The sequence below is a fragment of the Chenopodium album genome, chromosome 13, assembly GCF_948465745.1.
Source record: "Chenopodium album chromosome 13, dcCheAlbu1.1, whole genome shotgun sequence".
Classification (NCBI taxonomy): Eukaryota; Viridiplantae; Streptophyta; class Magnoliopsida; order Caryophyllales; family Amaranthaceae; genus Chenopodium; species Chenopodium album.
In genome coordinates, this window is record NC_137846.1 from 55,393,305 (window position 1) to 55,536,873 (window position 143,569).

At 34.6% G+C, this 143,569-nt stretch overlaps 10 protein-coding genes, 1 long non-coding RNA gene and 1 pseudogene across 22 annotated transcripts; 7 read left to right on the forward strand and 5 right to left on the reverse strand.

Annotated features, from left to right (window-relative positions):
* Positions 1 to 16,374: 16,374 nt before the first annotated feature.
* LOC145575042 (uncharacterized) lies at positions 16,375 to 19,483 on the reverse strand. Its single transcript, XR_014098248.1, has 2 exons — positions 19,054 to 19,483; positions 16,375 to 16,822 (listed from the first exon to the last, which is right to left on the reverse strand). It is a non-coding gene; the product is annotated as an uncharacterized LOC145575042 (long non-coding RNA).
* Positions 19,484 to 22,111: 2,628 nt separating this feature from the next.
* LOC145577012 (putative galactinol--sucrose galactosyltransferase 1) lies at positions 22,112 to 26,470 on the forward strand. The gene is made up of 13 exons (XM_081634712.1): positions 22,112 to 22,740; positions 22,843 to 23,078; positions 23,177 to 23,267; positions 23,418 to 23,466; positions 23,594 to 23,685; positions 23,791 to 23,898; positions 24,030 to 24,155; positions 24,257 to 24,679; positions 24,772 to 24,913; positions 25,008 to 25,075; positions 25,181 to 25,315; positions 25,428 to 25,645; positions 25,754 to 26,470. The coding sequence occupies exons 1-13, from the start codon at positions 22,541 to 22,543 to the stop codon at positions 26,128 to 26,130; spliced, it is 2,265 nt and encodes a 754-aa protein (XP_081490838.1). The 5' UTR covers positions 22,112 to 22,540; the 3' UTR covers positions 26,131 to 26,470.
* Positions 26,471 to 28,779: 2,309 nt separating this feature from the next.
* LOC145575043 (putative amino acid permease 7) lies at positions 28,780 to 34,981 on the forward strand (annotated as a pseudogene). The gene is made up of 7 exons (XR_014098249.1): positions 28,780 to 28,942; positions 29,036 to 29,279; positions 33,105 to 33,188; positions 33,497 to 33,710; positions 33,815 to 33,956; positions 34,047 to 34,274; positions 34,394 to 34,981. The product of XR_014098249.1 is annotated as a putative amino acid permease 7 (transcript).
* A 543-nt stretch (positions 34,982 to 35,524) lies between these two features.
* Positions 35,525 to 38,009, forward strand: LOC145577014 (putative amino acid permease 7). Of its 2 annotated transcripts, XR_014098591.1 has the most exons (7): positions 35,525 to 35,736; positions 35,832 to 36,162; positions 36,249 to 36,463; positions 36,571 to 36,704; positions 36,826 to 37,047; positions 37,130 to 37,608; positions 37,708 to 38,009. XR_014098591.1 is itself a non-coding variant. In XM_081634713.1 (6 exons), the coding sequence occupies exons 1-6, from the start codon at positions 35,655 to 35,657 to the stop codon at positions 37,529 to 37,531; spliced, it is 1,386 nt and encodes a 461-aa protein (XP_081490839.1). In that variant the 5' UTR covers positions 35,525 to 35,654; the 3' UTR covers positions 37,532 to 38,009. The 2 variants fall into 2 exon arrangements, 1 of the variants encoding a protein (XP_081490839.1); XM_081634713.1 differs by having other exon boundaries at positions 37,130 to 38,009.
* Positions 38,010 to 38,951: 942 nt separating this feature from the next.
* Positions 38,952 to 40,309, forward strand: LOC145575045 (transcription factor MYB80-like). Its single transcript, XM_081632970.1, has 3 exons — positions 38,952 to 39,138; positions 39,282 to 39,411; positions 39,492 to 40,309. Exons 1-3 carry the CDS (start codon positions 39,006 to 39,008, stop codon positions 40,177 to 40,179), a joined length of 951 nt encoding a protein of 316 aa, XP_081489096.1. The 5' UTR covers positions 38,952 to 39,005; the 3' UTR covers positions 40,180 to 40,309.
* On the reverse strand, positions 40,254 to 65,338 carry LOC145575044 (proteasome activator subunit 4-like). The gene is made up of 35 exons (XM_081632969.1): positions 64,803 to 65,338; positions 64,621 to 64,723; positions 64,422 to 64,534; positions 64,231 to 64,353; positions 63,999 to 64,100; positions 63,731 to 63,896; positions 61,953 to 62,069; positions 61,779 to 61,846; positions 61,588 to 61,689; positions 61,286 to 61,502; positions 60,945 to 61,178; positions 60,713 to 60,840; positions 60,319 to 60,436; positions 60,013 to 60,228; positions 59,773 to 59,928; positions 59,576 to 59,652; positions 59,257 to 59,462; positions 58,706 to 58,919; positions 58,272 to 58,351; positions 57,128 to 57,245; positions 56,863 to 57,033; positions 55,880 to 56,048; positions 55,690 to 55,733; positions 55,544 to 55,586; positions 55,301 to 55,446; positions 54,917 to 55,011; positions 48,160 to 49,049; positions 46,828 to 47,106; positions 46,536 to 46,631; positions 45,862 to 46,040; positions 45,696 to 45,777; positions 44,261 to 44,385; positions 43,610 to 43,699; positions 40,557 to 40,710; positions 40,254 to 40,412 (listed from the first exon to the last, which is right to left on the reverse strand). Exons 1-35 carry the CDS (start codon positions 64,961 to 64,963, stop codon positions 40,371 to 40,373), a joined length of 5,424 nt encoding a protein of 1,807 aa, XP_081489095.1. The 5' UTR covers positions 64,964 to 65,338; the 3' UTR covers positions 40,254 to 40,370.
* A 3,066-nt stretch (positions 65,339 to 68,404) lies between these two features.
* On the forward strand, positions 68,405 to 76,533 carry LOC145575047 (KH domain-containing protein At5g56140-like). 4 transcript variants are annotated; one of them, XM_081632973.1, is made up of 8 exons: positions 68,418 to 68,538; positions 68,637 to 68,760; positions 69,100 to 69,185; positions 71,416 to 71,561; positions 72,194 to 72,325; positions 72,432 to 72,551; positions 75,627 to 75,770; positions 75,879 to 76,533. In XM_081632973.1, the coding sequence occupies exons 2-8, from the start codon at positions 68,651 to 68,653 to the stop codon at positions 76,026 to 76,028; spliced, it is 888 nt and encodes a 295-aa protein (XP_081489099.1). In that variant the 5' UTR covers positions 68,418 to 68,538; positions 68,637 to 68,650; the 3' UTR covers positions 76,029 to 76,533. The 4 variants fall into 4 exon arrangements, with proteins under 4 accessions (XP_081489100.1, XP_081489102.1, XP_081489101.1 ...); XM_081632974.1 differs by having other exon boundaries at positions 68,405 to 68,760; positions 72,435 to 72,551; XM_081632976.1 differs by having other exon boundaries at positions 68,409 to 68,760; positions 72,206 to 72,325; positions 72,435 to 72,551.
* A 380-nt stretch (positions 76,534 to 76,913) lies between these two features.
* LOC145575049 (putative calcium-binding protein CML21) lies at positions 76,914 to 79,040 on the reverse strand. Of its 2 annotated transcripts, XM_081632979.1 has the most exons (5): positions 78,838 to 79,040; positions 78,553 to 78,760; positions 78,193 to 78,395; positions 77,899 to 78,073; positions 76,914 to 77,285 (listed from the first exon to the last, which is right to left on the reverse strand). In XM_081632979.1, the coding sequence occupies exons 2-5, from the start codon at positions 78,752 to 78,754 to the stop codon at positions 77,158 to 77,160; spliced, it is 708 nt and encodes a 235-aa protein (XP_081489105.1). In that variant the 5' UTR covers positions 78,755 to 78,760; positions 78,838 to 79,040; the 3' UTR covers positions 76,914 to 77,157. The 2 variants fall into 2 exon arrangements, with proteins under 2 accessions (XP_081489105.1, XP_081489103.1); XM_081632977.1 differs by lacking the exon at positions 78,838 to 79,040 and having other exon boundaries at positions 78,553 to 78,831.
* A 427-nt stretch (positions 79,041 to 79,467) lies between these two features.
* LOC145575046 (phosphatidylinositol/phosphatidylcholine transfer protein SFH13-like) lies at positions 79,468 to 85,439 on the forward strand. Of its 2 annotated transcripts, XM_081632972.1 has the most exons (15): positions 79,468 to 79,914; positions 80,107 to 80,149; positions 80,243 to 80,571; positions 80,687 to 80,953; positions 81,096 to 81,173; positions 81,256 to 81,360; positions 81,661 to 81,710; positions 81,824 to 81,923; positions 82,027 to 82,122; positions 82,229 to 82,342; positions 82,701 to 82,848; positions 83,033 to 83,418; positions 83,558 to 83,632; positions 84,954 to 84,980; positions 85,102 to 85,439. In XM_081632972.1, the coding sequence occupies exons 2-14, from the start codon at positions 80,143 to 80,145 to the stop codon at positions 84,972 to 84,974; spliced, it is 1,776 nt and encodes a 591-aa protein (XP_081489098.1). In that variant the 5' UTR covers positions 79,468 to 79,914; positions 80,107 to 80,142; the 3' UTR covers positions 84,975 to 84,980; positions 85,102 to 85,439. The 2 variants fall into 2 exon arrangements, with proteins under 2 accessions (XP_081489098.1, XP_081489097.1); XM_081632971.1 differs by lacking the exon at positions 85,102 to 85,439 and having other exon boundaries at positions 79,471 to 79,914; positions 84,954 to 85,089.
* Positions 85,440 to 94,857: 9,418 nt separating this feature from the next.
* On the forward strand, positions 94,858 to 95,748 carry LOC145575051 (GPI-anchored protein LLG1-like). The gene is made up of 3 exons (XM_081632983.1): positions 94,858 to 94,992; positions 95,073 to 95,138; positions 95,223 to 95,748. Exons 1-3 carry the CDS (start codon positions 94,905 to 94,907, stop codon positions 95,591 to 95,593), a joined length of 525 nt encoding a protein of 174 aa, XP_081489109.1. The 5' UTR covers positions 94,858 to 94,904; the 3' UTR covers positions 95,594 to 95,748.
* A 25-nt stretch (positions 95,749 to 95,773) lies between these two features.
* On the reverse strand, positions 95,774 to 102,943 carry LOC145575050 (actin-related protein 8-like). Of its 4 annotated transcripts, XM_081632982.1 has the most exons (11): positions 102,342 to 102,942; positions 102,199 to 102,269; positions 102,065 to 102,132; positions 101,841 to 101,902; positions 101,444 to 101,541; positions 100,731 to 100,812; positions 98,687 to 98,829; positions 97,888 to 98,036; positions 96,511 to 96,644; positions 96,297 to 96,415; positions 95,774 to 96,099 (listed from the first exon to the last, which is right to left on the reverse strand). In XM_081632982.1, exons 1-11 carry the CDS (start codon positions 102,718 to 102,720, stop codon positions 96,019 to 96,021), a joined length of 1,386 nt encoding a protein of 461 aa, XP_081489108.1. In that variant the 5' UTR covers positions 102,721 to 102,942; the 3' UTR covers positions 95,774 to 96,018. The 4 variants fall into 4 exon arrangements, 3 of the variants coding, with proteins under 3 accessions (XP_081489108.1, XP_081489107.1, XP_081489106.1); XM_081632981.1 differs by having other exon boundaries at positions 95,774 to 96,124; positions 102,065 to 102,269; positions 102,342 to 102,943; XM_081632980.1 differs by having other exon boundaries at positions 102,065 to 102,269.
* Positions 102,944 to 110,925: 7,982 nt separating this feature from the next.
* Positions 110,926 to 133,874, reverse strand: LOC145577015 (putative WD repeat-containing protein C2A9.03). Of its 2 annotated transcripts, none has more exons than XM_081634714.1 (10): positions 133,747 to 133,874; positions 133,040 to 133,197; positions 132,781 to 132,948; positions 132,590 to 132,676; positions 127,900 to 128,034; positions 127,578 to 127,688; positions 127,212 to 127,303; positions 126,996 to 127,101; positions 111,505 to 111,591; positions 110,926 to 111,414 (listed from the first exon to the last, which is right to left on the reverse strand). In XM_081634714.1, the coding sequence occupies exons 2-10, from the start codon at positions 133,178 to 133,180 to the stop codon at positions 111,001 to 111,003; spliced, it is 1,341 nt and encodes a 446-aa protein (XP_081490840.1). In that variant the 5' UTR covers positions 133,181 to 133,197; positions 133,747 to 133,874; the 3' UTR covers positions 110,926 to 111,000. The 2 variants fall into 2 exon arrangements, with proteins under 2 accessions (XP_081490840.1, XP_081490841.1); XM_081634715.1 differs by having other exon boundaries at positions 133,040 to 133,192; positions 133,747 to 133,851.
* Positions 133,875 to 143,569: the final 9,695 nt, after the last annotated feature.

Sequence of the window (143,569 nt, forward strand, 5' to 3'; positions counted from 1 at the left end):
TAATATCACTTCCATCATCAGATTTATATGACATTATTGTCAAGTCACATCACTTCAATATACTTTTATGACATCATAATATGCTTTTATGACATCATTATATTCATAAGACATCATTATTATTGTCAAGTAATATCACTTCAATATACTTTTGTGACATCATTATATTCCAAAATTTAAAAATAGAAAACATAACTCATTCTTGGTACTTTAAATACATCTTTACAGGTTTGTTATGGTTTCAAACCACCGTATATGACCCCGGAATTCACCCAACGTATTTAGTTCAGTTTTTTAAAAACGTAAAAAAATGAACCGAAATCGTGTATTATAGCTTTTAATTTTGGACAATTTTTCACCTTTTTAGACCAGGAAACAAAAATTGCTGAGATGCTTCCCGTGGATCTTAATATACCCCAGAAGTCCATTTGGGTGGGTAAAACCATCCAATATACCTTCACATTCAATTTACCCGTTTACAACTTGCACCGATTTTATAAACTCGATGTTATCACGGAAATTTATGTCAACATATAATGATCATATATGGTTCCAAACAACATTATATAACCCTGGGATGTATCCCCTTGATATCTCGAGACTTTTCGACAACAGGCCTCGAAACCTTCGAATTTGGCCAAAAAGCGTGTATTATAGCTTTCAATTTTGCTAATTTTTTACTTTTTTTGACCCGAAAACAAAAATTGTCGAGAAGCTACCAATAGAACCTAATACCCTCCGGAGTTTAATTGGATGGGTGGAACCATCCAATTTGCCTTTAAGCATCCAATTTACCATTTTCCGTAAACGCCTCTTGTATTGGTTATAGGCTTCCACGGGGCCTTTATGTAGTCGACTTATGGTCGTATATGTAACACCCCCGATTTACTATTAATAATAAACAATAAATAAAAGAAAAATAGACAACCTTTGAATAAAATTGCGGAAGCATACACCTAAATCGGAGGTATCACCGCCACACTTAACAACTTGTAAAGTGTTAAGGCTTACAAAATCCCAATAATTACAACCCAATAATCTAAGTGAGCTATTTATACAACTCTATAAATTAAACTGGTTATAACAAATTAATCGAAACACTTGAGCTCCTTTAGCTACGATCATCTCTTGATCAACCTGTTACAATCTTAACTGCTCACCATTAAGGACAAATTCCAAAATAGATCGTCGCAGGGCCACCATAAGAAAAAGATATGGCCGCAAACACAAGTAGCACAACAAAACAATACACACACGTCAGCAAAAAGCTGAGTAATCACCACACATCAGAATACAAAGAATAATATAATAATTAACATTACTAGATCAATTAAACAATTTAGTTCGAAACTACATTACACATTGTACTCTGAAAAAAAATAACCTTTATCAACTCAACCTCGAATAATAATACAATCCTTCACTCAATTAACTCATAACCAATAAGTGTGCCACGCTCTTTGTTCTATACCTAGTCTTGGACATGGGTAATTCGAATAAATAAACCAACAAGTATAAAAACTTGAATACTCTCAATAACTAGAAAATACCTTGAATTAGACCACATACGGGCCAATTCCCACTGTAGGGGACCATAGAAAAATAAATAATAAAGATTGTACCTCATTCTTAATCATGATCATTATCTCATTACCAACATGCCAAGAACCAAGGTATATAACGCTGAGCCTCAAACCAAGAATAAAGTAATAATCTCAACCTTTTTAATCTCATACATCGATCAAATAATTATTCACAAACTAATACATAGTATCTCAATAATGGCACGAGTTCCCAAATTACATGATAATTCGATTCATAATATCTCAACTCTTAAAAAAAACACTAATAACCCAAATATAATCAAATCTCTACCCAAAAATAATAATCTGCATTAACAACCCAAAAACCTCAATAAAACAATACTCTCTATAGCAACAACATTAAAACCCTAGAAATACTCAATCAATGCGACAATTAAATCATATAATACCACACACTAATCATATACATATAAATCATGATCATAAATAATTCACAAATTATAAAATTTTACACATAACAATTCGGAGTACATTTAATACTAACAATTTATAATCAAACAAATCAAAAAAAAATAATTAAGGTCGTGTGATTACCATTCTAGAATTGACACCCAAATATTATAACTATACGCAAAACCAGAGCAACACCATCTCCGATCCACTCAAAACAAGAGAAACCATAATGGGTTTGTAAAGTAATGATAATATATATAAGTATGAGATTGATCATCAAAGAATTACATTGGAAAATTGGGTTTGGTGATGATGCGATGGTGTATCAGTGATGAGAAATTGATATTGGCTAAAAAACAAGATCTTCTTTGCTTGCTAGGAATAAAGGATGGAAATCATGGCTATTATACATAAAAACGAATAATAATTAAGCTAGGTTAACAAGTATTTATAGTTTTGTAAACAAAAGTTCTATTAGATATAAAATAAGGTTTCAAACTTTCCAAAAGTAAACTATGTATATAAGGAAGTTACTTAACAATTAAAATAACTCAATTTATCAATAAAATATTATACGTATAATGTCATAAAATATTCGAGTATTATAGTATATGGGTCCAAACAATATCGTATGACCTAGGGATGCATCCGTAAAATTCCGTGAATTTCTTACTACGGGTCCCGACACCTACTAAATTGCTCCGATTTCGTGTATTATAACCTTCAAATTTGGCTTCCGTACATCATTTTTTCACCTGGTAAGATTATGCATCCAAGTACTTCCATGGGTTCCCAATGGGCCTGGGAGTCATGGATAATGCCCAGAACCATCTCATTCATCCTTAATCACCATGTATTAAGGCAACAACGACATACCCTCACACGTCAAAACTAATTGTTTATATGCCTTGTCCTTTGGTGCACAAGTCCTGTGCACATGCCACAAGGCCCCTTGCACCATCCCACACCCCAACACTTTGGTTTTGTGACTTGTTTCAATCCACTACTTAGCATTTTTTAGCATATAAGAAGCAACGCTAACCTCATTTTCCAATATTATGGCTATGTGACAACAATATTTTCCTTATATGAGATTATTATACACTTATGACATCGCTATTATCAAGTCACATCATATTATGACATCACATCATTATAAATATAATTACATAATATGACATCATTATATTTTTATGCCATCATTTGATTCATATGACATATTTATTGTCAGGTCACATCAATTGAATATACATTTATGACATCATTACATTCATCTGACATTGTTATTGTCAAATAATATCACTTCCATCATTAGATTCATATGACATCATTATTGTCAAGTCACATCACTTCAATATACTTTTATGACATCATTATATTCATATGACATCATTATTGTCAAGTAATATCACTTCAATATACTTTTGTGACATCATTATATTCCAAAATTTCAAAATAGAAACATAACTCATACTTGGTTTATATATTTAATTGTTTCAAGGAAACGCGGAAAGTGAGTAATTAATCACTTAATTACTCTTATTTTTATTCTTGTTGCTAGTATCATGATTAAGTTTATTATGATTTGATTTGACTAAAGTTATTATTGTTAAATTGCTTCCAATATTAATGTTGATTTTTACTATATTTGTTGATCACTATATTGCATGTTTTAAGGGTATATGTAATCGAAAATCACGCCTAATAAGATAATTTGGACGACCGGTTTAGGTTCCTTTTTAATCTTGTTGTTAATTCAAGTGATCACAATATTTTAGAATTATATGTTGCATTAATATTCAACCAATTTAGCATAATAAAAGTTTGGAGCAAATTGGATGTATTGTTTGTATGCCCTTGAGATCGTAGGAAATACTTTTCACAATAAGAATCGAATAGAGGCCAGCAATACGGGCGAATGTGACTCCATGACTCACTTCGTACCATCATCCCCGATCCTCCTTTCGTGATTCCGAACCATATGGAGATAGTAATCTCATGGATTATGAATGGGGTGTAACCTTCACGGGTAAAACGTTGTTGCCTTTCGTTGTCCCTTTATCGTGGTTGCCTTCTATGATCCGTGAACGATTTACAAGTTCCTTAAAAACTTGTTGGCGGCCCCCTACTTTCCTTGTCCCTAATCATATAATGTTAATTCCCACTTCCTATGAGTGCCAAGCATATTCACAACATGCTTAGATAGGCGCACTTTAAACAACGCCTACACAACGCTAACCTCGTTTTCCAATATTATGGCTATATGACAACAACATTTTCCTTATATGAGATTATTATACTCTTATTACATCACCAGTGTCAAGTCACATCATATTATGAAATCACATCATTATAAATATAATTATATAATATGACATCATTATACTTTTATGCCATCATTAGATTCATATGACATATTTATTGTCAGGTCACATCAATTGAATATACATTTATGACATCATTACATTCATCTGACATTGTTATTGTCAAATAATATCACTTCCATCATTAGATTCATATGACATCATTATTGTCAAGTCACATCACTTCAATATACTTTTATGACATCATTATATTCATATGACATCATTATTGTCAAGTAATATCACTTCAATATACTTTTGTGACATCATTATATTCCAAAATTTCAAAATAGAAACATAACTCATACTTGGTACTTTAAATACATCTTTATTGGTGTGTTATGGTTTCAAACCACCTAATATGACTCCGGGAGTCACCCTTATATTCAGTTCAGTTTTTGAAAAATGTCAAAAAATGACCCGAAATCGTGTATAGCCTTTAATTTTGGACAATTTTTCACTTTTTTAGAACCGGAAACAAAAATTGCCGAGATGCTTCCCGTGGACCCTAATACACCCCGGGAGTCTATTTGGGTGGGTAAAACCATCCAATATATATTCAAACTGTCAATTTACCCGTTACAACCTGCACCGATCTCATCAACTCGATGTTACCACGGACATTTATGGCAACATATAATGATCATATATGGTTCCAAACGACATTATATGAGCCTGAGATTTATCACCTGGTATCTCGAGACTTTTCGACAACGGATCCCAAAACCTCCGAAATTGGCCAAAAAACGTGTATTATAGCCTTCAATTTTGCCAATTTTTTACTTTTTTTGACCCAAAAACAAAAATTACCGAGAAGCTACCTATAGACCCTAATATCCTCCGGGAGTCCAATTTGGTAGGTGGAACCATCCAATTTGCCTTTAAGCATCCAATTTACCAATTTCCGTACACGCCCCTTTTATTGGTTATAGGCTTCCACAGGGCCTTTATGTAGCCGACTTATGGTCGTATATGGGTCCAAACCACATCAAATGATCTCGGGATGCATCCCGTAAAATTCTGTGAATTTCCGACAACGGTTCCCGATACCTACTAAATTGCTTCGATTTTGAGTATTATAGCCTTCAAATCTGGCTTCTGTACATCATTTTTTCACCCGGCAAGATTATGCATCCAAGTACTTCCATGGGTTCCCAAAGGGCCTTGGGAGTCATGGCTAATGCCCAGAACCATCTCATTCATCCTTAATCACCATGTCTTAAGGCAGCGACGACATACCATCAAACGACACAACTATTTGTTTGTATGTCTTGTGCACATTTCACACGGCCCCTTGCACCATCCAACACCCCAACACTTTAGTCTTGTGACTTGTCTCAATCCACAACTTAGAATTTTTTAGCATATAAGAAGCAACGCTAATCTCTTTTTCCAATATTATGGCTATATGACACCAATATTTTCCTTATATGAGATTTTTTTACTCTTATGACATCACTGCTTTCAAGTCCCATCATATTATGACATCACATCATTATAAATGTAATAGCATAATATGACATCATTATACTTTTATGTCATCATTAGATTCATATGACATCATTATTGTCAAGTCACATCACTTCAATATACATTTATGACATCATTACATTCAGATGACATCATTATTGTCAAATAATATCACTTCCATCATTAGATTCATATGATATCATTATTGTCAAATCATATCACTTCAATATACTTTTATGACATAATTATATTCATATGACATCATTATTGTCAAGTAATATCACTTCAATATACTTTTGTGACATCATTATATTCCAAAATTTCAAAATGGACACATAACTCATTCTTGGTACTTGTAGGGAATATTATTTCAAGCATCCCACACTTGAGCCATACTGTGATCTTACACTTAAGCATGGTGGCGTACAAAGGGAAGGAAGATAGAGCAAAAGAGTCGCCAATAAGTTTTAGGAACTTGTAAACCGTTCACAGTGTGAAGGTTACACCCCTTCACGATCTTAGAGATCGCTAACTCCATACTGGTCCTGAACCATGACTGGATATTCGGGGATGAAGGTATGAATCCAACCTAAAAGAGATTGAACCCGCCCTAAAATAGGCCTCTACTGTGTTCTTCTCGTATTCATGTGCGATTTCCAATTAACATACAATCAATATATTAATCCTAAACTTGTTTAATCTATGTTGGGTGATTATTAATGCACAAATAAATCTATTATTGGCGATCACTTGAATTAAAATCATACTAGTGATATGCCGTCGTCGAGCCTACCAAAAATAAAAACCTAACTTGATCTCTCTAATGGGTAGAAAGGGCAAGTAAGGGTCGATCCCACAAGGACTAAGGGGAGCATTAACAAATATCGATTTGTGATAAGCTAAGTCAAGTCTTTTCGGGTTTTGAGTTATAAAGAAAAACTACAAACAATAATAAAAGGATCTTGGGAAGGTATCCACCAATTAATTTAAGTCATTCACAAACTACAATTTAACATACAAAACATAGCAATTTGGGGATAAATTAAGGGAACTCATATAAGGCACCCAACTACTCTCTCAAGCTAGAGGGATTACTTGAGTCATGAATACAACATACTCTCGTGGTTACAAAGCATAAAACAAGTGTTAAAGCATAATTACGATTACATAAACATTCCCTTGACTGAAAATTCCTATTCTCATGGCATTTCAAGTCAATTAAGCATAAGGGAGCTAACTTGCTAACTCAAGTTCATCTCTCGATCCTTCGTTGAGAAAGCTTAGATAAATAGTTCTAGCAATGGTCACTTACAAGAACTAACAATATAACCACTTAAGATCAACTAATTAACATCCCACATTAGCTAAATCAACACATGCAAACAAGTATTTGTGAATTCATCAATGGTTTCAACCATCCCAAGTAAAAGAACTACTCACAAAACATAATAAATTGCAAAACTAAAGGAATAATTAACAACTAAGAACATGAAATCAAACACTAATTTAACATAAACAAGTAATAAAACTAGAAAAGATACAAAAATAAGCAATTAAAGCAATAAAATGTAACACCCCTGATTTACTAATTAATAATAATAAAAAAATTAGAGGAAGAATAAACAACTTTTAAATAAATTTGCGAAAGCATACACCTAAATCGGAGGTATCACCGCCACACTCGACATCCTATCAAGTGTTAAGGCTTATAAAATCCCAACAATACAACCCAATAAATCTAAGTGAGCTATTTATACAACTTTACAAACTCGTTATAATAGACTAATCGAAACACTTGAGCTCCTTTAGCTACGATCACTTGATTAACCTGCTTAGAAAATCTTGACTGCTCACCATTAAAGACAAATTCCAAAATATATCGTCGCAGGGCCACCATAAAAAAAGACATGGCCGCAAACACAAATAGCATAACAAAATAACACACACGTCAGCAAAAAGTCGAGTAATCACAACTTACCAAAATACAAAAGAGTAATAGAAGAATTAATAAAATTAGCTCACTCAAACAATGTAGACCAAAACTACATTACACACTGTACTCTAAAAATAAAATAACTTTTGTCAACCCAACCTCGAATAATAATGCAATCTTTCACTCAATTAACTCATAACCAATAAGTGTGTCATGCTCTTTGTTCTATACCTAGCCTTGGACATGAGTAATTCGAATAAATAAACAAACAAGTATAAAAACTTGAATACTCTTAATAACCAGAAAAATACCTTGAACCAGACCACATACAGGCCAAATCCCACTGTAGGGGACCATAGAAAAATATAAATAAAGATTGTACCTCATTCTTAACATATGATCATTATCTCATTACCAACATGCCAAGGACTAAGGTCTATAACGCCGAGCCTCAAACCAATAACAAAATAATAATTCTCAACCTTTTGATCTCATACATCGATCAAATAATCATTCACATGATAATAAATAATATCTCAATATTGGCACAGGTTCCCAATTCATATATGACGACATATTCAGTTTATAAATATCTCAACTCTTATAGGGCAAGTACTAGTACCCAAAATTAATTAAATCTCAACCCAAAAATAATACTCTGCATTAATAACTCTAAACCTCAAAACAACACTTCCTAGAACAACAACATTATAACCCTAGCATAATAACACAATCAATCTTATAAAACACTAGTAACAATGCAATTGAATTTGATCAAATCATATAATTATATACATGAATCATACATATCAATAGCAAATCAGACAATAATTATATAAAACAATTGAGATAGTTTGATTACATATAGTAAATAATACAATCAAATTAATCAAACATCATCAAAGAAGTCTGTGTGATTACCTACCGACTAGTTACAATCGAACCACAACATTCAAGACAAAGTATATGCAGTGTCGTTGCAATTTGCGGGCTTTGATTTTACAAATCCAATGGAGTTTGGAGAATGAATATTGAATGGAAATTGGAGAATAATAATGAAAGAAAAACTTTAATGAAAAATCAAGTTTGGGGTTGGATCATGGAATTCACGCACAAAAGGATTTCGCCAAACTTTTTTTATTATTTTCTTTAATAAAATATCTTTTGAAGGTTAATAATATTTATAGGGTTTAAAATACTTTATGTATGCTTAAAATTGTAGAGTCTTATCTAAAAAAATAGGGTTTTTAAAACTTTATGAACTCTAAGTAAAAAATACGAGATTAGAAAAATTATATAATAAATAAAAATAAACTATATTTTTATAAAATATATTATATAAATTCATAAAATATTCGGGTATTACATAAAATAAGTGAGAGAGAAAGAAATTCTCATTGATATTGCAAGAAATAATCAAATCTTCAAGTCTCCTTCCTTCAATTCTTCATATTCCAAGCTTTCAACAAGTTTTTCACACTTTCTCTCTCTAAAAACCCTAACCTAAGCTAAAACTACACTAAGAAGGTCTCCCCCCACATTTTGAAGCTAAGAAGGTATTTATATTAACCCAAATAGAAAGGACGGAGAAAACGAGAAAAAAAGCCAGAAAACAGTCTTGCACGGACGTGCCAACTTTGGCACGGACGTGCAAGAGAGGTAAAAATGAGGCAGAACCTACTGCCAAGTCTGCAGCAGGTCTGCATGAACGTGCATATTTTGGCACGATCGTGCAGCCTTGCACGGACGTGCCATTTTGTTGCACGTCCGTGTAGAAACCCCTGCATGAACAACTTGACTTCAAGAGGTTGTAACTTCTTCGTTTCTCATCGGAAATGAACTTGTAACCACTCGTTGGAAAGCTCTTGAGACGAAATTTAATCTCCAATTTGAGTCACTTCAAAATGATGATTAGAACAAAAGTTATGGTTAGTTGAATTTGACCCTTGTGCAAATAACCCTTCAAGGCTTTCCAAAAGTTTTTTCATTTCTCTTCAAGGCACTCATCCTTCTTCCTCCATTGCTCTATTAACCAAGATTGCCCTTCTCCTTGCTTACTCATGCTTGATCACATCCATAGTGCTAAAAACAGCTACATTACGTCAAAAACACAAACAACCCGTGAAGCATGGATGATACAAAATTTGCATAAAAATAGGATAAATAATGAACTTTGATGCCGAATAATAACGAAAATAAGGTTCAAAAGTACCCTAAAATCATACCAAATAACAAGTTATCAATTAGCCTAAAATCAAATTATTAATTATCTTATTAAGCGTGATTTCAAGTACAAATTCCCTTTAAACCTGCAAGAGAGGGCGTGATCAAGAAATAACAATAATATCAAGCAATATAGAAATATTGATACAACAAATCATTATCATAATAATAATCTCGTCAAAGCATACTGTTAGCAAGATCTTAGGCATGATATTAACATGATTAATAACAAATCCTAGCATGTCACTAAACAATAAAGATTAAAGCTTTAGCCATAACATGATACTAACATGATAGAAGAAATAGGAAGCAACCTAAACATGATACTAGAAAGCAATAAATAACATCCTAACATGATACTAAGAATTAATAAAATCTAAGCATGCTTTCTAAGGAAATAGAGCAATTAAATTACTCACTTTGTTGCCTCGTACCTCTTTGTATCAACAGAATACACACGTTATGTAGGGAATATTTCAAGCATCCCACACTTGAGCCCCACTATGATCATACACTTAAGCATGGTGGCGTCCAAAGGGAAGCAAGCTAGAGCAAAAGAGTCACCAACAAGTTTTAGGAACTTGTAAACCGTTCACAGGGTGAAGGTTACACCCCTTCACAATCCATGAGATCGCTAACTCCATAGTGGTCTGGAACCATGACTGGATATTCGGGGATGAAGGTACAAATCCAACCTAAAAGAGATTGAACCTGCCCTAAAAATAGGCCTCTACTTTATTCTTCTCATATTCATGTGCGCTTTCTGACTAACATACAATCAATATATTAACCCTAAACCTGTTTAATCTATGTTGGTTGAATATTAATGCACAAACAAATCTATTATTGGCGATCACTTGAATTATAATCATATTAGCCTAAACAAGATTATTAATTATCTTATTAAGCGTGATTACAAGTACAAATTCCCTTTAAACTTGCAAGAGAGGGCGTGATCAAGCAATAACAATATATATCAAGGAACATAATAACAACAAATCATCATCATCATAATATTCAATTAAGCATAATAATATTAGCAAGATCCTAGGCATAAAACTAACAAGATTAATAACAAATCCTAGCATGTCACTAAACAATAAAGATCAAAGCTTTATCCCTATCACGACACTAACATGATATAAGAAAATAGAAAGCAACCTATGATATTAGAAACATACATGATATTAGAAATATTAGTTATTACCCTAAACATGATACTAGGAATCATAAAGACATCCTAACATGATACTAGGAATTAAAATAATATAAGCATGATTTCTATATCAAAAGAATAATTAAGCAATTAAATTACTTACTTTGATGCTTCGTATCTCTTTCTATCAAAACAATACATACGCTAGTAACTTCAAGGAAAATATTAAATCAAACAATTAAATTAAATAACTGAAATAGGGATTTGGGACCAAACCCCCTCAGAAATTATCAACCTTTCACGTCTAGGGAGAAGGCAACTTTGAACTTGGTTAGGTATGTCTAGAACTTGTGAATGTGGTATTTTTATGAAAAGGGAAGGCTTAGAAAGAGGGAGAAAGAAAAGGTGTTGCTTAAAAGAGAGAAAAGAATAGAATATTGTTTATTGTTGATGATTGTTGATTATTGTTGGTTCCTAAAAACGGGGAATAAAGACCCTATTTATAGAGAAAATAATCTGGAAACGATAGAAAAGAGTTCGAATTTGAATCGGAATAAAACAGCTCCTGTCGTGAACGACATGACCCAGCGCGAAACGACAGGGATCACGCATGGCGACAGGCTCTGTCGTCATGCGACAAGGCTATCGTTTAGGCTGGTTTAAAAGATAAAAAGCGTTTTTGTACGGAATCCTTTTCCTAATATAATTAAGCAATTAGACTCCACGTTTATCAGTTTTAAATCAGATTTATCATAATAAAACACTTATTTTATTCGAAATCAAATTCTTTATTTTCAAAGATATACTTATCAATCCTAACTCCTTTAGAATTTAAAAGAACCTTCTAGATTATTCTAGAAGATTAAAATCAATCCTAATAACTTTAGGAATAATAATTAATGGGCCCTCCACTAGATCATTGGGCCATAAAACCATTTCAAGCCCAATTTAGTATTTAGGCCATAACTTCCTCACTGTTCATCGGAATTGGGCTTATAATATATCGTTGGAAAACTCTTTGCGATCCCGATCCAACTACACTATTATCAACCCTTGTTATGGATTAAACTAAACTAGACTGGTTATTTTCATAAAATAGAGTAACTTTCAGAAAGAAGAATATTTATTAAAACAACCGCATCACTAGACTTTTCACACTTTCACTTCGTTCGATAATCAATGACGTGAAAGGTATTCATCAATGGGTTTGGTTTTTGGGGAGACACATTTGGGCGTCTACACGTTAGTAACTTCAATAAAAATATTAAGTCAGACAATTAATTTAAATAATTGAAATGGGGATTTGGGACCAAACCCTCATAAATTATCAACCTTTCACGTCGAGGGCGAAGACAAATTCGAGCTTGGCTAGGTGTCTAAGTCTCGTGATGGACGTATGATGTTTTGAAAAGGCTAGACTTAGAAATCAAAAGAGAAAGAATAAGCTTTAGCTTAGAGAGAGAAGAGAGAGATGATGATTGTTGGTGATTGTTGATGAATTGAGAACGGGGAATAACACCCCTATTTATAGATAAAAATCATCCGAAAACGATCAGAAAATAAAGATCGACTTTAAATCGTAGTAAAACAAACTACTTCCATCGTGACGCGACAAAGCTATCGCGATGCGATAACTCTATCGCGACGTGATGGACCTATCGCAGCGCGATGATTTGCTGTACGATAAAAATCCGTGCAGAGTCCTTTTTCCAATATAACTGGGTAATTAGAGTTCGTACTTATCATTAATTAAAATCAAATTAAATCCTTTAAAACACTTGTTTTATTCCAAATAAAATCCTTTATCGTTTCAAAATCAAATATAAGAATATAAATATTAATCCTAATCTTTGTAGAACTTAAAATAACTTTCTTAATTATTCTAGAAAATTAAGGTAATGTTATAAAGTATATTTATTGTGGATGGTCATTATAGCTTGTAAGTCTCTCTTTTATGACTATCTTTGTAACATCCTTTGTAACCCCCATATGTCATTAGTTCACATTGTTTAGTTCGAGGATCAAGATAGAATAATGATAATTCATTCCATTTAATTTCCTTTTCCAGCACTCTTTTTTCTCCCCCTAATGTTGGGAAAAGTGACTCATTAAAATGACAATCTGCAAAATGAGCCATAAATAAATCTCCTGTTGTAGGCTCAAGATATTTAATAATTGATGGGGATTCAAATCCAACATATATTCCCAACCTCCTTTGAGGACCCATCTTAGAGCGTTGTGGTGGAGCTATTGGAACATAAACCGTACATCCAAAAATTCTTAAATGGGAAATATTTGGTGCTTGACCATAAACCAATTGTAATGGGGAGAACTTGTGATAACTTGTTGGCCTGATGCGAATTAGTGCTGCTGCATGTAATATAGCATGTCCCCATGCAGAAATTGGGAGATTAGATTTCATAAGCAATGGTCTAGCAATTAACTGAAGATGTTTAATTAATGACTCTACAAGACTGTTTTGTGTATGAACATGTGCTACAGGATGTTCAACATTTATCCCAATGGACATGCAATAATCATATAAAACATGAGATGTAAATTCACCAGCATTATCAAGACGAATAGTCTTAATAGAAGTATCTGGAAAATGTGTCCGTAACTTAATCAATTGGGCAAGTAATCTCGCAAACGCCAGGTTACGAGTGGATAACAAGGACACATGTGACCATCTAGTCGATGCATCGATTAAAACCATAAAATATCTAAATGGTCCACATGGGGATGTATAGGCCCACAAATATCTCTTTGTATACGTTCCAAAAAGCTAATTGATTCAAAATTAATTTTAGTTGGTGACGGGTGAATTATCAACTTGCCTCACGAGCAAGCAACACATGAAAAATTATTATGAAGAATCTGATGGCTCTTCAAAGAATGTCCACATAAATTCGTAATTATTTATCGCATCATTATTGAATCGGGATGACCTAATCGGTCATGACAAACAACAAAATTATCAGTAAACTTCTTGTTTACTATAGCATAAGTTTCAATAGTATTGATTTTTGTGTAGTACAAACCAGTGGAGAATGTGGGGAGTTTCTCCAAAATATGTTTTGTGCCTTGAGTTATATTCGTGATTTGAAGGAATTCGTTATTTTCTTTATTGATTGTCTCAATATGATAACCATTGTTGCGAATATCCTTAAAACTTAATAAATTTCTTTGAGACAATGGGGAGTATAAAGCATTAATTGCTTTAATTTTAATTCCCCAAGGAAATTTTATGTTGGCTTGTAACTCTCTCTTTTATGACTATCTCAATTATGGGGATAATTAATTGTTGTTTGTCATGTGGATGGTTGTTATAGCTTGTAACTCTCTCTTTTATGACTGTCTTTGTAACATCCTTTGTAACCCCCATATGTCATTAGTTCACATTGTAACCCCTTCATGAATGGACTCTTTATTGTCCATATAGGTTACATTGTTCACATCATGTACATATATAGATAGCCTAATGAAATGAATGGATATATACAACACAATTACCATCTACATCTCTCTCTCTCTCTAATATTCCCCATTTCCCTTTATTTTATAACAGGTGAATCCTAATGACTTTAAGAATAATAATTAATGGGCCCTATCATTGGGCCGTATATAAAATCCGGTCTGGGCCCAGTTTAGTACTTTAGCCATAACTTCCTCATTATTCGTCGGAATTGGGTTTATAATACATCGTTGGAAAGGACTTTTCAACCCTATCCAACTACACAATTATTGGACCCTGATTATGGACCAAAATAAACTAGATTGGACGTTTTTCATAAATAGGATACAAAATGGATGATTTTCGAAAACAGAAAGAATTATTTTTATTAAAACATTTTAGAAAACAGAGGAATTCACAAGACCCTTCAACATTTCACCTTTCTCGATATCAATGATGTGAAAGATACTTATCACTGGGTTTGGTTTTGGGGAGACACAATTAGGTGTCTACAGAACTTTATAGACATCTTTATAGGAGTGTTATGGTTTCAAACCACCTTATATGACCTCAGGAGTCACCCCACGTATTCAATTCATTTTTTGAAAAATGTCAAAAAATGACCCAAAATCGTGTATTATAATAGCCTTCAATTTTGGACAATTTTTAACTTTTTAAGACTTGGAAACAAAAATTGCCGAGATGCTTCCCAAGGACCCTAATACACCCCGAGAGTCCATTTGGGTGGGTAAAACCATCCAATATACCTTCAAACTGTCAATTTACCTATTTACAATTTACATCGATTTCATAAACTCGATGCTACCACGGACATTTATGGCAACATATAATAATCATATATGGTTCCAAATGACGTTATATGAGCCTGGGATGTATCACCTGGTATCTCGAGACTTTTCGACACCGGGTCCCGAAACCTCCGAAATTGGCTAAAAAAACGTGTATTATAGCCTTCAATTTTGCCAATTTTTGACTCAAAAACAAAAATTGCCGAGAAGCTACCTATAGACCCTAATACCCTTCGAGAGTCCAATTGGGTGGGTGGAACCATTCAATTTGCCTTTAAGCATCCAATTTATCAGTTTCCGTACAAGCCTCTTGTATTGGCTATAGGCTTCCACGGGGCCTTTATGTAGCCGACTTATGGTCGTATATGGGTCCAAACAACATCATATGACCTCGGAATGCATCCCGTAAAATTTCGTGAATTTCTGACACCGGCTCCCGAACCTGCTAAATTGCTCCGATTTCGTGTATTATAGCCTTCAAATTTGGCTTATGTACATCATTTTTTCACCCGGCAAGATTATGCATCCAAGTACTTCCATGGGCTCCCAAAGGGCCATGGGAGTCATGGATAATGCCTAGAACCATCTCATTCCTCTTTAGGGGGTGTTTGGTATCAAATTAGTAAATGTAAGGGAATGGATACAAATTAGGAGGGGAAAGGGTAATATATAGTGTTACCCTTACTACTTGTTTGGTATTACTAAGGAAACGTAAACAATGATAACCAATCCCTTTCTTCTTGTTTGGCTTAGATAACTTGGAAACAAATACCTTTCCTTCTATTTTTTGTTATCTTGGCTAACTTTTGCTAAACATTATACAATGTAGAGCAACACTAATTACCATAATATATCATATGCTAGATATAGACAAAGTCACATAAATTGTTGATTACAAAAGCATCGAAATTCTAGTATTCTCAAAAAAAAAAAAAAAAAAAAAAAAAAAAAAAAAAAATTATAAAAAAAAGCATTCAAAAACCATTGAAACATTAACTCCAATAACAACTTAGGACAAAACTTTCTACTTCTTCTTAAGAGATCAATTGCATATTGTTTCTTCATACTAGTTGGGGCTTGATAGAAGATGCGAAGCTTATGTTCTTCCGCCATGAGAATTGTAGCAACCTCCAAACCTTCAGATGGAGAAATTCCATCTAACTTCATCACCTTATCCAAAACCTTGTTCACTTTTTCATCCATTATTTGCTCTCTTTCTTCTGCTTTAGACCATGCACTAGCCATAGTCCCAAGATTAACATTGATATTTTCAAATATCTTCCCAAAATTGTTAGATACATCATGGAGGGAGGCCACCAAATCATCATCATCATTCCTACACAATAGTGGACAACAGGGGAATAGAGGACAGATTCGGTTTTCTGCTCACCATTTGGCATCCATCAAGGTTTAAAAGCTGCATTGTGCATATGAGTACATTGTATACTGGTATATGACTAAATAACTTAGAAAAAGGAAGTAATTGATTTTACAATGAGTACATTATAATGATGGTGGTGATGATAATTCAATCAAAATGTGAAACAGCAAAACATCATAGAATGCCATAAGAAAACGTGACTCTTACTTCACATTGATCAAGATATATTTGGAATTTCTCAAATTGAGGGCATCCCTATATTTGGAATTTATGATGATGTTTAGAATCATGATCATCAATCCCTGGAGAAGGAAATTCCCGCAGAGAAAACAGAGATTGTATCTTAAGTCCTACTTTTCCAAAATCCAGCTTGTTTCAAATTTACCAATTTGAGAGCTATTGTCTCATATTATACTATCAATAGCATCATTCTGGCGTTCTGACAGCATTTTAGAAACCGCATACTCAGCCAAATTAATCAAGTAGTGTGCACCCAATAACCTCAAAATAAATAAATAAACAAAAGAAGGAAACACTAGCAAATGCTTAAAAGCCTCAAAACACAATTATTTGAAGACCACTCAAAGCAATTTGACATAGACATAGAATTAACAGGACACAAATAACATATGAAAGTAGGCTAGTTTCATTACTGAAGAATGCTGATCATATTCTTCGTACACAACACATACAGTTTGCAGCACTTCAGCACTTCTGCACTTCATGGAATAGAAATAAGTTTATTACTGTCGCTTATGTGATTTCACATTGACAATCATCTCCTTCATATATTGGTTGATATTAGACTTAGATATTCATATAAGGCAAGATCACTTGTCAATTCTTATAATAAATCATACAAGATGTTGGACAACTGCATCAGTTTAAGGATTCTTCCAATGGTCAAAGATGCACTTATATATTCCCCTTCATCACCAAACCATGTTTTTTTAATTGCCATCATCATCAAAATATATATGAATACAAAAACGAAATATGATACTCAACCAAAACACAATAACATGACTGAGTATCAGATCGAATATCTGACTTGCTGACTTGCAAAAGTACTATGTAAATAATTTTTTTATTTTTTATTAAGAAAAGCATATGAAAGTACATAACAATTATCAGCATCAAAGCATTCTACCTTGGCAGCCAAAGATATCTTATCCTTCAAAAACTCTACTTCAATGTAGCCAAATTACTAGACCTTCAATTCTGCTAGAAATTCTGATCTAAACTATCTTTTTAAAACATATAGCCATGTCATATAGCCAGCCAGATTAAAATGTTATATAACAGGATATGTTGTATATGTATGATTACAAGTACTATTGTAGTTCAGTATAACTCTAGCATAAATAAAAGTATAACAGAATAAAGCATCAGAACAGAAGCAGATACTACAGAAGCAGATACCACAGAAGCAGATAATACAGAAGCAGATACCACAAAAAAAAAAAGCAGCATGAGAACAGAACAAAAATTGCAGTTCATACCTTTACCCATCCGTCGAACACCGACTTATCTACTTGTAGAATCAAGCAACATTAACAATCTGCCTCAAAATAGTAGCAACACACAATAACATTTGAAATTCATTGTAATTATTTTATAGATACTTTTTTATTTGAAGTATTTACCATTGACTTTTGCTGAACAAAGCTCTGATTTGCAGAACAAGACATCAGTTTGTTTTACTAGTAAGCATAAAATCAAAATTTGGGGGAAAAGAAGCCAAATAATAATAGCAAAAAATCAAAATTTGCAGAACAAAAAAATCAGTAAGTATTATTTCATCAATACTGATAAAAGAAGCCAAATAATTACAGCAGATTATACCATCTAATTTAAGCATAAATCGAAATTTGGGGGAAAACACAAAATATACAACAATTACATGCAATAATAGCTATATATACCATCTAATTTAAGCATAAAATCGAAATTGATATCATGTTAGCAATAATGTCATGAAACAAAAAGCAGGTGATTCAATTGAGAAAAATAAAACTCAAATAAAACTGAAAAATTAGGACAGAAAACCCTAGAAATTAACACCATAAATCGTAAATAGCAATCAACACAAACAAAAAATATGGATAAAAAATCAAATTAAGAGCATGGATCGAAAATACCTCCTAAATAGCAATCTTTCGATATACAGTAGAAAAATCAAAGCACAATCAATCAAACAAATTTTATATAAATTCAACACAAACTCAACATCTAGGGTTCTTAATCAAAAAAGTGAGAGATCAAACCTTGAGATTGTGGATTTCTGGAAATTTGAAGTACGAAAATTTAGGGTTCTTCAGCGAAATTGTGGCTTCGATCGATCAAAGTTGAGGATTTTGTGGGGGTGATCTGTTGTATGACAGGAGAGAGAATAGATAGAGGAAAGAAAGGGGATTTGTTTCCCCAAGTTTTACAGTGGAAACAAAGTAATGGAATGGGTTAGAGGAGGGAAACGGTTTCTATTACTTAACTCTTTAACCAAACATCTTCTAACGGAAATGGTAACCCGATTCCGTTTATAGCCCTATAAAAAGCCCATACCAAACATGCTCTTAATCACCATGTCTTAAGACAACGACGGCATACCCTCAAACGACAAAACTAGTTGTTTGTATGCCTTGTCCTTGGGTGCACATGTCTTGTGCACATGCCACACGGCCCCTTGCATCATCCCATGCCCCAACACTTTGACTTTGTGACTTGTCTCAATCTACTACATAGCAATTTTTAGCATATAAGAAGCAACGCTAACCTTGTTTTCCAAAATATAGGTGTTTTTGGAAATAGGGTGGGGGGGAGGGACGAATCGAAGCGACATAGGGCTGAATCTCAGTGGATCATGGCAGCAAGACCACTTTGCCATTTAAATACCCCGTCCCGTATTGAAGTACTATTTATTACATAAATCGGTACAAAGTAGATAGATTGCTATGTAGATCAAATCTGACGTGGAGACACGACAGTTGAGTACAAAATCAGGATGCCAAATCATAATGATCATAAACACCATCTTTTTTTTTTTTTTGGGGGGGTATCATATTCATATCATAATGAATTAATGATAATCATAATTTTGTTTAAGAACCATATTCCAAATATCCACCGAACACCTGTATTGAAAAATCAAATAAATTATGTGTAAAAAAATGTTGTATGGCAGGCAACATTACTACTCTTTAGTCTTTACTCATTCCCACGGTCCCATCAAGCGATAGCTATATCATTTGGTCCGTCCAATTTCTTATGACCAATTTTTATAAACTATAAACAAGCTTTATTTTAATTAATTTTATTGAAAATTATAATACTCTCACGTCTGAGTATACAAGTAATAATTAAATAGAAATGAATCTGATTGATAGTTTTGATTCTCGAGTCCCCCGTACTATCAGATTCTTTTTTGGTCAAACTTAACGCAACTAGGACTCTAGGAGTATTTCTTAATACTCATAACCGTGAATTGTTTTAAAGATAAGTAGCTCATTCAAGAGCTAGAGGCTTATTAATAACTTAATTGTTATCTGATTTAGGCTTGTATTTTGCTTCAAGTAGACGTATATTGTACTTGAAACAAAGTGACCAAATTTTATTGACTCGATCTAGATTGAAGCAACCAAAAATGGATGTAAAAAGGAAAAATAATGTAGGTGAGAGTTGCTCTTATGAGGACTATTAATTAAGCTTTAATCAACTACCCTGGTTAAACACTAACTAATTGAATAGTTATGCAAATTAGTTTGGATGAACGCGTGGTGTTAAAAAGGGTAACAACCAAAATGAAGATGAGATGCACAAGCTAGAGTAAAGATATAGTTTAAAGTAAAAACAATGAATTGACAAATATGGTAGTAGAAGACAGTGAGAGTGTACAAATGGTTGATAAAATGATGGCAAGTAAAGATAATATGATCCCCCAAGATAATGATTTATGATTAGAAAAGACAAAACGGATTGAGAGGTAGATATTTTCTTGGTATTTAACCCATGATGTTTTCTTAAGGAAAATTTAATATTTGCTACTAGCGAAAGGACCTTGTTTCACATTTACTACAGCTTTAATTTTTTATTTTACTTTGCTACCACCTAAATCAGAGTTTGTTAAAAATCACTACCACTTAACGGAATAGTTTATTAAAAAAAATTAAAAAAAAAAAAACCAGCCACCCGAAAAAGCCTAGCCCCTCCCCGTCAGCCACCCTCCCCTTCCCCCCTGCCGGTGGCTAGTGCCCAAAGCTACGGCCGGCGCCGACGATTTGTGTCGGAATCGAACCCCTTCCTTCCCCACCCAAAACCGACAACCCTAACCCTAAACCACCAGGCCGAAACCACCTAAACGGGTTTTAGGGTTTCGCTTATGGTGGTTTAAGTGGCTAGGGAACTCCGACAACTCCTTCGCGCGGCATGGGATCGGTCAGAATGGGGCTGGGATCGGGTTTTTGAGGGGAAGGGACTGGGATAGGGTTTTCAAGGGTCGAGGCTTGGATCGGGTTTTCGAGGGGAGGGGGCTGGGATAGAGGCTGCTGGTGAAGTTCGCGACTGTCGTGGGCTGCTGGTGGAGTTCGCGGCTGCCATCCGGACTACACTTGCTACTGTTGTGTATTGTTTTGTTGATGGGAGAAAGGGAGGGGTAGGGTCGCCGGCGCCGGGAGATCGTTTGGGCGCCGCCGTTAATGGGGATATGGAGGTTGGATGGTGGCAATGAGCGGAGGGTGGTTGAAGATGGAGGGGTGGCTGGAAGGTGGTGGTGAGGTAGTTGGACGGTGGTTGGGCTCCACTAACGGAAATAGTAACGACATAAGGCAAAATGTAGTGACATCTAAAATTTTGGGATTTGAGTGGTAGTAAAATAAAATAAAAAAAATTCAACGGGTAGTAAATGTGAAGCAAGGTGCTTTTGCTGGTAGCAAATGTCAAATTTTCCTTTTCTTAATTTTATTTTCCTATTTTGGCTTCTTGCCTCTTGTTGTGGCTTAGGGCCTGTTCACAATTACTGAACTGAGCTAAACTGAACTGAACTGAACTGAAATGAATATTTTATGAGAGAGGGAAATTAGGAGCTGAACTGAATAAAACTGATTGAAATTGAACTGAACTAAACTAAACTGATTGAAGCTGAACTGAATTGAACTGAAATTAAGTAAATGTGAACAGACCCTTAATTTCTTAAATATTTTGGCTTCTTGCCTCTTATCGTGGCTTAATTTCTTAAATGTTTTGGCTTCTTGCCTCTTATTGTTGCTTAATTTCTTAAATATTTTGTTAGAATGAAAAATCAATTTTAATTAAGCTTTATTTATAGTTTTGATTCCACAATCTAGCATTTTGTTGAAAATATGATGCTCTAGCTTGCTCCACCGTTTCAAAGTCTGTTGTCTTGGATTTGTCACCCAACCTCCTTCAATACTTTCTAATGCCTTCCTTGAAAATGCCTTGTTTTTTTATTTTTATATCTTTAATTGTTGGTATTTTCTACTTTTGGCTTTTGATTTTCTCTAATAAAAAAGCTACACTAGCTATAAAAACCATTTATCCATTAGCACTTTAGCAGTTGTGTACTTTTCTTCCAAAAAAAAAAAAAGAGTTGGGATTGGAGTTGAATTCCCGCCATATTGTTTTTTATTAAAAAAAATCTGAATTGTGTATTTGTAGAATTATAATGATATATGGAATCCCTTGGCTAAAGTGAGTATAAAAAGAGAGGGAGTGGTCTCCAAAACATAATCAAGATCGAAGATGACGATTGGAGCTGGTATCAGTGTTACGGCTGATAATAAGCTGGTGGTGTTTGGGAATGAGGTGCTCTCCAATCTTCATCACAACATCTTCTTAACTCATCATCACTCTGCCGGAGATTCTTCTTCTGCCGGAGCTTTCATCGGCGTTGCTTCCAATTCTCCAGGAAGCCGTCATGTGTTCCCCGTCGGCAACCTCCTGTTTGTTTTCTCCATCTCTATTCAATTATTATTATTATTATTATTATTATTGATGAAAGTTTATTGATTTCGTAATCTAATTGGAGATTTTATTTGCCGCAGAGGGTTGCGGTTTATGTGTGTATTCAGATTCAAATTGTGGTGGATGACTCAGAGAATGGGTAATTGTGGAAGAGACATTCCTTTTGAAACTCAATTCTTGATGCTGGAAGCCAACAACAACTCTGCTCCAAATGCCGCCACAACCTACGTTGTGTTTTTGCCCATCATTGAACATAATTTTAGAGCTGTGCTCCAAGGGAGCGCCCAAGACGAGCTCCAAATATGCCTTGAAAGTGGTATATATATTTATATATATATGTCAAACTTAAATATTACTCCTTTCTTCGGTATTAAGTTTACATATCATGATCATAACTAACTGTTGGCATTCCAGGATGCCCTCAAGTTCAAAATTTTGATGGGACTCATTTGCTCTATGTGGCTGCTGGTTCTGACCCTTTTGATGTAGTCTCCAATGCCGTCAAGTAAGCTTCAAACATCCTTCTCATTAGCTTTCTACTAATAATTTAGGAAATTCTACACTTCTGGTTTGTTTTCATGTTCCTTTGGTGTTATTTTGATTGATCATGTATGTTGCTGTGATATGCTTTATGTAAATTCTCATTCGTCTGCAGGAGTGTAGAGAGGCATCTTCAGACATTCTGTCATCGCGAAAGAAAAAAGGTACTCGTAATTCACACTGCATAGTTTGTGGTTGAGGTTCTACTAAAAAACCATTACCTGATTTAAGTATAAACTTGTGTACATCTTATTGTTGTTCTAATAACTTCTTTGATGTAAAATGGTTCAGATGCCAGATATACTCAACTGGTTTGGCTGGTGTACTTGGGATGCATTTTACACCAATGTTACCTCACAAGGAGTCAAGGGAGGATTACAAAGGTATTAACTATTTTACACTCACTAGCTAAGTGCCTATGACATGATTTGCTTGACTGGAATTGTAGATCCGTGAATTGATTGTATTCCTCAATTCTTTATATTTAGTTTTGAAAAGGGTGGAGTTTCTCCAAAGTTTATTATCATTGATGATGGATGGCAATCGGTAGCCATGGATTCCGATAGTGTTCCATGTGAAGAAGATAATTGTGCCAAGTGAGTGTTCATTCCTTCTTTTATTCTTATTTCTGTACCTATTGTATTGTGTCCTTGCTTGTCAGTTGGGCACTTTGGTCTGACTGCAACTTGTTGCTTTTTAATATATATATTTTTCTTCTTCTTTGCAGTTTTGCTAATAGGCTGACTAACATAAAGGAGAATCACAAATTTCAGAAGAGTGGTAAAGAAGGATCTAGAGTGGAGGATGGCTTCCGTGACATTATAACTGAAATTAAAGAAGATCATGCGATTAAGTATGTACAATTTCTATTTCACATCCTATCTACTCTATATTTTTTTTATAAGAATCCCTTATTCAGTTCTAAAATTCATTGAGTTTGTGGCTGCTTTATAGGTATGTTTATGTGTGGCATGCAATAACAGGGTACTGGGGAGGTGTTAAATGCAATGTTGCTGATATGGAACATTACGAATCCAAGTTAGTCTACCCAAAAACTTCCCCAGGTGTTCAATCAAATGAGCATGTGGATTATCGGGATAATTCCTTGGTAACCATGATGAAAAATGGACTTGGGCTTATGAATCCTGAAAAGGTTTTCAGCTTCTATGATGAGCTTCACTCATACCTTGCCTCAGCTGGTATTGATGGGGTGAAGGTTGACGTCCAAAGTGTCCTTGAAACACTTGGTGCTGGGCATGGTGGAAGAGTCAGTCTATCTAGAAAATATCACAGGGCCTTAGAGACTTCAATTACCAAGAATTTCCCCGATAATGGAATAATATCTTGCATGAGCCACAACACTGATGGCTTATACAGGTACTCATCGTAGTCTTTACTTTCATCTTCTTCATGGTCCTTACGTCTTTCTTCTTTAGGATTCAGTTTGATTTAATTCATTGCTGTTTCAGTGCCAAGCGGGCCGCAATTATTAGAGCATCTGATGATTTCTGGCCTAGAGATCCAGCGTCACATACCATCCGCATTGCTTCAGTTGCATACAATACAGTTTTCCTAGGGGAGTTTATGCAGCCAGACTGGGATATGTTTCATGTAAGTTCATGCAGTGTGATTCTTTTTCCCCTAGTCTTTCTGTTATCCTCAATTTTTGTTGGATTGAACTTGAAATTGCAATTTTCCATGGCAGAGCTTGCACCCTATGGCTGAATACCATGGAGCAGCTCGTGCAGTCGGTGGTTGTGCAATCTATGTTAGGTATGTTATTGCATTTTGAATCAATTGAATAGCAATCACTCTTTTTTATCAGTCTAGATTTTTTCCATATGACTATATTTATAATTTCCTGGTTGATTTATCCAGTGACAAACCTGGACACCATGATTTTGATTTACTGAGAAAGCTTGTACTTCCTGACGGCTCTATATTGAGGGCCAAACTGCCTGGGAGACCCACCAGGGATAGCTTGTTCACTGATCCTACTAGAGACGGTAAAAGGTAATATTTATTTGCTGCCACCTTGAGGCAAATCCTAACATATGAAATGTACGTGATCCTGTTTTCTTCTCATTGTTCTGTTGTCTGTATTTAATGACTTTTTCCTGTGAAGTCTTTTGAAAATATGGAACATGAATGATTACACTGGGGTGATTGGGGCTTTCAACTGCCAAGGAGCTGGTTGGTGTAAGGATGGAAAGAGAAATGTAATCCATGACGAACAACCTGATGCAGTTACTGATGTCATTAGAGCTCGTGATGTAAATTATCTTAATAAGATTGTTGATGCTGGATGGAATGGAGATTGTGTTGTATATAGTCATCTTAGAGGTATGTCTTTTTATAGAAATCAGTTTCATGGTTTACCTTGAGAGTTGTACAAGTCAATTAATTGGTGAGATGGCTTATGCAATTTTACTTGAACTAATTTTATTGCAGGAGAGGTCGTATATCTTCCTGAAAATGCATCACTTCCTGTCACATTAAAGGCCAAAGAATATGAAGTTTTCACTGTGGTTCCTGCAAAGCAGTTGTCAAATGGTGTCATTTTTGCCCCAATTGGGCTGACTAAAATGTTTAACTCTGGAGGTGCAGTTAAGGCCTTACAATATGAGGCAGAAGGAAACGCTGTTATTAGCCTGAAAGCTCGTGGTTGTGGTACATTTGGGGCATATTCCTCAATCCCACCAAAAAAGCTTTGCGTAGATGATGAAGAAATAGATTTTAATTACGAGAAGGCCTCTGGGTTACTGACCTTAACATTAAGAACTCCAGAAAAGGAATTTTACCTCTGGAATATCAGAATTGAAATGTAAACAAAAAAATTTAAAAATTGTTGTACTCAGCATTACATACATGACGGGAGATCTTCATGTTGCTCCTGGGAAATCAGTTTTCCATGAAAAAAGATTGAATGACTAGATCTCAGCTAAAAATTTGTTAAGGATGCTGCTAGATTATGCAATGGACGATGAAAATCTTCAAGGACAGCATCAGATTAGATTATAATGTCAGGTCAATAAGTTGCAACATCTGCTAGTTAGGAAATTGGTATGAAGCAAACCCTATATGCTCCTAGATCAAAGGGTCAATTCAAGAAATCATTGTACATGGAATTTGCCTGAGTTATTATATGAGTAACTTGTTCTTGTTGTTCTTAATCTTTCCGATTCTGACATGTCTATCTAAACCTTGCATAGAAAAGTGTATGTTTGCATCTTAATAGCTAGAAGGATATTTTGCAGTCTGTTACCTGGAATTGAATACAAATACTAAACTAAGGGTATGTTTCCGTTAATACTTGGTATATAAGAATAAACATATTGTGTTGTTACTGTCACTCATGCATACAGGACTTAGTTAAATTGTTGTTAATGTATACTGGTGTACACAAAGTTTGAAGTTATTATTATAATAATAAACTATTGCACTCTTATATTACTCAAATAAGTTGTCAAAATAAATTTAGCCAAATTAGGAGCAACATACCGTATATGCAGAGAGGATTAAATAAAAAGCACTGGAAAGTAAAAGACAAGGGAGCATGCATAAAAGGGGTGCATTAGATGCCACGTATTCAGGGTTAAATGACACGGAGACCTGCGATATGCATGTTTGTATATACCACTTGTCAGTTGTCACTTACAAAAGGGTGCCTATTATATATTCATTATATCATAAAATAAATAAATATTCAAGGGTTGCTGCATTAGCTTTTAGCTGAAACTTACATGCATCAAGCCACCAACTCACAACACAAGCATATGCTAACTTGGTAGTATTTAGTTACCCGCGAGAGTATGTTTGTTACAACTTACAAGAAAGAAACCAAAAGTAAAATGGAAATGGCAGCAAGTGATGAACAAAGGATGATACCAATTAGTAGTTATGATGAAGACAAAGACAAGACTCCATTTGGGTGGTTAAGAAGAGTGGTTGGTGCGACGGCGGCAGCGGTGGTGGTAGGAGGTCCACTGTTGGTGGTAATGGGGATAACAATGGCAGTAACACTGAGTCTGACAGCGATTGGGTTCCCAATCATGGTTATATGTAGTCCTCTATTGATAATACCAACTTTCATTTTGGTCACTTGTATTGCAGGCTTTTCTCTTGCAGCTGTCATGGCTTTGGCTGGCATATCTACCTTAAATTGGGTGTTTCGCTCCATCCGCCATCGCCTTTACATACATGGTAACGGTGTTGGGAAAGCAGAAGATACTATGATGACAGAGGAGGACGACGAGGGCGAGTACGCGGCTGCAGCTGCAGCTGCAGAGTATCTGCAGCAAAAACAGCAGAGGAAGGACGACGAGGAGGATGAAGAGGAGGAAACAGTTGGCAGCAAGGATGGAGATAAAGATAGTGAAGAAGGTATTTTGGAGAAACCGAAAGAGGATGTCACCCCTGACGAATACGATGCAACTCCTTCTACGGCTGCTACTGATGCTGATGCTACAGAAAAGAAACAACAAGCGCACAAGGTTAAGAAGACAAAAACCCTTAAAAAGAAGTAAGGGGAATCAAGGGATAGATTATATGTCACTTACATTTTGGTAATTTTGTTAATTGGAATATCGAGTTTTTGTTTTCTTCAATTGGATTATGAGTTTTTGTTTTCTTTCTTGTCAATAGTTTATTTACTCTAATCAACAATCTTCACTTATGTTTTACTTTGAAGTTTTGATAATGCAAATAAATAACTGGTTGAATTTTTTTGATAATTTGAAAAAGTATATCAAGTAATAAGCGCCTCGTATCGTGTTTGTGTAGGACAATTCATAATGATTGTCCTAATTTTGTTTAGGTGAATGAAGTCACTAATTTTGTAGTGTATTTTGATGCTTATGTTATGCGGAAAGTCCAAAATAACAATTTATACATGTGCATTCCTATTCCAACAATTAGCAAAATGTCATTCAAATAACGAAACAAGACAATTTGTGGACTCTGTCACAGTACACTTGCTCCTTTTTGTTTAAATTTCAATCTATAACCAAGTACTTAAACAGAATAATGTAGTAAAAATATTCCCTTGTACCATGAGAAGCCAAGTATAATTATGATATTGCATGTTAGAGCATATAAACTCCGTTTGGCTTTTATTTGGTAGGTTGAGCAGCTGACAACCCATTTCAGTGAATTTTCAACACTATTCCGTATATATGCTTTAACGTTTTAAAAGAAGCTAAGAATGAACACGGTAAAAATTTGCAGTAAAAGTTGAGTAATACGTACGTAGTATATGTTGATTTGTGAGGGATGAGATAAGAGTGAGAGTAGCCCGTTGTACGCAGACAGGACCATTAATTGTTAATTGTTAATTGTTACGAGTACATGCTCAAATATGGACCTTACGTGCAGTGGGATCGGAGATTGAGACTTATCACCAACCACCCTCCCTAGTTGCAAGCCCATACTAGTTGTTATATTTGTATGATTAATAATAATGGCCTCTTAAATAACAACCCTGGCCTGCCTGTATACTGGTACGCATCTTAGTTTCATATTACTACTTCGAGTAACTACAACTTATTGATCAGATGGCAAAAAGCACTTCTCTAGAGATATCTTCCACTTCCACCTTCACTTCCTCTTTTGATTGTGATGATGATGCTCCAAAGAGAGCCGGTAATAATCTTACAATCCAATCCCACTCTTATTTCTATCTCTGCCTTCAGTAATGTCTATCTCTTAAGTCTGCAATTATCCCCAACTTAACAGGAACTCTGTGGACGAGCATTGCTCATATAATAACGGCTGTTATCGGATCTGGTGTTCTTTCCTTGGCATGGTGTACCTCCCAACTAGGATGGATTGTTGCCCCGCTTTCTTTGCTCTGCTTCGCATTCTTTACTTACGTATCTGCATCACTCCTATCTGACTGTTACAGGTCTCCCAACCCTGTAACTGGTGTCCGCAACTCATCCTACATGGATGCCGTTTCAACCATACTTGGTATCCAAATATTATACCCTACCTCATCCAAACCTTTTTTACCAAAAAAAAATAGGTGCATTGGTTGTCTTTAAGTGAATGTACAGGAAGGAAACAGCTATGTGTAATACCCGAATATTTTATGATTTTATATATAGTTTATTTTTATTTATTAAATAACTTTCCTAATCCTATAATTTTTATTTTAGAGTTTGGAAAGTTTTAAAACCCTATTTTAATTTAAATAGGACTCTTTTTATCAACAACTATAAATTATCTTAAACCCTAATAAAGTTATTGTATTTGATAAAAAAAAAAGGAAGAAAGGGATGCCGTTCACTGGTTTTATATATCACCTATTTTTTCTCAACTAGCGAATTTAGTCTTATATTTGTTTGTAAATCAACTTTGTCAGTTGAGTGCTTACCCATTTTTGATGATTTACTCTTGTTCCCTAATCGTCATACACACATTATCATTGTGAATATATGGTGATCCACTTCTTATAGTCAATATTTGGTACGGTTGTTCTAGCTATTGCGCAACTCACCAACTTGAGTTATTCAATTCGATAGGTAATCACACGATCTCAATTAATTTTGTGATTTGTTTGGTTACAAATTGTTAGTATTAATTATTGTACTTTGTATTGTTATGTTTAAATTTTATAATTTGTGAATTATATATGATCATGATTTATATGTATATGATTAGTATGTGGTATTATGTGATTTAATTGTCGAATTGATTGATTGTGTTATTTATAGGGTTTTAATGTTGTCTCTATTTGGAGTATTGTTTTATCGAGGTTTTAGGGTTGTTAATGCAGAGTATTATTTGTGGGTTGAGATTTGATTATTTTGGGTGCTAGTATTATTACCCTAAGAGTTGAGATATTTATTGATCGAATTGTTATGTTATTTGGGAATCTGTGCCATTGTTGAGATATACATTATTAGTTGTGAATGATTATTTGATCAAGTATGAGATCAAAAGGTTGAGAAATTATTATTTTGCTCTTGGTTTGAGGCTCGGCGTTATAGACCTTAGTCCTTGGCATGTTGGTAATGAGATAATGATCATGAGTTAAGAATGAGGTACAATCTTTATTTATATTTTTCTATGGTCCCCTACAGTGGGAATTGGCCCGTATGTGGTCTGGTTCAAGGTGTTTTCTAGTTATTGGGAGTATTCAAGTTTTTATACTTGTTGGTTTTATTCGAATTACCCATGTCCAAGGCTAGGTATAGAACAATGAGCATGGCACACTTATGGGTTATATGAGATGATTGAGTAAAGGTTCGAATTATTATTCGAGGTTGAGTTGATAAAGGTTATTTTTCAGAGTACAATGTGTAATGTAGTTTCGAACTACATTATTTAATTGAGCTAGTAATATAGATTATTCAATTATTCTTTGTATTCTGATATGTGGTGATTACTCAGCTTTTGCTGACGTGTGTGTTATTTTGTTGTGCTACTTGTGTTTGCGGCCATGTCTTTTTCTTATGGTGGCCCTGCGACGATCTATTTTGGAATTTGTCCTTAATGGTGAGCAGACAAGACTGTTTTAGCAGGTTGATCAAGTGATCGTAGCTAAAGGAGCTCAAGTGATCGATTAGTATGCTATAATGAGTTTATAAAGTTGTATAAATAGCTCACCTAGTTTATTGGGTTGTAATTATTGGGATTTTGTAAGCCTTAACACTTGACAAGTTGTCGAGTGTGGCGGTAATACCTCCGATTTAGGTGTATGCTTCCGCAATTTTATTTAAAGGTTGTTTATTTTTCTTTTATTTATTGTTTATTATTAGCTAGTAAATCGGGGGTGTTACAAATTGGTATCAGAGCCTAACCGCTTGTGGGATTTACGTAGGGATCTTCATATCCCAACGTGGTTTTTGTTTAGGAATGAACTTGTTAATAAAGAACTAGGATTAAAATTGACATAGGTTAAGTGTTTCTTTATGTGCTCGTGCTTGTTGTATGTGTTTCTTTTTATGTGACTAGCTTTGAGTTCGAGGGCGAACTCCTTTTTAAGGGGGATAGTATGTAATACTCCTACTATTTTATTACTCTATTTATATATTTTATACTTCCTAATTATAAGTTTCGGGACGAAACTTGTTTTAAGGAGGGTAAATTGTAATACCCGAATATTTTATGATTTTATATATAGTTTATTTTTATTTATTAAATAACTTTCCTAATCCTATAATTTTTATTTTAGAGTTTGGAAAGTTTTAAAACCCTATTTTAATTTAAATAGGACTCTTTTTATCAACAACTATAAATTATCTTAAACCCTAATAAAGTTATTGTATTTGATAAAAAAAAAAGGAAGAAAGGGATGCCGTTCACTGGTTTTATATATCACCTATTTTTTCTCAACTAGCGAATTTAGTCTTATATTTGTTTGTAAATCAACTTTGTCAGTTGAGTGCTTACCCATTTTTGATGATTTACTCTTGTTCCCTAATCGTCATACACACATTATCATTGTGAATATATGGTGATCCACTTCTTATAGTCAATATTTGGTACGGTTGTTCTAGCTATTGCGCAACTCACCAACTTGAGTTATTCAATTCGATAGGTAATCACACGATCTCAATTAATTTTGTGATTTGTTTGGTTACAAATTGTTAGTATTAATTATTGTACTTTGTATTGTTATGTTTAAATTTTATAATTTGTGAATTATATATGATCATGATTTATATGTATATGATTAGTATGTGGTATTATGTGATTTAATTGTCGAATTGATTGATTGTGTTATTTATAGGGTTTTAATGTTGTCTCTATTTGGAGTATTGTTTTATCGAGGTTTTAGGGTTGTTAATGCAGAGTATTATTTGTGGGTTGAGATTTGATTATTTTGGGTGCTAGTATTATTACCCTAAGAGTTGAGATATTTATTGATCGAATTGTTATGTTATTTGGGAATCTGTGCCATTGTTGAGATATACATTATTAGTTGTGAATGATTATTTGATCAAGTATGAGATCAAAAGGTTGAGAAATTATTATTTTGCTCTTGGTTTGAGGCTCGGCGTTATAGACCTTAGTCCTTGGCATGTTGGTAATGAGATAATGATCATGAGTTAAGAATGAGGTACAATCTTTATTTATATTTTTCTATGGTCCCCTACAGTGGGAATTGGCCCGTATGTGGTCTGGTTCAAGGTGTTTTCTAGTTATTGGGAGTATTCAAGTTTTTATACTTGTTGGTTTTATTCGAATTACCCATGTCCAAGGCTAGGTATAGAACAATGAGCATGGCACACTTATGGGTTATATGAGATGATTGAGTAAAGGTTCGAATTATTATTCGAGGTTGAGTTGATAAAGGTTATTTTTCAGAGTACAATGTGTAATGTAGTTTCGAACTACATTATTTAATTGAGCTAGTAATATAGATTATTCAATTATTCTTTGTATTCTGATATGTGGTGATTACTCAGCTTTTGCTGACGTGTGTGTTATTTTGTTGTGCTACTTGTGTTTGCGGCCATGTCTTTTTCTTATGGTGGCCCTGCGACGATCTATTTTGGAATTTGTCCTTAATGGTGAGCAGACAAGACTGTTTTAGCAGGTTGATCAAGTGATCGTAGCTAAAGGAGCTCAAGTGATCGATTAGTATGCTATAATGAGTTTATAAAGTTGTATAAATAGCTCACCTAGTTTATTGGGTTGTAATTATTGGGATTTTGTAAGCCTTAACACTTGACAAGTTGTCGAGTGTGGCGGTAATACCTCCGATTTAGGTGTATGCTTCCGCAATTTTATTTAAAGGTTGTTTATTTTTCTTTTATTTATTGTTTATTATTAGCTAGTAAATCGGGGGTGTTACACTATGGTTCTGTGGTTTTCTACAATATCTAAGCTTGTATGGTGCTGCTGTTGCGTATGTAATCACTACTTCAATCAGCATCAGGTATACAAATCAACACTCCTTACTTTCCTAATTTTAACTGAGCTAACATATAACCTTTTCATGCTTAGGGACGACCTTTTCTTTTTTACTCTTAGATCAATTTCCTTGGTCAGAAGCAAGGGGAATAGAGCTATGAATCATTGAAAAAGGATGTTTTACATTTATTAGCTTAATTTTTAGTTCATTGGTACAGAATTGTCCATATTTTTTCTTGAATCAGTCTAATTAAGCAAGCTAGTCTATCCTCTTTTTATATTATATTACACTCTTGAGTCTCTGATCCACTTGAATTAAATCCAATGATACAGAGCTATTCAAAAATCAAACTGCTACCACAAACAAGGACACCAAGCATCTTGCTCTTATGGAGATGGCATTTACATGCTGCTGTTTGGATGTGTTCAGATCATAATGTCTCAGATACCTGTTTCCACAACATGAAATGGCTTTCTATTTTGGCTGCCATCATGTCATTTTCCTACTCAACCATTGGATTGGCCCTCGGCTTTGCTACCGTGATTGGTAATCAATCCCATATTTCATTCATCTTTTATTTCTACAGTGGCTGGCTTTCCTACTCACAGACATTGCTAAATTTTTCTCATATTAATTCATGGAAAGTGCAGGAAATAGAGAAATTAAGGGAAGTATTAATGGAGTTCCAGCTAGTTCTACTCTGAAGAAATTGAGCTTATCATTTCAAGCAATTGGAGACATTGCTTTTTCAGTTTTTCCTACCCCTATGCAATCATTGTTCTAGAAATTCAGGTTGATTTGTACCTGATTAGTGACTACAAATGAAGGAATATATGTTTTTTACTAATTAATGAGATGTACTACTGTGGGTTGGGAGTGTAGGACACATTGAAGTCCCCTCCACCGGAAAATCAAACAATGAAGAAGGCCTCAATGGCAGCTGTCTTGATCACCACCTTCTTTTACCTCTCTTGTGGATGCTTTGGTTATGCAGCCTTCGGGAATGATACACCTGGGAATATTTTGACAGGGTTTGGATTCTACGAACCTTATTGGCTCATTGACTTTGCCAACGCCTGTATAGTTGTTCATCTTGTCGGAGGATATCAGGTACTTTTTATTGAAATTCTGTATATCAGCTATACATATGACATAACACTAATGTGATAGAATTATGGCAATGATCAAGAACTCTAAAGAGAGATTCAGTTGTCTGTGGTATGTTGTAGGTTTATAGTCAACCAGTATTTGCATTTGTGGAGAGAGGGCTTGCTAAAAAGTTTCCCAATAGCGGGTTTGTGAATGATTTCCATTCAGTGAAGCTGCCGCTGTTAGCCACTGATCTTCAAGTGAGCCTACTCAGACTGTGTTTCAGAACGGCTTATGTTGCATCGACAGTAGGGACAGCAATGATATTCCCGTTCTTCAACCAGGTTTTGGGGTTGCTGGGGGCCATAGGTTTTTGGCCCTTGGCCATATATTTCCCAGTAGAAATGTACATTGTCCAGAAAAAGATGAATGTTTGGACAACAAAGGGTATCTTGCTCCGAACATTTAGTGTTATTTGCTTACTGGTTAGTGTAGTTGCATTAGTTGGATCAGTGGAAGGGCTTGTGAGTGCCAAATTAGAATGAAGACAATGGTTCTATTCTCATCTATCTATCTATCTATACGTTAACCCGTTCTCCATACTTTAAACACTATTAACACAAAGAATAGATTGTTGTTCATTTGATTATTATAGGGATGTACTTGTTCATCTTTTCTTTTCCCTTATTTATCATTGTGATAACTTTGAGCGAGTATACTTCATAGACGATGTCATTAATTTAATCAGTATTTATGTATCATTAATGGTATAGATCGCAACTTGTATTAACTAAATGTCATTGATTTACATGTCTCATTTTTGTCGCGATTTGCAAAAGACAAAACGTTTACGGAGTATAAAATAAGCAGCACCAAAAAAAAAAATATGAAATACTCCGTAGTACTCTGTATAAAGACAACATAGAATATTCTTAAAGTGTGTATGGTGGAAGAAAGGTTAATAAGCAGTATTAAACGACAGACATTTGTGGTCTAATGAATGGCTGGAATCATAATGGACAAGTAATATATCCCCAAAAAAAACTGGAATACTTGACTTGCTTCTACAAGTGTCGTGAGTACTAAATAATAAGATTAAGTTATAGAATCGCTAACGTAACTCATTGAAACAAAAATAATACACGTAACTAAAATCTAATCCCTATCGTTGGAGAGGCATTTTTTGATACAAGTTTATGAGTTGTTGTGTTTCCTGCTTTCACTAGAATTCTCCGGAAAAAAAAAAAAAAAAAAAAAAAAAAAAAAAAAAACCGAGTAATACGGAGTACTATATTTTGTTTCAAATTTTCATCACTCTAAACACGAGTAATAGCAATTGATCCAAAGGCCTATTCTATAATTCATTTACATTCAATTCTATTCTCAACAAAATCTGATCGAATGGGAGAAGATGGAGATAGTAAAAACACCCCTTTATTACTCCAACCATCATCGGAAACACGACATCCCCACAAGAGGACTGGTGATTACTTCATAAATTTTTATTATCTTTGAACAATTTGCATATATATATATTTCATCAAGTGATCATTTTAAAAAAAAATAAAAAAATTGCAGGGACATTATGGTCTGCAGTAGCACACATAATAACAGGAGTGATCGGGTCAGGAGTACTATCTTTGGCATGGAGTATGAGTCAGTTGGGTTGGATAGCAGGTCCCATTGCAATGCTCGTCTTCGCTTTCATTACACTCCTTTCTGCATTTCTCCTATGTAACTGTTACAGGTCTCCTGACCCTGAACACGGCCCTGTCCGAAACCCGTCTTACCTTGAAGCTGTTTACTCTAATTTGGGAGAAACCAGGGCCTGGCTATGCGGCTTCTTTGTTCATATTAACTTATATGGGATTGGAATTGCTTATACTATCACTTCTGCTATCAGCATCAGGTACTTGTTACCATTAGCATACATACCGTATCAGCTTTTCTGTTTCTCTAGTATCATCTTACACCTGTCTTCATCTTAATTGGCAGAGCAATACAGGAATCAAACTGTTATCACAAGCATGGGCATCAGGCACCCTGCAATTTTGGGGATGCCTACTACATGTTAATCTTTGGCTTTGTACAGATTTTTATGTCCCAGATACCAAATATGCATGACATTAAATGGCTTTCATTAGTTGCTGCTATCATGTCTTTCACCTATTCCCTCATTGTACTCGGACTTGGAATCGCTCATGTTATTGGTACGTACATTATCAGACTACCACACAACTTTGTACATGCTAGTTTTCCTGAAATACTGTGAAGAATTCTTCGTACTTTAGTAATTTGGAACTGTTAATTGCTGCAGAAATTGGTGTGATTAAGGGGAGCATACAAGGAATACCCACCGCAACTGTCATGGAAAAAGTATGGCTGGTTGCACAAGGAGTAGGTGATATAGCATTTGCCTACCCATACTCCTTGATTCTTATTGAGATTCAGGTGTGTTACTTTGCCTTTTTTTTTTTTTTTTCCTGAAATCTGTCTGATATGTGAGGTATAAGAAGTATAATACAAGGCTTGAACAAAAGTTTAACTCTTTTGGATCTGATTTGAACTAAAGGATACTCTGAAGTCTCCCCCATCAGAAAATGAGACCATGAAGAAGGCTTCTACAATATCTGTTGCATTGACCACCTTCTTTTATCTTCTTTGTGGAGGATTTGGTTATGCTGCTTTCGGAGTTGATACTCCCGGGAATCTTATGACAGGATTCTATGAGCCATACTGGCTGATTGACATTGCTAATGCTTGCATTGTTCTTCACCTTGTTGGAGGATATCAGGTATATTACATTCCATGTTTTTAAATTACCTAATTAAATTTATCAGATATTGATCATACAATTGCATTATCCGCCTCTGTAGGTATTCAGCCAGCCACTCTTTGCAGCTGTTGATAGATGGTTTGCTCGGAAGTTCCCTGACAATGAATTTGTCCACCATTCACACAGATTGAAGCTTCCACTTTTGCCATCTCTAAGAGTGAACCTTTACAGGCTGTGTATTCGAACAGCTTATGTTGCATCCACTACCATCTTAGCAATAGCATTCCCTTATTTCAACCAAGTCTTGGGGATCCTTGGAGCTCTCATCTTTTGGCCTCTGTCAATATATTTCCCTGTCGAGATGTACTTGAAGCAGAGAAATATTGAAGCGTGGACAGGATGGTGGATTGCTCTAAGAACTTTCTCATATGTTTGCTTAGTGGTTACAATATTTGCTCTATCAGGATCTATTGGTGGTCTTGTAAATGCAAAATTAAGTTAAGAGTTACCTTAGTAGTGATCAGTGAAACGAAACACTAGAAGATTTGCTTTAAGATCTTATGAAGGTGATTCTTACAGGTAGTGAATTGAAGTGGTAAAATAAGCTCTATTTATTTTGGAGGAAAGAGTTTTACAGGAAATCTCATATCCAAACTTTTCTCTATTTGGATTGTACAGGATGAAAAAAAGGGAAACTCAAGCAGATATATTTACTTTCCAATTAGGGGAAACCATTTTCCTCCAAATTAGAAGGGATGCTGTCAAAAAAGATAGCAGAGGAAGACGGAGAGTAGCAGCTAGGTACATTCCTTCTGGCTCACCAACTAGACAGAGTTGTTGATATGGCGGTAGTCCAGAAGACTCCAGAGTTTTCCATACCAAACAAAGGATAATCAATTTTTAATCGCATTTTCTTTAGGAAAATAATTTTTAGGTGAAAGTGTATTCTGTCCAAACAAACGGAGGCTTATTTTTTCATCTACGGCTTTAAGTAAGAATGTAATGAGCATTTGTTATGCAAAAAGTAGAGGACTGCTATTCACTTCATACCATGAAACACTTGTACTCCTAAGCAACAAGTAATCAAGTAGTAGGGCATTCTGTTTGTAAGACAAATAAATCTCTGATAGACATTAGGTGCAGGACAATCAAGTTGACACTAAGTTAAGCTGAGCTTTGCCTAATGGAACCTAGTTATACATATACATGACGTTTTTTTATGTTCATGTTTATGGGACAGTAAGCATTTTAGAGGCAATGTGATATACGCATAAAACTCGCAGCAATATAATTGTAGCAAACAAAAAAAGTATTACTGTAATCTGAAGGAGGCAGGAAATAGGAAATAGTATTATGTAATGATTGGCAGCCCAAGATTACCCGCCAAGTATATAGGGAGAAAACTGACAAAATAACCGCGGCACGTGTGGATGAGGAAACAAGAGAAAGAGAGAAAGTATGATGGGAGATCTGAAAGCCAACTAACACACTCGTGCAAGAATGAATCCCAGAAATCCATGAAATCCCAGTATCAGAAAAATGAAGGAGAGAGAAAGAGAGAGAGAAAGAGAAAGAAACAAGGGTGTTGTGTTGTGTGATGTGTGTGTTGACCAGGTGTCTTGTGGGTGAGCTACCGGCCTCTCCTCTCACACACTCTCAATGGCGTTGAATTCTTTAATCAACTCATGCACCTTTCCTGCTCTCTTTTCTTCACCTCCTCCCTTCATTTTTCTTATTACTCTCTCTTCTCCTACACCCTATATAGTACTATTTCTTAATTTCCTTTTTCTTATTAACATTAACACTTCTTAATCTTTTCTCGCTATTATACCAATTCTTCTACTCTTTTTTCTTTTTTGGTTTCCTTAATTCTTACTACTCACTGCTATTATCACTAATTCAGCTCCCAAACTAGCTACCACACCAAGCTTCCCCTGTTTCTTCAATATAACCCACCATTATTTAACACATCAACCATGGGTAGAATTCCTTGTTGCGAGAAGGAAAACGTAAAGCGAGGCCAATGGACTCCTGAAGAAGACAACAAACTCTCTTCTTACATCGCCCAACATGGCACCCGTAATTGGCGTCTTATTCCTAAGAATGCTGGTTAGATTCTCTATCTTTCCTCTGTTTTTTTTTTTTTTTTTTTTTTTTTTTTGAATTTTTTTTTAATAAACCAAACCCTGGATAGCACTTGCAATCATTGTTACCGAGTTCTCATTAAACATTGCCAATCCATACATACATAGGTCTCCAAAGATGCGGAAAGAGTTGTAGGCTGAGATGGACAAACTACCTAAGACCTGACCTTAAGCATGGCCAGTTCTCCCAAGCAGAAGAAGAAACCATAATGAAGCTTCATGCTGTTGTGGGCAACAGGTACCAACACAAACCACATCCTAAAGGTCCTTTTTCCCACACTACTGCAATAATCTCTGATAGGAATTTTTAATTTTCAGATGGTCACTCATTGCTGCTCAACTTCCTGGTCGCACTGATAATGATGTCAAGAACCATTGGAACACCAAGCTAAAGAAGAAGTTAACAGGCATGGGAATTGATCCAGTTACGCACAAGTCTTTCTCTCACCTAATGGCTGAGATTGCAACCACGCTAGGACCCCCACAGGTTGCCAATCTAACTGAGGCAGCCCTTGGGTGTTTCAAGGATGAAATGCTCCATCTCCTCACCAAGAAGCGAATTGACTTCCAGCTGCAACCTACCAGTTCACAAGGAAATATGAATGCCACGTATGGTATGAGTACTAAGCCCGACGCCAAGGAAGATACCGTAGAGAAGATCAAACTTGGATTATCAAGGGCAATACAGCAGCCAGACATGATAATCTCAAACAAGCCTTGGGAAACAACTGTAGGAGCAACACAAACTCATGTCAATGGGGGCTGTAATGCATTTACCGCTTTTCAGTATGGTCAATCTGCTTTCATTGCTGAAGAAGATGGATCACCATGGAACCAAAGCATGTGTTCCACAGCAGGAGACCAACTAGGGCACTTGAAACTCGAAGATGAAAATGGAGAAGAGTCTGAAGGTGGAAAGGAGATTAGAAATGGATCCAGCATATTTAGTACCGACAGTATCTTGTGGGATTTACCATCCGATGACCTAATGAACCCCATGGTCTAGACTTTCCCAAATAGTAAAGGGGAAAAAAAAGAAGAGAGAGGAGAGGGGGGGGGGGGGGTATTGCATAGCCAGTCTTTTAGAAATAATGTATTTCATTAACCTTGAACCTGATACTACAAATGTAAATAAGCTACATTTATGGACGCATAAATATAATTACCCATCTATAGCCTAATCCTGTGAGTGAAAATTCAAGCAAAATACGATGATGAAGATGATGTATCAGCAAGAACCTGCAATGTGGTGAACAGTAGATGTAAGCTTGCGGTTAGGGAAAGATACAATAATATTAAACAATATCATTTTTTGAGGGTATTGAAAAATGTCTGTTGAAAGGTCTAGTCAGTAGAAATTTAATAACTACAAAACTCAGATACCTCTAGTTGTTCTTCAGTAAATTGATCTTTTTGAAAATTCCATGTGTCTGCATGAGTCCTTCGAAACTCTGCAACAGCTTTAGTAACAGTTGATCTCACAGGTGACGGTTCACCAACAAAGCGAGCCAACAAGGTAACATGCTCAGGCAACCAACTGAAACAAAAGAATAAATTTAACAACCATGGTTCGTTCAAGTCAAAAGACCACAGAAATGCAGCCAAAATCAAGCTCTTACAACTGCAACTTAAATAGAGGCAGATGCATATATTAAATCACCAGACACCGAAGTCAACCAATCCCCATATTTCAGAGTAATAGAAAAAATTGCTGAGACCTATTTTGTACTTTTGCTGACATATATCAATCAATCAATCAATCAAAGCCTTAATCCCAAAAGTGGGGTCGGCTAACATGAACCAAATTTGATTATTCCGTGTAGTCATCAACATAAATCTTTCTCCTCCATCCCTTACGATCCAAAACTTCATCCTCACGTAAATCCATGCACTTCATATCCTTCCTCACTCCTTCCAACCAAGTAATCTTTGGTCTCCCTCTTCCTCGTTTAATCCCTCCATGGTCCCACTCTTCCACTCTTCGCACCGGTGCACCCTCGGGTCTCCGTCTTACATGTCCAAACCAACGCAGACGATTTTCCCTTAATTTATCTACAATGCCCGCCACACCTACTTTTGCTGACATATAAAAGTAAAAAAAGTTTTGTAAGGGCATTTGACCCCTAATTAGTCTGCACACTCAGAATTTTACCATAATGTAGTGCGACCCAGGGACATAGGTGAGGATATATTGGAACTGCAACCTACATGGACAAAGCTTCTCTTGCAGCAACTCAATAACTCTCTCTCGGTGCTAATATAATTTTTTCTCTTCTTTGAGCATGTTTGAATCGTGTAAATGTAGTTCATATGATTAAAATACACCCAGATCTACAATTTGGCTAATAGATTACACGGCAAATTTATTTAATATACAAAAAAGGATTAAAAATCACCAAAATATACACAGTAAGACAAAAATCACCAAAATATACACAGTAAGACAAAAATTTACTAACCTAACTTTCTACGGATTAATATATTTTCTGTTTCAAATTCTTCAGACTTTTCAAACTCGGGCCGAGGCATTTACCTAACTGTATGTATAACCTTTTTTTTTTAAACTAACTGTATGTATAACTTAGATAAGCAGAATTGTTGCCTTACTGTATGTATAAATTCGATGATGTCTCAATCTACCATGCTCAACAGTGAAGTCGTAATTTCCAAACAAAATTGAATAGCTAAAATATAACTGTATCTTTCATCCCTTCCCAATTGTCTCATAATTATGGTATCAAACTAATTGCTGAAAAGGATTATATATCTACTCCCCTCCCCACCACCACCACCACCCCCCCCCCCCCCTCTCTCTCTCTATTTTTAAGTCGTTCCACTTTTATTGGGCTAGTTTGCCAACACATATCTTTTACCATTAATATCATTAGTATTTTGGAGGGATTCTTTTAGATAGTGTCAAATATTCAATTCTATTCGTGTTTCTTGAAGAGCTCTGGTTTGACTTTTGCACTATACATAAACACCAATCTGACCAACAATTATGCTTAATATATACGATCACACGTACTCATGTTGGTACTTGATAGAATCGTCTTATTGTATAGTTTATGAATAACAACATTTTACAAATAATACTTATTGATAATTTAAGATATCGTTAGTCAAATTGCATTGGCAAATGTGCCAGTCAAATTAGGACATTTAAAAAAACGGAGGGTTTATATTTGTGTGTAGTATCGTCCTCTAAGTAAACTGATCTCAAAATATATACATACAATAAATACTTCCTCCGTTTTATGTGGTTGCATCATTTGCAAAAACACAGAATCTTAGATAATTTTTGGAGATGAGAGGGATAGAGAAAAAATAAAGAAGATAACTCATGTGATATAAAAGAGATAAGAAAGAATTTATTAAATAAAAAGGAAAGTGATGCATCTAATTTGAAACTTCCTTATTTAGAAAGTGATAAATCTAAAAAGAAACAGAGGAAGTACCATATGTTGTTTCATTGATTCTACTCTAATTTTAAAATCCTTAATTCTGCATCCGATTAATCAGGTAACAGAAAATGCTAAGATACCCCCACCTTTCTTCACCCACAAACCCTAAAAAAAAAAAGATTTACTTTCAGTCAAACTAAACATCAAAGGCAACATTATTATATCTTCATGGGTTTATGAGCAGTAGGCAAATCTGAAAATGTGGTCCAGTAAAACTATGTAAGTTGAAATAGTGCCTACAGAGTAATGCACCAAAACTAGGCAAAATAGAGCAGGACTTGAAATAACATGAACCACCAAAGAAGCGAAAAAGTCAGCCATGAGATTTACTATTTGCAAACCCAAATTTTCTTAAATACAACACAGAAAAGGATGAGTTGTGTTAGGAATAGATCAATATGATCTCAACGTACTGTGTTTCTTTCTCAGTGACTAATAGATCATTTCGTTTTATTTTTCCCCGACTTATAAACAATTAAGCACCAACCGAGTTCTAAATCATCTATTAATTTGCATTATCAATGGAAAACTTTCAACTTATTCCAATCGTCGATTTGTTGTATGACCAACGAGAATGTGAGAAACCTTATTAATTATTTTTTCTTTTACTTCAATTGACTCATATAGTCATATTGTTTGCCATAAAGGTTCATTTATAGTAAGCATCGATGATAACAAGTTGGATCCTAGTATTTTCAAGATAAATTATCAAGAGAAACAAAACAAATGGAATTGGAACCCTTAATACAAATGACTTCCAACAGGAGAGAACTTAAAGAGAGAATATATCCCTTCAAAGGAATAAAGAACCGAATCAAAAGAAAATTTACAAGCAACATAAAGCACTTAAACTTCAGTACCCCTCTTTTAGACAGAAAAATGGCAACTAGACATCTCCAAAATTATGGCAGCAGATTATAAAATTTGGCAGCAAAATTTAAAATATTCTAAATTAGGAACTTCCATATTTACCTTGGCATATCATATGGAACAGACAAGACACCAGCTGCCAGCGCAAGCACAGAACCATGAACAGCAGCAACAGAATAGCCATCTCTTCGACTGTTTCATAAAGAGATAATAGGTTAAAAGTGCATTTACATAACAGATTTAACAGAAAATGCACTGACACCTGAAAGAATTGGTGCATCAGATGCACCATTAAGTATTCATAGGCAGTTCCGAAAGATTTAATCATATCAAGACTTGACCACACCGATATAAGATAGAATAGAAGAAAAACAATGACAAAATACACAAATTATGTAATCGCTAGAATTTTCTACAGTGACCAATTAGATAGGGGAAGTTTTTAAAGAGACCATCATCGGCTGCTCGTTATGAACTTCTCAACATCCAAAGAAAGAAGAAACGAATCTAGAAGACCATCTAAACAATTACACATTATGAACAATCACCAGCCGAGGTTATAAATTTATAATGAAAACAAATGATGCAAAGGATATAATTTTCATTCAATAGCTGAATCTCATCAGTTACCACAGACCACCTTAATCCTCTCAATACAATGAAAACATGCACAACCTAAGTAGAATGAGAGAAATACACAACAAAAATTCACAGAAGATAACTTTCAAATCAAAGGCTTATCAAAGATCCAACCTTTGTTTTCTCTTCTTGAGAATAAGAGTTGCCTCTGTATACGCCCTTTCGCGGAAGTCTCCCGCAAGAACTTCATTTCCACCCTTCATTAGCCCAGCCAAAACTGCCGCCGCATGCTCTCGTACCTGAAACCAATTAATTATCAGGAGAAAAATAAAACACAATATAACCATGCCTGCAAAGTGCCTTGTGTGAAAGCTGCCACACAAATTGAAAGTGAATACATCCCAAGAGTTGTACAATTCCTCATATTACACGATTCCAGATGTTGGTTATTTACTCATTTATGTTAAAACATTCCAGCTATGAACTACGTACAATAACTGGAATAAGCATGATAAAATTCTGAATAACAGAGATACAAAGAATGCGATGCAGCAGTGAACATTAGAGAGACTAAATTAGATGTAAAGCAATCAAAGAATAGAAGAGGTTATACGAGTTAACCTACTAACCCATCCTTTGCATGTTATACATGGTGGCCGTGTGAGCCACAAGCATACAAAACTTGAAGGAAAACAAGCATCAAGTACGCTGTAGATAACTTGAAAGGAAACAATTATACATAATCACTCTAACAAACTTGCAAATATTTCGGTCTTTAAGAATATGAACGAAAGAAATTCAAGTGTCCAATACTACTAAGCTTGAGGAGAACCCTTCAATAATTCTCTTAAAATGCCACAAACTTGCAACTGGTAATAATTGTTTAATTCCCCCATGTGTTTCCATGTCTATAATTCTTTTCATGATCTCATCTCTCATATTATTCCTTCAATCCTTCCACACAGTTTACTAAACACATCTTAACCAGGCACCACCAGCATAAATTGCTTCTGTTACACAGAATTTGCTAAGTTTGGAACCAAAAAAAAAGGCAATATATCATATAAAATCTCATGAAAAACTTTTGTATACACCCGGTTTACACTAATATTAGTGTACATCGAGCAGTATTAGGGTAACTTTTAGCTAATTTTAAGGTAACTTTTTGCCTTTTTTTGGGTAACTTTAAACATAATACAATTTTTATATAAATAGACAACAAGAAAGGTTTTATAAAGGTAATTAATTACATTCAATCTAGTCATTTAAAATGTGATTCTTTACTAATAAAGCGTAGATAATTTTTATTTGTATTGGGTTACTTTTATGCATATTGGGGTAACTTTTATTCATTTCAGGGATAACTTTTGATCACTTTAGGCTATCTTTATAATGGATGTACAATAATTATTGTACACCCAATTTTTTTAAAAGTTTATGAAATCTCATAATGTCAAGACAACCCCCAACACATCCCTGCTTCAGAAACATCTGTCTGCTGATTCTACTCTTGTTCTTGGTGCACAAATTGAGCATGAGCATGTTTACAATTAAAATCCACCAGGAAAAGAATATATTGTAATTTATAAGAACAAAGGAAGGAACTTGCCTCCACTTGGCTATCAATGAGTAACTTCTCAACAGTTCTCCAAATCTGTAGCTTTTCATCATGTGAAAGGACAAAACTGTGCCTGTTATGAGTAAAACGGATGAAAATTGACCATATAAATAATAATGATCAGAAAAACTCATGCATGACATTGCCTCAACATTACCTGTACATAAATGTTCGAAGATATGTCAATGTAGCAGATCTGATCCGCCAGTTAGAATCATTAGCTGACTTAAGGATAACAGCAACAGCCTTTTGGAGATGTGGTTCTCTAAATACACTCCATTTTAACAACGAGAAAGCAGCCTTCGCCAACGTTGATAAATCTTTATTTGATGTATCCTTCAAAATCCAAAAATAAACCTTTATTTGACATGCTCAAATCATCAAATTTCACAGGACTCTATAAATCAGACTTCACCTAATCTCTACTACATAGTTTGATGAGTAAAGATACAGATTAGTGACATAAAGGTTCTTCGACCCTTTCCTCTTTCCCGTAAGACAAAAAGGCAATGAGATAGCTAGTTACGATATAAGAGCTTTATTCATACATTAATACAGATGAGAGAAACATAGAAAAGATAAAAGAGGATATAGCAAGTCAGCAATCACAGAATAGATTGTGACAATTATCCTATGACTAATGCAAGACCATTTTAACCAGATTTTTGACATTTTTCATCTTTTTAAATACTAGCTATACTGCCAGCGACATTACCACTAAACTAATGAGACATTTACAGGACCAACTGGAACAGAAAAGGAAGACCATCAGCAGATAAGTCTAAACATACAGGAAGGAAAGGAAGACAAGCAAGAAATCACTTTGCACACCTGTAATGAGATTACGGGATAAAGAATGCCGACAATTGTCTCCATCAAATACAATGATCTACCTGACTTCAGCGAAGAAATAACAAAATGGAATAACTGCACATTTTGAAATCAATGGTTAGAGGAATGACCATCTTAAGTATAGAAACATCAGTCAATCATTTCATGACACAGTTGGCAAAGGCAAACCCAGCCTTTTCCAAAACAGAGGCTGTAAGGTTCAGTTTCCTCCATCCCCAACAAAGCCAAGTAATCAAAATGAGAATTACAGCAACGAAGTTCCAATCATTACCGTTTCCATCCATTTGACATCTTCATCAGAATCATTTGTGATCCCATTTTCTGGAACTACTACTTCTCTAGAATCCATATGGTCAGAATGAGTTGTTTTCTGGATTCTAATGGCCCGTTCAGTAGCCTGATCTGATAAGAGCTGATTCCAACTACCACCAAATAAATCATCTTCCATACCACTGCTTCCGCTTTGGGCAGAACCATAACTAGCAAACAATTTGTGGAGCTGAACATTTGTGCATAACACACAAAGGGTAACACCAACAGCTTCCCTCACCTGTACCATTTGAAGTTTAGTCTTTATAGTCAGAACGGACAAGAAAGAGACAAACCCTCACATGCAGTCATAGGATTCAAGCAGCCAACATGACAGCAATCAGTCAAAAGCTCCATGACATAGAGAGAATGAATTTTTTTTTTGGCATATGGTAAAACAAGAAAAAGAAAAAAATGAACATTACAACTCCTCACTTCACCACAAACATATGATGTGTCGCTAAAGCAAAAGCCTACAATGACAAAGACCAACAGATTAACTCCTGAATGGTAACAAACTTAAACATTGCTAAAGCAATCAGCCAATCACCACAATGTCAATGGTAGGAGTTGAAACTTAACACAAACAATACCCTATCACTGTCTACTGTCAGAAATACAGTTGACATTGACAAGCTTGAAAGCAGCAACAACAATCGAAAACAGAAATACACATCTCTAATAGAGGAAATGAATGTAGTGAATGAAATCTTCACACAGAAACAATGAAGCTACGTGATCTACAACACATAGATGGACAGCAGATACTTCATATCTGTAGACAGTATCTATCATAACGTTGGTGGCAGAGGTTATCAGGACAAATGTGTTCCAAGCACAAATCCACATTGAGAATGGGGTCAGTTTCTGCCAATAAAAAATGGAGATCTATCCTTACCAATATCAGGATTTTTGGGAGTCATCCTTGCAAATTTTACCACTTGCTTCCAATAAAGAAATTATCAGCTTTGTTTTCCCTCAATATTTTCTGCCTCGGCCATTGATAAGTTATGATATAAAAAATAAAGACATGTCACGAAGAACCTTCCTTTGAGATCTAGAATAATCAGCATTAAACTTCTATCAAGTACCAAAGATGCCAATGAAGAAGCAGCTAGATATAATCTATTTAATTAAACAAAAAAGGAATAATCCTAGTATATATGGACTTTTAAAGCTCAGCTCTTGGCAAAGCTGATAAGAGAAACATATTTCAGACTCAACAGCATATGAAAATGTGTAATTATCCTGAGAGAACTATTTTAAAAGAAAAAACAACTAATGGATGACTTACTTGTGCAGATGAATGACTCATATTGATCAGCAAGTCCTTCAGCAGTCTGTTATGAAGAAGTAGTTCTGTTTCTGGCATTTTTGGAGGTGACACTTCTATCAACACAGCTGCTAGAAAAGCATAGCGTTTCGCAATAATAGTAGTAGTCACAGTCTGGGGCAAAGGCGTAAGCAGGCAATCCATGATTTTCTGCCTTAGAAGAGGAACCCGTGTACCGTTCTTTCCCTTCCCAGTCACAGCATAGCGTATGCAAGATGCCCACTCAGGCACAGATTCCACAGACGGTGCCATAATGATATCCTGTAGTTTAGCCATTATCCAATCGTCCCATGCTTCAAGGAGACCATTTACATCAGAATGCAAAATTCCAGCAAAAGCCTCAGCAGCGACGCATTGTTTAGATCTCTCCTTAGAGCTCCCAAATTCATCTAACGCACTTTTCAGAGCTTGTAACACAGGGGTTCCACATTCTTGAATCAACCGCTTAAATATTCGAGCAAAGTTTGAATAGAAAGTATCACTTCCTAACAAAGAAATCCAACTAGGAGTCCGAGGCCAAGAAGCAGTGAAGTCAAAATAAAAAAAGGTAATTGATTTGTCAGCTACACTCTGAAAGGAAGAGTTCCCATGATTTCCCCTAGAAGTGGTTTCACCATCACTAATTATATGAACATGGGAAAGGCTGTTGAAGGTCTCATTAAAAAATCCCTCTTCCTGAAATATTTCAACTAAAGTTCTTTCAACAGAAGATTGGGTAATCCCTTCAACCTTTTCTGAGGAAGACTTAGCTGACATTCTATGGGGTGATTCTTTCAATAATGTATTGAGAGCAGAGATTGCAAGAATTCTAGTTTGAGGAAGTTGGCTTTTTAAATTCTTCAAAAAATGCCCTGAAAAGGAAATGAAAAAACATATTTGGCATGGGTGATGATATCATAAAGCATAGAACAAATTAATTAAGATGATATAAAAAGAGAATTAGTTCTTTAAATACCATTACTAAACAAGTCAGGATATGGAAAAATTTAAGGCCTTATAGCTTGGGTTCATATGATGCCATTTATGATCCCACGAGTAAGAACAAGAACATCCCCTCCAATTCCTATAGAAAAATTACATCAACCACTAAGGATCTAAGAAGCCAAGTCTTTTAATATGGTTCATCAAGACCCCACTTGATCCTAAATCCTAAGCACCTAAGGAGCAATTACTATAAAAATATTACATCAACCACTAAAGATCTAAGAAGCTAAATCTTTGAAATTGGTTCATCAAGACCCCACTTGGTCCTTACAATATCCAAACTCCATACCTATGTCCAAAATTCAGAGATTGTGCTAAATTTATGGGCATTGACAAAATCAGACACTCGGATATGGATAGCCTACAGCTGTACCCGAAAGGCTGAAACCAATAAAATAGGCAATGAATACAATTAATTATTATGTCATATATGCATCCTAAGCTTCAAAAGAGACTTCTTCTGGATGCTCTAAGATCTCTGTTGATCCTGGAAGCCTTCTTCCTAATTTCGGGCAACAAAATTACAAGGTTTTGAATTTTTGATTCCCACACCTTTTCTTTCAAAATACTATACTATATCTCCATTGTATCACTTATAGGGTAATCTCTAACTTGGAATCCATATCTTTTCTCTAATGTCATTAATGGTCACAATGACAATTGAGGATTTCCATGTGCACTTGTAACACTTCCTTTTAACTTCTTACTCCCTCCGTCCCCAAAAGTTTGACCCTTATGGCCAAAATTTAGTCCCAAAATGATCATCCCATTTGCATTAAAATATCATCCAATTTGCAACAATATTTGTGCAAAATTAGCTTCCCCATATACATTTTGCTTTTCCATGTACTTTTATTACTTTCTCTCTCTACTTTTTCCCAAACCCCATATAAATTTACATTTTCAGTGCACTTTTACTACTTATTTAACTTTTTTAATACCCGTGAAAATTGCCCATAAGGATCGAACTTTTGGAAACGGAAAGAGTACTAAAATTTCCATCCACATTCAGATACCTTCAAATGACTTCACCCTGAGCAAGAGTTATATTATGTGTCATCTAGGTGTTTATGTTTATTAGCAATGGAGTCAAAAACCCTCATCATTTTTTTGAATTTTAAATTATAATAAAGGGCTAAAGTATAATGGCTCATTTAACTATTCAAACTTTTAATCACTGCAGATTAGCACAACCATTACATACAGAATACTTCTGCTGGAGATCCCCACCTCGTGGAGACAAACACGGGGTGGAAGAGCTCCGATGCATAATCCCCCTCGTCAGAAGAAGAGGCGAATCATGCCTAATAGCATCAAGATCATTCTTCAACACCATATCCCCATAAGTCAAAGAACTCTCATCAGTAGGAACATTAAGTGCAATCTGCAACCTCCTCTTCACAGTATGAACATTATCACTCCGATCCAACTCCATCCCTAACACACACCCGGTATCCGTCTGCACAAAAACCCTCCTCCTACCCGTGGTAGACACTTTCCCATAGAACTCCCCCGAACCCGACCCCGACCTCGACAATGGGTTCTTAAACAACCCAACAGGGGCCTGGGTCTGAACAGGGCTGTCCACCTTAGACATATTGCCTCTCAAATCTTTCAAACACGGTGACCGCGAAAGAGAGCCCGTTCTCCTCTCTCAAGCTACCACCTAATTCTATATCCCTCAACAGGAATCTACTACTCAAGGTGCACAATAAGGTCACAATCATTAATTTATCACCCACCAAAAACCCTAAATCCACCTCTTTTATCACAACCCACTAAAATGAGTAGCTCAATTTCAGCTAAATCACTACATTCACATCCCCATCGTACTAAGTAAGATCTCAATACTTTGATTATCTGAAGACAAAGATATACCAATAATCAATCATACCATTCCAAAAATATACACATACATAAACAAATGTATACATGAAACTTGAATCTTTATTTAACAGATCTAAATAATCCCAGAGTTGGCAATCCCTAACACGACACGATAACACGATAAGAACCCGACCTAAACAATCCAAAAGCTTATTTATATAATTCTTTGACTACTACTACATCCTGAACACATTTCAAAACTGTGATTTTTTACATCAATCAACTAAAACAGCAAAAACCCACAGCTGAAAAATTAAATCTTCAATGTCAAAATCTTGAAATGAAAGATTAATAAATCCCAGAAAATATGGAGCAGCAAAAATTCAAAAGAACTGACCTTATAATAAAAGAGAGATCTGGGAAATTAATTCCAAGTAAGAAATTAATCAATCAATCCAAAAAAGAAGAAGAATCAAAGAATTATAAATTCAAGAAAGTTGAATGAATTAAATCAATCAAACAATCATGAATTTGAGCTTCGATTTTTTTTTTTTTTCTCTCTCTCTTTCGCGTTATCTCTCTTCGCCTAAAAATGAAGAGCAGGAGTTGTTTTTAACACTGGACCGCTTAAAACTCAGAGGTTTAGTTGACTTAACTCAACCATGGTTAAAACCCTTAATAATAAAATAAAAAGGGATTTTAAGATTTTATCTTTAAGTTAATAATCTTAATCGGAGCTTTTTTTTTTTTTTGATGGAAAAATAAATAAAAAAAAAAGGATGGAAAAAAAGAAGGGTCTAGAATAAGGAATGAGTGCCGTTAGATTTGGGTGATAATCGTGATATAAAGATGGGGATGACCAATGACGAGGAGAGAGAATGTCATTTCTTTGAGGTGGTGTTCGTACGTGGGTTGGGTGACCGTCATTCTAGCAATTCTAAGGGTATTTTTGGAATTTTAGATTTGATTTTTTTTTTTTTACTGTTTTTATGGTGGTAATTACAGCAAAGTCGGAAATATGAGTTTTTGCCTGTTATTTTTAACTTTGGAGTGAGTTAGTACTCCGAATTATGGTTTTTTTTTTTATTGCTTGTGAATGTTTTATTCATTCCCTTTTCCCCATTTTATAAGCAATGTTCATTTTGGAGTTTTGACAAATTCTTTAACAAGAGGGGAAATCTAATGGAAGCTTACAATTGTCTAAAGATAATAAATTAAGACATATAGATATTAGAGAAATCGAGGAAAAAACATAATATGTGTCCACTATTTTGAGAACGAGGAAGTAACTTATTAAGTGGCAACACTAAACTTGTTCATTGACTTGAACTACAGAGTATTAAGTGGCAGCACCAAATTTGTATATTGACTAGAACTATAAAGGATAAACGGTTTATTCAATTGTTACTCAATGCTCATACATGATATACTCCGTATTTCCCAATATCCAACTTTTTTCTTGGACATAAACTCTAGGGCCTCGTTTGGTTAACATGGAAATTTAGGGCCTGTTCATATTTACTTAATTTCAGTTCAGTTCAGCTCCAATCAGTTCAGTTCAGTTCAGTTCAGTTCCAATCAGTTCAGTTCAACTCTGAATTTCCCTCTCACATCAATTCAGCTCCAATCAGTTCAGTTCAGTTCAGTAAATATGAACAGGCCCTTAATCCCTTAAAAGAAAAATATTACATTTCATGAAAATTTATTTCCCAACCGAAATTCTTAAGATTTTCCTAAACTTGTTTGGTTGACATTTTTAGCAATATATAAATTTATAATTCCCATGAATTTTAATATGTCAAGATATGAGCTCATTACTTAACTATGAATGAGTTCAAATAAATGAATTTATATTTTTTGAACATTGTCTTAATTGTTTCTTCATCAATATTTGGGGCACATACTCTCTCTTATACTTCATCCGAAGATCATATAAAAAGAGTGAGTTGATTCATATCTCAACATTATAGTCCCTCTATTCCTAAAAGATGTTTTTATTTGCAATTGTCAATAATATAAGTATATGTTATTTTTAATCCTGAATATTCGAGTTTTTTTTTATCCATGTAAATCTTATTTAATTCATCTGAACTTGTATTTTAAATAAGATGATATAAAAAGAGAATTAGTTCTTTAAATACCATTAATAAACAAGTCAGGATATGGAAAAATTTAAGGCCTTACAGCTTGGGTTCATATGATGCCATTTATGATCCCACGAGTAAGAACAAGAACATCCCCTCCAATTCCTATAGAAAAATTACATCAACCACTAAGGATCTAAGAAGCCAAGTCTTTTAATATGGTTCATCAAGACCCCACTTGATCCTAAATCCTAAGCACCTAAGGAGCAATTACTATAAAAATATTACATCAACCACTAAAGATCTAAGAAGCTAAATCTTTGAAATTGGTTCATCAAGACCCCACTTGGTCCTTACAATATCCAAACTCCATACCTATGTCCAAAATTCAGAGATTGTGCTAAATTTATGGGCATTGACAAAATCAGACACTCGGATATGGATAGCCTACAGCTGTACCCGAAAGGCTGAAACCAATAAAATAGGCAATGAATACAATTAATTATTATGTCATATATGCATCCTAAGCTTCAAAAGAGACTTCTTCTGGATGCTCTAAGATCTCTGTTGATCCTGGAAGCCTTCTTCCTAATTTCGGGCAACAAAATTACAAGGTTTTGAATTTTTGATTCCCACACCTTTTCTTTCAAAATACTATACTATATCTCCATTGTATCACTTATAGGGTAATCTCTAACTTGGAATCCATATCTTTTCTCTAATGTCATTAATGGTCACAATGACAATTGAGGATTTCCATGTGCACTTGTAACACTTCCTTTTAACTTCTTACTCCCTCCGTCCCCAAAAGTTTGACCCTTATGGCCAAAATTTAGTCCCAAAATGATCATCCCATTTGCATTAAAATATCATCCAATTTGCAACAATATTTGTGCAAAATTAGCTTCCCCATATACATTTTGCTTTTCCATGTACTTTTATTACTTTCTCTCTCTACTTTTTCCCAAACCCCATATAAATTTACATTTTCAGTGCACTTTTACTACTTATTTAACTTTTTTAATACCCGTGAAAATTGCCCATAAGGATCGAACTTTTGGAAACGGAAAGAGTACTAAAATTTCCATCCACATTCAGATACCTTCAAATGACTTCACCCTGAGCAAGAGTTATATTATGTGTCATCTAGGTGTTTATGTTTATTAGCAATGGAGTCAAAAACCCTCATCATTTTTTTGAATTTTAAATTATAATAAAGGGCTAAAGTATAATGGCTCATTTAACTATTCAAACTTTTAATCACTGCAGATTAGCACAACCATTACATACAGAATACAGATTGAATTCAAAACAATCTCTTTAATATTGGAAGGTTAAGGCTTTACATCCAACCCCACTTATCCTACCCAAGATGGGAGCTTCTAACACTATAAGGGCATTCATATTAATATTTTGTTGTAGTCATCAATCTCATCATCATCGTCTATGTTTTTTTTTTTTTTTTTTTTTTTTTTTTTTTTTTTTTATTGTCATTAATTAGGCAATAAATTTAATAAATACAAGTTATAAAAGTTTCTCTAGATTAAATTTTCAATTGTGACAAAATTTCCAGTCAAGTTATTTGGTACACTAAAAGTGTATATCAGCATATTTATAACTTCAAAGCCAGAAACAGAGCCATTATTGCACAAACAATAGCTAATACATTCTATTTTTGATGGCTGTGGCTGGTTCATTTCTAATAATAGTTGATAAACAGTAGGTTACAACTCAAATTTGAATAAGCAACCAAATATAAATATGCATTTTCTAGTACTAGCCTTGCATATATAGCAGGATGCTTGAACTTAAAGCTCACTCACCAGCAGTTTCGCTTAAAAATGTTGTAGAAGAATGTGGATCGTTCCTAGATGCCATTGCCACTAATAACAAAACTCTGTTAGCCATCAGATTGTACCTGAAAGGTATAAAAAAAATAAAAATTACAAAATAAATCTCAAATCAATATCAGGATCATGAATAATAGTCCGATCAAAATTTTACTTTAATTACCAGAAAAAGTAACGTGTCAACCAAGAAAATTCTTGCTAATTACAGAAAAGAGCAGGTTGAAGGAAAAAAAAAAAGGTTTCCATATAGCGTTACCAAAAAACTAATTACAATTTAGTTTAAATCCTTTGCTTCACAATTAAGAATTACAGATTTCAAATTATAGCACACATCAGAATCGTGAAATAACAATTTACCTCCAATGCAAACCATTTGTATCAAAACTCATTGAACCTATCTGAGAAATTAAGTCTGCAAAAATTTGCCCGTCTGACTGGCTATCTGATGTCTTGAAAATATTTCTAGGTGCTCCAGCAAAAAGAATATTGAACTTTACAAAAAGCTGTGATCAATCAGGAGAAGCTCAATAAGGAAAGGCTGCAATTTTAAAACATACATGCAAGGCCAAACACAGAGTAATTAAGTTTGCATGACATTACCTCAGTGATTGCCTTTTGAGCTTTAAGGGATTCATGATGCACACTAAACAAGAAAATCAGATGAATAAGACGAAGGCAGAGTAATAATACTCCCAAAAAAAAGGGAGAGTACAAAGCAACACACAAACTAACATATGCCAAAATACCTCTTCAAAATGCCGAGAATGAAAGAAGTAAAAGCCTTTCCATCCTGAATATATACCAGAGGAAATTATTCGAGAACATTAAAGATTTTTTCAGAACAAACATTGGCAAGTGGCCCAAGTGAAAACGCCATTAAAATATTTGAGCCGTTGTAAAAATATCTTATACATTAAAAAAATATTCTTGAATTACCACTGTCAGATGCTTGAGAATTGTTTGATTGGATAGAATGGTGCAAGACCCAAGAACAGTGTATTCAGGTGAACTGGGGTTTGATAAATTCTCAGTCAAGACAAGCATGCACCTTGAGACCATAGATGGCCATCTCTTCAACATCTTTAAGAGGCTCTTTCCAGCAAGTCTGATTAGCAATTGAATACAAACAAATAAAATCAAAACCTGGGTGATTAAAAAAAGAGGGAAATAAGCGATGGACAAGAATTTCTTCTTTATGTTTGAAGGGGAGGGAGGAGGGAAATCGTTCATAAGGTACAATAAAGCTATCAAATATTCAACTGAAAGAAAAGGTGGATTTTTTTAACAGTTACAGTTCAAGAGGAAAATCTTAGAGCAAAGAACACTAGATAAGTATCCACAAGTGACCATGATATCTCTATAAATTCTACTATAGGTTAAGAAAGTGGTAGTCCCATTACCTAGTCAGTCCAAAGAGTCGCTGATCTAGCACATGTTGTCTAGTATATTGCTCTCCAAATTGCCCAAACTTAAAAAAAATTCGAACTAAATACATTGCCTAGCAGCCTGTACTGAAATGTTTCTCCTCTTTCAGAAAATTATAAAGCAGCACAAAAAATTTCAATTCAATGGCAACAATACTTCATTATAATGAAGTTAGAGACCCTCCAATGGATAGATCTGGTGGGGTAGACCAGTAGATGGAGGAACACGGATCTAAACAGCAGATGAGTGAAGCAGAAAGGAGGGGAAAGGAGGCGCAAACTATACCCAATGGTTATGATCATTCTAAAATAACCAAGATCTCAACATCCTAAGGGTGCAGGCACTCACCCACAGCTCCTCAATCCAAGTAAATTTATGGAAAGTTCACATAGTCAAGTTTCAATAGTCATACTAATCCAATATTAAGCTAAAAATATATCATACATGTGATTGAGATGGAAAAAAACAAGGAAAAAAAAAACAAGGGAACTCACGAGCGAACAGTTTCATATCTATGCAAAGCTAGTTTTAGAAGATCATCCATGAGAAGAATTGCATGATTTGATGGAGAGAAATTTCCACTGGTACGATACAAATGAAAAGAGGACTGAGATGCTCTCCACGTGTTATGCATGTATGCCTTGTCAGCAAGAGCCCAGAGTGGCCTGGATGAAAATATTCAACAGCAATTAGAGATAAGAAACTGGAGACTGTGATGCATTGAATGGAGCAAGTAAAAAAAAAAAGAAGAAAAACTACCTTCTTTTTCCATTAGAATGAGAAGACGTTAGAAAGTTTATTGAAGGTTCTACAATGGCAGCAGATTCCAATTTCCAAGCATGCCTGTGATTCGCCCATTCATCATATTCAAGACTTCCTATAACAACAGATTAAACAAAATAACCAAAAATTGTCAAAATAATGCAAACATAATTTTCTTTTCAACTTAAAGAATAATTTCAGTCAAATCAGTTTGTTTGAATACAATTTCAAAAAAAATTCAGACTTTGCAATCCATTACTCCATACAATTATAAAACATAAGGAAAATATGGAAGCTAGTTCCCCTGGCTATTTAGTGGTGTACTCAGACGGAGAGGAATTACTGTATTTTTAGTAAAAAGCGTATATTGTTAAAAGCAATTAAATCACTCTTCTGCATTCCAAATTTTGTTAAGATCTACTTTTTGCACAGAGATTAAGGACAGTAAGTAGTGATTAAAAAATAAGGTGAGTGGTGCAGGTTCAAAATTTATAAAAAAAGTTGAGAGGAAAAACTTAAATAACAAAAAAAATGTTAACTTAATTGTGGAACAAAAAAAGTATATGAGCTTCGATAAAAGCAACAGTCGTCTTTCATTTTTTTTATATTACTAAGAAAAATTGTGTAGGGGGGGGGGGGGGGGGGGGGGGGAGAGAGGGGGGTATGAGAGAGATTCAAAGGGGTTTTGGGTCATGGAATCTTTGGTTCTAACCATACAGTTTTAATAGAATTGAGGGTTGACACCCACTTGGTCTATAATATTATAATTGTTTATTTAATATTTTAAACCAGTGCTAAGAAGAAGAAGAAGAAGAACAACAACAACAACAACAACAATAACAATAACAATAACAATAACAATAACAACAACAACAACAATAACAATAACAATAACAATAACAATAACAATAACAACAACAACAACAACAACAACAACAATAATAATAATAATAAGAAGAAGAAGAAGAACAGATATAAAGAAGAATTATAAGAAAATTTCAACAATTACGACATCAAAATTCAATTAAATTTGGCAGAAATACAATCGATCAAGAACATAAAGTTATAATAAATTCAGTTTAGCTCAGAATAATGTAGTTGAAAACGGTATCTATATCATTTAGCATATCAGAAATCTTACCAAAATTTACTAAAGCATCCATAATACGGATAATGAGAATTAGTAATATGCTATCATCTGGCTTTTCCTCCAACAAGTATCTGGCCAACACCACCCAAGCAATTTAGCACAATAAAATAATAAAACAATTACGAAAAAGTACATATTTTTGTCTTTCCAGGTTCATTTGTATGTTCTACATACATTGTTAACCTATAGAAAAGATTGCGAACATGTAATTCATATAATTCATTTATTATGAACATATGATTCTTTTTTACTCCAGAGAAAAATGTAAATATAGTTCAAAAGCTATCAACATATCATATATGTACACAATTTTGAACTATATATTCATCTGAGACTGGGATCGCATCATGATCCTGGATCCATGATGAGGAAGAGGGAAACCCATAAAGTGAATACTCAAAATAAATGATAGTTTAGGTAATTACCGACAAGCTGCATGTATGACCTCAGCTGCCCTCACTCGCATCTCAGTGCTGCCAACTTTAGCACCTGCGGCACCTGCCAGGAAGAATAAACTTTGCACTGTATCTTCAGCATCAGCAGGTGTGACAGGATCAAAATCCGGCAAGCAAGACAGTATGCCTTGCAATGAAGAATCAATCCGCAGAAGAGTCACCTTGAGATGGTCTTTCTCAATTCCTACACAATGCAACATACTAGTCAAATATCTCTTTCAGAAATTAGATCAGAAGTCACAATATAAATTTTTGTGGATGACCCATGATTTAAGTCATAAGAAAGAGAAAGCAAGTAGAATATTTTGAACTTAAATAAACAGGACATCTGGTGAAAGCAAACAAAAATTGCTATAGTAGAAAGTAAAAGTAGGAAGACAACACTGTGACCCCAACTCTGAAGCTATCAGTGCAAATTCTGGAGAACTATAACTTTTATAAGTACACCTCATTTGGAAACTAAATACATGGTTAAATCATATATATCGAATTTCATACGACAGAGGTAAGAAGTCAATCACCTGCATCAGTATGAACTTTATCTTGGCATATTGTAACTAGTGTGTCTAGTGCTGATTGAAAATGAAGAGATAGAAGCTCATTTGCATATAAAATTTCCTCCTCTACTGGAACATGCCATTTCGGGTAGATGAGTTTGTCACTTAAACAATCTTTTGTGCTGATCCAATTCTCCATGAGGGGGGAATCAGGATGTTGCCATACACACCTACAGAACCAATCTGTGTTAAATAAACTACCTCAAAATTAAAGGATAAGAATCAGCTAATTCTTTGTGAATGTGCATTTGAATGTGAATGTCCAGAGCCATAAAGGGAACACCTGTATTGGTCAACTGGATAATAAAGCACCAAGCTTCCAAGGAGAGACCGGAGCACATGGTCACCAGCTCCATTGACCTACCTCACATGAAAAAAACAAACCCGCCAAATTTAATATGGGACTCTGAGAAATATAATTAGACTGTATTAATATACAGCCCAATAACACTCAAGGCAAAGAAACAGCCAATACAAAACCTTCCAAGATGGTGATTCAAACGCTAGGTCGATAGCTACTTTAAATTGATTCCTGCAGCGTAAAAGATGAGGGCCCCCGTAACTAATACAAACAGACAAGACTTTCAACTGATAGTCAATTGCAGTTTCAAGAGCTGGAGAAATTGAAGGTTTGGCCTGGAAGATTAAGCTTGAGTTTAGCCAAAAGAGATCCGAATATAAACTAGAATTAAAAATTGGAGAATATGCAAAGACCGAGACCTTGCATATGACAGATGGATCCAAAGGACTTCCTATGAATCCCGTTCTAGGCGTCCCTTTCATAGATGATATAACTGCTGATAGCATAGGTATAACAAGATGAAGAACAGCCTCTTCTGGATTTGAGTGCACACAAGCACAGCAAAGAAGTCCAACCTCAGCAACAGCTCCAGGGAGTACATTGGTTTGTACAAACTTGGAAATTTTCTTCAAAGCCTGTATAATAAAAATCAATTGGAATAGCGTCCCCTTTAGCATTTTGCAGGAAGTAAAAGCCTAAAGGATTATCAGTTAAGAGTCTAAGACCTGAGTGAAAAGTGATTTTGACAGTCTTCCAAGCAAGATTTCCAACATGCAGAAGTAATAAGGACCGTCTTCAACAAGAAAAGTACCAGAGGTAGCCATGGTACTAAGTCCTTCATTCCTGGCACCACCCAAACAACAAATGATTCCAGCTGCATGTAAACAATAATGGACAAACATGCATACATGCTGAAAACCAATTAAGTAAGAAAGCAATATTCATAGTATTCCAATTTTCCATGAACTCCTATTTAATCATTCTTGGAATTCTTAATTTCAGGATTTCTAGCGTTTCACTTAAAACTCTGCCTCCCATATAACTTGACCTTCCACCAAATGCAATATTCCAAAAGGATGTTATCAATGGTGAGAAATAATTACTGCTATGAACTCTTACGTGACAGAACTTGGCTCCAGATGTAAAAGTAAAGAGAACAGGCGACATAGAAATTCATCAAGCCACTCCGAGAAGCGGATGGCAGAAATCGGTGACAAGTCATCAGTACTATCTTCTATAACAGCCATCTGCCAGAATTCAACACAGACGTAAAACAATCGGATATAATCAAGTAAACCAACCAGATATAAGTATATATTAAGTTAGTGAATTCTACTGACACACTCCTTACATTTGAAAATATGGAACCAATTAGTTGCATGCTTGCTAAAGTTTTTGGAGGATCGTTGGCATCCATGCCCAGCAGTGCATTGGATAATGAGATGACCAAAAGATCGACATATGAGTAGGAATCATCAGAATCAGCAGGTCTTTCTACTGAAGATGAAATAGATGTGAAGAACAAAGGCCGGCCAATATATGCTACAGACATGACAGCTGTTTTCAACTGGTGGGTGGCTGTCATCTACAAAAAAGATAAACGAATCTCATTGCCCACTTCTACGGTTAGCTTTCCACATGAAAGTATCATATCTTATATTGTGGTGGAAGATGTGTGGTAAGTCTACTAACCGTCTCCAAAGCCATATGAAACCGAGAGGCTACAAAGGGAAGGACCATAGAGGGTTCTACATAAGACAATATTGAAGTTGCTGCAGCAACTGTTTCAGATAAATGTTCATTTTTGCTGTATTGGCCACGGTCAATCAGCTTTAACACAGTGCTGACAAAAGAGATCCTCTCCGATTTTCCCAAATATAGCTCTGTTCGTCTGCGACCATTAGATATCCTGCATGAAGAATCTTATATTGATAAGATCTAATAACAGAACCCTTGCTGACATGGAAGATATCATTCAAGAATGAATTCCTTACTTTTGCTCATGCTGTAAGCGCTTCTGAAACATAATTACCAGATACAGCAAAAATCGCTCCAATGAATAGGTCCAGCGACCACCATTAGAAGGATGATAATATCTAAAACAGCAAAATTAGTGCACATCACATTATTGCTATTAAGATTCTAGACATGGAACAAACTTAGAGAAAAGCATCAGACTACGCACTGCTCCAAGAGATTAATAAGCTTGTCAAAATGCTCTTGAGCTGAACTCCCAGGTCTAAGTAAATACACCTGCATCAATAAAGAAGTATAGCACACCATGTATGATCAATATAAAAGACATTGAAATAACTTCTAAGGTTGAACAAACTTAAGAATGAAGTACACTTGATCTTACAATAGATTTTGCAATGGCCTTAGATGGAGTGGATGTCTTGTTGGAAAACAAGAACCTTGTATTTCTTGGAACATTAACAGAGTATGGGTACGAACTAGCACCATTAGCCACAGGAACCTGAAATTACCAAAGACATCATTCTTTTCAAGCATGGTAATGAAACAGAAAAACCAGAGGTGAAGTAATATGGACAAAATAGTTTCCCAGATTTCCGAGATCACAAAAAGAAAAAGATATGTGGATATGCCACAAGGACCATGTCATGCCTATGTTACATAGAATCCACATAATCTAATTATTTGATTAAATTCCCTAGTTAATGCTGCAAGAATTTTGGAATGCATAAAAACAAGATTTGCTGGAGTGACCCAGAGTCCCAGATCATAAAGTGTTGTTCATGATAATAAGAGCTAACCAGTAAGTATGGAGTACCTATAACTAGGTGTGTTTCAGTACAACATATTTTTATATTTATGCAAGTATTCTCTTTCTCGTGGTTGAATGTGGTCAATTTGCTATCAGACTTTCATGCACCTATAAAACTTACAGAAGCAAATTCTAAAACTTAAGCAAATGCAAATCCTATCATTAGGTGCCCTGGCTGACAACGACTACCCAACCTCCCAAATCATTTGAATGAAATGCATGGAACTAAAACCTTCAACCTCATAGTTGGTGTGAAATTAATCAAGAATCAAGCTCCATAGCATTAAGCATATGATTACATAAAGGATGCATATTTACTTCACTTAAAGGGGGTGCATCAGCTTTATGGTTTGTCATGCTGTCAAGAGCAGAATATGCCAGCTGACTTATCAAAAGGCAATTTTAAGTCCCAACCCAAAACCTTCAAAAAATTGACTGAGCTGATCCTAATCACACCCTAAACAATCTACTAAGAAAAAGGGGGTTGGCCAGTCTATACCCTGGGGAGTTTGGATGTAAGTCGTGAGTTCATGACCCAAGTTCAGCCAAAAAAAGCAGAAACAAGATAGAGAGCTCAAAGGTGTAGAGTTGTGATTAATGCTAGGGTAAGGAACTAAAAGGGATCAAGGAATCGCATAGACTTAATAAACATAAAAAATAAAAATAAAAAATAGTTGAAAGGTCAGGGATCTTGAGACAGGGACACTCTCTTGACAGCTTTCTCCAATATTATACAATTATAATGGCAGATTGTCATCTGGAATACCAGGGTTTTCAGCAAATTTGAAATGCTTTTATGGTATCAAGAAGGCACAACAGCAGTCCAACTACAGCTCTGCAGTCTACAGCTTATCTCAACAAACATTGGCCAGCTGTTAATTGCTGCCAAGAAAATCACCAAGGACTATGTTTTAATCAATGGATTATAGGTGATGAAGGCTGGTCCACAATCGCTTCTAGTAAAGTAGTAAGCGATTTGTAATTTCAGTATTAATGATTTAATTAGAGTGAATGAATAATGTCATTGATTACTTATAACGGTTTCCTCATCGGTGAGAAGAGAAAATTTGTATTCATAATTAGATCTCCTTCCTTTTATTCACAAGTGGGTGGAAAAGTTCCTTAGTTTGTCAGAATGGGATTTTCTTGCATGAAACCTACATATAGAGATTGTCTCATAAGCATCTGATATTCACTAATTCAATTTACACAACTCCTGGTCCTACATATAGAGATTGTCTCATAAGCATCTGATATTCACATTCTTTTTTCACAATTGAAATATATCTTTATCTAGAAAAGAAAATGGTGCGTGCAAGAATATTATACCCCTTAGGGACCCAAAATCTCACCTCAAACATATTCAAATACTTAGCAAAAAGTACAGGCAATAAAGGCTCCCATGTAAGTGTGTCATAGTTCTTTATAACACGAGCAAGTACAGCAGCCCATTGACTGTTCCAAAATTGGCAATTTGGAATAGAATTCCATACTTGTATGCATTTCCCAATCCAATCCCTGCCATTGGCATGCAAAAAAGAGGGAATTATAAATCCAAGACAGAAGAATTTAATAATTACCCACAGATAATAGAAAATTCCTAAGCATCCAAATTCTTACAAAGAGAAGAAATCCTGGTTGTCCAAATTAGTAGAAAGAAAAAGTTTGATGAACCCAGAACCTTCAAATGCTGAATTATGCCATGGATTTTCCAAAAGGGAGCTACAAGCATGTTTAGATTATGATAGTCAGAATGATAGTAGAAAAGATACACAGGTGTGTAAAAAATATGTCCAAAAAATGAATTAGATAATATTACCACATTCAAAAAAAAAGGTCAGATAATATTTACCCAAACTCAGACCATGTCTGGAAAGCAGAATTAGGGGGAAAGAACCTCCTACAAGCTCGGACAAGAGCAGTGAGTGTCTCAAAGTGTCTCTGTTTGATTCTCCATCCTTCTGGGCCAGTATTTCTGTAGAGAAGATATTACGCATGAAATAATAAAATGGAAAAATATAAAGCGGAGAAAAGAAATAATACCTGGAGAAATGGGTACGGAGCAAGATGTCATAAAGAGGGCGCCAGTGAAGAGTGAGAGATAACTTGTTTCTAAACTTGTTAATGATTCTAACAAGTAAATTGCCCCATCTAACCTAACAAAGGCAATTAGAAGAATACTGTAATTAATGAGTGGAAACCCAGATTGAAATAACGAAAAGGATGATAGATAGATAGATACCTGGACGTAGAGTTTGCCGGAAGAAGCATAGAAAATATCCAGTCCAAGTTGAACAAGAGGACCAACATCCTCGAGGGACACGTCACTTTTAGCCTTGATAAAACTGGATTACAAAATAAATCAATCAAGATGATTCTGGAAAACAAAAAAGAAGAAAAGAAAAGAGAAGAGAAGGTACACACAGGTCTAGCACAGAAATCCATTTGAGAGTGGAGTAGACGGAATCTGGATCTTGAGGAAGATAGCAGAGTTTGAGGGAATTCACGACTCCGGAGAAAGCCTCCTTCTCTTTCCAACATTCTTCAAGGATTGGACCAGGAAGCCATGCATTGTAGAGATGCATTTCCAGGATCAAATCAAATCAAATCAAATCAAATTATTATCCCCCTTTCTCCAAATCACAATTCTATTTCTTCTTACTCCATCCACTTAATATACCTAATTAATTACCAATTCACTCTTAACTGGTCACCGGGAGTATCGGTCTTTCTTTATTTCTTATACTTACATTTGCATCAGCATCCACCAGGATATGCAGCCTATCAACCAGGATAATCTGCTTTTTTTTTATTTATTATTATTATAAATATAAATTATAAACTCAACTGCCTTTCTGACAATGGGAAAACATGCCTGATTCGATTTTGATACCTTAATAAGGTGGGAAAACTAGACTTCTACTATCTGCCTCGTTCTTTTTATGCCCCTATCCCTTTTTTTTTTTTTTTTTTTTTTTGTCTTCCTCCCTTTTTCGATTTTTTTTTTCAAACCATATTTTCCACTTTAATTACTAATACTTTCTTTTCCATACATGTTACATTCACTTTTTTATTTTTTTTTTTTTTTTTTTTTTTTTTTGGAAACAAACTTGTTGTCTAAGAAATGGACTTTTTGGATATCACATGCTCTCCTTTTCTCTCCAACTCTACTTATTTTTGGTCTTACACCTTTGTTTCTTTCATCTTCTTTTATTTAGTATGGAGGAACCACTTTCTATAGGCTTGGAATTACATATTCACAATTAACTTGCCTTATATTTTTCTTTTTTTTTTTTTTTTTTTTTAGTTGACAGGCTCACAAATTGGCTTATATAATTATTAAGTACGAGATATTAAAGCAATAGTTTGTAACATTGTAACTTTGATCCCAAACTCCATATCTCCGTCTAAGCACTAATGATACATTTGCATGTCACCTTGACCAATAATACTTCATTTAGTGAAAAGGTCAAAATTAAAACATCCTTTAATGTGCTAAGAGTTGTAACCACGATACAATGAATATATCTTTATTAAAAACTACAGAGTATAAGCCAACAACTTCATTCTTCAAGATTATTTGACCCATTATTAACAACACTCAAAACATCATCACCTTCTACAAGTGAGAATTAATGCAGCATCAATTGTCATTTGTTTGTCGACCTTTGTTTCTTGCGCAAGTCCGTTTAACTTTCCTCACTCTTTACGCAAACTCTTTTGCCAATAAAACTAAATGCAAAATTTGAATAAACAATCCAAAATTCCTCCTTTATGATAGGAGTAGTATTTTCTACGCACATGACCTAAACAAATATTTTCATTCAATTAAATAGCAACTACTAGTCTTGTTTTCTTATTAAAGGGTCATTAAATTTTTTTATTGTATCATGAATGCTCGACCCTCCAAGCAATTTAGGAACATACATAAAATTCTTATTACGCTAGTAAGAATCCAAGTTTATCTACCATTTGTATTTAATTCCATCAATTTAATTATTCAATTATTAAAAAAAAAGTGTTACAAAAAAAAAACATGAGTCATTAATTTAATATTAACGGTTATAATGGTTTACTATAAACCTATTATGACTTGTATGCTTAGCTACAAATTTGTTTAAGTATAGAAATTAATAAACTTGTTTAAACTAGTGATAAGAGTTAGAGCTTGCATTTTGAATATTACAAGTTCCACTTTGTATTGAAGAATTTTGGTGAAAAAATAGGTATTTGGCTTGAGAAAATTGTTGCAAAACTATTATCAATGGTCAAACCCAATTCATAACCATTGTTCTCTTCGTCTCTATTTATCCTAATGTATGATAATCAAATAGTTTTTTTTTTTCTCTAATAGGTAATTAAAGACATTGAAATTAAAAAAAAAATGTAATATAAGATCAATAATGTATAACTTACTCAAGACTCCTTTCGTCTCACTATACTTCTCCCATTATGAAAATTTCACGGGAATTATGAAATTTAAAACATGTATAATTTGCAATTATCAAGTCACATTTGTAATTTCTTTTACGAAGTATTAAAAATGCATAATTCAATGTTGGGAGAAGGTAAAACAGTAAATGTTTTTGTTGTATTAACTCATCATTTTTACATTAAAAACACAGAAAAAAAAAAGGAGGGGGAATATATCTATTTGAATATTATAATAAGAAATGAGATGATCACTTTGGTACATTTGAAAAGAAATTGGGAAAACTGTAGTGTGAGTGAGAAAAGAAAATGAAAATAGTATTTTAGGACAGAGAACAGGAAATGAGAAAAACTAAAGATGGAATTCTACTCCGTATATAGGAAGAATGAAGGTAAATAACCAGTTATTTTGTAGTCTAACTAATGGTAAAAGTAATGTAGTTAAATATTACCCGAGTAAAGAAAGATATTTCGTACATATATAAGTTGTAAACAAAAATAGAGTATGTGAATTAGATAGCGTAAGAATGTAATGAACCAAGGTGATGCAAATAGTCATAATGTAGACACACGTACATACACAAAGACGCAACACTTTGATTAACACATATGCCGATATACAACTTTGACCATTAATATTTGTAATTATATTTATTAAGAAGTATAAAGGTTTGATCTAATGAAACTATACCTAAAGACTAATCCAAAAATATTTTACATGGCAATATATGTTTTTTTATATATTGATAAAAAGTATAGTCAAACTAAGGTCTTGTTCACTTCAGCTTAATTTCAGTTCAGTTCAGCTCCAATCAGCTCCTAATTTCCTTCTCTCATAAAATATTAATTTCAGCTTTATTCAGTTCAATTCAGTTCAGTTCAGCTCCAATCAGTTTAGTTCAGTTCAACTCCAACCAGCTCAATTCAGCTCAATTCAGTAAATGTGACCAGGCCCTAAGCCTATAAATAATGTAAAAGTCAAAGTATTGCGCACAATTTATTACAAAACGGATGGAATATAATATAAATAAAATAAATATACGAACCACATATTAGAGTGAGGGATAGTTTAAGTGGTTAGAGATTATCTCCCTCTTCCAAGAGATATTTCTGCCCTTATGGCTCTCTAAACACCAAAAACAAGCATCACTACCCTCGCTATAGCAACACGAAGTATCACTATCGTCATTATTGTGTTTGCCATGTATAATTATTACAAGCTAAGAAAAACATGCAATATATGTGCATAAATCTTTGGTAAAAAACGATTTAAAAAATAAAACTGTGTTGATTAAAAAACAACTGATGAAGTCATGTTACGGAGTATTAGTAATCAAATAATGGTAATGGTAAAAATACGGGTTTTATTTTGCTAAAAAATAGGATAGGATGATAGTTTTTTTTTCCTAAAAAAAAAAAAAAAAAAAAGGTTAAAAAGGGATAATTTAAAAAAGTGAAATTTATAACCCAAAATAACTATGCATAGATTTATGTGGGTAAAAATTACGGAGATTTGAGTGTTGGAATATAGGTTAATACGAGTAATGATTATTATTATATGAACAGTGATGTAGTTGGGGTCATTAGTGTGTAGCAACCGACGCAGTAGTAGACTAGTAGACTAGTAGTAGTTGGAACTTGAAAGTGAAGAGTAGTCCTTAGTCCGTGGAAGTGGGGATTGATAGATAGATAGATTGATTGATTGGGTTTGAAGTCTGAAGGCAAAGTTGTAAGGGTTTGGTTGGGTTCATCTTACATGATTGAGTAAGTAGCTGCTTATTTATATCTTAGCTTCTCTTAGTGTTTGGTTGGTGATTACTGATTTAGGTAAGCCGGAAAGAATGGCGTCGGGCAGATACATGTCATATTCTCCGTCACCGTCAACAACTCCTCACTCTCCTCACATCGCTGGTCTTCGCTCTGCCTCCTCCACTCTCGCTGATCAAGAGAAGTATTTTCTCTCTCTCTCTTTAGATCCATACACTCTAATCTTACTTCTGCTACTGCTTTTTTTTTTTTTTTGTCAGATCTCCGATTAACTCATTTCATTTTATTAATTAGATTCATTTAACAGATCTCTCATTTTAATTGATAATTTTTTTATTATTATTAGACTAGAATTACTACTGTATTCATCAACTCATCACTTCTTTACTTACTATAACATCAATTAAATTATATGTAATCCTGATCTGTCAAAATTTTCATTTAATTTGCTTGTTTTCGGATGCTATTATGTGTGTCAATTACGATGATTTTTAACTCATCGGACTTATATTTATGTGGACAGATACCTTTCAGAGTTGTTGGCTGAACGTCAGAAAATCGGTCCTTTTTTGCCCGTGCTTCCCTACTGTTACCGTTTATTAAATCAGGGTGAGTTTTTTTTTTTTTTTTTTTTTTTTGCATTACTGGTTAACCACCTCATTAATCAACCCATAATTTAAGCCAAATGCACCCTCCTACAACTGTTGCTCCAATTATCTTGCTTGTCAACCTATCTTTTCTGTTGTTTCTTCCCATTGGTGTCTTTGATGTCTCATTTCTATTAAATCATTAGTATTATTCGTAATCTTTCAGATTCGTACCTTCAAAATGTCATCGTTAATAAACCTTAACTATTACCATAAGTTCCTAACTTAATCATGTAAAGCTAATCCCATGGAAAGGAGAAAAATTATAACTAATTTAATGTGTTGACTAGCTTGATTAATTGCATTTTGTAGGAGACCTTGATCTTAATTGCTAGTTGCTTTGCTTTCTTAATAGCATTTTAACCTGAATAATTCATATTTGGCAAAATGTCTGGTAGATGATGATGGAGGGGTAATTTAATCCACTCCTAAACACTATATATGAAACAAGGAGAGTTTTCCATGTAACATGCATCTAGAGGCTGTGTTTTGCTGTGTCCAGAGAGTGGAATATCAGTATAGAGGTCTGGCTGAGGGAAACCGATAGACTCATCAAGGATCATCGTGATAAGTATTTATTGAGATGACACGGACTCAAATTTCCTAATATTCCCTTATGTGTCAGTGATGCTGTGATTAACTTCACTCTCACTCTTTTTTCTCTCCCTCTTTCTTGTTGGGTAAAATGTATCCTCCACTCATTCTGTCTCATATATTAAAAGTCCTGAGGTGAGAGTCCTACTTATCTTTCTATAGCATACTTTCTAGAGCACGGCCTTCATCATAATAGCGAATCCATGTGACAATTTGTTGTTGCTTCTCTTTTTATGGTATGCTATTTTTAAGCAAAATATCCTTCTCAATCTGTTTTCATAATGTGTGTGAGTATGGGACAGGCAGAGTGTTTGATATGATCTATTGTGGCATTTATCTTACGAGAAGAAAGGCTGAAATTCCTTTTCAGATCATTGTCCTGGTGTCTATGATGAGCGTCCCTAATTAGGGTCTTGCACACAATAGACTGGGATGGTACTTTGTGCAGAAAGTTTTCAACCGTCGATTCAGAAACACATGGATATTCATGCCATTTTATGACAAATAAGTGTTATAGGACATTATAATGAGGCATTTGATTAAGTCTACCACTACTCTACTATGACAGCAAAGTTAATATTTCTCGATTTTGTCTATTTCTGCTTTCTTGAAAATTTACATCAGATGCTTTTGTTAATTGTTAGCGTACTTCATTTTTTTTTTCTTAGTGGCACTAGGCAACCATATCTAATACCATGGCATTATACTTGTTATTTAATGTCTTAATCTAACAAATTTTTGAATACTTGTTGTTTCAAAATATAGCCTTTCAAACCTTCATGGACAGTCTCTTTAGCAATTGCTGCCGGCATTTTTTTCTAGTGATATGCTTTGTCATGCCATCCATGGTTGAGATCACTTTCAGTTTGTTGTTAAGGGTGTATCAGTCTGGTGGATGCTTGGACAGGGTAGGATGTATCTTTATTTTAGCAATTTTTACTGGAAAATTTGACTGATATTGGTGCTTAGGACTTCAGGAGGTTTCGTATACTTGTTTAAGTTCATTTTAAAAAAAAAATTAATTAGCAATATGAGAGGTCATCGTGCGCCTGTATGTAAATTTTGGCTGACAAAAACACAAGGGTGGTTATTTTCATCTGACCTTATTGTTAATCTCTTGGGCATCTTGGATATGCTGTGGACGGATGTGGTTAAGATATACATATATGTTCGTGGAGAATATTCTTATGGAATATGTGCTCATTGAATCTCTATAATGGGATCATTTGGAATAACCTCTTGTGTCAGTCATTCAAGAACTTATCGTTTTGTATTATTTATTTACTTATTTTAATGCTTAATTTACTTTGAGCGAGTTTGGGAAAATGACTGCTTGTGATGTGGGACATTGGAAGCTTTGCCCAATGATTAATTTTATGTAGATGATTAGTTTATATTTACTTTTTTGCCCTTTATTCTGTTACTAAAGTTGTCTTTTCACTCTCCCCCTCCCCCTCATTTGTGTGTGGCCGGGGATGGTGAAGGTGTCTGATAGCTGAACTAACTCGGCAAACTGTATTGTGTTTGTGGTGAATTGCCTACTAATATATAACAAATGCTAACTAGTACATCTGTTATTGAAAATTGACATTGAGCAGAAATATTGCGTGTAACTACACTGTTGGGGAATGCTTCAATATTAGATCAATCTGGGCTTGAACATGCTAGGCCTCTGCCTTCTGGAGGAATATATTCAAATGGAGGAGCAGATATGAATGGATGGGCATCACCTTTCCAATCAGAAGTACGGATTACTGACCATTAACACGACCTTTAGTTTTCGTCAAATTTTACTGTTTAAAAATTTTTACTGACTCAATTGTTTTATCTTAGTGCTAACAATTTGTTGATAGCGTATCCACTCTTCTCATGACAGGCAGTGATGAAGCTAACAATGTTATGGAATAATATTAGGTGTAGGTTGGACTGCTGCTGTGAAGAGGGATAATTCTTTTTATTTTAACCCAAGGCATACTAATCATTATCCTTGATTTCATAAATCAATCTGCCCATGCAATAATAAAATTCCAGCCATTTAAAATTTTATTTGAAGAGGTGTCAGAAAAAAGACTTCCAGACTCTATACTTTAGGATCCCTCCCTTCAGTACCTTTTTGTGGGATTATTTCTACTAAACATGGCCTTGACTTCAGAATCAGGTTCTGCTATGAGCATTCTGGTGGTTTCTGAAAATATTGTGGACCTGTACCAGCACTGTTCAAGAATAAATGTGGTCATCAGGTCATGTGGGGAGTCTGATACTATGTTGACTTGTTATTTTCCTAAATAGATATTCCCAAATCTCCGTGGACCCTTTGTTAGATATCGGGAACATGATTCCTTTTTTTTGTTGTGCGATTTCATTTACAAATGTTAGCTTTCTTTGCAGATGTCTGGTCTTTTACACCAGTCTTCAGCTCAGAACTGGCTTGGTTCTCATGGTAACTCGTCAGGCCTTATTGTGAAGAGGACTATCAGGGTGGACATTCCTGTTGACAACTATCCCAATGTATGAAGTTGGTGTGGTTCTTATATGATTTGATTACGTGGTCTTGATTAGTGAATGATATTTCTTATACAACACAATCTCATTGTACCTTTTTTATTCGCTGTAGCAGTACAACTTTGTCGGGCGACTGCTTGGCCCGAGAGGAAACTCTCTCAAGCGTGTTGAAGCTACTACTGATTGTCGTGTTCTTATCAGAGGACGTGGCAGCATCAAGGATCCGGCAAAGGTAATCATTATTGTTCCTGTACTGTTGTCATATATGATTGTGTTAATTTACCTTCATGCTGCTGTAACTCATTTCTGTGCACTTGGTGTCTCCAAGGAAGTTATTAATTTGTGTGGAATGTTTATATATAAGGTTTTAAGTTCATAAATTTGGAAAATGTTTGTACAATTGTGCTGATTGTGTGTGTAACATGGTTTTACTGGGATGTTGAACACTAGAATAGATGTTGCTTCATTGCCTTTTAAAATGAATAGATGTTTTGGCACAAGTGCCCAAACCCATTTTTGGAAGATATGTTTATAGGAAGTTTTTTTCTGGGAACATGGAACAATTGCGATTATGGAGGTTGCTATGTTTACATAATCATCAATCAAGTACCATTGTGTTGTTAGGGAGAAGTAGAAAAACTGAGATTCTTTTCATCACTTGTTAGATTTTCTATTGTAATGCTATAATTCATCGAATATTAGATTTGCTAAATTTGCTTTCAATCTGGCTTGGATTTGTGATTAACCACACTTTAGATTGATGATTTGGCAGATCTAAAACCAAAATTTGCTCATTGCCCTTAGCAGATTTTTGCACCCCTGGGACTATCCAAATTTGTCACATGTAACTGTTATTTTCTTGTATGCTATGTAAATGTGAATGATACGCACTGTCTGTCTGTCTTAATTAGTCCCTCCGTCCCAAAGTATAGTTCCCGTTTGTAGTATTTCACAGGAATTAAGGAATGGGAGGATTCAGTGTGTGATGTACTTGAAACTTTACTAATAGTACAATAAAACAAGTTTGCAATTAATGCACCTTTTGGAGTTTTCTGTTAAATTTTTTGGTTGCGTTTTCTGTTTATTTATTTAGGCAAAACCCTTCCTTTTTCTTCCAGTTACTGTCGCTGCCCCCACCAACCACTAATGCCTGGAACCACCACCAACATCCACGCGGCTCTCACAGCCACCTAAAACCACCACTACTTCCCTCGCCTTCCTCTGCTTAAATAAAAAGCCCTTAAATCAATCAAATAATCCTCTCAAACTAAATCAAAAAAAGCTTTTGGAATTTCCCCATTTTTTTTTTAAAAAAAAATTTACTTTTAACTCCATTTTCTTCTTCCTTCATACATACATATACATAGCAGGATCAAATATACATATACAAGCCCAAGAAATCTGCTGCCTCCCGTCAACCACCCAAATTAGCTTTGAAAGTGTTTTTTTAAGAAATTTTTTGAGGGCTTTAATTTGCATGAGTGCTTTATACACCAATCTACAATTTATAGGTGAGAATACTCTTTCAAATTCGAGGATCTGATATTCTGATGAGAGAAAGGAGTCAACGTTAGGGTACTTGGTGAAAAGTGGGAGATTACAGGAGAAGAGAGAAAATGAGATGAAAAAGGAGTAGTTCCCAAGTAAATGAAGTCGGAAAATGATGGGAGTAAAAGGATGCGTGGGAAAATCCCCAAAAAAAAAAAAAAATCAATATAGGGGAAAAAATAGTAGAAAAAAGGATTAAAGTGTATTGGAATTGAAAAATGAGGGTATTTTAGTTATTTCATAGCACCTTAAAAAGGAAAAAAATGAAACAAAGAACAACATTTTGGAACACCCGAAAAGGAAAATAGGAACTGTATTATGGGACGGAGGGAATAACAAACATGATTGCAACTTGGCAAGTATTGCTTAGCAACTCTAAGACATGGTTCTTTTCGATAAGCATTATGCTTAAAACTACATCTTCTGTCAAATTATTGCATCCCCTAGTGATATTTAACATAGAGTATGTTCAGTTCAAATTTAGAAATCAAATCACACCGGATCACCAGGTGAACTGACCATAGTATGAGGATACAAAATGAATTAGGCATGAAGGTCCCTAGAAATGAGTATGAAAAAGATGAAAACGTAAAGCGAGTAGAATCCAAGAATATGGATTAGTATAGATTATTAACTATAGTTTATTGTTTATTATTCCATCGTAAACTATTGCAACACTTGTATTTTTGTACTATTCATTTACTAACTTTATACTAATTTATTGAAATAGGATGAAATTAATAAAAAGTGTTCATAATAATAATTTATTTCATATCATAATATTATATTATTTTTATATGTAGTATATGTTTAAAGTTGTGCATTGGCAAGCTTGCTAGTGTTAGTGTAAGCATTTTTTTTAAAAAACTATTTTAATAGAGAAAGTACTTATTTACTCAGTATTAGTTACGTAATAATTTTGATTACTTTATCATTCACTTTCACTGTTTGAAATTTGATTTTACACAATCTCATTAAATTTCATACCGTCAAATGCTCTCTATATCTTGGACCACCACTCCCTCGCTATTTTTAACTTCATCAGTTCATCATCTCTCTTTCTCCCTCCTCTACAGCTCTACCAAACCCAGAACCTCTCTCCATCACCACTAAGCACTTCTCTACTCTCTAGCTACTTTTTTTACGAATGACATAAGCATCTAGGTTGCAAGATCTCTAGAATTCTTCCTCACTTCAAACTTCAAAGTTCTAATATGCTATATATATGATGATATCTTGATTTGGGGAGTATTAATAAAAGGATTAAAGGAAGATTAAGACATTAGTAACCTAGAGGCAAATAATTTTTTGAGATTCATTAAGGTCATGGATATTATTACATTGTTTTTTGAATTCTTAGTTTTTGCCAAACACCTAAAATTCTTATTCAAGCAAATAAAATGACATCCATTTTCCCCAAAACAACCCATGGTCATTTTTGTGCATTTTAAGTCATTTCACTGTAGCATTAGTCAAGCTGTACCGAGCATTTGAAAATAATTCTTTAAGGCGGTCGCTTTCAATGAAATGAAAATTTTGCATAACTTATAATTGATGTAATTATTTCTCACAAATTTGCAGTTTGTGGATGGTGAAATTAGTCTGTTTGTGTATCCTTGTAAATTTCTGAAAGTATTGCGTGTATTAAAAGTGTGTTGAGATCAATTACTTTTTTGAGAATTTACTGCTTGATAATCTGTATTTTAGTTTGTATAGAAATACTAACACAACAATTCTTGCATCATCTTTTTTATCAAAGGAGGATATGATGCGGGGAAAACCAGGGTATGAACATCTTAATGAACCCCTTCACATACTTGTAGAGGCAGAATTGCCTGTAGAAATAATTGATGCCCGCCTGATGCAAGCACGTGAGATACTTGAGGATCTGCTCAAGCCTGTGGTATGTTATTCTAGGGGCTACCGAAACTTAGCAGAACCTTGTGTTTTGTTATGCTTATATTTTTTGGACCTTAAATGATTTTCTAACAATCTCATCTTTCTTAATCAGGATGAGTCTCAAGACTTCTTCAAGAAACAGCAGTTGCGAGAGTTAGCTATGCTAAACGGTACACTTCGTGAAGATGGTTCTCACATGTCTGGTTCTGTATCTCCCTTTCACAACAGCCTAGGGATGAAGAGGGCCAAGACTCGGGGGTGATAAATTATGGTGGGGTTCTGGAGAATTATTAGCTATGAAGGGTAAACTGGACATTCCCACGCTACTGGTGCTGATGTACCTGCCACAGTGCTTCTGAAGTCCCAACTGCCATCGGGGCACTGGTGCAATTAGTGTGCCAGTTCTATTTTTAATGTAATGGTAAATCAAGCATGTTTAGCATCTAGTCTGGGTGGTTGAGGTCATAATAGCTTATATTCTGGAATGACCAGTTGAGTTTAGATGGCTTGCGTTTGTATGCTTCTTTAGGCTAGTTAGAAATCTGCCTCAGTCATGTATTATGGAGTTTTTTTTTTATTATTATTATTTTTTTTTTAATTTTTTTAATGATATTGTGAAAGTTTTGGTAGGGTAATGGTAGCTATCATTATATGGTGTGCTTACAGTGGAGAGCAGAAGCACTACCCATATAGATGGGTTTGAATGTCTAGTAGCAGTTGTAGACTTGAATGGATTGATTTATGGAAAAATTTCAAGTTTGATAATATTTTTGGGATCTTGCCTGTTGTATATTTTTTTGCCCTAATATATGTCTTTGAACTCGTTTTGAAGCTAGGGTTGTGAATTGTTATGAGGGAACCAGGTCTAAAATGGGAATGATAATGAATAAATCAGAAGCATACATGGGAACAATATTTACTGAAATAATAATTAAAACTAAAAGAAGCATTCTTGGTAGGTTTTGGAGGCATTGAAAATTCTGCGGTATAAGTAGTTGTGCTGTTTCCAATACTCCGTAGTACCTTCATGGCTTTATAACCACAGGGACGGGGGTAGAGATTTTGCCTCCTGCTCCTTTGGCTTTGCTGCTCTCCAACTTGTAATTTAACCCATACTTTATGCTTGCAGAAATTACAGAACATGAAATTCAAAACCAAGTATATTCAGATAGTACATGCTCTATACTTATTTAAGCCATACCGTTACAAACAAGTGGGCTATGTACAATGTGACAACAACCGTGTGCTGTTGAAAAAAGAAAAACACTTCCAACATTCTGTCAAAACAAGAGTCTGGGTGCAAATACCATCCACCTAACCAGCTTAACTAATTGCTGTTGAAGGTAGTACATAAGATGGAAAATTCTAAGGAAGATCTGAGAAAGCATTAATTAAGCTTCTGCTTCATCCTCGTCTACTTCATCCTCATCTTCAGCTTCATCAATACCAACCCAACGGGTGAAAGCAAATAGAAATTCCTTGAAGTTAACCATTCCATTTCTATCCCAGTCCATCTCTTCTGCAGTAGCACAACAACACACGTTAGGAATTACTAATGCAGAGTAAGCTTCTATCTAAACATGCAAGACTCTTTTACTTGCAGCTGCACAACACAAAGTGTTGATGGAAGCCCCACTAATTCAATAAACATCAATGCCACAAACACAGTCTCCTGTTTAACATCTCTCACCAACCAAGATAAACTTAGTCCTTGCAGAGGCTGATCACCTGTACGGCTCTAGGAGTGATGGTTTTAGAGACTCAGTTCGGGTAACCTAAGGTGCTAGAGACACTTGATCCCCACTGGCCACTGCTGGATGCCTAATGAAATTCAGTCAAGCATTGAGTCCTTGTTCGGTTGTTCCCATATCAGGTGTAAACAAGTATTAAGAAACAATATCGCACTTAAGCAAATTGCAATTTTAACAGATAATCTGGAAGGGAAGAGGAGAAATAGATAATGATGATTCTGTAAGATAAGCCAAATCTAGTAACAAAGGATTATGTCTGTAAATTGGAAAACACATAAAAGCAAAATGTTTTGGAGTAGAGGGTATTACATAAAACTTGTAGAAGATACTAAACTAATGATGCACAGTAAGAGTAAAGAGAAAGGAGGTGAGGATGCTGACCAAATCTTTTCATGGCGATTCGTCCTGAAGAACGTTCTCCGGAGGTAGTTTCATTAATAGCCTGAATCATCTCAGTCTTGCTGACATAGCCATCCTTATTTTTGTCCAAGAAGGCAAAAGTATCAACAAGGGTCTCAAATGTGGCCTCCAGATTGGGCAAACCCATACGAGATTTCTAAGAGATGCATTGTTAAGGCGAAATCAATTAGTCAGTCAGCCAATCAAATATTCATTCATTTAAAGGAACATATACGAGTAGTATACAATAAGTAAGAAGCAAGTTCAGAAGGATACAAGTTGATTCTTAGAAGGATCCTCCTGAAGAAGGTAGACAAGACAGAGAAGGACGATAAATTCATTGAATTTGATGCCCATGTCCTCATTTATATCACATGCCTTGAAGAAATCATCAATCTCTTCCTCGCTGAAACTAACTTCTAATTTCCGGAAGCAAGCTTTTAGTTCACTGTGATCGATCACATCGTTATTATCCACATCTTCCGATTCCGAGTTGATCCCATCACATTAAACAAGCAACCAGGTCAGATCTATCTAGGAACCAACACTATTGGTATGACTAAAAACATGACATCAGAACAAAGATATTAAATTAAAAAAAAAAAAAAAAACAGGGGGAAATGAATGGAAAGATACCAAATTGTTGAAAGATAGCCTTGCATTTTCTAAAGCTTTGATCGATTTTAGGAAACTTGAGAATGATGGTGTTGAAGGATTTCATGGCAGTTCCTTTAGAAGCTCTCTTTTGCATAGCTTCAACCATCTTAGCTTCTAATTTGGTTTCTGGAAAATAACTTGATTTTGGTGATTCTGCAACCACACCCAGCGCACCTCCCATATTCACCTGATTATAAAACATCAACATCGGATCATCAGTTTCAGAAACATCCATCTCTTCATTCACTTCTTCTAAATGTTTACCTGATTTACAACGGATAAAACTCGAATAGTTGAATTTCCAGGAACACACAATAACTCCTAAAAGATCGGAAATTTTCAATGGCAAAAATAAATTTCTGGGGGACTCTCTCTAGTCATGAACAAAAAATTCTAATTAATTAATTAACTTAATTAATGTTTTGTTAGAGTTAAATTAAAGTTAAAATGTTACAACACCTGGAGGGGTTTGGACAGATGGAAATTATAAAGGATTATGGTGGGGTTTTCACTTTTGATTTTCATGGAAATAACAAGTCCCATCTCATTAACTTATTTGATCATTTAAGCCGGGGTTTGTGCTACACCCACCACCTATTGTCTGTTTCTAATTTTATTTTATTTTTTGGAATAAATTTAAGCCTTATTACTATTGAAGATCAAGTAATGAAAAGGTTGCTAGTATACCACAAATCACAATAATTTTTTTTTTTTTTTTTTTTAAGGTAAGGAATATTTCCTTGCAAGTAGAGGAAAATTAGAGATCTTAGTTGCTTGTGATGAGAATAAAACCCTTTTACAGTAAAATTTATTACATATATCCGGGTGCATTGTACTTTGTACACCCTACGTCCCTACTAATTTAAAGTTAAATTTACCGTTTATTTGATGATTAAATGAAAAACAATTATAAAAATAAGAACAAAATATACATGAGTATACGATGAACCCGAATGTATACAATTAACAAGTACCGCAATCATAATCCGTATGTTAAGGTGTACTTGGTATTATATTAGTAAGTCCCGGGTGTTTTGGTAAAGTGCCGGGCGTGAGGTAACTGTCGTGTCGGTAGCAATGTAGGTGAAGCCTGAAAGTGATACTCGTACCGTCGTACGTATCTTTGAGATTTCCTTTTAAATTTTAATAATAAAATAATGGGAAAAGGGAACTGTAAGACACGTAATGAAACAAGAAAAGATGGAAAGGGGAGATGACAGACAGCAAAAGTCTAAAACCCAAGGTAAGTTTGGAGAGAGATTTAAGGTGCATTTGTTCGTTTTCCAGAAATTGGCATCTCCTCCTTTTTCTAGCTAGCTAGCTAGCTAGGGTTCCGATCAGGTATGTGTATTTGTGTGAATTAATTCGATTGTGATTTCGATTTCCATTCCTATTCCTGTATTATTATTATTATTATTATTATTATTATTATTATTATTGTTATTGTTATCACATACAAATGCTAGTGGTTGAGATTGAAAATTGAATGCAATGTGTGATGCATTATCATCTGTTTGAATCATCAAACTACAGGTAATTGGAGTTCATTGAATTGAGTCGAATCAACCCATGTCAGGTATCCCATTTCATCTTTGTGGAGTGTGAATTTGAAATAAACAAACCATGAGATGTGCAAATTAATTTAATGAATGTTGATTTCATTTGGAAGGGCTTGAGGATGGACTCTCGAATCAGAATCAGAATCAGAATCAGAATCATATTCATAATCATAGAGATAAACGAGGGAAAAGGAATATTAATCTGAGGCTACCTTCCTCCTTTCCCATCGAGGATATACGGGATCCCAAACAGGAATCTGCTGTCTTCACATTGCGTCAAACCCTAATTCACCGCAACTTATTGCCTGCAACCCTTGATCACTGCCATACTTTGCTCAGGTTCTTGAAGGCTAGAGACTTTGATATTCACAACACAATACTCATGTGGGAGGGAATGCTTTGCTGGAGAAAAGAATTTGGAACCGACACCATTTTAGAGGTATCAATCATCTGCACTTTCCCTTTCTACATTGCTCTTATCACATCTCTACATTACATATTTACATTCACTCACCTACCCAACTTTATACTTTTCATTTCACTCTTGGATGTAGAATTTTCAATTCCAAGAGCTTCAACAAGTCATTCAGTATTACCCTCAGGGTTACCATGGAGTTGACAAAGAAGGGAGGCCAGTATACATCGAGAGACTAGGAAAAGCCAACCCCACTAAGCTCATGCGCATCACCACTATCGATCGCTACTTAAAATACCATGTCCAGGAATTTGAGAGGGCCATACTGGAAAAGTTCCCTGCATGTTCCATTGCTGCAAAGAGAAGGATCTTCTCAACTACAACAATCCTGGATGTACAAGGATTGGTATGTGTCATTTTATTACTTTACTTATTCTGCAAGGATTAGATGGCTGCAATTGCAACGCCCAACAGTTTAGGGAGAATAATTCACATCAATGTTCCTGATATATGTTCATTAGCTTACAATACTTTGTATCATCATCTAGGGGATGAAGAATTTTACTAGGACTACTGCAAACCTTCTTGTTGCAATGTCTAAGATTGACAGCAGTTACTACCCAGAGGTATGTCTTTCTTCTTTCTGAATGCATACTCACTTCTTCTGGTTCTTGTTTCTTAAGATTCTTTCTGTATGTGAAAATACAGACACTACATCGAATGTACATTGTTAATGCTGGTCCTGGATTCAAGAAGATGGTGTGGCCTGCTGCACAGAAATTTCTTGATACAAAAACAATAGTTAAGATTCAAGTAAGTTTCAAGTTTTTGTTTGCTTTTTATTTTTATTATTACATCCTCTAGTCCCTTCATCATCATAGTGGTTATATTTTTGGGTTTAAAGCTTGTTAACTTTGACCCCCAAGAAACGTCTGTTGTTTTATGATGCACAAAGTCTTCCTAGTCATTTTATAGGATTTTTTTTTTCTTGGGAAAACAATAATAGTCAAAGTAAGCAAGACTTACCATAAACTTAAACTTGACATGTCATTAAGTTCATAGAATAATGATTTTGGGCTACATAAATGTGATCTATATTCTTATTTAATACAGGTTTTGGATACAAAGTCACTCCCTAAGCTACTGGAAGCTATAGATTCAAGGTTCAGGGAGCTTTTTACATTGTTGTTTATGTTTGAAGGAACATCTATTAGTTTTTCTTAGCTTCTCACCCTCTCTATCCTTCTTTCTCCCTCCATCCCTCCTCTTCTTCTAGCCAACTACCTGACTTTTTGGGCGGCTCATGTACGTGTTCTGTTTATGGTGGGTGCCTTAGGTCTAACAAAGGCCCCTGGAATGATCCAGAAATTATGAAAGTATGTGGCTTTCTCTAAACATATTTGAGCTCTATTCTTGTTGTTATGAACACAGATCTTTTAAAATTATATAGCATGCAATTTAATTTTCTCTCCTTTTCAGCTTGTACAAAATGCAGAAGCATCCCTTGTGAAGCAAATGACAAAAGTATCACATGATCAGAAATTTGAATATTATGTACAAGTACTACCATTAAAAGTATGTCGAATGTTATTATTGTGGGCTTTGTGGCAATTGTGCTGCATAATATTTTTTTCATGCTTTAATAGAGCTCTAAAGGTGATTTTCTTTTTCTTGGTTGCAGGGGAAAAACTGCAGTAAATCAGCAGCAGAATCAGCTTCAGATATTGACGATTCTAGTTCTCCTACTGAAAGAAGGAGCTCATCATTTTCCTTTTTGGCTCCTGTTCATGAAGAAGTGTGTTCTCTTATCTTAATTGCCTCTAAATCTACTCCCAATGCATGATTGTGTAAACATGTATATGCATATAGCAGATCTACAATGGCCATTTTCTGTGTTCGACATGGCTGCATGTCCTTGTGTCCAACTCAGCTATTTTATGAAAAATAATATGTCCAAAACGAAGGGTCGAGTGTACTACCCATGTCTGAGTGTCAATGATATGACATGGGTACTTGATGTAAAATGAAGAGCCCTAGTAACATAGGCCATTTTAGCATATCATTGCATGATTGATTGATTGATTGCATGATTGAGTAGTGCCCATGCCACAATTCTTGTATATTTATTTTACCTTGAACTTTGCTGTTTGCAGGCTATAATTGCCGAAACTAATGAGTACTACAGTCGCAATGCCCATTTTTCTGCAACTGATAATGCGGTCCGAGGTGATAGGGTGAGAAAACCGCATACCTCATCTTCTTGTACAGATGGTCCTGTTACAAGAATACTTGATTCTGAAGGTATTGATCTTGAAAATAATTCCTGTAAGATATACGATGCTGATGTTAATGTATTGGCTGATCCTGTCTTATTTGGATTTATACTCAGTTGCTGTATCTTTACTAGCTGGCATCTTATTTATCTTTTATTGTCAATTTGGAGTATGCTAAAAATGTGTACTTGACAAATTCTCACATGCTGCAGGTACTTCCTCTATATATAGGCTCTTCAAGTTCGAGGTTATAGTTAATAACATGAATATACGATCCCTCGCAAGCTCTCTTATGTCTCTACTTGTAAGAATTGTCACATATCTCTGTCTAGTGCCTTTTAGGCTTTGGCCTAGGAGAAACACAATTCATCCATGTAGCTTATCTGAGTATGGAGCGGAGAACCACACACAACTAATTGAGAACGAGAATGGACAAAACTGTGTCCTTCCTTGTCTAGAACGTCTTCGCATAATAGAGAAACGTTGTGAAGAGATTAGTGAAAGACCGGCGGCTATCCCTCCAGAAAAGGAACAATTGCTTCAGGAATCTTTGGATAGGATCCAGAGTGTTGAGTGTGACCTTGAAACAACAAAGAGAGTAAGAAAAATGCTTTTTTTTTTTAAATTGAATTTCTTCTGAAGAATTGATATATTGATGAAACTAAAATACCAATTTTATTTAGGCCTTAATATTTATTTATTTATTTTATTTATTTATTATTATTTTTTTACTATAGGTGCTGCATGCTACAGTGATGAAACAAGTTGAGATAGCTGCATTCTTGGAAAATCTACAGCTGTCCAAATGCCATGTGAGTTAATAATGCTTTTATTTATTTATTAATTATATCTTTTTATCAATTTTTCCTCCCTACTTTGTAAGCTATAGAAAGTTGCTGTGTGTCTTAGTTTAATCACTACCTTTTCTTCCCAACTCAGTAGCTCTTTTTCGCTACTTGCCTCTGGATAATCAGTCTCTAAAACATGCAATACTAATACTTATAGAACCCAGGTGATGTGCTCTTGGTTATCTGGCTAGAATGCTGGATAAGTGATATGAGGTGTTTAGGATTGAAGATATTAGATCTTCAAGAACATGGCCTACTATCTCAGTCATACTTACTAAAAGAACTATTGTGCAACAGTGCAAGCACTTGTATTACAATAAATATTGCAAATCTCCCATCCTAAGAAACTTAATTCTTCAATCCTAGTTGTGTGCCTCGTGGCTTGCTATCAGGGGGAACATCTGGATCAAGCTTTTTCCTTGATGCTATCTTTACAGTAAGGTTCCATTTGGTTTGGTGTAAATTATTTTCATAGAAAATGATTTTCCCACTTTTCTTTGTTTGGTTTGTGAATGGTAGAAAACAATTTTCCCAATGATGGAAAATGGAAAATTGCATCATCAATGATAAATCCTTTACAAAACAAGGAAAGCCACATTTTCATCCCTCCTCCTTTCGTCCTTTTTACTTCCTCTCATCCATCCTCACATTCCCACTCCTATTTTTGATTTTTCTTTAATTATTTTTTTTGTATGCAACCAAACAAAGGAAAACTAATTTGCAATTGTGTTTTCCCTTGAAAATATGTTTTCCACAAAAATGTTTTACATCAAATGATCAAACCAAACGGGTCCTAAAGGCTTTTTAAGAGATATATATCATGAAAGCTATTTACAAACCAAAGTAGAGGTTCTATTGTTTAACTCTACAAGCTGCAATTTTATGGTTATTTTGATAAGTTAGCTGCAAAGTCTACACTTTTTCTTTATTGTTCCTTGGATAACATGAGAATTTTCTGTATGATGATTGCCTTATTATTTTTTATACCCTCTAACTAGTTATATGGATTGATATGCATATATATTCCTAGTCCTAGAGATAGTTTTTCATCTCAAAGAAGTATCTTCAGATCACGATGTCCATTAGGATAGAGAATAGTTCTAAAAATGTCTCCTTAGGTCATTTTTCCGATTCTTTTTTGCTGAGATAATATCTATATTCAATAATGTTTTCATTCTCTTTCTAGTATTGTTAATCAACCCAATTACTGCTGTTATCTTTGAAATAAGTATCTGTATTAGAATCATGTTGAGTCAGCCATTTGTTCGTTTGTTTGTGTTTGCAGCGGAGGAGGTGTTTCTTTTGAGTTGAAGTAAGCCACCTTAACTTGCTGATTTTACTTTGGCCATATTGTTGACGGGAGTGAGAGTACATAAAAAAGGCTAAAGCAAATTTCACTCCCCCCCCCCCCCCCCCTCTTTTTTTTTTTTCAGTAAACAACTTGGCTTTTGTTTGGCTGCTCTTGTTAGTTGTTATCGGGTAGAAAGAAGCCTTTCTTTTCTTCTCTTGGCTAGTTGAGGCCAAGGGGAATTGCACATAGCTTATGAAGTTGTTTAGTGTAGTTGTAGAAGGAGAAGGAGAAAAAAAAAAGAGAGAGAAAAAAAAAACAAAAGGCTAATGAATTCTCTTTCTTTTTTTCCCATGGAAAACATTAAACTAACTATTTTTTTTTTAGGAAAACACTAAACTAACTATTAATCAATGTATATTGTACTAATTCTATGCTAACGAAAATCAGAAAATGTTTGTCATTGCTTATCAAAGATGCATCCTTGTTCCAATTGGAGCATTCTCCTTCCATACATATATAGTTAATTAGTTACTTACTATTATTGTTGAAATACTTTTTTGCTTTTGTTGGTTGGATGCTTGACTGTTGCAAACGATAATTTTGGGGAAAAAAATAATACATATGTTAGATTTTCTCTTGTACTCTATTCAAAAATATTTTTCCAGAAAATAATTTTTCATCTTTTGGTTCTTTGCATCCATCTTTTCCCTTATAGGGATGTTCACAGCGCGGTTTAAAATTTTTGGAAATCGCAAACTGTGATTTGCTCACATTTGCAGACTGCGTTGCAATTTTGAAACTGCATCACAATTTTCAAACTACAAATTTAACAAAACCTCAGACTACGGTTAGTGTGATCCACACGTACAGTGACAGAGCCAGGATTTTAGCGTTGGGGGACCATAATACTAAATTACTAATCAACAACAATATAATCCAATATAATCATACGAAATAAAGAAATAAATAGAATGGCCCATTAACATAGACTACCATTACGAAAGAAATACCAAAGATATCAGTCATAGAGCAAAATATGAACAACCTTCAGTCCTTCACTACTAAAAAGAACCAAAAGTGGTCACAAAATTGACAAGTAACATTTCAATATGGGGGAAATTTAAAATCATTAATATTATTATTATATCAGTTTATAATTTAAATTCATACAATTGTGGAATCTGACCCACTAGACACTACTACACCCTTAGTATTTAAAAAAGTGAAATATATTGAATTTTTGCACTATTTATCTAATCCACTTTTATTAATGTTTGTGATCTATACATAAAAATAAATAATTTTGTGGGTATTTGTTGGAATCTTCTTAATGAATAATGTATTAATGTAATAATTTTTACTTATTGATAATTGATAGGCCGTCGTCGAGCCTACCAAAGATAAATCCTATCTTGGTTTCACTAACTAATAGCAAGGGTAAGAAAGGGTCGAACTCAAGAGAGGTGTTGAATCAACTATCGAGATACTACCGTTTAAATAAGCTAAATGAAGTCGAAATTGGTTTGGTTTTAAGTAACTTCTACTAGTTTAATTCAACTAAAGCTAAGAAGAGATTAACAATATTTAGAGGATTCTAGGGCTTGGGTTATACCACTCAACTTCATCACAAATTACAATTAGCATGCAATAATCAAGGTAAAGTAAGGGGATGATATAGGGGAAGTCATATAAGACACCCAACTACTTTCTCAAGCTAGAGGGATTACTTGAATCATGAATACAACCTACTCTTGTGGTTACAAAGCATAAAGCAAGTGTTAAAGCATAATCACGATGACATAAGCATTCCCTTGGCTGGAAATTCCTATTCTCATGACATTTTAAGTCAATTAAGCATAAGGTAGTTAACTCAAGTTCATCTCTCGATCCTTCATTGAGAAAGCTTGGATAAATAGTTCTAGCAATGGCCATATACAAGAACTAAGCAATGAAGCCACTTAAGCTCAACTAATTAACACCCAACAATTACCAAATCAGCACATACAACAAGTAATTAGTGACTACATTGAGGGTTTTACCCAACCCTAGAAAATTAGACTACTCACAATCCATGGAAGTTAAAGCAATTAAAGATTCAAGCAATTCATGAATAGATTCAAACTAAGGATTAAGCTAATTAACAATCTAAGCATATAAGAATTAAGCAAGTAATTAACAACAAAGTAAGGAGAAATAGAAGAGAAGAGTAAGAAATAGTTACTAAAAGCTTCAAACTTTGAACAACAATGGTGGAACTTGTCTCCTACAATAAATGATTGAATTTTCCAAGCTAATACTTGAAATTTAACTAATGATTTGAGAGTTTTGATGTTTTAAGATTACAAACTAAGAGAAAAGCTCTAAAAACTTGGATGTCGTACAAATGAGCTCAAGGGGGTATTTATAAGACCCCCAAATGAAAAGGACGGAGAAAACAAGAGTCGGGCTCGTCTGCATGGACGTGCCACCTTATGCACGGTCGTGCAGAGCCCGAGAGCTGGAATCAGTTTGCTACTTATTTGGGATGGAAATCCTGCACGGACGTGCCAACTTAAGCACGGCCATGCAGGCCTTGCATTGCAGAATCAGTTTGCTGCTAATTTGGGCTTGGACGTGCAGATTGCTGTACGGACGTGCTTAACTCTGCTCAAACGTGCAAGGTTTGGCACGACCGTGCAGGGTCTCTTAAGCCCTTGTTTTCACCTTTTCTTCGGTTTTGCTCATTTGTCTTGGCTTCTTTCCATCATTTTCTTGCTTCTAAACTTGGTTTATCATCCATAGGCTTCAATTGGTGGTCTTTGGACCAAAAATCTCAACAAAAACACTAACAACCCGTGAAGCATAGGATACACAAAAATTGCATAATAATAGTGTAAAAGCGAACTAAAATACCAATTTATCAAGTAAACAAGGTTCAAAATCACCCTAAAATCATATTGAATCACAAGTTATCAATAATTAAATAATTCATGGTTTGTAAAGGGGTATGTACCATACGCATAATACATACGTTTTATGAAAAAAAAAGCGGAAAGAACATATTATAGAAATGTAATGAACATATAGTTACAGTGAAAAGGACATACTATTATAATGTAATAAACATATATTTCTAGAGTGAAAAGAACATACTTAGGGATGTCAGTGGGGCAGGTCAAGTAGGAGACCCCGCCCTAGTGGGACGAGGATGGGTCTTGGTTTGATGGGTGGTAGGGCGAGGATGGGGATAAAATTCATACCCGCCATGGGTGATGGGGCGGGTGTAACACCCCCAATTTACTAACAAATAATAAACAAGAATTAAAGCTAAAATAAACAACCTTTGAATAAAATTGCGGAAGCATACACCTAAATGGAGGTATCACCGCCACACTCAACAACCTATCAAGTGTTAAGGCTTACAAAATCTCAACTGTACAACTCAATAAATCTAGGTGAGCTATTTATACAACTTTACAAACTTGTTATAACAAACTAATCGAAACACTTGAGCTTCTTTAGCTACGACCACTTGATCAACCTGTTTAGACAAACTTGACTGCTCACCATTAAGGACAAATTCCAAAATAGATCGTCTTAGGGCCACCATAAGAAAAAGACATGGCCGCAAATACAAATAGCACAACAAAGTAACACGTCAGCAAAAGCTGAGTAATCACCACATATCTGAATACAAAGAATAATATAATAATTAACATTACTAGATCAATTAAACAATGTATTTCAAAACTACATTACATATTGTACTTTGAAAATAACCTTTATAAACTCAACCTCGAATAATAAAACGAATCTCTACTCAATTAGCTCATATAACCCATAAGTGTGCCATACTCTTTGTTCTATACCTAGCCTTGGACATGAGGTAATTCGAATAACAAACCAACAAGTATAAAAACTTGAATACTTTCAATAACCAGAAAACACCTTGAACCAGACCATATACAGGCCGACCATATACGGGCCAAATCCCACTGTAGGGGACCATAGAAAAATAATAATAAAGATTGTACCTCATTTTTAACTCATGATCATTATCTCTTTAACAACATGCCAAGAAGTAAGGTATAAAACGCCGAGCCTCAAATCAAGAACAAAATAATAATGTTCACTCTTTTGATCTCATAGATCAAATAATCATTCACAAACTAATAAATAGTATCTCAATAATGGCACGGGTTCTCAAATAATATAACAATTCAAACTCGATTCAATCATAGTATATCTCAAATCTTACAGGACAATAATACTAAATACCCAAATATAATCAACTCACAACCCAAAAATAATACAAGTTACCCTATAACCTCAAAATGATACTGTATATTCGAATACAATGTCTCGACACAATTATGATAATCCAAAAGTTCACATCAAATAAAGCCATATAAACTAAATTGCCGTGAGAATCACATATCTATCAATATAACTCCAATTCCACGAATTCACAGATCATCAAATACACTTGCATAAAAAAAAAAAAATAAATAAAAATAAAAAAAAAAATAAAATATGATTAACTTATTTATTTCAAACTATTAGATTACAAATTTACAAACATAATCGTGGTATGATGACACAACAACCAAAAGATGCGTATGATTACCTTTGGAATAAAAGCAATTGGTTTGACCACATGATGATCAGGGAGATAAATATTCTAAAGATTAATAACAGGTTGTTGGTATAAACCCACGAACATACAGAATGAAATAAAGAGGAAGAAGAGAAAGCTAGGAATTTTGTATCAAAACGGCTGCATAATATTATACATCAAAAACTTATTAAGGTTAAAATAGTTTATATACGCTTAAAAATAAAGAGTTATATTTAAATTAAAATAGGGTTTTAAACCTTTCCGAACACAAAAATAAAAAAAATGAGATTAAGAAAGTTTTTTTAATAAATAAAAATAAACTATTATTTTTATAAAATGTATTATATAAAATCATAAAATATTCGGGTATTATAGCGGGGGTGGAATTTACGTTGTATCTGCCCCGCTCCACCCGCCCCACTTTGTACCCACCTCACACTCACATCTATATATTTTTAAAAACAAAATTATGTACTATTTTTTAAAAATAAAATTATGTAAAATAAAGTAGTAGATATAATAATTTGTATACACTAATATTATAACTAAAAAGTGGGTAATATTAACAATTTTTTTTTTTGTTTTTTGTTTTTTGTAACCTATATTAATTATGTTGGGTTGTGTATTGGGAGGTGGGGATTGGGCGGGTCTTAGGTGGGGATGGATATCTAAGTGGGGGGTGGGGCGGGGATGATTTTGAAGTTGTATCCGTTGGGGCGGGGATGGGGATGAATTTCGGACCCACCGCGGGGATGAGGATGGAGATGAAAATTTTAGGCGAGAGTGGGGATGGGGATGGGAAGACCAACATCTGCCCCGCCCCGCCCCATTGACATCCCTAAACATACTGTTAACTAGTGTTTTTTTTATCAGAAAACATGATGTACTTTCATTTGTTTATAATTTACATTTAACCATTAATACTATGTTCTTTTCATACGTTCATTATTACTGGATAATGATCTTTATTAAATATATTGATAAACTGCTTAAATGTCCATTTTTTTGATTGTCAGTATGATATACTTTTATTTGTGACATAATATTCATTGCTTATTGTGGGATGTTCTTTTATTTTTGTCTTTAGAGTTTAGTATATATAAATAATGTTCATTAAATAATATTATCATTTTCTTATCAATTTTACAAAGCTGGTTGTTCTTTACAATACAGCTACTCCCTCCATTTTTAAATACTTGCTCCACTTTTCACTTCCGGCCGTTTTTAATTAAATACTTGCTCCATTTCTTTATTTAGAAAGTTTTTACAATATTTAATTCATTTCTCTAAACTAGTGGACCTAATATAAATTATACTTCCTCCGTCCCTTAATGAAAGTCCCTTATGGGCAATTTTCACGAGAATTAATAACAGATAAATAAGTAGTAAAAGTACATTGGAATGGTAAATTTACATTAGGTATGCAAAACAGTAAAGAGGGAAAGTAATAAAAGTAGAAAATGATAAACATAGCCCTTAGGGTTATGTATAAGAAACTCAAAAAAGAAAGATTGAGGAAAGATTAACATTAATTACACCGATCTACGCATGATTTTGTTATGAATTCCCAACTTAACTCCATTTTGGAAAGTATATTTAATGCTTATACATAGCCATAAGGGCTACATATATCATTATCCATAAAAATATATGGAAAAACAAAATTTACATGGGAAAATTAAATTTGCGCAAATATTATTGCAAATTAGAGGAAATTTTGGTAAAAAATTAATATTAATGGTACTTGAAAAAAGCAAATGGAACTATTATTTTGGAACTTAAAATTGGCCATAAGGGACGGAGGGTGTATTTTATTAATTTCATATTCACTCTTCTCCAATTCTCTCAACTACTCTTACTTTTTACAATTTTTTATTCTTCAACCTACCCCACTACCTCCATATTTTATTACTTTTTTCAATTTCTCCTAAAACTCCGCGCATGGAGAAATGAAGCAAGTATTTAAAAACGGAGGGAGTATATGTTTTTTACAAAATATCTATTTGTTCTTTCTTTTTTATAAAAATAAAAAATAAATTAAAAGTCTAGATGTATGCCTCTGCCATAAAATTTTCAAAAATTAACCGTTATCAGTTAAAGTTTTGCTTTGACATATGTGTACAAGAAAAACATTTTACTAATTTAAATACAGAGGGAATAGCATGATTATAGATTACATGGGATTTGCAATTGATTAGGGGCAAAACGGTCAATATAATGTAAAACAAAATGCATAGGAATTATCACAATATGCATCCATAGCTAATTGCGTAGATCTTGTTAGGTTTTTTTTTTTTTTTTTTAATTTTTTTTATAAAAACATATCAAACTTTAAAATAAATATTTTTTTTTAAAAAAAAAAAACACTGGTGGAGCACATGCCTTACCAGGTCCCCTCCCCCTCCGTCCTTGCACACGTACTATTGAAGAGCCCTAACAATGGTAAGAGTGGGTTTGAGTTTGGTAACCTAATGAATGATTCTCAACACCTTAATCAAACATTGAGAAACCAAGTTGATAATTGAAACTTGTTATGGTTGGTGAGTGCATAGAGAAAGCAAATTTAAGATGTAGAGTTTGATAAAATAGTTATGAGATAAATAAAGGCAAGATACTAAGTAATAAAAAGATGGATTCACAATTTTTAACGTGGGAAAAATTATTAAAAAAAATAACCCACAAATGCAACGGCTAAATCGAGGTTGAATGATGTATGATGGTCAACCTTTGTCTATGTTACACTTGTTAGGAATGGGGGGAAGATAAGGAGGAGAGAAAAACCCACACCCAGGTCCAAGTGAGATTCTATTCCAAAACCATATGACAATAGAAAGGGTAGTTCACTTAGGTTATAAACTAGTGGTTCTTTGTTTAATTTTTCCACTAGATTAGTCTCGTGCGATGCATGATTGGAACAAATAAATTTTTAAAAAATTTGTTAATTTTTTCATACCAAAATTAAAAACAAAAAAAAAATTCCCGAAATAAATAATGCATCAAATATTAAAAATAAAATTTAGAGTTCATATAAAAATTGAATAATAAAAGGGCTATGCGAGGAAGAAAATTAAATTATTATTATTAGATGGATAAACTATTTTCGAAAATTGAAACTAATAATAAAATAGCTCATCAGAATTTTAATTAAATCAAATAAAAAATCATGATGACATCATTTATACTTTTGGAGGGAAAATTTTTAATGACGATCTGACATGTGTCTAGTTTTAGGAAAGAATGATATAACCGGTTGCTACTTTAATATTAGTTATAGATGTGGGATAACAAGTCACACTTGCAACCTAACAAAACCATCACTTGCAACCCTTATTTCTTGAATAGGATTTTGAAATAGACACATAATTAAACCAAACCCATTCTCAAGACTTTATTAACCTACTAGGAGGTTATGGCTCCAAACAACTTACAATAGTTACCATATATGGTGAACAATAATATCAATTGTGTTGCGACTAATCCACATGTTGGACAAACTGTGTTCTATAAGAAATTTTAGCACGATAAGCATAACACGATAAAATGAATACTTTTTGGAGAAGTTGGCCCGACTTGATTAGTTATACGCACTTCCTCTATTACTAAAGAGAAATCTCATTTGCTCAATGCATTCATATTAAATTGATTATTAGAAGGAAATCAATAATTAATTTTTTTTTTTTTTAAAAAAAAAGGTAATGTTTGATTTATTAAAATGAAAATTGCCAAAAGTAGTCATTTATAGTATTCATTTTGCCCATTACAATCTTTATTATAAGATAAAAATGGTAATTTATAACCTTAAAGTACCGCTAATTTGTTAATTGACATCCATTTTTACTTTTTGGCCAAAATTTTTTGACCATTTTTTTCTTACAACGGTTTAAATAATATAAAAGTATGTATTACAAAGTATGAGCCTTACTAGCTCCTCTATTATAACGAGACAATATTATAGGAAAATTTGTGAGGAATAACCTCAAAGATAGGCAATTTTGTAAACAATTATCCGTTTTTTTTTTAATTGTGAACAACTACCCCTAATATGCTTAAAGTTTGTCTAACACTACTCATTAATGGATTCCGTTCAATCGAGCCGTTTGTAGGGCCCACACTTACGGTTTACCACCCAATTAACTCTTTTCCCACTTATTTAAAGTCTTATTATTTTTCTCCCCCCCAAACTCATCTAACATTCAAAAGTTGAGCAATTATTCACCAAATCAGGTAATGTTTTAAGCTATTGTTGTAATCGTGGCCTATTTAATTGTTCAGGGGTTTTAATTAACTTCAATAATATAATTAGGGATTTAATTTAGGATTTATAGATTCAATTCAGTTTGGGAATTTAAATGTCTAGGGTTAAGGGTTTGAATTGAATTAGGAATTTTAAAAATTAAAAAATTGCGCATAATTACGGTTTAGGGAATTTAAAAAATTGCTGTTTTTTTTGGGGGTGATTTAGGGTTTGAATTCAGTTTTAATTTATAAATAGGAAGAGAAAGACAACACATTAGAGGAAAGAAAAGGGTTTTTGTTGAAAAGAGGGAAAAAATTTCCTTATCTAAGATTCATTTAGATTAAATAAAAATGGTGAAAGATAAAAGAGAAGAACAAATGGAGGATAAGTTATTGAGAGAGGACAGAGGTAATTACAAAGGGAATTAATTGGGTGACAAAATGTAGGTATGGGCCCTACAAACGGCTCAATTGAATGAAATCCGTTAATAAGTAGTGCTATATAAACTTAAGACATCTTAGGGGTAGTTGTTCACAAATTTAAAAAAACAACGGATAATTATTCAAAAAACTACATCTTTGGAGTAGTTCCTATCAAAATTTTCTATAGGTACTTCCATATTTGATCTAGCTGGTTTGAATAGTTGTCATTTGCTTGCGAGCATGCGACGAGGAATACACCATTCTATTTATGTATTCTACTTTCTTTTGAACCTGGAGAATGAATAGGAGGATGACAAACAAATAAATTCTGGCAAACCTATTAATGAGTTAAAAAGGACACTAGGTACCTTTAACAATATAACACCAAGTAAATGGGGAAGGAAAACAAAGCAATTAGGATTAACAACACTAACTGAATTACCTATTCAAGCAATTCGAGACTAATACATGATTAGTGGAGAAATATGGGTAAGGTGGCATAACTCTCCTTAAAAAAGAGGCGACGACGCGTTCACCAAGCTGTGAAGCAAGATACAGAACTGAAAAGGAATCCAGCAGTTGGAGTTGGAGTATTAGTATTGACTATTAAGTATTCTTTCTCACCCTTTATATGTTTCCAGTATTTTCTAGCACGCTGAAGAGAGAGAAAAAACACCAAGTGCTGAAAAATGGTGAGAGAAGTTGACGTCCATAGTTCCCATCTCTTTCCACCCATCATTTTGTTGCTCTTGCTGCTTGCTTCTGCCTCTGCTACAGGTCTACCACTCTACCCTTTTCCCTATTCTTAATTATTCTTAGTGTAATTATTCCTAAATAATTACTTGTTGATTTTACAGAAACCCTTTCAGATCAACTCCACCCTCGCCTTTCTATAGCTCGCACTCTTCTTCAAGCTCAGCAAGGTATATTGGTAAATTATTAGAATGATAATCTAAATATATCATATACTTGTATCGATAATGGAGTACGAAAACCCTTGGATGCAGGTTGCCCAATCAATTTTGAGAACTTGAACTACACAATCATAACCAGCAGATGTAAAGGCCCCAAATACCCACCCAACATCTGCTGTGAAGCTTTCAAGGATTTCGCATGCCCTTACACTGATCAACTCAACGACCAAACCAATAACTGCGCCACCACCTTGTTCAGCTACATCAACCTCTACGGCCACTATCCTCCTGGCCTTTTTGCCAATGAGTGCCGTGATAGCAAGCGAGGTCTCGAGTGCACTCCATCTCAGTCCTCCCCTCATCATGATGCTCCCGCTCCCTCTGCTGCCGCTATCCCAACCATTTTTCACCACTGGATCTATGTTCTCTCTCTTTTATTTTTGTACCGCTTATTCATTTCTTGATTCTTTCAACTTCTGCTTCAAATTTCTCGACTTTACTTTTGTGTTGAGTTATTGAAAAACATGCACATCTTTGGCTATTTGCAGTTGTCTGTAATCATGTACGCATGTAACCCACTGGTTCATTTATGTTATATAAATTTCTTTATCTTACTCTTGCTATACATTTCCAATTCATCCAGATAAGCATACAAAAGCCAATCTTCTTACATAGTACAACCATTTACTTCGTATATTATATACACTTATACTGTTATACACACTAGTATGGAGCAAGTACTTTATTTCGAATTCAGACCACTTAAGTTGAGATCAATGAACCCTGCAACTTTCCGTATGTTCAGCCTGGTTGCTGTGAATGATTACAGACTGTCATACTCGAGAAAATATAAGGCATTGTAACTTCCCAACAATTTATCATGCCATCATCATGAACCTAAAAGGTTCCTTCGATACTTATGCTTCAATTGCTTTTTGGTCATGCACCATGCTCCTGGGAAGGTGCTCAACTACCAAAAAAAAGGGGGGGTCCATCTGTTATAAGAATCTATGAGATCTGGAGAGCTCAGGTTTAATTTTAATACTAGCACTACAGGTCTACAGTCTTAACAAGAGAAGGAAAAAGGAAAAAAAAAAAAAAAAAAAAAAAAAAAACATTCAAAAAGAATAAAATTCTAGAATGTGTCAAAATACAATGGTAACTTACATTGCTTATCAGCCTGGCACCATGCCAGGCAGAATCAACGCCATGAGGAGGAGGAATTACATTAATTCCATTTGTTAAGTACAGAGGAAGAAGCTCGTGCAATTCTTTCTCTAGCCTTTCTGAAATAAACAAGTTATAGTTAGAAAAACCCAGGTGTATATAAGCATTTACAGAGACGCACAAATGCACAATTCACAGTCAAGAAAACTCAAACCAGCTAATCCAGGTAAGCAAGCAGTTCCACCACATAACACCACTGTCTTGAACCAATTGTCATCACCCATCAGTTCTGCAGCATGGCAATGTTCCATACAGAGTGCAACTGCCTGGTGCAGTCCCATTGCACGTCTGCGACATAGCTCAAAGCAGTATTATAAAACAGGAAAAAAAAAAAAATTGGCAGATGAGAAGGACAAACAAATAAAATGAAATTTAGGACCATCTTGAACAGGAAGCGCAAGTAAAAATACACAATGAACATATATAATCAATAGAGTATATTGTATACTCCGTATATAAGTTTAAGCTGATAATTAAAGCCTATGCTTGATTTATATACTCTAGAAATGACAGCCCATTGGGCTAGAAGTGTGAATTTAGCATGGGTCTCACCATACCGGCGTTATATGTTTCACTAGAAAAAGGGTGGATAAGATTTGAACCTGTGACCTTTTTGTCACGCTATCTCTTGATGCCATGTTAGAGGAGCAAATCAACTAAAAACTTAAGCCGATACTCCGATAGTTAAACCCCATGATTGGTTCAACTTGCCTAGTGTCAAACTACCATCAAAGCATATTTAAAGCACATTTCTACATAGATAGAAGGTTTAATTGTATTTTAGTTTATCCCATGGTTTCAAACCTTGGTTGAATGGGATAATGGGAGTACGGCATGATATTGTGCCTTGGATGATCCACTTCTCAAGGTGAGGCACTCATGGGAACCTTGGATTTTCTATGTGATTGAGAATCCTAACAGCCAGGCACAGTACATTTCTCAAGATTGTGTTGCCTCATAGGAATATCCACATATAAAGGTCAATTTTTATGTGTAAATGAATTTATGTTTCGAATTATTGAAACATGAGTATGAATTAGGTAAATGAGAGTTGTAGGTTGGTGACATCTTAATTTTGGAGTTCACAAAAAAAAAAAGAAAAAAAAAAAAAAAAAACCTTGCAATTATGTAGTGTGCATATATCTCATAATAAGTGCCTGATTTACAATGAGTTTGGTCAATAATTTATCGAAGTGATAATGTACTGGACTAGATGCATATCTGCAGCTGCAAAGGGCCATGTAAATTGATTTGCTTTGATGATGGCAAAGTGCTGCCCTTGTGTGGATACTATTCTAACAAGAACTTGGTGAGTCAATCCGCCTACACATCATGCTTCAAATGCTATATTGGGACGTACTTCATGTATGCTTATCCTATAACAAACAATAGAGCAAGACTACAAATGTGCAATGTCTTGCAACCCTTTAATTTGTTGATAAATCAATTAAAAAAGGATAGCTCCCACATCCATCTGCAATTAATATTACACTCTCACTTTTTGAAGCAATGATGGTGAAGAAACACTTACACTCCAGCAAGACGTGGTTGGAATAAGATCTCTCCTGTTTGAAAACGCTCTTTAGACAGTGCAAAAACACCCTCTCTAGGTACTTTATAAGACCGTAGTGTATCTTTAGAAAGTTCCGCTTCATAATCAAGAGCCACATAACAAAGATTCTGTAAGAGACAACTATCATGAGATCACCAAAGATCTCTTGCAATATAGACAACTCTACAAGAATAATAATGCTTCAGTAAGACAGTAACCAATGAGGGGAAAACAAAATCATATTCCAGGATAAGAAACAGACATTCATATATTATGTGACACATACATGGAGGAGCATAAGATCCATGGAAAAGTTTGCCTAAAGAGTCTCTTCAATTCCCCCCCCCCCCCCAAAAAAAAAAAATTTTTGGAGAGCAAACTATTAACTAATCAACATGCTACAATAGAGACAAACATAAAAAAATCCAGAGCAAATAGAGCTACAGATTTTTATCAGTGGAGCTCCATAAAACACTATGATAGACCATTTTTCTACTATCACTATTCAGCGTGAACACACAACTAATTAAAAAGATTCCTGGATTTTTGTGAGATTACTTTTATCCTTCAGTGAAGCATTTAGACAGAATTCAACTTTTTTCTTTTTTTTTTTTCTTTACTACAACAGAATTCATCATTTAGACCTTTAATTGAATTAATTCCCATGTTGTCATGGCTCTATGGAGAGATTTTTTTTTGCTCCTAAAGAGACTTGCACTTTCTAGAAATAAGTGGGATGGGAAGAACAAATTATGATGTATAATACTATAAACATTACCTCCTTAAGTTCACGAACAGTGTGCAAAGACTCGAAATAAATGTTCTGCTGCTGCATCTGCTCTCTAAGAAATCCCGTAAGCTTTAATGCCTCCATGCCAACAACTTCAACTCCCACTTTGCGCATTATTTTTCCATGAAGAACTGTAAAAGAAAAAGATCATGGAACATTGCATTAGCAGAGTTGGTCAAGCAATCTAGTTTTACAGAGTAGCTTAATAAAAAAATTAATAAATCACCAAGGATTGGATCCACGAGAGAAATAATTGAATGGAAGACAGGATATAGCATACAAATCTTGTAGCAAAAAGATAATATGATCCCTGGTAGATTTCAATCAGGATTATGGAATTGTTTACATGACATTATAGTGACACTTTGGAGGACCGAGTCCATTATTGTACCACCATTACAAACTACATATTCAACATAAAAGGAAAAACTAAATTTGGATGGCGAGCAATAAGAAATTATGTTGAATGCTGACATGTCAAAATTCAGTAGCAATATACTTTCACATTCTAGTAATATTGCAATAAGGATGAAATTAGACATCTCAAAACATATTTTATATGTTAAATATCTATATAATTATATAAGAGTAAAAACAAGAACCCACATAACTATTTTCTTAACGAATGTGCATATTTTTTGTACAAAATGTGCATAAATTTTCGTTTCAGGTCAAAATTCACATTTAGAAAATAATATATGCACATTAATGCTTCTCATCCTTTTCATTTAAGAAACTTCTCATTGGATCCCAACCTTAGATACATGTAGCCAAAAGTACACCTAAGATAAGCTCCCAAGGCTGAACACAGAAGGTAAACAAAGATAATGTCTTGACTCTAAGTTCCTCATGACGCAAACACATTGCCCCTAAAAATTGTTCACCATTCACTGCTTATCCTGCGCGAAATCTGAACACCTTTGGAACAGTAGCCAAATGGCCCAAACCTAGCACCATTAATCATGCAACCCACGAATCTCCTCCAACCAAACATACCCCTATAATTTAATAGAAATGCCTTTATATCACTTATGTCCCATAGGCCATTATGAGATCCCAGGCAACAACATTTTCAAAATTTATGTCTCGCAACCTCAATAGTCCCAAAATATCCTCGAGAGCAAAAAAGGTAGCTCTATAAAAGGGGCTCCTCTATTTCACCTAGGGCAGTTGTAGAACTACTATCCTCTATTGTCTTTCCAAATTGGAATTGAACATGAATTGTCACTCGGTGAATTGCTTCTTCTTCATTGGATAGAGATGAATAATGCATGCAGACCGAGTTAGGGAGTCAAAAAAAAAAAAAAAAAAAGAAACTAAGTTACATGGACTTGCTTAAAAAATGAAAAGGGGAAAAAAAAGTTTTAAGAGCTCATGTATAGGTATCCTACGGATATCTGGGCCACCAACTACCAAGACATAAGAACTCAAATTTTAGAACACCAGGATTGTGTCATATGTATAGAGTTTGGATGCTTGTGATTTTATATTCCTGTGGTGCATGTCACTGGTCATCAGTGCAAGACAATAATGAGAGTAGGCTGGGCGATCGCAATTGTCAATTTTTTTACAGCAACCTGATCACATGACACATGGTGCTCAAGGTCAAGCCAAGGGGACATACAAATCAGCCAGATGTTAAACCATAATCATGACTTTAGGAGTTTAAGGTTCTTAAGCGCAGGTCATGTTACGGTTGGTGCTTTGTTAGAAGAGCTCAAAAGATGCACATCACTGTGTGTTCCTTTTCTTAAACCTATGCACTAGAAGACTGCACAACTCGATAATAAAAGCAGTATTAAGATATCTTAATTCTTCAAGAATAAAAATATCCAAAGAGTTCTAAGGAGGGTATACATCTGTAATAGCCTATGTCCAATGAGAATAGCTAGGGAGTTACACTAAATCTTGAAAGCCAGTTCAATCCCATAATACTCAAACAAAAAGGTACAGTATAAACAGCACATATAAACTAGATTACAGTGAGCAATAGCACAGGCATGATGCAACATTAGAAGACAGCATATTATACTTGGCACAACTGATGTTTGATGGAAACCAATGTTAACCACAATTCCTGAAGTTCTCCTTGCAGCATATAATGCTAGAGTAGCCTGCATAAATAAGAAAATATAATCATTTTGTACACTCATAAGTCATAATAAAAGAGTACTTTCTAAGATAAAATGACAAGTGCCTAGATAATTCCACATATAAACCAGTATAGGAATAAAAAGAAGACAAACATATAGCAGTCAATACAATGCATAATAACCCCCTCCTCCCCCCCACCCCCCCTCTCTCTCCCAGCATGCATTAATGCATAATACCCTGCATGCGCACACATCCATGTACACAAAGAAGAAGCCATATGAGAGGAATTATAATTCCTAGTGTAAGGAACCCATTGATTTCTTAATCTTCATATTTCAATTTCAATTTTCCTTCCGCCCTTGTCAAGAGGAATAATGTTATATCTAAGAAAGATTAGATCCTTGTAAGCTGGTTCCGTGATTTGGTACGAAGGAAACAAGCTATATGTGGATAAGACCATATTACCAATTTACCATGAAGTCCTTTGCAAACTTGGAAATTTCCTCTCAAATGTATTAGTGTTAGTGATCCCATTCATCAACAAACATATTTGCATGATCTAATAAGAATTCTGCCTATAAAGTAACAATAAGGAACAATGAAATTTTAAAAAAAATAAAAATAAAAAAAAAAAGAAAAAAAAGAGCTTACCTGATTTATTGCACAAACAGAAGGCACATTCATATCAAAAAGTGCTGAATATATTGCTCCTTTAAGTTGCCTTCTTGATGCTTTAGCAGATTCTGTGTCTGCATATGACAGGAAAATATAGTCAGAAAGGTTAATTGGAATTAATGAATTTAGTTATTTTTTTTCATTATTCTTATAGACTAAAAAGACTGTTTGTATAGACCATTTTACCTTTATGTACCAATTAATTATTTTAGTCGTGTAATTCTACAAAAGCTATCTCATTCAAAGCTCTGGAGAATATCATTACAGCTTTACAGGAACCAATGTAATGTCTAAAATTGTTTGTTATTTGTACTACTACAAGCAGATTAAAGGAGATTCTGAAACTTAGCAGACAAGAAATGAAATGAATTACCATCATAATGACAGATAGGGATTGAAACAACAATGGGTTGAGCAGTAGATTTTACTTGCATCCTGTTATGTAACAAAGAAACAAACAAAAAAAAAAAAACATGAAAAAAAAGCCATCCTATTGTAAGCATTTAAGCATAAAAGAATAAAGACAGGGGAAGTTGTGCAGTGTGAGATTCTGAGATAGTATATATGCAAAAACAGATGGTGAAAGAAGAAAAGAACCTGCTGTAAATGGTGGCATAAAAATGACGAAGTCGAGAGTACATTGGGGCTTCGATATTTCCAAATTCCTGCATAGAAATGGAAATTAGTTGAACAATAAAAAAGAGAGAGAAGGGGGGAGGAAGGATGATGACCAAGAAGGTGGCAGATCTCCCAGATGGACGCGGATACTTGCTCCAACCGAACTTGCAGTAGCCAGAGCCACCTGAAATCGAAGATTCATCATAAATTGATTTTTGTGAACTCAAAGGAAGAGGGTGACTATAGTTAACCATACCGTCAACAATAACAGCACCGGGCACTTTAGCCCGCTGCCCATAAAGATGCATCAGAGAGACAGGAACAGAGACAGACAACTGGCGCGGCAAATGAGTTTCAGAGAAGAAAATGGAGTCCAAATCCCATAAATTATTAGGGTTTGTTTGGAAGAAATTTATCCAAAGACGATTGTCAGAAATCACAATTCGTCTCCAGCTTCTGCAAACCACACAAAGCTTGCCGGCGTCTTCCGGCCCTAATTTTCTCAGGATTATTCCGAGCACATCTTCGGGTAAAACGTCCAAGCTGCCTATGCCTGTTGTTACTCTTGCTGCTGAATTTCGATTGCTGCTGCTATTACCAGGCACTATTGATTCCCACATCTTTCTCAGCAACATCTCTGATGACAATTCTACTCACCATTACTCAACACTACTATACTCATTTTTGTGGAGGGATGATGATGATGATGATGTGGATGCAGCTCTATCAGAATTTTTTATTTATTACAACTATTTACCAACAACTCCATCAACCTCCTCTCTCTTTCTTGGGGTTTCTAACTTTAATTTCCATTTTATTTATCTCTATACTATTCCATCATTATTCCAAACCATGTTAAGCAATCTTCATTCTTCAACGGTAATTTCCCAATTCTTAATCCTTATTGTCATAAATAATCTCGAGTTAAGTATAAATTTGGGGACTAACCTTTTTAATTTTTCACCTTTTAGAGCAACTCCAATGACAAGCTAATTTGAAAATTAGCTTGTCATGCCACATAAGCTTTTAAGCTAATTATCATTTTAGCTACATTTTGCTCCAATGGCTAGCTATTAGCTTAGTAGTAGGTGTTGGATAGAAAATACATGGGAATAGCTTAATTGGTGCAATGAACATTTTATTTTGGAAAGTTTAATTCTCAAGCAAATTAGCTTGGCAAAGCTAATTTGCTTAGCCAAGCTAATTGAATTTTCTAGCTCCAATGGTCAAGCTAGTAGCTAGGGAATTATTGAAATTGCAAGCAAGTCCCTAGCTACAACCATTGGAGTTGCTCTTAGAACCTCTCACTTTTTTTTTTTTGTTACCGTTTGGGACCTCATGGGTAGAATCCAGCCAAAAAGTGAGTTCCTTGGGTTAAATAAGTCAGGATAATTGGATGGGGGCGTGTAAAAGACGGACACGTGTGCACGGGGAAGGCAAAACTTCTGCTGCAAGCTTTGTAAATGAGTGGTCCAAATTAAAAATCATTCGTTTTCTCTTTAAAAAAAAAAAAAAAAAAAGGCAAACACACCGTTTAGAATGTTGTGGGTATTTACTCATTTTAGGCGCCATTTTTCTCATTTACTCCCCTGTTAAAGCTCTGCAAATTCCCTCTTCTTCTTTGGTGGCTCCCAAATCTGGTAATTCGCACAACATTTCGCAAGGAAAGTGAGGTAAGCATCCTAAACTACTACTGTGGATGTTTTTTTTTTTTTTTTTTTTGCGAAATTGTTTGTTTTTTTTATCTAGGTTGAAATAGGTTTTAGGGTTTGAAACATGTGCTTCAATTATGCAAATTTGTGTTGAAATTAGATGCTGGATGTGTTCGTAGTTGTGTACATTTAGTTTATGTGTTTGGTGATCTGATTAAGCTGTCATTAGTCGATATTATCAATTGCGGTTAGGATTTAGTTGAAAACAGTGTGTTAGTGTTAGTGTTAGATCTTTAAAAAATTGTTGTGTTTGGTGATTGTAGGAGTAAAATGGATGGACTTGAGTATGCTCACCCTTTGCTACACCTCGATGTCCTTCGTTTTCATGTTTTCACAAAGCTCGAGCCTGCTTCAACGGCCGTGGCCTTGAACACATGTAGGAGGTGGAGGGAGATGATACGGTAGGGCCTGGAGGAGGCGCACCCTGTTCTTGGAATGGCAAATAAGTGGTGTACCATGCCATCATGTTGTGGCAACTATATGAAAGGCAGTTCAGCATCCTGAGGAATATGTCTCTGAGTGGTTCAGTAAAGAAACCTAGCTAAAGGCATAAGCCTTTGAATGATCCTTAATAGTGGCTTGAATCACCTTATGCACCAATTCAAGCACCACCAGTGAAAAAGGTTTAGCACAGGCCAACTATTAAAAGGAATTAGCCATCACTTGGTGAGGTTGAAGGTATTAAGTTGTCCAAAAAGGGGGAAGATCACAAGTGCAGCAAATGCAGGGAACCAGGGCATAACAGAACCAAATGCCCACTGCCACTCAAACAGCCTGCCCCTCCAAAGTTTTCCAAGAATGCATCACAGACAGGAGAGTCATCAGCTGCAGGGGCTAAGAAGAGAAAACAGACACAACAGCAGTCTGATTAGGCCATTCCAAGCACCCAGCAAAGTCAGGTGAACCTGCCCATGCATCAGAGGGGTGTAGGTTCCTATACTTACCCAAATGGGTACATCAAACCTGCAATGGTAAGCTAAATCATCCTATTTGTACTTACTGTAAATTCAAACAACAACAAACTTGTGAATACTTAAGCTTTTATTGATAAATTTTGCAACCAATTCATACATCACAGACAAGTCAAACACAATCCAACCTCGGATCAACTACTACAACAGTTCAAAGGTACTAACAAGGTATTTTTCTTCAAAATACTAATTCACTTATACATATACATTACAACAATCACCATAAGTAGAGTTAAGATTACAATCCTATAAAATGAAACATGATTCTTCTTGATTTTTTTCATTTCGTGCAGCCTGTCATTGCTTTGTATCAGTTTGATCATTTCATTTTTCACCTCCCATTCATAATCATCATCAATCCACTCCCAAAAATCACATCCATATATTAGGTTTTATGTAATTTTGGCATGTATGAAATCTCCTAAAAGGATTTCTGGTTATTCTTGAAATTCTTCGAGTAACCCTTCTGGAACTACTAGCCATTCCTATACTATTTTCTTGCAGAGATTGGAGAAGAAATATGAAGGACTGAAGGCTTGCTGCTACTGCTTTTATGGATTTTAATTTTTTTCAATTTAAACGGCTAGTTGGAATATTGATGCAGCTTTAATTTTTGGGAATAAATTTTCTGTTGAATATTTAGATAATATACTCCTGTTTTGGATATGCATGCTTATATTAATGAAGGGACTCGCTTATTTTGTACAAATTCCAATGAGGGAACTAACTTTTTTTGGATAAAAACTGAAATAAGGGACTCATTTTTGCTCAGGTGAGTTTAAGTTGGGTTAAATGACCGGAAACTTAACTACATGTTCCAAAAGGCAAAAACAAAAGTGGGAGTTCCCAAAAGGTGAAAAAATGAAAAGGTTAGACCCTAGTATTATACTTAACTCCATAATCTCTACCCCAACATAGATTAACTTCTCACCTTTATCCAACGCTTTTATTCTTTAATAATTTAATAATGATATGGATAAAATTATAGAGATGCGTAAAGACAAAGTCATGTTTGGTAAATGATTTTTTGGTTAGCTTTTTTATGTGGTCAACCAGCAAAACAAAAAAGTGTTTGGTAATTGGCTTTTCAGTCAATGAAAAATCTAGCTTTAAGCCAAAATCAAAAAGCGGCTTTGAGTAGCTTTTTTTGTTGGCCTACAAATTATTTTATAAACAGCCAATAGTCAACAACTAATTTACTAAACAACCAATTTCAAAAGTCATTATAAGCATACAAACATTCCAGCTGGTCAAACAAGCCAAGTGAACCAACCAGCCGCCAACAGCCATTTGCTAAACAAAGCCTAAAACTTATACAGAGTATTTAAGTACGGAGATTTGACAAATAAAATATTCACCAAAAACGAGATGCTTTGACCAATTTAGTGAGTTGGATCCATTAACTTTACATTTCTGCATTTGGGTATTATGAATTTTTTTTTTTACTTTATTACTACTCCTTCCATCCCATAATTAAGTACATGTTTTCTATAATGAAAATTAAAGAAAGTAAAGAAAAGTATAAAATCATGTGTGTAAGTACATTGTAAATAGTTATAAAGATCATTAAATTTTGTTTTTTTAGTGAATGATAGTACATCTAATTTATCTGTTGGTTTATACATAGTGCATGTGTGCACTAAATTTAAAGGGTATATAGGGAAGGTTAGTAGATTAATAGGTATAGTGTGGGGGTTTGTAGGTAATTATACAAAAACTAAAATTTGAAATTGACACTTAATTTTGGGACACCGGATAAGGAATAAGGGCACTTAATTTTGGGAAAAATGTCCTTATTAAAATATTGTTGGAATGTTTTAGGAAATTTTGTGAACAACTATCTATTAATTTTCCATTTTTGTGAATTACTACTACCTTTGTTAAAAAAAAAAAAAAAAAAAAAAAAAAAAAAAAAAAGAAAAGAGTATGGTTAGCTATTAAAAGCAGGATTACTAAGGCCCTATTCTTTTGAGCTTCTGGGCAGAGCAGGGGTCAACAGAGCAGAGCAAAGCAGATTAGATTTTAGCAGAGCAGATTTTAGGATAGCTGAATAGAGCAGATTTCGGCATTATTATTATTATTATTATTATTATTATTATTAATTATTATTATTATTATCATCATTATTATTACCATTAGTATTATTATTATTATTATTATTATTATTATTATTATTATTATTATTATTATTATTATTATTATTATTATTATTATTATTATTATTATTATTATTATTATTATGTGCATACCATTGATTTAGGTGAGTGAAAACATAAATAAATGGGTACCATATTTAATATATGTTAATTGTAGAAAGAAAAAGACAATAATTTGACATCTTCAAATTATTACAACTTGGTGAATTAACAATAATTATTATAATTTGACAATAATTATATCAAAATAGGAACATAATTAGATAAGAGTTTAACATCGTGGTGAATTAACCATCTACTTCCATATGATCGTCATTTTCATCATCTTCATTGTCGCTTTGATTTTCGTTGTTATCACCTTCATTGTCGCTATCCGATCGATTAGCTCTCCAAATTCGGAGTGCTATACGATGTCAAAATTTGGCCATACTATCTTTGCGCCATTGTGCATACATGTTTGAATTTGCTACTCCTATATTCGCATCATGTTGAATGATTGGTATGCCAAGCTTATACATCCGAATAAAATTATGTAGTGTGCAAGTGGCTACAATGATTGACATTTGACTCTTTTGTGACGCTTGTGGCTTGTTATGTATTTAGTATTATTATTAATAGGGATGTCCATAATTCGGATTAAAACCGAAATCCAATCCAATCCAAACTGAATTATCAATTCGGATCGGATCCGAAGTTTAAATCGGATCGGGTCGGATTGAGATTCTTTGAAAATTCGGATTTTTGGATTGGATTTGATTGGATCCAATTGACCCTAATTGGATCCAATCCAAATCGAGAACCGAATTATTGTAAATTAAGCTTGTAAAAATATGGATTTATTTGGTTTTTGAAGTTTAGCTCAAATATTTATTACTACATAAAGTAAATTAGGGAGACTTTGTATTAATTAATTAATGACTTGATGTTGAACTATTTATTTTAATCATGATTTTGAAGACTTGTATTTATATTAAAGTTTTATTTTTATAATCGTATTAGGCGCTAAAAAATAATGTATTATAATTCGAATTTTCAGATCGGATCCAAATAGCCGAATTTTAATTCGGATAGGATCAGATTGGATTGGGAGAGAAATTCGGATCGGATCGGATTGGAAAATTGAAAACCGAATTATATTAGTATTGGATCGAATTTGGACTAAATCCAAACCGAAAACCAAATGGACACCCCTAATTATTAATTATTAAGTATTGCTTTTCAAAAAAAAAAAAAATTAAGTATTACTATTCCCTAAAAAAAATATTAAGTGTTATTATTATGCTAAATAAATATTAGAAATTGTTATTAGTTTCTTTCAAAAAATATGAAATTGTTAGTAATTGTTATTATTATTATTTTTTTTTGAAAGAATTGTTATTATTATTAGAAATTCTTAATTAATATTATTACTAAATATTAATTTTTAATATTTTAAATCATTAATTATTATTATCGATAATTACTATTATTAATTATTATTATGAATAATAAATATTAATTATTATTAACATTAATAATTATTAATTATTATAATTATTTTTTTAAACAAATAAATTATTATCATCAATACTATATTATTATTATTAAATATTAATTATTATTATTAATTATTATTTGAAAATAGAGCAGAGAAAATTTGATCTGAGTAGAGCAGAGCAGCTTTAAAGAACGGGGCCTAATTCTGTTTGTGAGCCTCATTTTTCCTTTTCTTTAACTAATCTTTTGCTAAATCTCTCTCCATCCAATTAACAAAATCTAATATTATGTTGCAAGATTTAATTTCCAATTAAACTCTTATCAGAAATTCTCAAAAAAGGTGGGTGTACATTAATTTATTGTAGAACAGGTTAAGTTATATTAAAAGTATTTAAAGTTACCTTTTATACTACAAAAGTTGTTATTTTTCTAATAATAAATTTTATCTTACAAAATCTTATAATGTTAATCATATTAGCCTTTACAGTATGTAATCATAAATATATAAGAAATTACACATTAAAATAAAATTAAAACCAACGACAAATTAAAAGTTACCCTTTAAAAAAGTTACCATAAATAATACTTAAAGTTACCTTCAAACTCACCGTTTTACAATAAATTTAACGTACACCCGCCTTACACAAGACTTATTGAACACTTATAAGGAGGAATGTTAATTAACCATTTAAGCCAGTTGTCAACCATAAAAATAATTGTATATAATTGCAAATCACAAGGTCTTATTAAAAAGGAAAAAAAAAAGAGACATAATAAATATTAATATAGTATATTTAATTAATTTAAACTTTAAAATCTCATTCGCCAATTTTGCTTATGTGACATTTGAATTATGTAATTCTAAAAGAATTTGTAAACCTCTCATTTAATTGGCTAAAACTAAAATTTATACTCCTACATGACGTGTTAAGAAAATTAAATCGTACATGGTTCTCTAAAAACTCGGGAAAAAACTCCCCTTATATATATACTGGTTTGTGCCCCGTGCGATGCCCGGGTTGTTTATTGAATTTTAAAATAAATTTTTAATCTATATGTCAAATTTTAAAATATATCATCGTTACAAAATTAGTTAGGAATTGATGTGCTTTTGTAACGATTTGATATCTAGTAGGCATGTAATGACTAATAACAATGTTGTTGGAAATGTTCGATTTAATACAATAAAAAAATATTAAAAAAATTAGCAAAAAATAAAATAAATGTTCAAAGCCCGTTGGGTTGACCCGAATCCAAAACTTTGCGCAAGGGCACAAAAAAATGATAGATCCTAGTAATTTCGTGATACCCGATGTGTATATAAGGAACGCCAAGTGTTGCTGACTCGTAACCTGGCTAAAAGTTTAACTTTATATATTAGTTATATGATACTACCTCCGGTTCTTATTACTCGCAACTAAGGAATTTTTCATGTCTCACAAATAATACCCCTTTGCTACGAGTAATAAGAACCGGAGGTAGTATATTAGATCATCCTAAAAGTTGAAAATTAAGAGCTAAAACAGAAATATGAAATAAATTAAGCATCAATAACATCATTGGAAGCATTATTTTCTCATGTCATTCTTAATTATCACTGTATTAGGAACTTAGGGAGTACATTAAATGTCTGAAGTGTCTAAATTGAGTTCGAAATCAGCGGTAAATAATGTAATTACCTCGTTTCACTACTTTATATATATATATATATATATATATATATATATATATATATATATATATATATATATATATATATATATATATATATATATATATATATAATCCTGAATCCAAACTCAGTTTTGTCTCTTAAGAACCAAAATGACCCAAAATCTTTAAACCGAACATTTTTTCAACACGAAAATTGAGAAAAAAAAAATACTTATAGGTGTAGAGTGAACCCTATTAACGATGATTGAAAAACAACATAACCCCGTTAATAGCTACATAATGGCAAGGTCCCCTTATAGTTACTAAATGTAAAAGAGGATTATAATATGTTATTTCCAAAGAGGGGGCACAACTTAAAAAAAAAAAAAAAAAAAAAAAAAAAAAAAAAAAAAAAAAGATAATATTAGAGGGTCACTATGTAGAATTTATGTCATGTTGTAAAAAAAACCATAATTTTGACTTGGTTTCTCCTATATTTGCTATTGCAATAAAAATGCTATCTAGCCTTCAGCATTCATAACCCATATTGTAGTTCAAAGAGCATATCATTCCAATACAGTTGAGCAAATTTGGCGAAAAATGCCTGAAAAAATCTTGTTAAAAAACTAAGTTTCCACTAGGTACAAAAGGCCATAACTTTGCCTTGGGTATATCTTGGTTATCTATGTTCTTGCAATGAAAAATACTATCTAGCCTTCTGTACATCCCTCCCACTTGATCAGAACACATTATTCAAATTACATTCGGGAAACAAAAATATACAAGAAATCATACCAAAGTCACTTATGTGTGACCATATACTACATATACAAGGACACCCTCAGCCCCCCCCCCCCCCCCCCCCCCCTCTCTCTTTCTTCTCTCTCCTCTCTCTCCCTCACTGAAAGCATGCACACCTAATGGGTGCAGACAAAGATAAATGAGCCTCAAATTAAGCAATCCAAATACGAATATTTCCTACGACGACTATACTCCAACAGGCTTCCATATGTGCGATCCCACACTCCAATGAAAAGAGACTCGGTGTCTGGACTAAATGAGATGCCAGATATTTCACCAAAGAAATCAACTTCTTGCTCCTCTTCATAATTATTCTTCACGTCAAATACATGTACAAAATCTGCCGGCTCTGCCATAGCCATGAAGCAGCCATCTGATGAGTAGCGGATGGACCGGATAGCTCCCAGATTGCCCCTGAGAACAGACACAGATTTTGACAAGTTTCGGACATCCCAAATTCGGCAGGTCTTATCCTGGTTTCCGGTAGCAAAAGTGATACCGTCAGGGTTCCATGCTGATGCAAACGAGTAATCCAAGTGTCCAGTCAAAAGGGTAATAGTCTGCAAAGATCAAAATCATTTATCAATTACTTGCTTCTTGAGAAAATAATGAACATCAACAAAATGCTAACCAGCACTTTCCACACATACCTTTCCATTTCTGGAATCAACCAAAATGCCCTCAGGATTGTCTCCAACAATCACAAGCATTTTACAGTCAGGGCTCAAGGACGTATGCTGCAAAGTAAAACTGAAGGGTAAATGGAAGGAAGTCAAGGAACTACCCACAAGGTGAACTTATTCATGCATAAATAGGATCAAAGATCTATGTGGATGTTTTATTGGTATGTTCTCATAAGCTCTACTACTTAAATTTGGTAATAAAAAACTTCATATTATGAATAAAACATGAATCAAATAAGAAACAGTAGTACATAAATAAAAAAAAAGAAAATTAAAAAAATAATAATAAAAAAAGTTATAAAATATACAACAATCCACAAGTCAAAAGGTCAGAAATGAGCCTTGCACAGGTAGGTTACGATTAAACGAACAAGGAGCTATGGCTTTCCCCCCATATAGATACAAATATACCGACCGTGCCCATGCCCACTTGCCCAGATACTTCTTTGCTGTCCGCCTGGACAAGCACACTATTTCATGTTTGCACCATTAATCTCTCCAACTATACTTGGCAATCCTGACCCGAACCCAAACCCAACCCGAAATGGAGTTGACCCGAACGTGATTCGATGCCCGAAATGACCCGACCCGATTTAAACCTGAATTGATTGAGCCGAATCGACCCGACCTAAAGTGACCCGATTTTTGAAGTGAATAGGGTGAAATGGTTAATTACTTAGTTTAGGGCTTCTTTCTTTCCTAAGTAATAGGTACTCATGTTTTTTTTTTTTTAACGATTTACTTTATTTTTCCAACTATTTTTTTAAGTGAATTTATTTTGGTGACCCTACACAAACTTGACCCGACCCGAATTGACTTGACCCGAAAATTAGTCCTAAAAATTGACTCGACCCGAACTAACCAGAAGTGCTGACACGAATTTGTCCCGACCCGAGCCGAACCCGACCTAAATATTTGCTGACCCGAAATAGACCCGACCCGTTTGCCAGGTCTAACTCCAACCAAGTATTTAAGCCCAAGTAATAATCACCTTGTACTATATGTCTATATGGAATAAAAACAACCATTCATCTTTGGCCTCCATACCAAGGAAATAAAGAAAACAATAATTGCCAGGTTTGAAAATTTAACAAACCATTGTTGTAAATCACAGGTTTACTCCTAAAATCTGAATCCTTAGAACATCAAATGTACTGCAAGCTGCTTACAGTCACCCAAACAACATTTGTTGAAGAGAAAATTGGATACCTGCTCAACCAATACAGTCAGACCTAATGGGTGGCACTGCTAGATATTAAAGACGAAACACACATAATTCTAGAATGAATTGAACCAAGATGAATGAGCATGGAGAACAGACACATGATAGAAATAATATGACCCAACAGAACTATCCTCTATTCTTTATTATGCTTAACTTCCAAATTTGATAGAATGAAGATGAAATTGAAAACCAACGTCTATATTTTGATATTTCTTTGAAATTTCTCAACTTCAGAAAGTTCAGATCAAGCAATTTCATACTATTCTCATTTTCTTAAAATTGCAGCAATTTGACTTGCACTTTTTTGACAAACTTTGATCATGTTTTTAATAATACTATAATATCAAATGTTACTACGTAAAATGCTGTTTGAATAGCCTAAATGTATACAGTCAATATACATTTTGTAACTTTCACTAGTTGAAAATAATGGTCAAATGTGATGATCAAATTTTTGCATTGTAATGGAAACAGAGGAATTATTTATAAATATGCTTTAGAAAAAAAACCTCCATGTACAAATGTGCGATACAGCCTAATAAATAAGATAACATAAAAAATTTATACCATTGCACAGTCCTTTCACTTCCCATATGTAACTCTCACAATTGAATCTTCCAAATTCACTCTCCAAAACTTTCTAAAAAAGATAAGTCAGAAAATCCATATAGGCCAAAATATTTATTTAGAAACTCCTTCACCAATGAAAACCAAGACTCCTAAACTACTACCCAAATATCTCCAACTCACCTAAATCCTCAAAATGATCCACGTCAGATATTTTCAATATCACAACCAAATTCACCATGATGCAAAATTTCAGAATCCCTGTCCCTCAAATTTATTACACTACACAGCCAGGTACCCTGGCCAGGTCAAGAAGCCATCCTACCATGCATGGCTAATATCCTCATCCTCTTCATTCAACAGAACCATAACTGATTTGCCAAGATACACAAAGAGATAGCATAGTGATACAGGGGAAACTAATTAGTTCTTTATGAGGCGGAGGGAATATTTTAAAAAGCAATTGTAGGTAAAATTGATGCAAGTAGACTAAACTATAGGCCACCATAAAATCTTCCAACTAAACATCATCAAATATACTTTTTTAAACATCCTTCCCAGTTGCCTTACTTCGTACATTTCCTTAGTTTGATGATTCATAGAACAATACAAATGTCAGCTATTCATTAGGTTTATGATAGAGAAAGGCAGAAAATTCCTTCACTGAGCTTAACTTGATTATATTTGAGCTCACTCAAAATCGACTAAGTTATATGAGCTTAAACATGAATAATATAACATTCAGCTCAACTCAGTTTCACCAAGTCTCAAGCTCTCTCACTTCCTAATGAAGCAAAAAGAGAGTAAAAAAAGGAAAGCATTTAAGCAGATAAGAGAAGTTTAAGTGATACTGATGAAGATCTATGCTAAGCTTTGTTGACAACTTTTAAAATTACAAATGGTAGAGGACAATTCACCAAGCAAGCTACCAATCAATGGTATGTAATAAGAGCTACCAATAACAAATTCAATGGTTGGAAAGTACAATTTAAGAATATCCATGTGGTCCCAACAAGGCACCCATAAAGAAATAATTGTATACATTAAGATATCATAAATCTGAACAAATTACAAATTAGGCCAAAATAAACCACTACCATAAAGATGCCTAATACGTAATTCTATTCCACATTAGATAAGAGAAGGTTCGTGAATTCCATACTAACCGCATACTAAATTACTCTTCATTTCATCTCACGTACGTACGTAGACATTTTGACCATTCATCTTGGACACAAAGCATGAAAATGTTTTACAAGTTGTACACAGATATTAACATAGACCATCAATGCCACAAAATCACTAATTTGGAACAACTTATCCTATTCCCTTCAGGACTATAAAAACAGAATTGCAACATTTCTGCACAAAGCGAGAGAAAGCCTCATACTCCCCACGCAAAGTAAAAAGCCTCAAACAATACTTGCAATCTCACAATGAAGAATTCACAGTAAGTCTACCAAAGAAACTTCTTACAAGGAAAAAAAAGGTAGGACTTTGACTTTAAAACAGCTTGAAATTTTTTTTAACACAATGAGAAGTGGAACAAATTTGTCAAAGAGGATAAAGATAATCATGTCAATTTGACCACTTTAATCAGGAACACAACAATAACAGCATGCCCCGTTATTAAACTCTTCAACCTCCGCATGAAACCAATACAAAGAAATTACTTTCTAAGATTGGGCCAGAATAGAAGACACTAAGAGAACAAAAGTGACTAGAAAGTCATATTCTAGGAGTCAACATCAAGAACAGCAGCTATGAAGCATAGAATCACTCAACTTATTCATTTAAAACTTTATAACAATTCCGTCTCATTAACACTTAGAAATATGAAATGATTCACGAAAAATGTAAACACCAAGCTTAAAACATGAAATGATTCGTGGCATACTAAAATGCATGTGACTCTCATGCACACATAATTTTGTCCAACAAAACTATAATGAGGAAAAATATATTTGGAAGCAAACCTCAAAATGGAAACTGTAACAAATAAGTAACTCCTCTATTTTTTTTTCCTCTTCCTCACTGTTGTCTCCTTAAAGTCGACGGCCAACGTTGCTTGACTAAATTTGTTTTTTGTTCTTCTCCAAAAAACATTGATAGGAGGTAGCAGCTTTTATCCCTCAAGTCAAAATCTTACCCTAACGAAAAACTACTTACGCAATGGCCCTTACGCTCCATTGGCACTTTAACTTCAAACAATATCTCACAAAGCTATGTTAACGCAGCGAGAAAGGGAGTGGGAAGTAGAGAGTGGAATAAAAAACACAAAAATGCTCGGTTAAGTCAACCATTTGTTCCAGCCAAAATCTCCAAAGGGGTTTCAACTTCAAAACATAGGACATATTTAAGCTAGATTAAGAAAACAAACCATTGAGCTCACTCAATTATATATTACCACATGTATGATTTTAGCTATCTTATCTTCCCTGTGTATCCAAAATCTCTCCTACTTCTCTGTCACTTCACCTTATTTCCAACATCTTTATCTCCTTGCTGACCTAAAAACTCAGTGGCTATCAAGGTATTGTTTCATCACAAACTTTTTAGAGAAATCTGCCAAAATGATATTTTCGCGGGTCATCGATGCGTTGCACTTTCCAGACCGGGTGTAGTGATAAATATGCAAGGGTTGCTAGGTTGTCGTCTGGAAGCGACACGCCACATTGCCCGAGTGTGGTGCCAAATGAGCAAGGGCTTGCCATTGGGGCGTTCCTAACAGAGTGACGCACTGCACTTCCCAACCCAAGTGTAGTTAAGTATGCAAGGGTTGTTAGCCCGTCGCCCAAAAACAACACGCCACAATGCCTGAGGAAGGACTCTAGTCTACGGATTGGTTCTTCGAATGTGGGGTCTTTAACGGAGAAATCGGCAGAAGTAGTAGAAGTGATGAAGAGAAGACGTGTAAACATCATGTGCCTCCAAGAGATAAGGTGGACAGGAGAAGGAGCTCGAGGCTTGGTTTTAGAGTATAAGATGTGGTACGTAGGACAAGAATCGAACCACATGACTAGGAATGGTAGAGCTAGAAATGGAGTTGGTGTAATTCTTGATGAGAGGTTGTCGAAAGAAGTAATCGAGGTCTATCGATAGGTTGATAAAGGTGAAGTTGCTATGTGGCAAGGAGATTGTGAATGTTAATAGTGTTTATGATCTTGAAATTGAGAGAAACGACAATTTCGGGAGGACTTAGATGAGGTGGTACAAGGGGTCCCCCACACACAAAAATTATACATTGGAGGTGATTTAAATTGGCATGTTGGGGTAAGTCGAGATGGCGTCGACAGTGTCCATGGAGGCTTTGGGTATGGCAGAGGGATGCAGGTGGTGAGGCTATTGTAGATTTTGCCCAATCATATGACTTAATCTTGGCTAACACTTTGATTTAAGAAGTGGGATTCCCAATAGGAGTGGAGCAAATGCAACACAAATAGACATCCTGCTCACAAGGAGCACGAATAGACAAAGTTGCATAAACTCCAAGGTCATCCTAAGGGAGAGTGTGGTCACCAAACACCGGCCTTTGGTTATGACTATTCGTTTAAAAGAGAAGACAAAGATATAAGAAGAGCCAAGGATAAGATAGTGGACTCTAAGGGATGCAAATGCTAAGGTTTTTACAGAAAAAGTAATCAAGGAGGCGGGTTGGGATGGAGAGCTGGATCCAGACATGACTTGGTTACAAATTCGTGAAAGTGGCCAAAGAGGTCTTAGGGGAATCAAGGGGGGGGGGGAACTTCAGAGAGATACTTCGTGGTGAAATGAAGAGGTGAAAGCAGTAATTAAGTAAAAAAAGGGAATGCTATTAAGCTTTGGAAAATCGACGAAACCTTTGCAACGTATAAGGAGATTAAGAGTAAGACAAAGGCAATTGTTCGCCAAGCGAAAGAAAAGGGATGAAGAAAATATCATTTATAAAATGACAAAAAGAAGAAAAGAGGCAAATAAGGATATTAGCATGGTAAAGTGTGTCAACGATAAGAATCAACTTGTTCTAGTACAAGATGAGGACATTAAGGACATGTGGAAGGGGTACATCGATGAACTGTTTATTGGAAGTAAAGGAGTTGTGACAGGAGATACCTTTATGAGTGATGAAGAAATCAACATGGAGTATGTGCGGAGGATTAGGAGAGTAGAGGTGGAGATTGCAGTGAAGAAGATGAAGCCTAAGAAGGCGTTTGGCCTTGATGTGTATAGGTTTTAGATAAGATTTGTATTGATTAGTTGACAAACCTTTTTAACAAGATATGGAGGCTACAAGGATCCCGCAAGATTGGAGGAAGAACACCTAAGTCACGGTCTATAAAAACAAAAGAGACGCTAAAGATTGTTCTATGTAACTATCGAGGGATCAAACTTATGAGCCACATAATGAAGTTTTGGAAAAGAGTGAATGAACATAGGTTGAGGGCATGCACAAGCATTTCAAATAACCAATTTGGTTTTATCCCTGGAAGATCTACTATGGAAGCAATCTATTTGATAATCAATTTAAAGAAGGCACATGACAAGATATCAAGAGAGGTGGGCAATGGGCAATGTTGAAGAAAGGTATTCCACAAAGGTACGTGAACCTGGTTAAGGATATGTATCGGGATATGAAAACAAATGTAAGGTCATGTGGAGGATTGACAAAAGAATTTCCTATTGCAATTGGATTGCATTTCTTTTTGTAGCGGTTCTAGATGAAGTAATAGAGGCGAATTCAAGATGAGGTTCCATGGTGTATCTTATTTACGGATGATATCGTTTTGGTGGATGGAACTGAAGATGGGGTTAATGCCAAAGCAACGGAGGCAAAGGTTGGAATCTAGAGGGTTTAAGCTAAGTCAGAGTAAGACTGAATATTTAGTATGTAGTGAGCTTGAACAGAAAGGATTTTAATATCTTGGCTCGATCTTCCAAAAAAATGGTGACATTGATCGAGACGTAGCTCATAGGATAAGTCGGGGTGACTTAAATGGAGAGCGACCACGGGAGTATAAGCATTCCCTTACATTTGAAAGGGAAATTCTGTCGGACTGCCATAAGACTAGTGTTGTTCTATGGTACAGAATGTTGGGCTTTTAAGGAGCACATTAAAAAGATAAATTTACGAAAATGCGCATGTTAAGATGGATGTGAAGGAACACTCTAAGAGAAAGAGTCATAAATGAGGTTATTCGCAAGAAAGTAGATGTGACCGGCATTGCAAACAAACTAAGGAAAAATCGCCTGTTGGGCATGTAAGACGAAGACTCGAGGGTGCACCGGTACGAAGAGTGGAAGAGTAGGACCATGGAGGGGTTAAACAAGGGAGAGGAAGACCAAAAAATGACTTGGGTGGAAGGAGTTAGGGAGGATATGAAGTATATTGATTTACATGAGCACGAGGCATTTGATTGTAAGGGATGGAGGAGGAAAATTTTTGTGGATGACTATACAAAATAATCATTTTTGGTTTATGTAGCCAACCCACTTATGGGTTTAAGGCTTTGATTGATTGATAGATATCTATCATATTTCAAATTGTTTGCTAACAAAAACAAAACCTCTTGGACATATCAAAATTCATTGATTTCCTTTAAAAAGATATTTTGTTTTGATTATAGCCTACTCCTGCCCCTTGCAAAACTTTCAACAACTTCACAGCTCTAAAAAAAAACCACTAAATCTTGGACATATCAAATTTCTAAATAGATTTCCTTTACAAAGATATTTTATAGACCCCTTGCAAAACTTTCATTAACTATGCAGCTCCAACTCTAACTTCCCCTTTGAATTGAACTTTTGTATTCCATAAAAAAAAGTAAAAATAAAAAAACCTTGAACTTATAATTTACGGTGTTCATACTCATTGCTGAACATAGTCTTTATTGTCTCCTGATTATATCATATGTGATTATAAGGTTTCCTATTGTGATTATAAGGTTTCCCTATGGTCTTATCGAGAAAAGATTATATACTAAATTTGGTTCAAAAATATATTAATAAGTTAAGAGTTGCATTTTAAAAATCCGTGTCATAATTGGACTAATTTAAATACGAACGGTGCATACTCTAAAAATCTGATATCTAAAGGCTAAGTCGGTGATGCTAAGTGTAAAGATAAGTGATCCTAAAAAGTAAGGAAGTCTTCACAATTAATACTAAACTAAGAGACTAAAATTGAAGGCTCATGCCTTAAATAATGATACCAAAATGGTAAGAAAGTGACACTAAGCCTTAGCATTTACAATGTAATTTTGAAACAAATATTAAGAGTAAAACTGAATGCTGGGAGCCTTAGTTTTAAAAAGCGCGCCTCAAGAGCGCGTAGGCGCTAGGCGAAGCGAGGCGCAGGCGAAAACACCTCGGCCTTCCAAGGCGCGCGCCTCAACCGCCTCCCACCAAGACGCAAGGCGCAACGCCTCAACCGCCGTAGGTTTAAAAGCGCAAAAAAGGGGATTTGGATTAATATTTGTAAAAAAAAAAATATTTTTTCTTCAAATTGAAACTAACCCACTCTTTTAAATGATAAATTGAGCAAAAGCCCCTTCTTAAATGAATGAAAATGCTTTAATTTAACCCCCAATTGAAAACCCTAATTATAAAAAAAAAAAAAAATTAAAAAAAAAACCCTAATTTACGAAATACTAATTAATTAAAAAAATTGATCGGTGCTGCTACAACAGAGATTGCCGGAGAGAAATCCTCGACGGTTTCCGACACCAGATTTCTTCATCTTCTTCACAGGTAAGGGTTTTTAAAACTAAGCTGGGAGCTAAATTTAATTCCCTCCCCACCCCCTCCTCCTATTGGATAAGGAAAAAAAATCACCAATTCTTCAAGAAACAAGGTACAACAAGAGGACAAGTTGTCCAAACAATAACCAAACTACAAATTTGCCTAAATCCTATGTATCAACACAATTGACTAATTTGGAAAAGCATCGGCTGGATTAGCGTATCAACCCATTAGCGTATCACCCATCAGATGATAACAACTTAACTTTATCCCATATCAGATCATAAGGAACAACATTTCCATGAGTATCCACTTTAGCAATAAGATAACCATCTCTATAACAATAGGTTATTCGAACAAAGTGGTTTCTCTTTCGGTGTCGGATTAGGTGGAGGAAGAATTGGCGACCACCAACAAAGGAAGCCAACAACCCGATAAAGAGGTGATGGATGGATCTAATAAGGTGGTGAGTCCAATGAAGTATTCTTAAGAAGCTGGACAAAAGGTAGGTCAAATTGGTAGTCTCTCACCAAATGGATTATGAATTTGAGGGTGGTGGTAATTGTAATAAATAACTTTCTCCCAGAGTCCTCGGTGGTGTCACTAACTCACTAGAAGTGGTTAAGGTGGTGACCAAAGGGGTTGCGGAGGACACATTAGTGGACACTCTAATAAGTTTCAGGATTAATGGCGAAGCAGTCTAGAGTGGCACATTAGTGAACACTCCAATAAGTTTCAACAAAGGTGGTGAAAGGGAAAAAAAGTGCTTGGTCATTCGTTGTCTTGGGAAGAGTCAATTTCATTATATATCAAGGACAATTTGGTAAGAATTTTAAGGATGACATCATGATTGTTGGATGAGGTTAAGTTTTTTGGGTCAAGATATAAATCAAGGCATGGACTAGATACTTGACATACTTGAAATAAGAAAAGATATGGATGCCAACCCATATAAATTTGGGGAAGTAAGCCAACAAAATGAGCATACCCATCTTACACCATTTATGCCTTCTATTAATGTTAGGGCCTTAACTGGTTTTATTAATCCTAGGCTCATTTCCCCGGCCCTCTTAGAGCAAAACATTCCACCCTCCATTTTACATTCTAAAAAGCCTATATGCCACCAACTCCAGCAAGATGCCACTTGTGGTGATAAAAAAAACTTATCAACGAGGAGCTTGAACAATAGTGGAAGCAAGACATCAAGGAGGGCACTACCCATCCTAACGAGGTAAGAAATTCAATGCCAATTATTATCCATCAAAGGACAAGGTGGAAGTTTGGGCAGCTGATAATTTAATGGATCAGTCTTAGGACATACCGTCACATAGTACGATAAATCAGAGTTTGGAAACTTGAAAAAGGTTGAAAAATAAAAGTGGCTTGGAAAGGGCTTAACAGACTTCATAGCATGGGAAAGGGCAGTGAAGTATGTATTTGAGAGGAAGGGGCTTGGAAACAGAGGAAAGGCAAGAATAAGGCCCTGAAATGGGCTGACATGAGCTGAACTCAAAATAAGCCCAAAAGAAAACAGCCTTTAGTGATCACTAGATGAGTCTTAATGAAAGATGGAGCAACTTTTTGCAAGGGAGAGGAACTAAAATTTTCTCACTAGATTCCTCCAAGTAGTTGAATATACAATACTAAGGGCCTTATAAATTATGTTCTTTGTCCCATGTTTTGAAAGAAAATCAGGAATAGGAAGCAAATACATCTTTGTTTGTATAATTTATAATGTTGTTAGCTTTCTCATCGGTAAATCTCATATTTGGCCACTATGGCACAAAAAAGGAGCATCATGTAATTAAACAAATACTGAAGTTTTTACTTCCTTCAAGCCAATCCTAATTTTTTGTCTTACCACTTATGTTCTCTTGACAAAAGTATGGGTAACATTACGTTTATGTGCATTTAAAACTACCTCAAATTCCTTTTTTCCTAGAACTCTCATGCTCACATTTAATACTTGTCTTTAAAATAATAGAGGACTAGATGAGCCCTATCATGAGAAAGAATGACAAAAATAAACACCAAAATACTAACTCTGTTCTTTTATGTTAAACTCACTTCCTATAGACAGGCAATTTAAGAAATTATTAAAGGATATGAACAGTTACATCCTACTTTCTACTCAGCTTGACAAAAGTATGGGTAACATTACGTTTATGTGCATTTAAAACTACCTCAAATTCCTTTTTTCCTAGAACTCTCATGCTCACATTTAATACTTGTCTTTAAAATAATAGAGGACTAGATGAGCCCTATCATGAGAAAGAATGACAAAAATAAACACCAAAATACTAACTCTGTTCTTTTATGTTAAACTCACTTCCTATAGACAGGCAATTTAAGAAATTATTAAAGGATATGAACAGTTACAAGATAATTTAAGAGAGAAAATGTAAACAGGTGGATTTCTATAAGAAAAGAGTGAGTAAAGTAAGAAAGGGAGCATGAAAAGGTGTAATTATTGTGGGGTTGAAAGGGTAAGATGGTTGATAGATTGCTATTTCGTATGATTGTAAAGTGGTTTTTAGTCTTGAATTTAAGAGAAATCAACGTCTTAGTTCACTAATCATTCTATCTTTATACATTTTTGTGTATTACGTGCTTCACGAGTTGTTATTGTTTTTTATGATATTTTAGGTCCCCAAGAATGGACTATTAAGTACCTTCGAAAGTAAGCAAGGAATTTAGAGCAATGAGGAAAAGAAGTGAAGAAAAAACGAAGAAGGAAGAGCAAGATTGAAGAAAGAAGGAAGAATGAGGCCAAGAAGACCCTGCACGCGTGCAGCACGTCCGTGTAGGACATGGCACGCCCATGCCTGAATTTTGCACGTCCGTGCAGGATGCCCGGGTCCAAAACAATAGCTATTGCCTCAACCTTACAGGCTTTGCACAGCCGTGCACAACATGGCACGTCCGTAGAGACCTACTGTCAATTGCAATTCTTGTTTTCCCCGTCCTTTTTATCCGGGGGTCATATAAATACCTCCCTTAGCTTATTTCTACGGATCTTCTTCTCTCTAAACTTCCTTAAGCTCATTATCCTAATTAGAGCACATACTTTCTCTCCTTTAGTTTAGATTCTCAAAACTCAATCATTGTAATAGTTCAATTGAAGTTTGTTCTCTTGAATTCAAGAATTTCTCAAACTTTGAAGCATCTTAAGTAATCTTTTTCCTTTATCTCCTTTATTTTCTGATTTTATTTACTTTAAAGTGATAATTTCTCTCTTAACCTTGCTTAATTGTTGTTGCATGTGCAATCTACTTTGTTGTTACTACATTGTTGTTAGGATGTTGAACACCATGATTAGTGAGTAGTTTCTTAACTACAGGTTGGGTGTTCACCCAACCAAGCCATGAGTTGATTGATGTTTATACTTGCATGTTCATTTTGGGTTGATTGATTGTTAAAGAATTGGTTAATTACATGTGTAATTGGATGGCCACTTATTGCTCATGTTTTCACTTCTATGCTTGCATTGAAAAATAAAGTTCGGTTATGAGTAGGGATAGCAGTGGATCTAGACCCGCCTCCGAATCCGTAGATCCAAATCCGTTTTCAAATTTTATACCAATCTACCGAAAAAATGGATCTGGATCTGGGTCTAACCCCTAGACCCGGATCCATTTACCCGTTTTTTAATTTTCCTATTAAAATTGTTTATTTTATTATTAAAATGTTAATGATGTTAGTAATGATAAAGATTAGCCCTTTCAAGAGATGAATTTTGGATGCTCATGTCGGATACATCATCGTTGTTTTTTCACTTGCTCAATTGTAACATCGTACTTTTTTAGTTGTTTATAATTTTTATTTCAATATATAAGTGCATAAGTGGGTTACTTTGTGTTTTTAGATTAGTTGTATACTTGTATAACTTTAATTTAGTTTGAACATAATAACCCTCGATGGAAGTTTGAAATGCATTTTTTGACCCAAACATCACATTTAATGCAAAAATTTAGGCAAAATATATATTGGACCCGGATCTGTTGCACCCGTCGAATCTGGATCCGGGTCTTTATTTTCCAATGTCGGGTCCATTCGGACTCGGTCCAGATCCGACCCGTTGCCATCCCTAGTTATGAGCCTTTTCTTGTATGATTAGACCAAATTTTAATCTTGATTACGGTTCCTTGTTTGGATGATATAGTAGTCTTAGTTGCGAAAATTAGGTGAGAAATCCCAATTACTTGCATTAATGCTTCCTCTTACCGATCGAAAGACAAATCCGAGTTAGTGGTCTACTTTCCATCATTAAGACTTGGTTGGCTATCATGTTAGTTGAGTTTGGTTTAGGAATACTTAGTGTTGTGGTTTCGAAAGAAAACAATGTTGATTGCCCTTTCTATCACCCAATTTGTGTTCATGTTTGCCTATTGTATTGATCTATTAGTTTGGTTGGTGTCGATTCCCATTTAGTGTTTGTCTCCTTACTAGTTAATTAATCAAAACCCCAATTTGTGACTGAACTAGATTACAACCGTTTCATATTCTTGGTGTACTCATACTTATTCCCCGTGGATACGATCCTTTACTTGCTTTAGACTTGTCTTAGGTTAGTTTATGTATAAATAGTGTTTGGCTTTAGGGTATTCGTCCAATAACCGATTTATCCCTTGTCAATGGTAAAAGGGGTATGCCATAAGTACAATAAAGCAAAGTGAGTAGAACAGAAAAGAAAGACCTAAAACAAAAAGTGGGTAGAAAAAAAATGGAGGGAGTAATAAAGTAAGTTATTCACAACAATTTAATTTAATATAGCAAAGTTGAATTGTTTATGAATATGTGAAAAGCTTTAAATTAAGCACATTTCTATTATTAATAAAAGAAAATAACCCTTCTAATTGAGGACAAAGAAAAGACACTTCCTTTTCACCTTAAGAATAAAATAAAAATAAGGAAAATTTGTAAAGAATAATACAACCTTTCGGCGGTTTTTCAAATATGGAATGGCCATTTGATATCTCAATACAATACGTGTTTTTAAACAAATCTTCCGTAAATGGAAAGTGACATATTGGTAACCTCTTTAATAAGTAACCTGTGACACGTGTCACAATGTCATTGGTCACTTTTTTTTAACAATTTTATTTAAAAAAAAAAAAAAAAAAAAAAAAAAAAAAACCTACCTTGTCTCTCCCCCAACCAGAATCCACCGGCAAACCATCTTCTCGTCCTCTCCAGCTCTCCCCATCCCCACCTAAAACCTACCCCGCAGCCACCTCCTTACATCCACTAACCACTCCCAAAGCGTCTCTTATCCATTGCGCCCACCCCGAAACGCACCCCCTCCCCCCCGTTGGTTTAGGGTGAGAAAAGGGTTTGGGATGGGTTAGTTTTGGAGGGTTTTCACGACTGTTGGTAAGCGGTCTAATCGGTAGACGATAGGGGTGGCGAGGAGGGGGTGGACGGTGACTCGACGATAAATGGGGAGTGTGTGTCCGGCAACGTGAGGGGGACGAGCTAGAGAGGTAAGAGTTGGTGTTCAGGTGGTCATGGAAGGGAAGGGAGGAGAGAAAAATTTTGATTTTTATTTTTTAAGACTTTTCAAAATAAAAAAAAAAAAGTTAATTAAAAATCAATTTTCAAAAATGAAAATTATAAATTATACAAAAATCCTAATGCGACACGTGTCCAGTTTAACCTTTCAAATAGGTTACCGGTTTTTTGTAACATTTTAAGAAGATACATGTTAAAGGTCGTGTTATTTTGAGATAATCAAAAGGTGGTTCCATTATCGGAAGATCGGTGAAAGGTTGTTTTATTCTTGGCAAATTTTCCTAAAAATAAAAGTATAGTAAACGAAGAAAATAAATAATGTAGCCAACTCCACTTATTAACCAGACAGCTGAAAGATGACCTAATCAAGAGTGGAATGAAAGAAAAACGAGACCATGACAGAGAGAAATCCACCAAAATGATACTCCGTACTTAACAGGCCAAATGAATTGAATTGATGCTGTAAAAATCTTTTACAGCAAAGCCCCACCAGATCAGACAACAAAGAGAAGGGCCTGTTCAACATCCTAAGGCTATGTTTAGGTATGTTAATTAACTAAATTACATATCTTTCTCTCTTTTGCCATTTTTGAGCAACAAAATATGCACTGTGAACTAAACGCCCATTTTGACATGTTGCAATCCTCACTTCCCAAGAACTCAAAATAAATAGATAGCCATGCTGCCAACATTGCCTTTTGGGGTGAATTTCACATTATACATGTTCTGGTGTTCAATATGGTTTGGCAATGATGATATAACCGAGGGGTAGACATATCCATGCTTCATAGACAGTGTATAAAAGAGTGCACCTAAGGCGCTATGGTATTAAGTAAATGGGGTACAAAGCTCTTTTTGAGCTAGGCAAGGCGCATTCAACAAGGCACACAGCTTTAGATGTTGCTCCAATATTTTTTGTTTTAGGTCATGACTTCACTTTGACGGTTAGACTACATGCCTTTAAATTGAATCCTATATGCGACGGATACTCTTTGAAAAACAGCATTTTTTATCAATTAAAAAGAGATTGATTTATATATGCTTGTTCCTGAAATAGAAAGCGGTCAGGCAGGCGCTGATGGGCACATTGAACTATCCCCCATTTGTTCTTGAATACTTTCCTAAGCGTCTTCGCAAACTTGCTCGCCTAATATTCATCAAGTGTGTCTAACTTCAATGAGGTGCACCCAAAGCATGCGTAGGCACAGCAGAATTCACAAAGCATGTGGGTGAGGTTATAACAGGCCATATATGTTAGAAAACATCCAACTCATGATTGCCGCGCACCAAGTGTTGTCACCCCTGGTCCCCTCCAAACCTCCCCACCACTGGGGAGGGGAGGGAACTAGCATATACATATAGAAGGTAAGAATCAACAAGTTAAAGAAGCTAAAGACTCCCATGAAAGTTGAAATGCAAGATTAAAAGGCTGACTAACATTTACTGGCCAAGGAAATTGAAAATGCTTTGAAAGCTGGAACTTCTCCAAGTCAAAGTCCCTCACTCCAGAATCATTATTGGAGGCAGTAAAATGAATTGCACCGCTGCAATAGAAACAATATTGAAAGAAAACTTGATAAGTGAAAATCTTTGCAATGGAGTATTTTACAAAAGGAAAGAGGGAAAAACAGCACAGGAAAAACTCCCCAGCTACCTGGGAGAGGCATAGATCTCAACAGCATTAGTAATAGCGTTATCATCATATGTGGTCCGCGTGCAGAAGCTCACTCCAGATCTATCCAAATTCTGCCAGTTCAGTTTGCAATATAGCATTTAGCATATATTTGTGATGAATCTATCTTGTGTTATAGCATGACCAAAATCTTTCCAAAATATTGTCTAGTCAATGAGATGATCCTTCCCAGTTTCCAAGGGGCCACCAAGAGGATAAAAAAGGCAGCAAACTAAAGTAAATACAGCGGTCTTTCATGTTAGCTGAAAATGTCATGAAAAATGCAAGTATAGCTCATTCAAATTACAAAACAAAATAATACGATAAATAGAAGAAATGTTGTCTAACCTTGCAAATAAGTTCCCCCTGAAATCCTCCAGCAACTAGCAAATTATCTTTGACAGAAAGAGTACTGACTTGGGTTTGACTAAATCCTTCCAATATACTTCCAGGATGTTTCTAGATAGACAGCAATATGAAAACATTAGTTTCTGACAGAAACAAATCCATCTCATCCCATATAGTGCAGAAATAGTCGTTATAAGTTTAATAAACCTCATTAGGTGGATGGAGTGAGTATTGCAATACAATGAACATAAGTAAATTCCAACCATATAGTAGGCGATGCTTTAAGGGGTAAGAATCCAAGTTCTGCATGATCAAAACTCACTTCTGTTGGAGCTACATGCCCTGAGACATTAAGAACCTCGGATTTGCAACGCGCCAATGAAGACCAATGGACAATACATGAATTAGACATGAGATATACATCATGCTTCGAGGTAGCCCAAACCAAATTCCTTAACTGCACCAGCACAAGAAAATGCATGATTGTTTAATAAAATTTTACATCATACTTAAAGGTATTCTTTCTATTACAGCTTCTATTCACATGTGATGCGGGCATATTAATATTTTTGGGTTTATATGTTCAGATATGAACTAGCTCAGATTCCTATACAGGACTAATCAAACTTGTGCAAAAGGATACTAGTCAAAAGTTTTAGACACAACCCATTTAGACAATGAACTTCAGGAAAAAGGCACATGCTAGTGATGCTACCAATGATGCATTAACAATCAATCTCTGCACTAAATCAACTTATGCTACGGTAAATCAAGTGAGACGATGCTTGCTAAGCGATAGAACCATTGCTAATATTAATAGCAAAGCTGAAAGACATGAGTGACATCCAAAAAGTACATGAGCAGCCAGAAAAAATATGGAAGTTTTATATGTGCATGCAGCTAATCCCTCATATATTATAACCAGTGGCCAGTCCATTGCAAGATTAAGCTCAAAGAAGAAATTAAGGAAGTTCAAAAGAAACTTCAAAAAGATTCAACAAAGGCTCCTACCAGCACTGCCGAGTTCCAATCATTACAAGCCCTCCTCATAATATCTCTTTGAGCTTTAATTGGTTGGGCAGAGGTTATATATATATATACATTATATATACATTATATATATATATATATATATATATATATATATATATATATATATATATATATATATATATATATATATATATATATATATATATATATATATATATAATGTATATATAATGTATATATATATATAACCTCTGCCCAACCAATTAAAGCTCAAAGAGGTCTTTTTGGCCTAATAAATACTCTTCATAATACATTTGCTCCTGCCTCCATAACATTCTATACAGATCTTTCCCTTATAATTAGTCTAGTTAACACAATATACCCAATAAGCCAAGCCCAAAAACACTTTGAGGGGCCATTGGGTTCCGCAAAGTGGTATGAGGTGGAATTCAAAAATGAGAACAAGATTGTATGGGTTTGGAACATGATTCTTAGTAAAAGGTGTTTGGTTCATTTCTAGAATCCCCCCTACCCCCCACCCCACAAAAAATAAAAAAATGCAACGGACGTGGTTGTTCAGACAAAAATAAACGGTCGGGAGGATAATTTCGATCGATAAGCATCAAGCTTGCGTACATAACAATGGCTTTAGGCCATGACTCTCCAAGGTTTCTCAATACAATTTCTGGATACCCTCTCCTTACTAGACCACTACTATTTATACTACTACTACATTGTAAGAATTGGCTAACAAGGCCTTAATTACTACAAGTACTATTCTTGTCTTCTTTCTACTTTAGCACAGTAACAAACAAATAGCTAAAGGTGTTTGTCTGCCTTCTTAACGGTCCTCTGCCTCCCCTTGTACTGGCCACGGCTTCTGACGGTCAGTCTGCTGTAGGTGAGTGTAACGGGTGGTGGAAGTGGGTTCATTGCAAAAAACACACCACTTTTTAATTGATACTTGGAACATTGGTATGAGCCAACTTCATAGGCCTATACTTAAAGGGTTTAAGGCATAGGTTTAAAACTCTTACTAATATCAACCAAACACATGGTATGAATTTAGACCCATTTTAAGTCCATACATCCATACTGGAATTCGTGAACCAAATCCCTCCCCCCCCCCCCCAAAAAAAAAAAAAAAAAAAAAAAAAAAAAAAAAAGACAGTTATGACTCGATGGGAAATGAGTTACACGCTGCAAACAAGACTTTTGAGGTTGAAAAGTGTTTTACTAAGGAGTACATTAATAACATTGAGATCAGTGTTTGAAAAAGCGCACCTAGGCGCTGAGGCGCAAGGCGATCAGGGGGGGTGAGCGCTTATTTTGGTCTGGCCGAGGCGTTTTGGGTTAGGCGCACAAAAAGCGCCCGAGGGGCACCTAAGGCGCACATCAGCCAAATTTTTTTAAATGCCCATATAGTGCACCTCACTTCAAAGAGGCGCACCTAGGCGCAGCAGAACCCCTCTCGTTTTAGTGCGCCTTGAGCTTTTTTATACATTGATTGAGATAGCATATGAAGATTATTGATGAGTGTTATTTCCGACACTATTTTCTATCTATGTTCCTTAGATTTTAGGTTAGTTCCTTTAACATTTTAGTGTCTTTATTTGGGTTTTGATATTTTGTAGCTTATATCTCTTTTGTGTATAGGTTGTTGAGTGGTTTTGGAAGATAAAAAGATAAACCGAACAGAGGAGCCAATGCCAAACATGAATGGAAGTTACTGCCGAGGAACTTGGAAAACTGACGAAGCGAAAAAGAACTTGTTAGGCACGTTTTGTTCGTCTAGGTTCATTGAATCCACGAATTCAGGAAGTCTTGGGTAGTAATTTACAAGATCTATAGCAATTGGAAAAGATATATTTGATAAAAGCAAAGATCTTATCAAATGGATAAAGATATGGAAAGAGATATATTTTTCCTAAACTTATCTAATTACTTTCCTTATCTTTGAAAGGTTCCAACTCATCTCTTAGCCTATTTAAAGCCATGAAATTAGGTCATAAAAAAAGGAGAAGGGAGGCAAACTCAAGGTTAGAGGAACTTGATGAGTTTTTGCTTTATTTTCCTTCCTTATCTTTGTGTTATGAGTCTGTAATTAGTATTTGAGATGAGTATTGTTGGTTTTTAAAGATTAATGCTTTGGAGGTATTCTTGAATTGCTGCTTATTCCTATAAATGATGATTTCTTAAAAGTAGGTGTACAACTATTTGTTTGGATTTGATTTCTATCGCTAATTAATAAAACTAAGTTCGTAATTGCTATGAAGCATTAATAAATTAGCAATCAATTGTAGAGGAGGACGTTCCACTCTATTAATTGTAAAGTAATTCTTAATATAGGTGAAATCGCATTCCAATAATGTCGTGGTTGTATAGGCTTAATGTTTTCCTAGTTCTTAATGCTATCATCAAGTTAAATTCCTTGCTCGTAGTATAAGGGTTATTTGTTGAATTCTGTGCTCATAATATAGGGGTTATTTGTTGGTTAGGAGTAGTGAAAGTCATACTAGATCTAACTATTACTAAGGAAAAATAGGGGAACTTGTTCCATAAGTCAAGCTATTCTAAAGGGTTAAGTAATATGTCTTGGATTATACATATGCATGATGGATTTCTATATATAGTTGTTGAGTATATCAAGTTCCTTTAGTGTTTCTATTCTTCATTTGATTTAGTTATTAGTTGTTCCTTATCCTTAAACTCCCCCCAATCATATCTTTTATTGTTTTAGAGTCTTGGTTAAGTGGTCTGGATCTTATTCTTAATTTGTTGCAATCACACTCGTGGGATTGACCCCTACTTCCACTAATTACAAGTTAGTAGTCTTAGGGTAATTACTATTAATTTGTGAGCGTTTCGACACCACATCAATTATCTTAGCATTCTACTAGGTTCTCATTGATTTCAAAACCCATTATAAATAAGAAGTGCAAGGATACCCTAAATCTCTGTTTAGGAAATATTATTTTCTAACCGGTGACATAAAGAAAATTTTTGCTATCATCAATTCCCAATGATTATAGAGGCATTTAGAAGGCTATGTAGTTGAGGAGGTTTTCTCCCCACCTGCTCTCACTAATAGAGGATTGTTCTAATTATCCTTCCATACGAATTTTGTAATTTTATGTTTGACTATTGAGGAAGTAATGGTATAAATTCACTACTTTTTTGGGGTGGAGAAGGAACAATAGGGAAGGGAAATTCCAATATAGCCACTATACAAATGTACTTCTCCTTACTCAAAGTATTGAACTCTAAGTGGAGCCTTTAATATCCAAATAAGAAATTAAGAAAAAGTATCAAAAAACTAAAGAAACATAGGAGGAATAACACAAACTGTTAGGAGATACGTATTTGATAAAGAGTTCATCAGTTTCCTTATCACATCGTAAATAACTAAGTTGGTAAACAAGAATTATAAAAAAAATTGTGCAATTTATTAACAAATGGCTTAGTAATCACAAAACAATATGCAGGAAAATGGTACTGTGTCCAAGAGTTATGAAACCAACAAAAGGATACGTGCAAACACCACCACTCCAACATTACCTCTCCCACTCTTGCTATTAACACTACTCTACTTTATATAAAAATAAAAAAATAAAAAATTAAGGATTACATTAACAGCTCAGGAAAAGGAGTAAATAAAACAAGATAAGTTGTCCTCTAAAAACAGGATAAGGAAATCATAGATCAACCATTAAACCCAGTTCCTTTGAACCTCCCAACTGAGTAATCCTAGAAAGCCCCTGCTGCCTTAGCCAATAACAATGACTGATAAGTGAATTGGCCCACATCGATTAGAAGACAAAGAAACACATGAAAAGACCCAGGAGTTTTGCTCCAACCACATACACATGAAAGAGAATGATAGTGTGACCAAATATGACAAAGACAACACTAACCAGCCACTCACACGATTTATGGATGAGATACTAGTCATACTACAAGGGAACAAAAAAAAGGAATCACTGCCAAAAGAACGAATAAATCAATCTGGATAAAGTAACCTGAAAGTGGAGAATAGTTGACTTCACAGATCTTGAATTGTGTCTAAAGTCGTAATATATCCCCTTTTTCTTTGTTTGTTTGCATACCTAGTTGTCAAAAGGAAGGAGCAATCACTATATAATCATCAATAAACTTTAAAACTTAACATAGCACTTTACAGGAAAATAGAAAAAGATTTAACTACAGTCACCTTCTCTGTCCCTTCACCAGAGTTGGGGATGTTTTCATAGTTCTTGTATTGTTCTATTCGAGTCTGCCGGTACTTTTCCCTAGTAATGCTGAGCCTTTCCCAGGGAATGCCTTGGATGTCTCTGCCTCTCCTAGCTTGGGCGGAGGAAGTATCTGCAAATTTATTTTCCTAAATCCAGAAGAAATCAAAATTGGCGGATTGCTAGAACTCGTAGGAAAAAGAAAATAAAGTTAAAAAAGTGGGGTGGATTATCACCAACCATGAAATCATATTCTTCAATTTCAGAATCTGATCCACCCATCTCTCTATCATGAAAATCTTCATCCATATCATCATCAAAATCTTCAATTTCATACTCCTCTGCCATATAATCAGCATCTTCGATATGAAGATGGGACATCCTCAAAGCAGCCTATTCTACCCATATCAACAACCAAACAATACAGCAATGAAGATTAGCTGTGTTTCAAGTAAAGCACAAACTAGAAATAGAAAATGGGAGCAATGACTAGAAGCAGCATACATATGCAATGATAAGCAATCATGCAAGAGCAGTAACTCAAATACATGTTAGAAGCACGATTTTACCACTCTTATGCAGCCCGTCCCTGAGCCCAGGCAGGAGGGGTGGCTGCCGCCTGGGCCAGGGAGAAAGGTCCATATTCATAGTTCCTTCCCATCATTAAAGGTTTATTACTTATAAGACTAATGCAATTTGACTCAAAATTCATATTAGGCTCGAAAAATCACATGAATTTCTTTTCAATATTAACACAAAGTGCATATAGCAAAATTCTAGCTATATAATCGCTCATGAATTAAGCAATTAAAGCCAATAGTTCAACAATCAACGTTAGAAGAAGTGAAGAACCCTAAATTGACTATACGGACAATCAAATTAACAATATGCGAAACCAAACCCTAGGTTGTCAAGTTTATATTCGATTATTTAAAAAATACTCTTACCTCAGAAGCTGCTTCAATGGAGGGGAGAAAGCTTAAAAACCGCGTCAATGGAGAACTCAGAGTATGTTTCAATGCAGGAGAGAAAAGGGGGTGCAGCGTAAAAGTGAAAATTTCCAAAGGAAAAAAATTGAAAATATCGGAGGTGTTATGAAATATATAGAAATTAGAGGATTAAGAGAAGAAGGTAATAAGAGAAGTATTACTACTTTTATGTATTACTCTTGGTAATATTTTTGTGCATCATACAAGTGAAATTACATGGCTATTTATAGTAGTAAAAACCACTATTACATTGTGGGCTATAACCTTAGAGGGTGGCAATTAGGGTTGGCTACTACATTAAATGTAATGAAGAAATTGGAGTGTGGACATTCACACTTTGACTAAATTAATTAACTCTTAACACTCCTCCTTGAATGTCCATACAGAATAGGGTATACGTTGCCTCGTTAAAACCTTGCTAGGTAAAACCCTTTAGGATAAAAGCCATAGCTAAGGGAAAAGAGTACAACAATATATTACTATATGCTTTAGTGTACTGCCTCATTAAAAACCTTGTCAGGAAAAACCCATTGGGATAAAAACCTGATCGAAGGGAAAAAGAGTGCAGTGCATATAATGCTCCCCCTGATTTTAACATAGTTTATGAAGACGACGCATCCCAATCTTGTGGACCAACCGCTCAACACTCTTCGAAGGTAGGGACTTTGTAAACAAGTCTGCAAGATTATCAGATGATTGGATCTGTTGGACATTTATCTTCCCTTCCTTCTGCAAATCGTGTGTAAAGAACAGTTTTGGGGATATATGTTTAGTCCTATCACCTTTAATATATCCTTCAGTTACTTGTGCGATACATGCAGTATTATCTTCGTAAATGATGGTTGGACTTTCAGTTACTTCTTTCATCCCACATTCTTCTTGGATATTGCCGATCATTGACCTTAGCCATACACACTCACGTCCTGCTTCATAAAGGGCAATCAACTCAGCATGATTTGATGATGTCGCAGTTAAGGTTTGTTTTGTTGATTTCCAAGAAATTGCAGTTCCACCATAGGTGAACAGATATCCAGTTTGTGACTTGGCGTTTTGTGGGTCTGATAGATATCCAGCATCTGCATATCCGATGAGGGTGGCATCTTGCCTTGATTGATAAAACAAACCAAGATCTTTTGTTCCTCGTAGATATCGTAGTAAGTGTCTTACTCCTTTCCAGTGTCTCTTCGTTGGTGCGTTGCTAAACCTGGCTAACAAATTCACAGAAAAAGCTATGTCTGGTCTAGTATTGTTAGCTAGATACATTAGAGCCCCAATTGCACTTAGATATGGTACTTCAGGACCAAGGACATCCTCGTTTTCCTCTCGAGGTCTAAATGGATCATATTTCATAGTCAAAGACCGAACAATCATCGGGGTGTTTGTTGGGGTCGCTTTGTCCATGAAAAAACGTTTTAACACTCTTTCGGTGTAGTTAGACTGATGGACGAAAATACCATTATTTAAGTGCTCAATTTGCAATCCAAGGCAAAATTTAGTTTGTCCAAGGTCTTTCATCTCAAATTCTTTCATCAAGTATTTTGCAGTTCTTTCAAGTTCATTTGGGGTTCCAATGATATTCAAGTCATCAACATAAACTGCAACAATTGCAAACCCTGATTGTGATCTCTTAATGAAAACACAAGGACTGATTTGATTATTCTTGAACCCTTCTTTCATAAGGTATTCACTAAGACGATTATACCACATCCTCCCAGACTGTTTCAATCCATAAAGTGACCTTTTTAATTTTATGGAAAGTAAATGTCTAGGCTTGTGGTTTTCTGGTAATTTTAATCCATCTGGGACTTTCATATAAATATCTGTATCGAGTGACCCATATAAATATGCGATTACTACATCCATTAATCGCATCTTTAGTCCTTCTGAGACTGTCAAGCTTACCAGAAATCTTAACGTAGTTGCATCAACTACGGGAGAATATGTCTCCTCATAATCAATCCCTGGAATTTGAGAAAAACCTTGGGCTACAAGTCTTGCCTTGTATCTTACAATTTCATTTTTCTCATTTCGTTTTCTCACAAATACCCACTTGTATCCAACTGGCTTTACACCTTCTGGTGGAAGGGTTATTTTTCCAAACACTTCTCGTTTTTCAAGTGACTTTAACTCTGTCTGCATTGCCTCTTTCCATTTTGGCCAATCATGCCTGCAACGACATTCTTCCACTGTTCTTGGTTCACTATCATTTTCGTCAGATGCCATTTCAATTGCAATGGAATATGCAAATATTTCATTTACGATAACATCATTTCTATTCCAATAATTCCTGGTAGAAACAAAATTTATTGAAGTTTCATTGTTATCGATGTTATGGTCATCTTGTTCATCCCCTTTCGGATTATCATCTTTTTCTCTATTCTTATCTGTACTTTGTCTTTCTTGACCTTCTGTAAGGGGAATATTGTCGATCTCATCAGGTCTTTTTAATTTTCTTGGTTTAGAGTCTTTTGAACCAAGTGGTCTTCCACGCTTTCGGCGTGCTAGAGATTCATTTTCAATGATCTTATCACCAGATGGAATTTCAATTCGTGCAGGGGCATTTTCAGCTGGTATATGTGATTTTGTCACTTTCTTTGCATCTATAAATGCATCAGGCAGCTGATTTGCAATGCTTTGTAAATGAACAATTTTCTGAACTTCTTGTTCACACATATTTGTTCGTGGATCAAACATTGACAATTGTGTTGCATTCCAAATGATTTCTATTTCTTTCTTTCGTGGGTCCACTTTCTCTCCCCCTAAGGCTGGGAATACTGTCTCATTGAAATGACAGTCGGCAAATTTGGCCGTAAATAAATCACCGGTCATTGGTTCAAGATATTTAATTATGGAGGGTGATTCAAACCCAACATAAATTCCCAGCCTTCTTTGTGGACCCATCTTTGTTCGTTGGGGTGGAGCAATAGGAACATACACCACACAACCAAAAATTTTTAGATGTGAGACATTAGGTTCTCGACCAAAAACTAATTGTAGTGGTGAGAACTTATGATAAGCAGTTGGTCTCAACCTAATTAGCGTTGCCGCATGTATTATGGCATGACCCCAAGCAGATGAAGGCAATTTTGATCTCATCAATAATGGCCTTGCAATCAATTGTAGTCTCTTAATTAATGACTCAGCAAGTCCATTTTGTGTATGAACATGAGCTACTGGATGTTCTACAACAATTCCAATCGACATACAATAATCATTAAATGTTTGGGATGTAAATTCCCCTGCATTGTCAAGCCTTATTCTTTTTATTGTATGGTCTGGAAATTGTGCTCTTAGTTTAATAATTTGAGCAAGGAGTTTTGCAAAAGCAACATTTCTACTGGATAAGAGACTTACATGTGACCATCGAGTTGAGGCATCAATTAATACCATAAAATATCGGAATGGTCCACATGCAGGATTAATTGGTCCACAAATGTCTCCTTGAATCCTCTCTAAAAATGTTGGAGATTCAGTAGCAATTTTGTTCATAGATGGCCTTATTATTAATTTGCCAAGTGAACATGCAGAGCATGTTAATTCATCTGATCGAGGGATTTTAACATTCCTAATTGAATGTCCTACTGAATTTGCTATAATCTTGTGCATCATTCCTGTACCAGGATGACCCAAACGATCATGCCATAAATTTAGCAGATTCTTATTATCTAACTTCTGGTTAGATATCAAATTTATTTCAACTGGTCGTATATCTATATGATATAAGCCTGAAGAATATGCTGGCAATTTCTCATACACATGTTTCTTGCCATGTTTTTCTACCGTGAGGCATAAATATTCCTTTTGATCCACTATCATTGTTTCTAAATGAAAACCATTTTGACGCACATCTTTAAAACTTATAAGATTTCTTCGAGATTTACTCGAATATAAAGCGTCATTAATGATTAATTTTGTTCCATTTGGGAGTATTATGCAAGCTTTTCCAGAACCTTCTATTAGCTTGGCTGACCCAGAAATGGTATTAACATTTGCTTGAAATAATTTTAACTTGAAAAAATATTTTCTATCCTTCAGAATAGTGTGTGTTGTTCCACTGTCCAAAAGGCATTGAAATTTGGAACCAACTTCGGGCAGATCCATATCTTCATAAAATAATAAGTATAAGATTAGTTTAAGATAATTAAACAGGACTTACTTTATTAATGATGAATAATTAAGAGTACATAACTTGAACATGAAAAAAAAAAAACATACAAGAAAAGTACATAATGAAAACATAATACATATCATAGTAATTGATGAATTATCTAAACATGATTATTCTCTCCAAAGATAAATTCACCACCAACTTCACCATTGTCTATGTGGAAATCAGACACATCAAGGCTAATTCCAGGGACATTTTCTTCATTAACATAATTTGTTTCGGCATGTTTTTCTTTCCCTTTAATGGAAGCCTGGTATAGTTCTATCAGATGTTTGGCCGTACGACAAGTACGTCCCCAATGTCCAGTCATGCCACATCTATAACATGTGTCTTTTCCTTTTGTGGTGGCTTGATTTTTGTTTCCTTGTTGATGCCCCCTTTGAGTGTTGTTTCTAGGGGGAAATTGGCCTCTACCACGGCCATAACCACGTCCACGGCCACGTCCGCGGAAATTTCCACGACCTCTGCCACGGTTATTATATTTTCCACGTCCACCTCTATGAGCAACATTTGTCTCGGGTGGATTTGAGCTTTCTACAGCATTTGTTTCATTGAATGCTTGAGACCCAGTTGGTCTTAGGTTGTGATTGTTCAACAGAAGATCATTATTCTTTTCAGCAACCAATAATGTAGAAATAAGCTCAGAATATTTTGCAAAACCTCTTTCACGGTATTGCTGTTGCAATACAATGTTGTTAGCATGGAATGTAGAGAGTGTTTTCTCTATCATTTGCACTTCAGTGACTGGTTGATCACAATATCTCAATATTGATACGATTTTATATAGTGATGAATTATAATCACTGACAGATTTAAAGTCCTGAAATCTCAGGTTTGTCCACTCAAATTGTGCTGAAGGAAGGAGTACCCTTTTATGGTGGTCATATCTTCCTTTCAAGCTATCCCATAGTTCTCTGGGATTTTCCACCATTAAATACTCAGTTTTCAAACTGTTATGTAAATGATGCCTTAAGAGAACTATAGCTTTTGCTTTCTCTTGATCAGTTGGAACTTTAACTTGAGCAGGAGCATCTTTTTCGTTTCCTGGGATAGTAATTTCTTTGATTGTATGTTCCGATCCCTGAGCCTTCAAATTCATTTGGGCATCAACTGTCCATTCAAGATAATTATGTCCGGACAAGTCTAATACGTCAAATTGTCTTTTCATCAAGTCTCCCATTTTAACTACAATCAAATAGGTAATTATTATTAAGCCAATTAAGCAAGTGATAATTAAAGTAATCAATTTGTAATCATAATAATAATCCATTTAAAACATATTTGCTTCTCCCCCTTGGGTTATTATTATGATTTACATAAAGTTAAGCTAAAATTAAACATGATAATTACGTTAATTAAACAACGACAACAACAATAATAACAATAACAATGATAATAATAACAATAACAATAAATACTACTACTATCACTACATCACCGACAACAACAACAACAACAATAATAATAAAAATATTAATGACATACATTAATGATAAGACAAAAGGAACATTTAGTATAACAAAATGCACTTATAATCTACCTAGAAGGCAAAAAAAACTTGAAGTACTACGGAGATTACATGCATGAATTCCCTTTGTCGAAAAACCGAGCGTTACTTATGTAAAATGATGAAAATCATCATTGCCATTAATAAAACTACTAGGGCCATAATTAAAACTAAATATAGTTTTAATTTCCTTAAATCTTCTTCAAAGGTAAAGGGGTGTGGTGGTTGTCGGTTGTCGACGGGGAACATGGTGTATGACCGGTGTAAATGGAGGAAGAAGAAGAGGAGATAATTTGGGTAAAGTTTAAGGAGGGGATAAGGTTTGTATGGTGAAATAAGGGGGTGTAATCCGCGTAATTTATCCGTTTTAGCTTTACACTACTGTAAAAATATCATACAATGTTCTAGTAGACTGGTAAAATAATCGTAATCAAACTATTAATATTTACAAATGTAAATAAGTATCACACTGGGATGCAAGCCGTAGTGGTCCGAGAACCCTAATCTATTCATGAGGTCAAGGGTTCGAAAACTGAAAGAAACATAAAAGTGTGTAATCTAAAAATTAAATAAATATAAAGGCTGCATCATTTTTTTCATTTTAGTAATTATGCACAAGTAAGTAAGTATAAACATGATTTGTGTGACCATGAAATTTACTCTATTAACATGCATACAACAAATATTTCCACATGCAAAAGTAATTATATATTACTTTCTATAACCATGCATGAGAGTTACCAAACTAAGTATCATAAATAAGGTATGTATTGATATCCTCATTTTTAATCAACATGGCTAATTATGTAGAGTAATTTTGTGGAGAAATATATTGTGAGTTTCTGGTATAGAGGATCCCATATGGGCAACTATAGAGCATACTCCTCAAAATATATTTTGTGAAGGAAATTGAATCTTTGTAAAAGTTGGATAATCGGTATAAGTATACCTGATTAAAGATGGTGCTGATAACGTGTTATGAAATATATAGAAATTAGAGGATTAAGAGAAGAAGGTAATAAGAGAAGTATTACTACTTTTATGTATTACTCTTGGTAATATTTTTGTGCATCATACAAGTGAAATTACATGGCTATTTATAGTAGTAAAAACCACTATTACATTGTGGGCTATAACCTTAGAGGGTGGCAATTAGGGTTGGCTACTACATTAAATGTAATGAAGAAATTGGAGTGTGGACATTCACACTTTGACTAAATTAATTAACTCTTAACAGGAGGAAAATTATTTAGATTAAAGACATGTATGTCAATTGTCGGATCTTTCAATTGTTTGATCCTAATTAGTACTTCCGTTTCATATTATTTAACATTTTTTCTCTCTATTTTATATCAAATCATTACAAATAATATAAAATGGAGATAGTACTTCTTTGTCCTTTTAATTAAACTAGTATTTAGCCCCTTTTAAAAAAAAAAACTATTATTTAGTCTGAGATATGCACGGGTTACATTTTTTGCTAAAATGTTTATTAGTAAGAATTCAATTGTTTATGAATTAAACTAAAATGTTTATGAATACAAAAATGGTATATAGAACTCCCTCCGTCCCTTAATACAAAGCCTCTTTTGGTTTTTACGCGGAAATTAAAAAAGTTGTATTCTTTAAAACTAATGATTAAAAGTACATATGTGCGTGTTGGGTTAGAGAGAGATAGAGAAAAAAAAATAGTTGGGAATAATTGAAGAGATGGAGAGAGAAAGTGTTGGAAATTGATGTTAAAAGTACAAAAAAAGTAAAGAATAAAAAGGACAACTCATCAAAAAGAGGGTAATAATGTCAAAAAATACAACCTTTAAATAGAAAGAGACATTGTATTTTGGTTTACCCAAAAAGGAATGAGGCTTTGTATTAAGGGATGGAGGGAGTAGTAAAATAAAGAAAGATTAGTAGTAAAAATAATTATGTTGTTTCATATTTTCAATTTTACATTTTTTCACGTAAAAAAGATACATAGAGAGATACTTAATAAGAATTAACTATCTCCTACTCTATATAAGAAGTTGATAGAATCAACCATGAGACGCGAGTGAACAATTATTTTTAAAAGAAATTAACTTCATTAGTTGAAGAAGATAATCTAATATATATATAAAGGGGAGTTTTTTCCAGAGATTTTAGAGAGCCACGTATGATTTTGTTATTTAAAAAAAAAAATTAGAGCATCACATATTTATGTGTGCCACGTAGGATGAAATAAAAACAATAAAATGAAAGATTAAAATTATCATACTAATCTAATGATTTATCTAAGTATTTCAAATAAAATATGTTAATCCTTTAAAAATTTATTAATTCTATCCTACCATTATCTTTCCACGGTTCAAAGAACTATACAAAAAAAAATGAAAAATTAAAATTATCATACTAATTTAATGATTTATCTAATTATTTGAAATAAAATATGTTAATCCTTTTAACAAGTTTCACCGACTTTCAAAAAAGTGATATTAAAAAAAACATAATATCAAAAAATCATAATATATGATTATTGTTATCCCAAATATCCAAAATCACGTAAAAAATGTAATATGTATAAAAACAAAAAATAAATAAAAAAAATTATTCATATAGATAATAACTAAAAAAATGATAAAATTTTAAATTAACAAGATAAATTACCATGGCATATTCATGTGATTGGTGTCGTTAATAAAAACAACGTTGATATGGATAACAATTAAAAAGGATTTTATAAAGAATGATAAGATTTATGTAGAGAAGATATGATGTATTATATTTCCTTATAAATAGGCCTTAATTTAATTCACAATACATAGAAAAATATTAATTGTTTCTTTTCATAGTCGGAGATCCCAAGATTCATGGCTACACAAAGTGAAATTTATAATACCTACGAGGATGCAATATTTATAATATCTTCGAGGATGCAATGGTAAACAAAGATACAACTAAGGTTGGAGATGGAAAAAAATTAATCTTGTCACCGTCATTGATCGGAGGCACAAGAAATATGTACCAGAATTACAAAGAAACGATATACTCTACACACTACATATTTAGGGCTGAAAAAGGGAATAGGATAATCCTGTCAGCGTCATTCACAGGAGACACAAGATACATAAATCAAAACTACAAAAAAAGAATAGAGTACTCTGCATAGATGTGTAGAAGAGAGAATTCCATTTGAAGCACACATTGGTTTTTTTTTTTTTTTTTTATAATTTTTGTTAATATAATAATAATAATAATAAATGTCGAAACAAATCTAAAATGATATTAAAAATAAAGCCGTGCAGCGCACGGGCTTCACACCTAGTTACAAAATAAAAGTGACTCTTTAATGAAATATGTACCAGAATTACAAAGAAACGATATACTCTACACACTACATATTTAGGGCTGAAAAAGGGAATAGGATTATCCTGTCAGCGTCATTCACAGGAGACACAAGATACATAAATCAAAACTACAAAAAAAGAATAGAGTACTCTGCACAGATGTGTAGAAGAGAGAATTCCATTTGAAGCACACATTGGTTTTTTTTTTTTTTTTTTTTTTATAATTTTTGTTAATATAATAATAATAATAATAATAAATGTCGAAACAAATCTAAAATAATATTAAAAATAAAGCCGTGCAGCGCACGGGCTTCACACCTAGTTACAAAATAAAAGTGACTCTTTAATGAAATGACACAATAAATGAAGGAATAAAAAATTAAAAGAAAAAATAAAAGTAAAAGTGTACCAATAAGAATGGGACACATGGCAGCGTATATTGTTTGCAAAAGTTCCTGTTATTAAATATTAGTATAGATTTTAGTTAAAACTTTTAGAAAAAATTTAAAATAATAAGGAAAAATTATCAAAATCTATACTTCTATACTAAAAAGCGTTCCTAAAAACGTTTATGCGCCACGTGTGTCACGTCACCACTCAATAATCAATGGCATCATGCCACGTCACAATTCAATATTTCAACGCAATGTTAAGTAAAAAACACATAGAAAGAAGTTTGAACCCCTAACCTCATGGAACATATACCACACGCCTTGCCATCTTAACTAACAATAATTTATGCTTCATTGCATCCACATAAATGCATATAAATGTAGAATAAAA

Excerpts from the sequence above, each read along its gene's own strand:
- LOC145577012 (XM_081634712.1), top strand. The coding sequence starts at position 22,541 with ATGACGATTGGAGCTGGTATCAGTGTTACGGCTGATAATAAGCTGGTG. Across the intron at positions 24,156-24,256 it reads AAAGAAGATCATGCGATTAA|GTATGTTTATGTGTGGCATG; the intron begins GTATGTACAATT and ends GCTGCTTTATAG. Across the intron at positions 25,076-25,180 it reads GGTTGTGCAATCTATGTTAG|TGACAAACCTGGACACCATG; the intron begins GTATGTTATTGC and ends TGATTTATCCAG.
- LOC145577014 (XM_081634713.1), top strand. The coding sequence starts at position 35,655 with ATGGGAGAAGATGGAGATAGTAAAAACACCCCTTTATTACTCCAACCA. Across the intron at positions 35,737-35,831 it reads ACATCCCCACAAGAGGACTG|GGACATTATGGTCTGCAGTA; the intron begins GTGATTACTTCA and ends AAAAAATTGCAG. Across the intron at positions 37,048-37,129 it reads ACCTTGTTGGAGGATATCAG|GTATTCAGCCAGCCACTCTT; the intron begins GTATATTACATT and ends CCGCCTCTGTAG.
- LOC145575045 (XM_081632970.1), top strand. The coding sequence starts at position 39,006 with ATGGGTAGAATTCCTTGTTGCGAGAAGGAAAACGTAAAGCGAGGCCAA. Across the intron at positions 39,139-39,281 it reads TCTTATTCCTAAGAATGCTG|GTCTCCAAAGATGCGGAAAG; the intron begins GTTAGATTCTCT and ends ATACATACATAG. Across the intron at positions 39,412-39,491 it reads CATGCTGTTGTGGGCAACAG|ATGGTCACTCATTGCTGCTC; the intron begins GTACCAACACAA and ends TTTAATTTTCAG.
- LOC145575044 (XM_081632969.1), bottom strand. The coding sequence starts at position 64,963 with ATGCATCTCTACAATGCATGGCTTCCTGGTCCAATCCTTGAAGAATGT. Across the intron at positions 55,447-55,543 it reads CTCAAAAGGCAATCACTGAG|CTTTTTGTAAAGTTCAATAT; the intron begins GTAATGTCATGC and ends GATTGATCACAG. Across the intron at positions 45,778-45,861 it reads CTTCGAACATTTATGTACAG|GCACAGTTTTGTCCTTTCAC; the intron begins GTAATGTTGAGG and ends TACTCATAACAG.
- LOC145575047 (XM_081632973.1), top strand. The coding sequence starts at position 68,651 with ATGGCGTCGGGCAGATACATGTCATATTCTCCGTCACCGTCAACAACT. Across the intron at positions 68,761-69,099 it reads ACTCTCGCTGATCAAGAGAA|ATACCTTTCAGAGTTGTTGG; the intron begins GTATTTTCTCTC and ends TTATGTGGACAG. Across the intron at positions 72,552-75,626 it reads GCATCAAGGATCCGGCAAAG|GAGGATATGATGCGGGGAAA; the intron begins GTAATCATTATT and ends TTTTTATCAAAG.
- LOC145575049 (XM_081632977.1), bottom strand. The coding sequence starts at position 78,808 with ATGGATGTTTCTGAAACTGATGATCCGATGTTGATGTTTTATAATCAG. Across the intron at positions 78,396-78,552 it reads GGCTATCTTTCAACAATTTG|ATGTGGATAATAACGATGTG; the intron begins GTATCTTTCCAT and ends CGGAATCGGAAG. Across the intron at positions 77,286-77,898 it reads AATCGCCATGAAAAGATTTG|AAGAGATGGACTGGGATAGA; the intron begins GTCAGCATCCTC and ends GTGCTACTGCAG.
- LOC145575046 (XM_081632972.1), top strand. Across the intron at positions 82,123-82,228 it reads TACAAGTACTACCATTAAAA|GGGAAAAACTGCAGTAAATC; the intron begins GTATGTCGAATG and ends TCTTGGTTGCAG. Across the intron at positions 82,849-83,032 it reads AAGAATACTTGATTCTGAAG|GTACTTCCTCTATATATAGG; the intron begins GTATTGATCTTG and ends CACATGCTGCAG.
- LOC145575051 (XM_081632983.1), top strand. The coding sequence starts at position 94,905 with ATGGTGAGAGAAGTTGACGTCCATAGTTCCCATCTCTTTCCACCCATC. Across the intron at positions 94,993-95,072 it reads TGCTTCTGCCTCTGCTACAG|AAACCCTTTCAGATCAACTC; the intron begins GTCTACCACTCT and ends TTGATTTTACAG. Across the intron at positions 95,139-95,222 it reads TCTTCTTCAAGCTCAGCAAG|GTTGCCCAATCAATTTTGAG; the intron begins GTATATTGGTAA and ends CCTTGGATGCAG.
- LOC145575050 (XM_081632980.1), bottom strand. The coding sequence starts at position 102,720 with ATGTTGCTGAGAAAGATGTGGGAATCAATAGTGCCTGGTAATAGCAGC. Across the intron at positions 101,542-101,840 it reads CCCTATCTGTCATTATGATG|ACACAGAATCTGCTAAAGCA; the intron begins GTAATTCATTTC and ends TGTCATATGCAG. Across the intron at positions 96,416-96,510 it reads TTGCTTACCTGGATTAGCTG|AAAGGCTAGAGAAAGAATTG; the intron begins GTTTGAGTTTTC and ends TGTTTATTTCAG.
- LOC145577015 (XM_081634714.1), bottom strand. The coding sequence starts at position 133,180 with ATGTCCCATCTTCATATCGAAGATGCTGATTATATGGCAGAGGAGTAT. Across the intron at positions 127,689-127,899 it reads GGCATGTAGCTCCAACAGAA|AAACATCCTGGAAGTATATT; the intron begins GTGAGTTTTGAT and ends CTGTCTATCTAG. Across the intron at positions 111,415-111,504 it reads TTGATTCCAGAAATGGAAAG|ACTATTACCCTTTTGACTGG; the intron begins GTATGTGTGGAA and ends TGATCTTTGCAG.